Source organism: Pogoniulus pusillus, chromosome 7 (genome assembly GCF_015220805.1).
Source record: "Pogoniulus pusillus isolate bPogPus1 chromosome 7, bPogPus1.pri, whole genome shotgun sequence".
Lineage (NCBI taxonomy): Eukaryota > Metazoa > Chordata > Aves > Piciformes > Lybiidae > Pogoniulus > Pogoniulus pusillus.
This window is the reverse complement of record NC_087270.1, coordinates 19,116,754-19,260,932: the sequence shown is the minus strand read 5'-3', so window position 1 is coordinate 19,260,932 and position 144,179 is coordinate 19,116,754. Positions and strand designations below refer to the sequence as shown.

General features: G+C 39.8%; 1 long non-coding RNA gene across 3 annotated transcripts; it reads right to left on the bottom strand.

Moving 5' to 3' along the window:
- Positions 1-35,133: 35,133 nt before the first annotated feature.
- On the bottom strand, positions 35,134-143,247 carry LOC135177123 (uncharacterized). Of its 3 annotated transcripts, none has more exons than XR_010302925.1 (3): positions 143,157-143,247; positions 37,791-37,924; positions 35,134-36,184 (listed from the first exon to the last, which is right to left on the bottom strand). It is a non-coding gene; the product is annotated as an uncharacterized LOC135177123 (long non-coding RNA). The 3 variants fall into 3 exon arrangements; XR_010302924.1 differs by lacking the exon at positions 35,134-36,184 and adding an exon at positions 36,564-36,926; XR_010302926.1 differs by lacking the exon at positions 35,134-36,184 and adding an exon at positions 36,564-36,871.
- Between the last annotated feature and the right edge of the window lie 932 nt (positions 143,248-144,179).

Genomic DNA, 144,179 nt, shown 5'->3' with positions numbered 1-144,179 from the left:
ACTTCTGGGCTGCCCTGCAGAGTAGCAGGAGCAGAAAATAAGCAAAGGGAAGATTCAGACAGGGCCTGACTCTGCTCACACAAATGGCAACAACAGTCAGACTCAGGACAGAGACTGAGCCAAACTGTTGCTCAACTCCACCTCGCCTCTGGCACCACAGGGCCAGACCTTGCCCATCTGGAGGGTGAGGCCAGCTGAAGTATCACATCAGTAAAGGCATGAAAAAAAGCAGAGCGAGATGCCTGCCAGCAGAAAGCCCAGCCAGATTGGTGGCACCCCACATTTTTGTTATTCCAGCCACCACTCTGCTATCAGCCCTGCTGTCTTCAAGTGCTGAGGGTAGAGACTGAGAAAGGAACCTGCTTTGACAGATGTGTGGCAGATTTCCTCTGTGATTAAGTGGTATAAGGGACAACCCATTGCCACAGCAGCCTTGTTGAAAGCTCTTTCTCCCAGCAAACCTTGAGGACTTGGGACTCAGCCATGCACATTTACAGAAGTAACTTGTATCTCATAAATAAAACTGGAGAGCATTTGTTGCAGGAGCAGTGTCTGACAAATGTAACCTAGTTTACAATTTGAAGGGGATTTATTCCCTCTTTTTTAGTTAATGAATCAAATCCATACATCATGTGTCTGGCATTGTTTGTACTCTGTGGGCAGCTTATAAGAAGCCAGCAAGAATGGCTGTTTTTCCATATACAGCTGCCCTGCTGTGATCCACAGAAAGCCCCCTGCCCTCCTTCAGAAGGCATCCCTCCCCTTTGAAAATGTGGTGCAGAAGGTCCTCGCACGTAACACAATCGAGCAGGCCCTCATCACACTCGGTTCCAGCAGGTTATATTCAGAACATGTGCAAAGATGCTGGAAACTGGTTTGGAGGGGTCAAAACCAAAGCAGCAGGGTATCTGCCTATGAGTATTTTGGGCAGACTTAAGCCTGTAGAGCAAATGTTTGTGTGGCATACAGCAGTGCTTGCAGAGAAACTGAAAAAAAACCCAACCAAACATACAAACAAAAAAAACCCCAACAACAACAAAGCAGCAATATTTGGAAAAATCTTCTGAAGAAGAGAGGGAATTTCTATATTTGCCCCAGGTAGTTTGTGTCAGTTTTCCCACTTGTGAACATGTGAGTTTTCCACCTGAAGACAGAGAAGAATACAGGGTGAAAGCCTTTTCCTTATCCAAATCTCATGTCTCACAAGTCCAAGAAACAGACTACAAGAAATAAAGTTTTAAAGTGAAAATAGTTCTCTTCGACTTCACAGCAACAAAAAATACTGCTCTAAGTGCTCAGAGACTGCATGAAACTGTCCTTCTGAAGAATAATGGAAAGAGATAAAATAAGAAAACTTCTGAGATGCATTTTCTCCAGCGAACCAGCACTTCACATGTATGCTGGAGTTTTTCACACATCTGATTTTGAAGAGTATTTTCATATTTCCCTTTGAAATATTATGTATTTCTTGGTTCTCATTACAGCAGCGAGTACTCCCAACGCCCCTCATAATGAAAGGCAGAGCAAGGATGAACAATAAGAGTTGCAACTTCCCACCAAAGTCTGAGAAAAAACAATTATGCTTCTATCTGAGAAATGGGAGTGCGGCACAGGGGAGGCCAGCAGCCACACCAGTTGACAGAGTTTGTGCCCACCCCACGTGCTGATTCCCAGCACTGAACTCAGCCCACAGCCTCTTGGCTGTGGCAAGCCAGCAGTTTGTGGGGCCACACTGTAAACAGCAGCAGTAAGCAGATCCAGGTTTAAAAATAAACCTGGAAAATAACAAAGCCAAATCAATTCATAGAAGCAATCAGGTTGGAAGAGACCTCCAAGATCATCCAGTCCAACCCATCCCCCAGCCTTATCCAATCAACTAGACCATGGCACTAAGTGCCTCATCCAGGCTTTGCTTGAACACCTCCAGGGATGGTGACTCCACCACCTCCCTGGGCAGCCCATTCCAAAGGCAAATCACTCTCTCTGTCAAGAGCTTCCTCCTAGCATCTAGCCTATACCTCCCCCAGCACAACTTGAGACTGTGTTCTCTTATTCTGTTGCTGGTTGTCTGGGAGAAGAGATCGATCCCCCCCTGGCTACAACCTCCTTCATGTAGTTGTAGACAGCAATGAGGTCACCCCTGAGCCTCCTCTTCTCCAGCCTAAACAACCCCAACTCCCTTAGCCTCTCCTCATAGGGCTTGTGTTCCAGGCCCCTCACCAGCTGATTTGATTTAAATGGGCCATGTGAACAGTTGTCAGGACAACACTGAGGGACTCAGCAGGGTGAGAATGAGAAGCCCACTAAACCAGTAACGCTGTCACTGCTACAGCCTCAAGGGCTGGCTTTGATGGTGACATTTGGTGTAAGGAGTGAAGGATCTGCAATGTGAAAACTCCAGTGTGAACAGTAAGAGTATGGCCAAGCTTTGCCCAGCTCTAACTGTTCGCTTTACCTCCCCAGGCATAGACACTTGATTGAAGCACTCTGTACATAGACTCTCCACTACTCCCTTTGCCCTGGGCTGAGGCTCTGCTTCCCTACTTGCATCAATTACCCTCCAGATTCCCTCCTTGTCACCCCCTGGACTCCTCTGTATTTCAGCATTTTCTCTCTTAATTTTTCTTTGGAGTTAAAATAAACCTTTTGAAGAGATATTTCCTTTCCAGTGTCATACTACAATACAGACCAGGTCTGTATATGATTAGCAAATTCTTCCCATGCTGGTGTTTTTGTATTCTCAGTGTCAAGAACGTTTAATAAAATGGAATTCCCTTTTCTGCCCTTGCATTTTTGAAAAAGAGAAGAAGCATGTTAAAGAGATAGGAAAGGAAAAGAAATTTCTAAGTGGTTAATGCTAACAACCAGAAATTCACCAAAAAGCTAGAACAAACGGTAGGCAACAAACACACAGGTCACTGAGCACATGTGCATCTTCTGGAATACTTGAAGGTAACAAGCACCTTCAAAAACAGCCTTTAAAAACTGAGAGGAGGTGCACTACTGGTGCATCCACTCCAGAAGCCTTTTTTAGGGCCCAAAGCCAATAGTAACCCAGACGCTGCAGGTTAAGAGCAGGAAGGGAGCCAGGAGCTAACACCAGTAATGGAGAAGAGCCAGGATAAAAGCAGTGTTTCTGCAGAGAAAGAAAATGGATAGCAAAGTGGCATATCCAGAGGTGCAAGAGGTAGTAAGGACCATGCATCTAGATAACTTGTGGTGAAGACAGTAAAAAGAAGTAAAGAAAGCACAGAAATGCCTACAAGTAAGGCTAGATTCTAGGTACATGTTGGGGTGTGTCGGTATGAGAGGCAGTGAGAAAAGATGTGGGAATGAGAAGATAAGAAAGTGGAAATGGGACAAGTAGACAGAAGTGTTGGCAAGCTGTGGCTTAGGTGTTTCTAAGCTGAAGCTAGGAAACATGCCTGTAAAAGCTGTGGAGGGAGGGGAGCAGATGGAGAGCCACCTCTGGCAGAGTAAACTCATTTTTTGACTGCTCTTGGGATATGCTCAGAATAAAAGTGCCACTGCAAAAAAGGGGAGAAGTGTTTTTGCTGTTGCCTTGTATCCTCAAAAACAGCAGTGAAAAGCCCAGGACAGCACAGAGCACTAAGACATTTTACACCTAGTGTGAAATGAAGCTCAGTTGTCCACTCAGTCTAGATTGTGTTCATTCCCCTGTACTGCTGTCCTTTTGGCATAGGTGAAGCTTAAAGAAAAATCTTTATGAGACTGCAAGTATCACCACCACAAATCCAGAAATATTTGGACCCTATTTAGAGGTAAAATACTTCACAGTTCTGTTGGCAGATGAGGTACACTGGGGCAGAGAGAAACAGGAGCTGCGTGACCCAAAGGATGAAGACCCTGCGGAGGTCCCTAGTTCAGTTGAATTAGAAGGTCTATCAGGATCTGTCAGCATCCTTTCCTCACATTTTCCTCAGCTTCCAGAATCAGCCCAGAGCTCAGATGTGAACAATGAAATGTTAATCTGATCCATTGCAGCCAGCAATTTAGAATAAAACATCCCAGAAATCACCTCTTCTACAAACACAACCATCTAAAAAGGATATTAGTTGATGCCTTTGCAAAGAAATGCTAAGACAAGGCTGCTTTTGTTGTAAGAAAAAGCACCCGGTGACAGGCAGCTGTTATGCCATGCCATGCTGTGCCATGCCATGCTGTGCCATGCCACGTGCGAGACCACGGACAGAAATTACCTTGCAGCCAAATATCTCAGGCACCAGTATTTTGAATGTTTATCATCAGCTGGTGAAATTAAAAGGCTCTCCAGCATTTCGAGAGTATAGCCAGGGATAACTGCTGACACAACATCTTAGTTGGCACTTTCTGGGAGACAGCCTTGGTAAAAGTAAAAGTAAGAAGAGCCAAGCTTACTAGAGCACTTGCAGAGATGGCTTATGTGAAGGAACTGAAAATGAGCAGGAGGGTTGATAAAAGGCACAAGGTTTAACACAATAGCATATTCTCCTATAAACCACCTCGTTCTTCTACTTGGTATTCATCACTGTCAGAAGCCTTTATAGCAGTGAATGAAGGCTTTATGCTTAGCCTCATTATCAGCTCAATGATAGAGGGCAAGGCATGCACATGAAGTTCAGTACCAGAGATATGTTGTTAAAATGCTGCAATTTGTCAGCATTTAGATAAACAAATGAGGGGCAGAGCGACTGTGTGAAGTGACCTCTGTGGCATTCATGGGATATTTTGCTACTTGTTCTGAAAAACGTATTCAAGTCACTCGAGATTTGCTTGGGTGGAATGAGAAAACATTGATTTAGAAAAAAAATCTCTTTGAGCAAGACGGAGGTTTACTCTCATTCTCTTTTAAGTTGCTTCTCTCTCTGTAACCCCATTCTTTGTTTACTATTGTGCTTCCCATAGACCCCAACATTCCATTAAGGCTTCTTGGGCATGATCCTGAGCAACTGGACTTGCCGGCACATTCCTGGCGGCTTATTTGCCAGGAGCCTGTCACTCTACAGTGTGAAGAGTTCAAAACCAACTAATAATCCATGTGAAATGATAACATGGCACGTATCACAGTGATGCTACTGAAGGAATGTGCTCTTTCCTGTATCAGTTAATAAAGAGAAAACCAAAGCATAGGATTAAAAGGGAAAAAATCTCTCTTTAAAGATTTGATACACTCACTCCTTCGCATTGGGAAAGTCGATCTTTTAGTTTGTATTTTCAGTAATATTTACTGCAGGGCTTACGTTTGCCTGTTTTCTGCCAGTTCTCTCTCAGGGCCAGAGTGAAGCCTGCTTGAAGAGCAGACAATGCTTCTTTGCAGAAGCCTGCGTTTCTCGGAGCCTTACAGAGTTTTTTAATGATGCTGTGAAAGCCAGGCACCCGAGCAATCAAATCAAATGAATTGTAACACTTTCTGAAAAGCGAGATTATGCTACAATGGGGTTTCAATCACCTCCGGGAGAATGTTTGTCTGAAATCAGGCCTTCCTCAGATTATGCACAGCTGTTGAGCTGTCTAATGCTTTCACAGTTTTCCTGTGTTGAAGGAAAACCTTGGTGGCATGGGATCACCATCAATCTCAATACCTCATACAAAGTGGAGTCACTAAAGTCTCATTTGCAGCCCCTTTTCTTTTAGGCCTATACACAAACTTTTCTGCTCATTTGAAGAGAATTATGTGGGCTTAATTAAGTGTAGTAACTTATTGGTAGCACAGTGCCCAGTCAATGAAATGTGCAGATGTGATGTGAAATGATGGGGCGATGCTGTTGTGAAGAATACAAATCAGGGTGACGGCTATTATTTGTACCCAAAAGAAGTTATTTGGGACTCAATTATCCCATTCATAGTAATTGTGATGCACCAGATGGTTACAATGCATAAGAGTCTTCCATGACCATAACATTTCTTCTGAGCATCTTTTCTTCTTCTCTAATTCACCATACAACGATTAGTTTCTTATTGGGTGTTTATTGAAATGAGGGGGGCTAAGGAACAGATTTAGTGCATCAAGGAACAAAAGGGAGGGGAGATCCATGAATCAAAATAAGAGACTGCAGCTTGCTCTGTTGTTTTTCGGAGGCCTTGAAATAGTCGCCTCACAGCTTATCTGCAATGACCTTCCCTCCCCTCCTTTCTCTTGCCTCCTTCTCTCCCCAAGCCCAGGAGATGTAAAGTTTTTCAAACCTGACCGGCTGCTGTGCCGTCTGTCAAAGTCTTTCCAGCCAAGTGAGCAGTTTTTCATTTAATTCACTGAGTTGTCCTCAATAAAATTAATTCCTTCTCATCGGCACTATTGAAGCAGTGAATAGGAACAAAACCAAACGAGGTTGTGAATATAGTGCTGGTCATTAACTAGGGGCACTGACTCTATCATCTGTTCATCCCTTCGTCTCATTGAGGTGTTTGCAGTATAAAAGGAAAAGCAAAGTGAGTGGGGATAAAGTGAGAACAGAAAAGCCTAAGGAACCACACTGTCGGCCAGGCAAAATCAGCTTATTTCTATCACAACCAATAAAGCAATGAAGCAATTCACACCAGAAGGATTTGGCACTTGCGTTGGCACTGTCCTATAGCTCTCGCCCATCATCTATGTGAATCAGTTGGTAAGAGGCTAGGCAAAGGTATCTGGATATGCATTGTTTTCAAGTGCAGAAAAATGGGAGTTACTAGGCAGATTACAGCCACATGCCACCTGTTTTTATGTTCCAGCTTCTGGAAAAAGAAATTGCCTCTCTGGGCTCAGGTGACAGTCCATCAGACAGCTGCTGTCTTGCGCAGAATGAGAAGTATGTTCAAAATGAGTTAGCCTTCTCCCTTGGCTATCATCACGTTCTAATGGTTTTTATCTCCTAAGACCAGCAGTGTTGTGCCTCAGTGCAGGACAAGGAGCTTGTAGGTGTTTTAGCATACCTGTTGTTATGGTTACATTTGTTTGTTAAACATGCTGATGGTGTTGGGAGTAAAGCATTCATGACTTTCCTGATTAAGACAATGGTGGCGTCTACTTGAAACTCGATCATGTGGCTTCAGAGGCTGGTAACCACATCCTACTTTGGGGTTAGCCAAACAAAACTATATTTTGGTTTAGTGCTGCTAGCTTTGAGGAAATGATGGTTATGAAATTTGGGGCAGAGTTTATGTTTACTTAAACTACAGCTGCCACAAGACAGAGCCCATCCTTCCTAACAAAAGAAGGCAGAATGAGACATTTTTCAAAGGTGCTTTCCAATTTAAAGACACAGATACTACAGCACCACTTGGGTTCTGAAGCCTGTGTTAAAATGACACTAAGCAGCAGCCCACAAGCTGAAGTCAGGCTTTGCAAACTGTTAATTATTTGCAAATACATGAAGCTTGGTGACATATATCCTCTAGATCTAATTTCAACCATGTCTTTTCTTCAATAAACAAAACATGCTGTACCAGCAGAGCTATAACCAAGTGATGATAACATCTGGTTTTCAGACCATGTATGCATCAGAAAGGTAACTTTTTTTCCTCCTGGAGCAACAACAACAACAACAAAAAAAAAAAAAAAAAAAAAAAAAAAGGGAAAAAAAAAAAAAAAGAACAATCCCAAACCCAGCTTTTTGACCACTACTGAATAAGCAAGGGTAGATTTTCAAAGACAACAAAGAGTTTCACAATTTCTGTCTCCTATTGTTTCAAGCAGCACACTTCACACTGCTCTATGAACTGCAAGCTTCTCTGGAATGTCTGGATTCAAACAGATCATACATGTGCTAGGATGCTTCACATCAATTTTGCAAGAAAGATGAGCAAATAGAAGGCTTAGAGGAATAGTTTCAGATTCTGGGTTTTTTCCTTTTCTTGGTACAAGCCTGCTGTGGTTGCTCTGGATCCCTGTAGTCCTATTTTCCATCTCAGTCACATTGTTTACAGATTGAGACAGAACTCTGCATGAGAATCAAAGCTTTTATTTTTTTTTCCTAGTTCAGGAAGAATACTTTGCACTGTCAGACCACATCTCAGTAGTCTGCTGGGGAAAGACCAGAGACAGAGACCTTCTCCAGTACCTCCCTGATCTAGACAGGCAGAGGCCCACAGTTTTGGGAGATCCACTCTACAACTTAGATGTGGAGCTGTTTTGCCACCAGTAGAAGTGAGAATAACATCTGGAAGCCCTGATTCAAGTAATCTTCTCAGCATTTCTGTCCTCTCACTAACTAGATCAAATAGTCACATAGTCTACGTTGTGCTTTTTAAGTAGACCCCTTCAAGTCAGGAAGAAAGGCAGCTAGAGAGTAAACAATATTAGTGATCTCAGTAAGTGGAATGGAACTGTTAGGTAGAGAATAAAACTCAGGCCTCAGTTGAATGCAAGTCCTCCAATGGCCTTGGTGGGTACAGAATTTCACTTAGTGCTTTCAATATCATGATAACTAAGAATTCAGATTCTTCTTCGAACTGCACTGTAACTACCTGAATTTTGGCACAGCTTTCCTGATTATCATGCAGATTTTAAATGGGCACCATGTTACTCAAAGTGAATTACAGTCTGCATCCTCTTCAGTAAACTCTAGGATAATTCCACATTTTGATTTGCAAACTTGCAAAACCCCACCAGATCTCATCTCTCAGCATCTAGGAGACAGCATATTCATCCAATGTGGCTAAACTCATAAACCTTTGCTCCCACAGCATTTTCACATCAAGATTTAACCAGGATACAGACCTTGATTTGCAAAATTGAGAAACGAAGCTAAGGTCTGTTCCTGTTTCCTGTTTAACTACTCTAATTCTAATTTATCTAAGCAAATGTAAACCCAACTGCCAGCAGGTATGCTGGAAGCTTTAAGGCTATGGGGAAGTCAAATAGCAGAGGGACAGCTCCTACTCATGCCATGTGTCAAATCCTCCAAGACTTGCCTTCCCCTAGAGTTATTTTTATTGACACTCAGTAATCTTCCCGTAGCAGAGAGCTCAGGCAAGGCAGGGCACTTTCCGAGCACACTATAAAAGATTATTCTCTGTCATGAAGACTTCAGGAAGATGTAGACTGATTTTTATTAGAGGTACCTAAATATCTGAAAAGCTCAATCTTACAGCCTAAGAGGAAAGACAAGGCAATTAGAGGATGCTAGAGAGACAAAAGGCCAGGAGTATAGAACCAGGAAGACTGTCAAATCTTGAAGCATGGGGGTCACAGTGGGTGTATACCCCCATTACCTTTGTTTTTTCCAGCTGTGATGCTGGTGAGACACCTGGGCTCAGGCACACACAAAGTCAGTATCAGACATTACCACAGGATCACAACTGCTCATTTTTCGTTTCGGTTCTTTTGATGTTTTAACTTTTCTATTTTTCAGAAGTTGTTCCAGTGACACTGTAGTTTCAGAATTCCACTCATGCTGGTCTTACTACAACAACATGCAAATTCCCAATATTGATGATGTTATTTTGTCTCCCAAGAAAGTAGAGAAGTTTTTTTTTCTCATTGATTTCTTTTTGGACATATCTAGTGAGGGCTATAGCCCCTTCATTTTCTGCATGTCTCAATATAATCATGTAGGAATATAATCATGCAAAAAATGTGTGATGAAACCTTAAACCTCCTGACATCTATTCAATGTGGAACTTAGCTATGAACTTGAATATACAGCAGAATGCCCCTCATTAATGGACATTTATATATCATCTACATAATGACACTCTTTCTGCTCCCTCTCCCCTTTTTATGCCCTTTATCACTTGACATTGGCCATATATTGTCTGTGAGAGGACAGCCTCAGACTAAGATTTGGATGAGAATATTGTAGCACACTCTATGAAGAATAGCTGCCATTGACTTTGGCATTTTTCCATACTTCAGGGAAGAATTAAAATGAGGATTAGGTTTGATGTTGATTAGTGCTGAGGTCAAAATCAGTTATACTTTTTAATATCTATAGAGTTAATTATAAATCCTCTCTGGTTTGGTGGACTCATTTCAGTTATAGTAGGTTCTATGGCTTTGAATATCTATTTTCAAAGTAACTGGAAATTATTTTATTCATCGTCTGTATCTTTCTGTGGTTCAGGGATTTTTTCAGGCAAAAAAATTAAAGAGCATAACTACTCTGATATTTGATTTTTAAGAAGAAAAATATAGTTTTGTTCAAAATCACACAGGTTTTTACCTAACGAATAAGCAGATACTCTTTTCACAGTATCACTTCTCCTCAAACAAATATTTCATCTGAAGCCAAGAGAAGTGTGGCATCGTAAACATCTAAGCTTGCATGTTTGCATACTTTCACCAAAGTCATACAAATATTTGTGGTGTCTGATATTTATTTAAGAGAATATGTTTTTTAATTGCAAGACATGAAACTGCTTTGCACTTACTGGTGGTAAACATAAAGCCCAGATTGCTATAACCATCATTTCAACACATAGGAGAAAAAAGATCTCCAAGGAGACTTGAGCAGAGGTTTCCACAACAGAGTAAGGAGAACTGCAGCAGAACTAGCTAGGAAAACATCACTAAAACAGTTCCAATTGCCTCCCTCAGAAAGCAGAAAATGTGATATTTCCTTTTAAAAATTAATTTTCAGAATATACCTAAGACTACACACATTAAAGATAAGTCAACAAATACAGCCACAGCCTGCCTCAAGATACGCAGACTTGCAGTGCTCACATCCTTTGGGTCAAGCCCTGTCTGTCACTGTCTGCAGCTGGAGTCACGATTCGGTATGGTAGGACATCTCAGTAATACACATGCCACGTGTATCTCCCAGCGTTGTAACTGCTCTATATGGGGAAGAGTGATGCAGGAATGTGATGGTTGGCAGGGACGGTCCTCCTGAGCTCAGTCCCACCACACGATGTTTGCAAAGGAACTTCATACATCATCTTCCTCTCTTCCAGGAATGGAAAAGGAAGGCTACAGACTGAATTAATGTTCCTCTTTTTAATTAAATACACTTGCTTAGCCACAATTTGGGCTCTTGGAATTAGGCAGCATTTCCTTGAAGACTGCTTGGAGTCTCAAAATTTCCCAAAGTTGCAAAAGTTCATATGGTGTGAAAAACTTCAGTGGCTAACAAAGTTGTTTGTTGGGACTGGAAGCGCCTAGTTGGAAGAGCTGCTCTGAGCTTCCCTTTTTTCCCCTTTTTCCTCTCCGTTCTCCACATCTCAACTCTCTTTGACTTTCTCAGCATCCTCTGCTCCCAGACCCTGGCTACTGCCTCCAGTGTTTTTCAACATAGCTGAGAGGGGGGACACTTCTTGATGCACTGCAGATGTGGGCTGTTAGTGGTGCTTTCACATGGAACTCAAATTGCTTGAAAAGGTTTAACCCTGTGACTAAATTCTCAAACCTGCAAACTGTAGAGCAAAGCCCATGCTCCCATCTAGGCTGAAAAGGGCAAGTTAATGAAAGAAACCCCCACCCTAGCAATTCACAGGATGCATGAAAAGAAACCTAAACCCCCCACATTCTCAATGCTAATTAAGCAATAATGATCAAGGCACAGAGTATTTCCTGGGGATTAATAACTAACTGGGAGGAGATGATGACCCCAGACAGTCATTAATCCTCAGGAAATGCCCTGCATCGAAGCTGTTATTGCTAGTTCAGGCTAAATATGTGAGAAAAGGGATTTTTAAGAGTCCATCTTGCTGGAGGTTTTTTCAGTATGTTTTCTCTTTGGTTGTGATTATGAGCCCCCTGGAGCAGGACCTCTCAGGTCCATCAGCCAGACTGCACAAAATATTCCTCCAGACCCCACTCTGGTCAGAATTAAAAATTAAATCAGAGTTACTTAAATAGATTCTCCTGCAGATGTATCTTGCTGTTCTGTAGACATTCACAGCCTGATCCTGAACAATGTAAAGCTGAATTCAATAAGAAGCTCAACCTTTGGACCCTAAATTTATGTAACTTCTGAGACTCTCCTCATCTGACCAGCTTGGATCCCATGGAGATTATTGCTTCTGAGCACAGGCCCTGATTCTAAGATGTGCTTGATTTCAAACGCATGCTTAACTTTAGGCAAACAAACACTCAATTGACTTGAGCAGTTTAATACACAACATACAGCAACCAGGAACCCTTTGCATGCACCTGAGATCTCCTCCTTTAGCCTTGAATTCCCAACAACTCCTAGTAAATAACAGGACATTTAAATGTCCTGTGCTGAGATTTAAGTATGTGTAATGTTTTCAGGGACTGAAATAACATTTAATGTCACAGCCACAACTAAACTGGAATCTTCACGTTGTAGAGGCCACAGAGATGTAGTGTAAGACCCAGGCCTGGCCATCACACTGAGGCATTCACACTTTAAATCTCTCTCATCTTAGGTGCATGTGGCTGCAGGGAACACAGGCTGGGATCTTCAAAACAAACAACTATTTCTATCATGCTTTTCTGAAAGGCAAAGGACCAGATCATCCTAACACAGAATGGCAGAACCTTAGAGATTGGAAGGGAGACCTCCACAGATCACTGAGTCCAACCCCCCAGCCAAGGCAGTATCACCGAGGGTAGTTCACACAGGAACGCACCCAGGCAGATTCTGAAAGTCACCAGAAAAGTAGACTTCTCAACCTCTCTAGGCAGCCTGTTCCAGTGCTCCATCACCTTAACAGTACACCTATTTATTACAAACCATTACTTGTAATGAAGAACCAATGATACATTTATATATGTATGCATTAATACATACCCAGAAGAAAAACTCCTATCACCTCAAGTTGCCACACACATTTTTTGGTCTAAGTAAGAACTTAGATTCTACAAGCAAAACATAGAAATCAAACAAAAACTTCTTTATAATAATAGCTGCCATTAAATACTTCCTTCAGCTTAAAAAGAGAAATGAAGGAGAGAAGAATGTTTCATTTGTATTAATCTTTCCCAATACATTTAAAAAAGCATGAAGGTATAGTATAAGTAATTAAAGGCAAACTATCTTTTCTAACATCTTTGCTGTTTAAATATTATAAAAGCCAGTAATGGTATAGGGAAATAAATGTATGGTGCATATTTACATATGTATATACATTATATGCTCTTAAGAATGGGTTTAGTTCTAAGCATCATTCTCTCAGCTCTTGTATGTCACTCTGTCAAAAAAAACTCCTAAAAAATGAAAAAGTCTGATAACAATAAGGCCTGCCTAAGTTCAGCTCCTGTGATAGTCTGAAATCATGGAAAGCATTCAGCTGCTAACAGGATTATGCTAAAGGGAAATACTTTAAAGAATCATAGAATGTCAGGGGCTGGAAGGGACCCTGAAAGATCACCTGGTCCAGCTCCCCTGCCAGAGCAGGATCAAGAAGATAGTTAAAATTCAGCTCAAACTACTGGGAAAATTTAAAAGTTATATTTTCCCCTCCTAACTATAGCATGTCTAATCAGAAGAAATAAAAGTCAATACAATACACAAGCTACAGAAAGCTCTTAAACTAACAAACAGCTAGATAAATTAGCAAACTCCACTTTCACAGGATCCCCTCTTTACCCTCCACGTAAATCTCCCCACATTGCAGCCATTCTAGCCCCTAGTGCTATTAAGAACACAATGTCCATGATTTTGGTAAGATTCATACAGAAAGTTTACACTGAAAATTGCCTGGTCATGATACATTTATTTGAAATGTATGAAATACTATAAACCTTTACACACATTTGTGCTCCTATGATCCACCAATACTCTAAACCTACCCTGACTATCACTAGAGGATGCTTAAGCATGGTCTTGCAGAGAAGAAAAAATAATAAACAAAGCCTGTGTATTTTAATTTTTTTTTTAATGGAAGGTGCACAGAGAATATTGCGAGAGCAGCATTGGGAGATCTGTTTGCCAGATGAAAATGAACAACTATTCTAAACCAGAACCAACCCTACCGCTCCTCTATACCATGAGAGCAGTGCCTCACTCTAAAGTTTCACGTTGGCCTATTTCTTATTAGCTGGGTTAAGCTGGCATCGAGGGGCTATCATCTGTCAAAATATCAGCAGGAGAAACAATTGACAAAGCCACCACTTGAGAATGTTGAGTAAACTGGGTAAAGAGCAGTGAAAGAAGTTAATGTGCAACCTGGCACACAGTACCAGCCCAAGCCGTGAGAACCACTTATGTGATAATTGGTCCCTCACAATATCTTCTGCTCTGTAAAACATTGTCTTGGGCTTGTCTTTCAGCACAGGAACGGATCTCTTCGAGACACAATGAAACAAACACCCACCTGAAAGCCCCCTCCAGCTGACAGGGGAGGAATTCAGGTGGGAAAGCTTGCAAATTCTGAACAGCTACAAACAGTTTCAGGTAACTCCAGACTCACCCAGGGTCAGCAGAAAAAAAGCAAAGTGTTTTTTGAAAGAAGAAGAAACACATTTATATGCAGCCATTTATTCACTTCAGACAGAAATTGCTAACCTCTGGGATTCAAAGTATCTCTCTCCATTTTTATCCTCCTTGTTGTCCAGTCTTAAATGAATCCTTTTTGTACCGACTGAGCATTACCAGGGGTAGAAACGTAAAACCAGGAATCAGAATAGGAAAGGAAAAAAATTAACAAAGCTGGTCTGTCTATAAAGTGGGAACCCATGCAGCGGAAATATTAGAACATATGAATAGATTACAAACCCTCTTGAAACACAGGGCTTTCAGAGGCTGTCCAGCCTTCTCTTAGCCTTTATGTACATCTCTATGCATATCTATACACGCATGTATACACAAGTTTTTCACAGCTGGGAAAGTGGAGAACACAATGACTAAAACCAAAGCCATCAAAATATCACCACATTAACCCTCATACATGCTCCTATACACGTGCAGTTGGAAGGAGAGCACTGCTGCATGGAGGCAAGAGTTGCAAGCCATCATCTAAAACGTGTTCTTACAGAATAGCTGATGCAAAAGCTGTAAGTGGAACGGAGTTCACCCTATAAGGCAAATTATTTTACTTTCTAAAGTTGGTTCACTTTGAGCTTGTAAGATGACCTAGAAGACTGTTCTAAAATGGGATCTTCTTGAGAGAAAGGCTCTGATTTGTAGCTACTGGAAAATATGAAATCTCTGTGTGTTTTGGCATATCTTTAGGTTCTCAAGAGTCAAGAAACTGCCCTTGTTGTTTTTTAATGATTCAGAGAGTGGCACAGAGTCCTTAAAAAGTGGGAGAATGCAATGTTTGTAGAGCAAATATAATTTCCTTTATGACAGAAAAGTTCCCATACCAGAATTGGTTATTTCTTGTGCTCATTTATAAAAATGGTGATCCATGTTCAGGCTTGTTGCTAGAGCAACAAACATGGGCAAGTGCTGTTCTCAAGAGATAGGCTCAGTAGCAGGCCAGATGTTCTTTTGTATGGATCTGGGCCTTGTCACATTAACAACTGTGGATAAAACATGACTGATTTCCTTCAGATTTCACCAAAGCTTATGACAGCCATAGTTTCCTACTCCTCTACTTGTACTAAATCAATCTCTGTTCCATCAAAAGCTCCGTCCTTTTTTGTAAGTAGTTACATACTAACTGGTCTCTCAGTATGCCAAGGGAAAAATAGAAGGACAAAGTGAGTACTTAGTGTCCAAGATTAATAATAACCATTATGGGATTTCCTTTGATGAGATCACCCAGCATCTCACAAAACCAGCAACAGCATATCCAGAACAACTAAGTGGAAATAAAAGATAAAAAGAAAGCAGAGAGGTGAGACTAAACTAGCTCCCATGTGAATAAGGCCTCTATATCCTGCTTAATAACTAAGCCAGAGTTTTGCAAAGAGCATTACATATTCTACACCTGGATTCCATTCAGGTACTGGGAGGGAACTAGAAGACTCTCATCTGAAGTCCCAATGCCCCCTGCAGATGAAAAAGGCTCACTGGGGAGATCATGCTGCAGTGCTGCACAAATGCCAAGTCAGGGATGCAGCTCTGTTGCAAGCATGTATTTACTCAATTGAATAAATGAAGTCCTAGAAGGGAGCTCAAACACTGGAACCATGAGCAACCATAACACATAATTGTCAATCTATCCCTTGATCACCTCCAGATTCCTGCCACCAACTCTCTGGTACCATGTCCAGACACAGGCTAGCAATACTGCTCTTTGGGGATTATTTCCAGAGCAACAGATGTAAGACATGGTTTGACCACCTCAACAATTGCACAATGCTGTCCCTGCAGGTTTTACACCCTCAGGCACTCACATGTGCCCTTCTGCCATGCTCCTGTGCATGTATCACCAGTTTCATGTTATAAAAGCAACACACTTAAGAGTTGGAACAGAGCATCACTATGTTTCAGGCATTGGATACTTGGGAAAAACTCACTCAAATGCTAATTCTGTAGGACCTTTCAAGCAACCCACAGGAGTCACATGAAACACAGTTCAAAATGCCATGAAGCAGGGACACAGTCCTGCCCTAATAAGGGGCTAGCAGGAATCAGCCTGTACCACTTTGCTCTGGGCACAAGGACTGTTCTTTATAGCTTTCCTATTTAGGGATGCAGACACAGCAAAGGAGACCTGAGGCCTCTGAACTTAAAAAAAATGTGGGTTTAGTCTCCATAATCAGCTTTCTGTTTGTTCAGAGCTGCCATATTGGGCATTCCTCTTGTTCTGCCTTTCACCTGCCCTCCCTTTGTCTAAAATAGGAAAGGCTTACAGGAAAACCAGTAATCTTTCTATTTAAAGGACCTCGGCTCTTTTGAGCAGAATGGTTGCTACAGCAGAATTATGGCGATCCTCACTCAAGGACTGATCTTACCCCACTGTTTCCTGGACAATGTGTCTCCATTAACTTATTCCTGATCTACCATGGCCTAAGAAAAAACTTGATCCTCCTTTCACTGCCAGAGGAATATTGTTAGTAAACTGAATGCAAGGCTGTTTCAGACTCTGCCTGTAGATAAAAAAGGCTGAGATGGTCTCATGTTATAACCATCAGCAAACCATAACTTTCTGCACCCTTTTCCTAAATCAGTATTTGCATATGGAATGCTCAGCAGATGGAGTGATACAGAGATAAACATCTGGAATGCAGGTGCTCCACCAGATACTTGATGGCATTCCAGCAGCCAAATGTCTCTGCAGGCACTCTCAACTTTTTATTGCCAAGAAAGAGGCTTGTCTTAATTGCCATTAACAATAACAACAATATCTCCTCCTCCCTAACAAGCTAAATGCTGGAGTCAGTCATACATATCACTCTGCTTCCCTCTAACTCTCTTATGATTAGACCACCCTTCTCTTCATCTGCTTGGCAGACTGCTTCACTGAGATGGTTATCAGGGCCACCACTAGCTGCATCTCTTTCGTTGTTTGTCAGTTCTACAGATGAGTTAGGGGTTTTGGGATTGTTTTTATTTGTTTGTTTTTCATTCCTCAGCAACTTGGGAAAAAAGTGGTGACGTTTGAAACTTGAATTTGTTCAGTTTTACTGGTAGCTTTCAAAGCCTGATTATTGTCTGCTGTACTAATGAAGGGTCATGTTTCTGTAGCAGAGTGGAGGGAAATTTCCTAGAAGCCTTTCTAGACAGGATAGCTCTAAATACAGCCATACTAAAAGAGCACATCTCTTAGGAGACATTGTCCATTAATTTATATAGCCACAGACTCTGTTTGAACTGTGGTAAGCAGCTCTGGTACTCTACAAGTGAGGACCTATATGTATCATTTACTTAAGGCAGAAGTTAATGTAGATGCTTTGTAGGTCAGAGCTCCAGCCAGACCTTGAACACATGACTCCTTGAAAGTATGCCACATTACTGCAAAGAAATGTGGAACAAGGAAAAAGGGAACTGAGTTGTTTAATTGTTAATCTGTATTTCGGAATATCTTCTTTTTCTCACCCTAGTTAAATTTTCATTCTCGAAGCTATTACAAACCAACTATAGGTATTTAAATCTGAGTTTCTTATTTGAAAACTTTAAACAATCTACATAAAAGTTACCATGAATATCTGGAATGTTGCATCTGAAGATCTTTCTCTAAAGAACAGAGATTTGCCTCAAGCAGAGTGGTGTATTTGATTTAAAAAGATTTGTGGCATACTGCTACTGCTTAACTTCTGTAACACCTTTTACAGTCTATCTAGACACAAAGGAAAACTTATTACAAAATCAGTAAAATTTTAATATTAAGATTTTGATTAATCTTCTCAATTTGTTGTGCTATTACAAAGCATATGCTAAGTAAAAAGAGTTTTGATAAGAGGCCTATAGAAAGCAAAGTATTGAAAAGGCTGTGGTTGTTCAACAGTAGTGATTAGAAGTAATCATTTTGCACTTAATCAGTACAGCAAAGTTCCACTCTCAAGCAAATTCTGAAGCTTTCTTGTTGGTTGAATTTATGGCCACTTGTGATGGAGACGACCACATCAACAGCCATTTCTGAACATACCCTTTTGTCTGAAGTGCTATACTGCCCATTACCATTATCATCTACATTCTTTAATCCACTGCATCTTCACTGATAGGTGGACTGTGATCTTTCCATGCATGAAGGAGCTGACCTTGATTCCTGTGCATGTTACAGTAGCAGTGTATGGAAGCATTAATGAAAAGGTGTGTTTTTTTCTCCATATGAAGTTTTAGTTCCTTCTTACATGCCTTACTCAAGCTGCTCAACTCTTGGATAGGATTGGGGCATGGGGGAAGTCATAGGTAGTGTTTCTCACTGATTTGTTCTTTCCAGCTGCAATGCTTTGTATAGGAAAAGATTGCTTTCTTCTCCACTACCAAATTTCTCATCATCGTGATCTGGGAGTAGTTAGTAGCATACAATATGCACCAGAGGCAATCATTTACTAACCCACCACTGTTAAAAGGAAACCTATAATTCATTGGTGAGGCTCAGACACACAGCAGTTTTGGACACAATCACTGTGTTGGTGACATGCACACACTTTGTGCTGTGACAAAGCTCCCAGCTTGGCCTAATAGGAAAAATGATGCAGCTTTTAAGGCAGGCACTCAAGCATTAGAAAACTACATTGAGGAGATCCTGCATTACACTATTTTAAAACATCAGCTATGGGTGCCTAAGCTACTTGTCACAGTTACTTTGGTCAGAAAACTCAAAAGACCATTAGATGATTTCAGTCATCAAGGAAAGGTAGTTAGTGTCCAGTTGACTGCCATGACAGAGAGATTCATTTTTCCAAAAGTCATTGTTGCCATAGTGGCAAATAGTTCAAATGAAAAAGGGTTTTATCCTCATAAAAATGTGAAAGCACCACGTATCAGTGGTCCCAAGCCATCCCATAGGGCAAAAGGAGGATTTTAAAATCAAGACAAATTGTTTAGAAGAGATTAAAACACAGAGGACAATCCCACTGGAAGACTGCTAAAAACAGAAAGCAGAGCCCACACTGCTGTGCTTTTATTAAAAAAGACAGACACCTAAATTTAAGTCTCCATGTCAAGATTTAGTCTCTCAAATGCCCAAGCAAGGCCAGTTTTTACCACACTGCTTATGCTACTGCAGGTATCCATGAGAGGTCTGCAACTTCATGACTCCCTTACCAGAATGGAGGTTGCAATGAGAAGGAAAGATGCTGTTTCAATTTTTGCATTTAGAAATGATCCTTTGAGGAAATTCAGATTAGCATTGCTAGAATATAGCTGATTACTTCTGTCAGTCCCAGGTGACCTAAGTAACTACACCATTCTGGTATCCAACTGGAAAAAAATATAATAAAATTAAAAGAGGAACAAAATATAAAAGGAAAGATGATCAAGCACTTTTCTCAGGGAACTAAACAAATGGAGTGTCTGTCTTCTATGACTTATAGTTGGAACATTGGGAGTCCAAAGCAGTTTGTCACCACATAGCACTGAGGATGGGAAGCTTTGACTGTGCTATCCCTCTAGAATAGGTCATATACTTATGACCCATTCTACTAATGGAAAGGTGCTTAAAACTTCTGCATTGTCCAAGGCCTCCCTGTTTCTCGACCTGGACTGAGACCACAAAGCATACCACAAACGTATGCTATTTCAGGCACCTCAAGATTTACGGTTTCAGACTGTGATCAATTACTGACTATGTGAGATTGATAACAACTGTTTCTTCCACAGACCTGAAATCTGATGGTGACTTCAACTAGGAACTACACTAAAGTGAAGAACTGATCTTTGAAGAGGCCCCAAATGGATTCATATTTCATCATTTAGTAAACCCAGAACTGTCAAATTTTGTGCTGGAATCAATCAAAGACTGTTAAAGACTGGATAAATTATAATGGGACCTGCTTAAGTAAAACATTACATGATTAGAAAGGTAGGATGTGAAACTGGTTACCCTGCAGAGAGACTGATACAACTGCACATCTGTAAACATTTACTCTACCCTCTTTTTCAGATTATTTTTTGCTATTGGGTAAATAGCTTAAATTAAGACAAACATATTCTAAAAGACGGGACCTGGATCAGTCACTAAGTAGCACATTTGAATTAGAAGGATGGGTTGTCTCTACAGTCAAAAGAATGCAACAGTTCCACAGCATACATTTACTCATGTAAGACTACACATGAAATCAGATTCTTTACTTTGGCACAACTGTTAGGTGCCTGAAGCTGGATGAGATGAACACAGATCTAGAATATCCATTACAGTAATGCAGGACTACAGTCCTACAACCTCTTTACACACTACTGAAAGGGACTGATATAGAGATAAAATCTAATTTATTTCAGAGTCTCACAAAGGATCAAGTATCTAAGCTTGCACTGCACACCACCACAACACATGGAAATGTTCAGCTTAGGTTGAAATTATGTCTGCAGAGCCATCTTTAGCTCAGTGTAATACTTCTAATGCAGTCAACAGCCACAATAAGATACAGACCCAAAGCCCCATAGTAATGTGAATTTTCTTCTAAATGCCCTATGCAGAGTATTCTTACTGAACTGTGCAGGTAACACCAACTTAATGAGACCTTCCTGCTCTAAGAGCACAAAGATGCGGTCATGCCCTTTGTGCGTGCTTTCATTACTCAACCATACCATATTGCTCTCTTCGCTTCTCTCAGGCGGTCAGCACCGGAACAAGAGGACACAGCCTCAAGCTATGCTTGAGATGAGGTGAAAGTTCTCCACTGGCTCAAATTTAGGCTCGAGGTGAGGAGAAAGTTCTTCACTGAGAGAGTCATTGGACACTGGAATGGGCTGCCCGGGGAGGTGGTGGAGTCGCCGTCCCTGGAGCTGTTCAAGGCAGGATTGGACGTGGCACTTGGTGCCATGGTCTAGCCTTGAGCTCTGTGGTAAAGGGTTGGACTTGATCTGTGAGGTCTCTTCCAACCCTGGTGATACTGTGATATTTTGATATAGCATACAAGAAGTCCTGCATGACTAGACTATACTAAGCCAGACACAAAATTTGGGACTGCAACCCACCTAGAAAAACTGTAGGAATGGAGAGGAGATGTTATTTCTATTTTAGGAGTGTGTGTTAATCCTTCCACAAAAATAAGCAAAATGCCTGTAGCTTTTCCAGTGAAAAGAGATAGCCTGGCATTCAAGAGTGGGGTCAGCACCATCTTTCCTTCAGAATTATGTATTACAGAAATACAAGAGCCCAGTCAAAGATTCCTCTAATCAATTAGTCCTGGTAATCATAGTTTGGTACTTTGAAAGCTCTTGTTTTGTGTAGTTCAATAAAATTGAGTAGAGAGCTATACCTCACAGGACCACAGTGAAGGATCCTTTCTTCCCAGTCAAGAAAAGACACAAAGACCTGACACAGAGATGCAGCCCAGGGTGTGGGTGAAACATGCTTGCATTTCCACCGTGTAGGTAAGCTTGGGTCCAAATGCGAGGCCCATGGTCACATGGGATGCCTGTTCCAAAGCTGAACTTAAACTCCCATATCTCTCCCCTTCCTGCCCTGTATTCTTCCTTCCCATCTTAAGTTCTCATTGGCTCTAAGGTACCTTAATGATTAAATCTACTCCAAACGAACAGCCTACTCACATGGCCCTGAGGATTGCAATGATTCTTATCGTATATATTTCCTTCTTGCCACTTTCCCCACTATTTTTAAAGCATTGTAAAGAATTTTAAGGAGAATGCAAAAGACCAAATGAATTGCCTTGTTTTTCTGAAATACATCTGTAATCCATTTTGCTAATTTTGGCCACAATTTTGTGCAGTCAAAGATAGTGAAATTTCCTTTTTTCCATGACTGCACCAGTTTTATATGCCTCTGCTCTTACATCTCACTAGCTGTAGGACCAAATCTGCCCCACTGCAAGTACAGCACAACTTGATAGACCATACAGATGTATTCCAAGTGTTCAGGAGAGTAGGTCATACACAGCTGGCTTTCTTGGCTACCTCTCACCCTCTTGCAATTTTATTTTCTAGGTGTGCAATGCTCTTCAGCACATGTAGGTAACGGAACATGTAAATACAAAGCATTTCTGTGAGAACTGATCTGGATGTCCTCAATTACAATGCTTTCATCCCTGCATTCCTAGTCATTCCTCTGAAACAAAATATATTGTTTTTCACAGGTATTTTCAAATCTGGTCCATAATAGGGAATGAAGAGTAGAGCCAGTAAAATTTCAGCTGGAAAAATTCCCCATAAAAAGTCAAGGCTTCCTTGAAAATGAAATTTTTCATAGCACTCAAGAGCTACATTTATCAGAGTTGAAGGCCCAGAATTTTTCTATTAACTTCACAAACACTCACTTCAGTGCAGTTCTATCCAGGCTTTTATAAATATTGCAGACACAGTGTGGACATTCATAGTAAGAATTAGATCTGAAAGGAAAGACTATATTTTCTATCACATTAAAAATGTAAGATTTTTCTTTTTCTTGCCTTATTACTTTCAATTTAGAATTCAGAATGTTTAAAGCATTTTAGTTGTTGTCAAAGCCTTTCCAGTAAGGAAGCATATAGGGATTCCAAACAGGTTTGGGATCTTTGTATCCAAACAGTTAACTTCCTGAAAAGCATAGGGTGGGCTATGAAGGGTCTCTGTTTCATCAATCTGACCCACAGAGATTCTCTGACAACTAAGAGCTGGAGTGCTGGCGGTAACTCTTACTGAGCTTTTCTGTTAAGTGCAGATGTTATTCTGTAATTATGCAGCTTTCTCTTTGCCTAAAGATAGTAGATTTTAAATTTTCTTCTCCCACAGCAGTGGTGATCAAGGATATTTAGGTATTTCAACACAGGTCTCAAAGCCATCTTCAGTTCTTCCTTCCCAATTAACCCAACATTCAGCTGTTGTCAACCTGCAGGTGGACAGGTTGCCCAGTTGTTGTTCTGCACAGTTGTTTTGTACAATGACCAGAATCGGGTCCCCCTTGTCTTTTTTGCCTCCCTTAATTCTCATGGGTGGCATTTGCCAAGGTTTGAGACACCATGATCTATTGAAAAAAGTCCTACTGTGTGCAGAGCCTTCTCTAGGTGCATTCCTGTACTTCATCAGGCGAGAGACAAATGTGCACCGTTTTACCTCTTGGCTTATTAGTTCTAAAATCTCCAGATCCTTTACCTCATTCTGGCAGCAGAAACCTGGGAGGAGAGCTTTTAAATGAACATGCATTACCAAAACACTACATTTAAGCCTCCTTTATATTGGATTGGAGAACCGACTCCACATTCTTCCAAGCTGTAATGAATGAAAGGTTTGCTAGGTGCCCCAGTGTGCACACACTGTTTTGGTTAGGTGCTTCACCTTTGTTACGTAGAATCAATCATAGTTTGGAAGAGACCTCCAAGATCAGCCAGTCCAACCTATCACCCAGCCCTATCCAGTCAACTAGACCATGGCACTAAGTGCCTCATCCAGGCTTTTCTTGAAGACCTCAAGGGACGGTGCCTCCACCACCTCCCTGGGCAGCCTATTCCAATGGCAAATCACTCTCTCTGTCAAGAACTTCCTCCTAACATCCAGCCTATACCTACCCCGGCACAACTTGGGATTGTGTCCCCTTGTTCTATCGCTGGTTGCCTGGGAGAAGAGACCAACCCCCTCCTGGCTACAATGTCCCTTCAGGTAGTTGTAGACAGCAATGAGGTCAACCCTGAGCCTCCTCTTCTCCAGGCTAAACAACCCCAGCTCCCTCAGCCTCTCCTCAGAGGGTTTGTGTTCCAGGCCCCTCACCAGCTTTGTCACTCTTCTCTGGACACGTTCCAGCACCTCAACATCTCTCTTGATTTGAGGAGCCCAGAACTGGACACAGCACTCAAGGTGTGGCCTCACCAGTGCTGAGTACAGGGGAAGAATAACCTCTCTTGTCCTACTGGCCACACTGTTCCTGATACAGGCCAGGATGCCATTGGCTCTCTTGGCCACCTGGGCACACTGCTGGCTTATCTTCAGCCTACTATCTACCAGTACCCCCAGGTCCCTTTCCTCTTGGCTGCTCTCCAGCCACTCTGTCCCCAGCCTGTAGCGCTGCTTGGGGTTGTTGTGGCCAAAGGGCAGAACCCTGCACTTGGCCTTGTTAAATCTCATCCCATTGGCCTCTGCCCACCCATCCAGCCTGTCCAGGTCCCTCTGCAGGGCTCTCCTACCTTCCAACAGATCAACACCTGATCCTAGCTTGGTGTCATCTGCAAACTTATAATCTTTTTAAACAGATAGCATACACTCTGCACCAGGACCTAATCTATGTTGCTCTTCCTATACACACTTATTTAATACTAAGATAAATGCTAGACACAAACCTCTTTTTTTTTAATTAACATTTTCCTTGCTAGTGGAACAGCTGGGGAATCTGATCATTCACATTTCTCCAAAAATTATTATTTCAGTAATATTTATTTTTAATAGTATGGTCTCGGGCTGGAGTTTATTGCTGCTCCTTTTTTACAAGATTTCTTGTAAACCTCTTATTTTCAGTATATGTAAATAGCTGTTCTCCATTTCAATTTGCTATTCGCTAATCCTGGGCAAGTAAGAACCATATACTTCATTCATATTTGTCAGTACATGTAAGTTTTAATATACACATATTTTCACATTCGCCATCATATGCTGGTTTCCAGTGTAACACCAGGTAATTCAAAGCTTCTAAGGCCAAAAAAGGGCAGTCATAATTATTAACAGGTACTCAGGAGACTACTAGGAATTAATGAGCTAATGCCTTTCATGTGTCTTGAATTCTGGAGAGGATTCCTCACTTTAAGGTGAAGCTGGGCACTTATTAAAGAAGTCTCAGAAACTAATGAGGTGCCTTAAGATTCACAATTGCACTCAAACCACATGCTCCCCAAACTTCATAGTTTGTCTCTTTTGCCCTATCTGCCATCCTTCAATTTGCCAGCGGGTTCCCACACAGCATGTAATATCTGTTCTTCTGTCACAGGCTTGGATGGAATTCATGTAGGATCCAGGCTATAGTTAATTTTTAGATAGAAGTTCTTAAAGACATAACTCCCAGGTAACTGGGGATTAGCAAATATTACACCCATCCACAAAAAGGGATGGAAGGAGGACTCAGGCAAGACCTGTCAGTCTGACCTCACTGATAGGGAAGATCATGAAGCAGATCATCTGGAGTACCATTACGCAGCATGTGCAGGGCAACCAGGTGATCAGGCCCAGTGAGCATGGGTTCATGAAGGGCAGGTCCTACTTGACAAACCTGATCTCCTTCTATGAGAGGGTGACCTGCCAAGTAGATGAGGGAAAGACTGTTGATGTTGGTTATTTGGACCTCAATAAAGTATTAGGCACTGTTCCACACAGCATCCTCCTGGGGAAACTGGATGCATATGGCTTGGATGGGTGGACACTTCACTGCTTTAAATATGTCTGGGCCCAAAGAGTGGTAGTGAAAGGCAGTTCAATCCTGTTAGTGGCCAGCCACTAGCAGTGATCCACAGGACTCAGGTTTAGAGCCAGTTCTCTTCAATATATTTATCAATCTGGATGAGGCTGTCAAGTGCATCCTCAATAAGTTTGCAGATGACACTACCTTGGGTGGAAAGGTTGATCTGTTTGAGGGCAGGATAGCACTTCAGTGAGATCTGCATAGATGGGCTGAGGTCAGCTCTATGAGATCTAACAAGGTTAAATGGAAGCTCCTGCTCTCCAGGCTTCTGAGTGAGTGACTGGAAAGCTGCCCCACAGAAAAAGACCTGAGGGTGCTGGTTCACAGCCACCTGAATATGAGCCAGCAGTGTGTTCAGGTGGCCAAAAAGGCCAACAGCATCCTAGCCTAGATGAAGTACAGTGTGTCCAGCAGGAGCAGGGAAGTGATCATTCCCCTGTGCTCAGCACTGGTGAGGCTGTAGCTCAAATACTGTGTTGAGTTCTGGGTCTTGCACTAGAAGAAAGGCATTGAGGTGCTGGGGCACACCCAGAGAAGGGCACTGAAGGGCCCTTGAAGAACAAGCTTTGTGAACAGTAGCTAACTGAGACTGTTTAGTCTGCAGCAGGCTGAGAGAAGAACTCATTGCTACACTATCTGAAAGGAGGTTGTAGTGAGGTAGTTCTGGTGTCCCTTCTCCCTAGTACCAAGTCACAGAACAAGAGGAAATGGCCACAAATTGTGACAGAAGTTTTGATTGGATGTTAGGAAAATTTTCTTTACTGAAAGAGTGGTCAGGCACTGGAGTAGGTTACCCAGGGAGGAGATGGAGTCACTGTCCCTGGATGTGTTCAAGAAATGTGTAGACACAGCACTTTGAGATATGTGATCTTATGTGGACAGTTGGACTCAAAGATTTTAGAGGCCTTTTCCAAGCAAAACAATCCTGTGACTCTATGAACAACATCAAAGTCTTGATGCCATACCTGTTCTGAACATGCCATATCATTCTGATCAGATCCCCTGCACAGACTCTACAGATTATACTTCTGACACATCTCTCTATAGATCTTGATGGAGCAAGTTGCTGTATCTGTTCTTCACAGGAAGAACATAGTAGCAAACAGTTCCACAACTCCCAATGGCTGATGTAAGTTTCTTTTAAAAACCTACACACCAGTCCCTTTATAAGACTGGAAACTGGGAAGTGGCTATTGTTGCTGTGCCAGAGGCCCTCGTCAGATTGAAGATTTCATTGTACAAGGTGCCATACGGAACCATATGAAAATCTGGTCCTTATTTGGTCTCAACTCCTCTTAGAGGTGAGGGTGGCACTGAGAAATAAAATCACACAAAATATCTGGAAGCATGCTCATGGATCTGGGTTTGTTTTTGGCAAAATTGAGTTTGGAAGTGGAATTCAGCTGATTAATGCTGAGTAAACTGCCATCCTTCCTAGTCAACAGGAAAAGTTATGCAGCTGTTTCAAAGGCAGCTGTGTACATTCAACTAAGTCACAGAAAAAGGTTTTCTATTCATTATAATATGGCCTGGGGCAAAATAAAGCTGAATTTATTAAACTGTAACTAAAAGCTAGCCACAGTAAAACATATTGAAGTTAAGATTAAAAGCACATACATAGCATGAACTCCAAGGGTGGAGGTTAAGGGAGGAAAAACCTAATTCCTCAGTGAAAGAAACTGAACTTCCTGAAATCTCTGTTCCTCTAGTCAGAGAGGATTCTGGTATTTGGAAACTGATATTGAACATCTGCATCACTCAATAGAAGAGAGAATCAGTTCAGTAATTTTCATTTGTAAAAACAATAATAATAGCATGTTCTTTCAACCATGCCCTTGATAACATTTTTAAGAGTTTCAGACAGCATCCTCTGTCAAACTGTACTTTTGTCATGGCAGGGTTGAACTGTTTTGAAAATGCGAGGCTTGGCCAGGATAAAACATTATCTTCATTTACCCATTGTTGCTTGTATTTTTGTAGCCTTCTGGTAGCAAGAGGTCACATTTCAATGAAGATAAATTCTTTATTAGACCTAACTGTGGTTTGAGGTCATTGTATATCTGTGCCAGGGCAGATTTAGAAGTGGTGGTGAATAGGAAGTTTTTGTGGTGTATTGTCCTGGCTTACCGCAGCTGGAGCCAGACAGTGTTAGGACCAATATCAGCATGGGCTAAAGCAGGCATATCTTTCTAGTTGCTCATCACACAACAATGAGTAAATAAACACAGTCAGACATCCAGACTGAGCTGTCAGCCCAATTAGGCATGAGAATGTCCTAATGCACCCTGTTTCCTATATCTTCACCTACGTTTTTCTGCTGCTCATACGCCTGGGGTGATTTCAGATAGACATGGCTGTATTTAAACACTGCTACACTTCTGGCAGGGGTCAGGTCTGCTGTGTCAACACTAATCCTTCCTGTCTACTATCAGCTAGTTTGACATTTGATTTGTGTCAAGTTTCTGTGTCCACTGGAAGCCAAATATCACAGCTCTGAGATAACTCTTTGCCCTACTTTCCTCCAATCACTGAATAACTTTATATTTTCTCTCATCAAACTCTGAACTGAGGGTATCACAAGTCACTAAGGCAAAGTTGCTTCACATCACTCACTTCATAAAATTCAGTTGCAGCTACAAAAAAAAAAAATAGAATGTTCTTGAATAGAAGGACTTTATGCTTGACATTTTGAAGATCCTATTGAAATGTGGGGGTTTGTTTTATCCAGGGCAATGGAGCAGGTCTAACATAACACTGATTTTTATATACATCTTGAATTTTGACATAAAGAAAGGCCAGCCACTCAAAGTACAGAATATCTCAACATTCACATCAGGGTTATTCTATAGGAAGCCAAAGGTTTCTCTCACCCCCTCCAACTCCATCAAACAGTTTGTTATGACTCTGTGATAAAGATCAGTATCTACTGAAAGATAAGCCAGGACCACCACCAATTTGGGCCTTCAAAGCATGCTGAACTGCATTATACCACAGTGTGAAAGGATATGCCTGTCATGAAGGTGCCAGCTCTTGTCAGAAGGCTGTTCCTCCTATTTTTGCACCAGACAGGACTTTCCCATGAGCCCCAGTGGCGGTAGGCTGAGCCTTTAACTGTATGTTGTACAATACAGGGTCCACACTTCTGACACACATGAAGCTGCATCATGTACATGGGATTAAACATGGAACAACACACACAGATAACTCTCAACTGCGAAGTCTCTGCATATCAGAATTTTCAAACCAAGACCATTTTTCATGTGCAAGAACATTTCTTCAGGTGCACACAGACAGTTAAATATGGGTAAAACCTGCCTAATACACAGCATCTGCATAAGTTACTCAACTTGGTGGGATATTTACTACAAAGATATAAGTCTATGTGAAAAGAAAGAGCATAACATCTGTGAAAATTAAGCCATTTCTTTGTTGAAGCAAAAAAAAAAAAACAAACCAGACTATATATACATCCATACACCTACTTGTACCAGCCTAACCAGTCACCTAAGCCAAGAGAAGTGCACACAGTATGACATCCCTCTCCTGTTTTGGCACTGGTACTGATGCTTCCAAAACCAAACCAGAAATTTTCCCTCAAGGAGATGACTAAATAAAATTGAATATTTTTTGTTAAGAAAACACAAATTCTCTCATCTGTGTTATCAAAGCCATCCAATTTGGCAGTTTTAGACTTAGTTCCAGAGTGTGAGCACAAATAACACTACAAAATATACCTGCACATGTATGTGAAATAGTCACTATGTATACAGTTATATACTACATGCAATTGGAAGCTTAAATATACTTCAGCAGAGATTCAGTGTTTTCTTTGGTAAACAGTAGATCAGTGCCAACAGCACACAGTAAGGCTCTTTGTTGAATGGGTCTGTCTTCACAACACATGTTAATTATCCCTCACTCTACATGTTTTAGCTCTCATAAATGTAAGGGATAGACTGTAAAACAAGAATTCCTCCCTTATACCAATGTTACTAAATCACTCCAGCCTTTCACACCCATCAAACCACATGAGAGTTGTGTGGCTGAGGCATGCTAGAGAGAAATGTGCCTTCTTCATCTTTGATGACAAAATCTGACCTTGTTCTCATTTGAGTCTCTGGGACGGATTAAGCTTGAGATGGAGAAATCCAAAAGGCAAATATTTCTTTTAAATTCTCAACTGGTAACAATATAAATATATATATATATGCACTCAGAATAAAATAGACTTAACTTGTAAAAACAAAACAACAATAATTAACAAAACAAAACATAACCAAATGCAGAATTTGCAGATAAACACTTAGAGTAAAAAGATATTTTCAAGCTACAGCAGAAGTTTAAAACCATGAAACAACAACCCTTATCAATCCTATCAGCAAGACATAAATACATTGCTATCTCACCACTAGCAGCAGGTAAGATTACATTAATTCCTAGATGGGTTTCCATTTACTTGACTGTGTTTTGCACATACCATGCTCAATCCTTCTGAGTGCTTAGCTTTCTAAAGTCACAAGTAGAGTGATCAGCCCACTTTGTTTCTCCAACAAAATTTACCTTGATGTTCATGGAGAACTACCAAAAATTAAAGTAATTGAATAAATGTTGGAAGAATCCAGTGGTTAAAATCCATGGATCAGAAAAATAATCACATTATTTTTCCTTTAAATAAAACTGGAGACTATTTTAGAACATGTGTGTCATACAGTAGCCTTTTTAAGTTCTGTCAGCTAAACAGTCTTCAGGTGAAGACATTAGTTGCATAGCCTGCCTCCAAAAGGAAGCTGGTCTAAGTGACCTCCAAGGCCTTCCCAATCTGAACCATTTTACAATACTATATGAAAGAAGACCCAGACTAATCCTAAATGAAGGAAGACATAGAAGGCATATGACTGAGACCTGTGAAAATGTAATTTGAACTTTGGTTTTGTTTGTGTTTTGTTAGCAATAGTTTTGAGTGCTTCATCTACTGGCTTGATGTAGCACCTGAGTGTTTCTCTTAATTCTGGTCACAGGTTACTTCCATTTTACCCACTAAATCTTCACAACAACTCTTGTCAGTAGTTTCTAGCTTAGCATAGCTTAATTCCTCTCACAAATGGGTTATTTCTAAGGAAAGCTCAAATACTGTTATCTTATTGTAGTCTAGTCCTGTTTGAGAAGATCTCCTCTTTCTCTCTGGTTTGAAGAGCACTTTTTCAAGGTCTCTGATATTTTGTTTGGTCCAGGACAATTACAATGACAGAAAGTAGGTGCAGGAATCAATTTGGACCGTGGCATAAAAGGGCAAGAAACTGGAATTGTTCGGAAGGCACATAGGGAACTGAGGGACTAAAAGAACAAGAAGGAAACATCCGACAGGAAATTCTATATGCACTGGCCTGTGCTGTGTCTGAGCTATACATACTACACCAAACACAAATAGGATGAAACTCTAGTACATACACAGTACAATGCCGGTGCTCAGATAACTTAGTTTACTGTTCACGTCCTAATCACAGATGAGCCATGTAAAACTCAATTTACTTGATTTAGGCCTTTGAAACTCATAACTCATATTGCTCCTTTTTGGTCACTTCTCTTTTATTAACCATTAAGATTTGTATAAACAAAACTGCTCTGTTATAAAGCAGTGCAGGAAAGCAGATGAAATCCACAGCAAAACTTACACCAAAGCAAAAGAAAATATACATGATCTTCCACTCCATCTACTGCAGCTCAGCTACTCCCTTTTCAAAATATACACCTAAAACTAGAAACTTCCCTTGAATAATTAAGAATATTAACTCTTCTCTTTCTAAATTTCCATTTCCTCCTTCTCCTCCCTGTGTGGGAAATTGCCTGCATCTTTAACTAGAATACTGCACCAAAGGTCTTAGCTGAATGCAGCCAATAGAGTAGGCATAGAAGAGGAAGGGCCAGAGGGAGGTTTGTGCTTATCACACATCCTTAATGTAGAAGAGGAAATCATCTGTATCACATAAGGGATATAGATAAGCTTATCTTCACTCCCCTTGAAAACAAAGAAGGAAAGGAGGAGTTGAAGCAGGAGTTCATCTGCTTTCTGGATTGATCCTGTGGCAGGGTGGTTGTGTTACCTACTGCTTTGCAGCCTGGGCATAAGATAGTTGCAAGCAATGTCTTCATAAGTATTTCCCCTGCTTACTGCAAAGGACTAGATCTTTGGCGGTCCCTTCCAGCCTAGACCATTCAATGATTCTAGGATATGTAACACCCACTCAGATGGGTACCTGTGACAACAGCCATTCCAAAAGAATTGTACTGTTTCTAGACAAGGGAACATATAAGACAGTTACCAAACACCATCAGTATAAATGCTGTGCAAACTGACTTAACAAGGCCACGGCTGCCCTGATAGAAAATGCAAGCTTCACCATCATCTGTATGAAGCACACCTATGCACTTTCTCAAGAGAGATTGATGGGGTATTTCAGACAAGTCAATTCAGTGCTAACACTGAACACAGCATTTTTGGAGGAAACTGAATCAGTCCACTGCCGGTGTTCTTCATTACAGCTGTTAATGCACAACAGGGAGCATGACAACTTGACCAGAACGGAGCAGTCCCTGCGCCGAGCAAGTGGTTTACAAACAGTGTTCCTTGGCTCTTTTATGAACAGTTCCTAATTTCTTGGGATTTCCCAGCTGCTTTTAGATGACTGGTTCGAAGTCACAACATGGCCTAGCCAGCCTCTTTTCCCTGACAGGAACTGGAACACATAACTTGTGGTTTCTGTAAACTAATAAAGAGGTGGAGTGGGGGAAAAAAAAAAGGCAAAGAGAAGGGACTTTTCCCTTGTGTTTTACAACACTGCAAATCTGACCACCACCCAGTTCATCTGTGGTGTACCATTCTCTTGCCAGTCATTCCTGTGCCCACTTGCTATAATACAGTGCTACTCACACCCCCACTACAAATTCTATTTTCAATGAGTTCTCCTCATTTCAAAAGGCCAGACACTGATGATGTAAGCTGGTGTCACTCCACTGTAGATTGTTAAATAAGATCCAGACTTGCTTCTAAAATATGTATTCAAATGCATGAGGAATTCCCTACTTGTAATATATATAGCCCTCAGCCATTATTATTGCCTCTACTTGCATAAGAATATTTACATAATTATGTAATAAAAATGCTCAGGCAAGACGTATCTTTGCACACTGAACTTTGTTTTACATAGATCACAAATTAGGCCCCTAATTCATACCTTGGGAAAAGATAATACAGCATTCTTAAAGTGCAGCACTTTTCAAAAGTGAAAGATTCCCACTGAAATGTAGGATTTCCTGAAACAAGTTTTACCACAAAGTCTGTGTTATATTTTCAGACTACATCCTCACCACTACCATTCACTTGTCAGCATAAGTACCATTAGAAGGTTTGCTGGGTTTTTTTTTGTGGCATGGCTGTGAGCTGCTTCATCATAATCAGTGGAATATCCCTGGAAACCACTTTCCATTCATTTCCCCAGGCCTGAGGTGTGTAAACAGAACGGACAAATCTCAGAGACATGCTGTGAGCAGCACAGTGACTCTTCATTCTTTGACAAAGCTTGGGTCAGTCTGTGGTTCACATAGTCCGAGAAACCATTTGAGCATCATTCAAAATTACAGTGATTAAGAGTCACATTTCAGCAGAGGAAACCTAAAAGGCTGTAACACTAGGTTTCCCACAGTTCATGAATCCAAAACTTAAATCATAGTGTAGTCTCACCATCTGCTTTTATACAGCTGATCAACATTTGGAAAAAGCTGATCTGTTGTTTATCAATGGATGTGGTCCTACCTCTCCTTTGATGTGATTTTAAGTAGGTAAAACAAGACTAAAGCTCACCAGACAGCTAGGTAAGTTATGTAACTTGTAAATAAAGGGCCTTGCAGTGGCTCTTTGCAATCTCTCCAGCATTGCTAGCCCCTTGCATGCCTGGGCCTGAATGTTCTCAGAAATATCCTCTAAGTGAAGTATGAGATCAGGCTCTGGGATTCAATCCAAAAGTCCACTGAAACCCACGGAAATAATTCCACTAATCCACTGCACTTAGCATAGGAAACCAAATCTCTCTGAATGCACCTGAAGTATCTCTACAGTCAAGAAATTAATTTCCATTAATATAGTTTAAAACCATAGGTGTCCACTTAGATTCTGTCCACTTACTACAACATCACGAGATTCACTCTTCATCCAAGATGTGACTTAAGTAGATGATAATTGTTGGCAGTAGAGTCACATATTATGGTCATGCCCAAAATTCATGTCTGTGGTGCCAAGCAATACATATCATTAATTTGTCTGTGCTGTGTAATTTATTCCACACACATTATCATGTCTCTCTCTCAACTGTTCTTTAGTGCTGGCCACTATGCCGCAACTCAAAATATCATTTTTGGAAAGGTTATGATGCACAAAGGCTGCCCGAAATCTTGAGCAGCCATTGACTGCAGACATTGTACCTAGAATTCACTGATTATGAGGAAAAATATACTTTATATACCAAAGAAAAATATAATTTGAAAAGAAACTAACAAAAGAGCTTGCTACTGATAAGCTGTAACTTACACAATTGCTGCATGCCTTCAAATGTGCCACATCAGCTTCTCATATACAAACTCTTCCTTCTGTTTTACCAACATTCTATGCAGCCATTTAGCACTCATTTCTGAGACAAAAGGCAATCTGTGCACAGTAATGTACATTTTAAAAACATAGGATAAAAAGGAAAGCATATAAAAAGGAGGTACAACAAAGGCCAAGAATAATGAAGACAAACATCTAATGATATAAATATGGAGGCTTCCAAAAATTAAGCAGTGGCATTTCATTTATTCCTGGGACTCAAAGATGGGAAAGCTGCCTGCATAGGTAGGTGACCATCTTAGCAAGGCTCCAGTCACAGATCTCTCTTAATGTTGGGAGCATCTGAGTTTGTCATAATCTGGAATGCTTATATGAGTTTTGGAATGTTTATTAAACCTCATGTCCTGAAGCTGAAGCTTGACAGCAACTGCAGTGGATGTCTGAGGTGATCTAACAGTGATGAACAGATTATCTCACATTATGTTGTTATGAAACTTTGAACCTCCCACTGCAACATTTGCTTATTAACAGAGACAGGTTACAGAACTAAGCTAACCTTCAGGATGACGTAGTTCTTATATCCATAGGGCATTGGTGAAATAAAAGGAGGTCCAAGGACATCTGAAGCCTAGGTTGTGTGTATAGTAGAGCAAATGGTCAGGTGGATTAGCCTTCTGTGCCTGTAAATATATTGCTTGACCTTCATGAAGAATAGTTTGCACAGCTAGATGTGTAATAAAAAAATGGATTAAAATGAGTAAAAATTGAGAAAGTGTCCTTTAAGAAAAGATAATGTCTGTTGCCTCTCTTGGCACTGGATTTTATTCTGCAATTCACATATGCACTTTTAATGCTTTTAACAGTTTTTACTTTTCACTGTAGGAAATAAAAGGCTGTTTCAGAAGATACCCAAGGAAGTGAGTTAAAAAGTGATTCAACAAAGTTATTCTCAATTTCAAATTGAGATTTTTTTACATTTATTAAGCTCTTCCTTCTTTTGCCTTCCCTTATTTTAACTAAGGGCTGCAAGAAAAAAAAATGTGCTGAGTAATTATAAGATGCAAATCTTCCACAAGGGCACAAAATAAGGTACTTATACATACATGGATACTTTCAGTTGCCTCATGAAGGAGGTGGTTAAGATGTTAAAGGTTCCAAATTCAGTGATTTGTGGTAACAGGAAACTATACAATATGCTCTTGAAATCAGTTTGTCGTGATTGATAAAGCTTTAGTCTGACTGAACACATACAGTAGATAGATTAAATGCCTGGCTTATCTGTCTGGTGCTGAGTGTTCATCAGTCAACCTAACATACAAGTTAAAACTCAGGATTGCAGTCAGCAAGTTCATATCCATTTAAAAATACAGGGTCTGCAGTGAGCTCTCTCACACAGAGAGAGCACAATGAATCAGTTTAATTCTTCCTTACCCTTGCTAATGCTCTCCAGCAAGGAAAGGAAAGAACTGCGGTCTTGAGAAGCAAGCTCACCCTTTGCATTCAGTTCCTTCTTCATTATTTTTTAACATTGCTTTAAGTAACAACTGCTGAAAGCCATTAACAAAATCAGTTTATGGTGCCAGAAAACTCAATAGCTCATAAAACTCCATTATGAACCACATTAAATTTTGGACAAGTCAAATGTGGTTTAATAGCTTTTAATCAAAACACTAGTGTTCTCTGTGTGGCTAGTTGCCTTCCAGCTTGGTACACAGAACAGATTCAAGGTAAAGGCCCAGCTTGTAAAGGTGAAGTGAGGTAAGATGTGTGTGGTGTAGAAGATCTAGGGGCACCACCGCAGCTCTCAAGAAATCCCAGCTGCTGCAGCTAAGAAGGTGAAGGGAATAAGTCCAGAATCAGTGGCTTCACAATAACTCCAATTTCACTAAAGTCTGACCTATGAAACTGTAGCTTATTGCAAACAAGGCATTTAAGCTGATTCCAAGCTAAAGAAAATTCAAAGAGTGTACCTTGGACCATATGAAGAATTCAGCACAAGATGAGCCTATTCTGAAAGATCAGTTTTCTTCTTCCCCCCCCTCCCCCCCCCCACCCATTCACCTCTTTGAGAGAGGGATAAATAAAAGGATCAATGAACTCCAAACCCTTTTGCTGTTAATCCCTGCTGAGTTTCAAACAAGCCTGTGGAAGGACAAGACCTGAAAAGGTATTCGCAGTAAAAGGAGGCAACAGACACAAAAGTATATACTGCTAATTAAAAACTTTAAATTATATCACAATGACTTTAAATGAGAATGATCTCAGTCTAATCACATAATACTTTCTTTTGTGCTCTAGGTCACGCCGTCACTCAGATGCAGCATTCAGGAAGCACATTTCATTAGACTAAATAAAGCTTCAATCATGTGTAAAATTTCCAACTTGAATAGGCAGCTATCATATCATTCATCAGTCTAGATGTATTTAATGGGTGCAATTTCTTCCTCATATTTCTGTGTTGATTGTTTCACTTCCATTACAGAAATCTTTCAAGATTACTCTTTTTTTGCTGTTCTTTTAGGGCAAGATAAATAATGCTTTAAAAGGTATATCCCAAACACATTCCTTTCTGCTTGTCAAAAAAAAAAAGTGATTGAGGTGAATTTAAACCAAGATGCAGAGAAATACAATAGAACCAAACCAAAACACACTCCATCCTCCCAGGAATCAGATGATAATACCAGTACTCACATGTCTTGCAACAAATAATTATGCTTAATGAAAAAAAAAAAAAACAAATTGAGCCATCTTTTTCAAACACAACAGCCCTCTGTGGACCCTGACACCATTTCTGCCCCTGAATGTGAAGTGACTATTTTTAACATATGACTTTAAAGCAAAACACAAGACAAGAGCCCATTTCCATTCCTTGCTTCCCTCTTCTCACTTTTCTACTTGCTACTCCATGTATGGGTAAGCAGTACAATAAAAACATGTACCTTTCGATTCTCAAATGAATAGGCTGAAGTAATAATTTGAGGAAGATTTGCAAACTCATTAGGAAGGAACCACAGCACAGAGGGTAGCTTTCCTGTAGCAGATTTTAGTCTTCCAACTTCAGAAATAAAGTAGTTTTCTATATAGAATACTTTCTACCACACTTCTTACTACTTCTTATTTCTTCCTGTTCAGTCTTTTATCTGTCTCCATGGAGGACATAAATGCAAACCATCACATTAGGACTGGACCTCCTTCCTCTGACCAGCCTCAACCCTTTCCAGTTTCCTCTTTTTATCTTCCCTCTTTTTTACATGTGTTTCATCTCTCTGTTTTTCCCTCTTATTCCATGTGCCCTAAACATAGAATAAGATCTGTTCTGCTGTATCAGGCTCAGCAGAGGCATACAACCCATGAGAATAACTAATCACAGACACATTCTTATGAGCAAAACAGCCAAACTGGTGGATGAAAATCCAAAGAACTTTACATTTACCTTTTCTGATAAGTGAACGCGTTTCAGAATCCCAAATTAAGTAAATAGGGAGTTCATCCATCTGAGTATTGCAACTGCAGTCACAGTGATTTAGGAAGATAGTGCCAGCAATTTGAGGTCCACAAAGCCAAGTCCTGAAAAACATCAAACAGTGGGGAAAAAAACATAATTAGTAATATTTCTTTTTGGTGACAACTCCCAAGTGCGACTAGTTATTTTGCATATCATGATAATTTTGAAAGGTTGGAAACACCATGGGAAGAGAATAACTTGCTGAGGCATAGAAGAAAACATCCTGAAGAGGTCTTGATTCTCCTCATGGTGGAGATAGCTGACAAAATGAGTTGCAAAAACTAACAAACAGGCATGCAACTAAAGCAGTTAGTCACAACAGAAACCATAAGTATTCCACTAAGAACACTTACAACCTGAATGAGAATAAGAAGTCATAGGTATAACTCTAAGGACCATCTTACTGGCCAGGATAAGTAGGTACTGTTCAAATAACTTCAGTGATAATACAACTAATCATCCTGATAGGTGACCTAATTTTTGTTCAAGACAGTAGTAAGGTTCTCGTGCCCTCACTGGGCACTAAATTGGAGACTTTTATTCAACACCCAAAAGAGAAGTGAAAAGCAGGGACCACAGGGAGGCTGGAATCACTTTCCAGCTCAGTCAAAAGGTTCCTGTGTGACCTCCTACCAACTGTGACCTTTGTCTGGCTAAAAAGCTCAAATCTATTTTAAACACCTAATGAACTTTATAGGCCAGCACCTCTGTGACACAATCCCTATTTAAAATGAACAAACCAAAAAACCCTGAAACCAAAACATAACAGTACCTGAGGATCTTAGTGCAAATATTTTTAAATGATCATAGCGCAAACATTTTTAAATGATCATAGCAACCACTTTTTTCCCCCTCCTCTATTGTGCCAAAGTGAGAGCAAGTATAAAACTTTTCTAATATATGTGGCATCAATGTGAATAAGACTGATTTTAAATGAACCCATTTCATAATGTATTTCTCTGGTCAGAGTTCTTAAGTAATGTGAAAATAAATTTCCAAATTTCATAGAAGAGATGCTTATGTTGATGTGTATTAAAAAGAAAAAAAAAATCAACCAAACCAACCAACAGATAGAAACTTGTCCCATAATGGAAGTCTGCATTTGCCATCTCCATTACAGGATCACTCTTCAGATTCCTATGCATGAGCAGAGCATTTGAAACGCAGCTCTGATAAGATGCAGCCCAAAAGGTACACAGGATTTCATGCATTGGGTATATAAGAATCTTTAGATTCCAAATTACCACACACTGAAGAATGTGGTTCTCCCTTATGCTTCCATTGTCTTTACTGTCCATAAAAGCATCTGAAAATTCTCACACAGAGTCCAACTCTGTAATTAAGCCATGACAGAAGATTTAGTTATCAGGACAAGAACACGATGTCAGCATTCATTTCAAAAGGGAAATCATGAGGCTATAGAATTTCTCTCTCAAGAATAGCTCAAAAAAAGCTGCTTTCATCCTTAACATTTTTATTCCTATTAGCACTTTTTGTTAGATAGTGTCTACATGCCCCAGTCATACCTGAGGTCTTGCTGTCTTTAGACAGCCAGAGAAATTTAGGTACTGAATTTAGATTTGCAGTTTGGCCCTATCAGATATCACAGTATCACAGTATCACCAAGGTTGGAAGAGACCTCACAGATCATCAAGTCCAACCCTTTACCACAGTGCCCAAGGTTAGACCATGGCACCAAGTGCCACATCCAACCCTGCCTTGAACTGTCCCAGGGACGTCGACTCCACCACCTCCCCAGGCAGCCCATTCCAGTGCCCAATGACTCTCTCAGTGAAGAACTTTCTCCTCACCTCATACTACTGTCTTTTCAGGACAATCTATGCAGAGCATGGCCATTTCCCAAACACTAACAAGAATGTTGCCATTTACTTCAGCAGGCACAAGATCAAATCCAGCATTACTATGGATGAATTTCCCAAAATGTTCTAGCTGATAAAAATATTTCTGCTCTCTAAGGGGAGTCAGGAATGAGAATGTTAGGAGAAGAGTTCATAAACAGAGTTCCAACACACAAGAGCTCTGCTTCAGACCCAGCCTCACATTCTCAGCTCATCTGTTTCTCTCATTATGCTCAGTAGATTAAAAAAAAAAATTGGTTGTCATGAGCAAAAAGGGTTAACAGCAAGCTGGAACCTATTTACAGTTAATAGCAGTGGAAAAACTGCAAAGCAGCTCGATCCAGTATCTAATAATAATAAAAAAAGTTTTCTTGTAAAAAGACTTGAGGGCAGAGACTCTGAAAGTTCTTCACGTTTTTTACATATTTTCTTCAAGAAACAGCACAGAAAGGCAGTAATCTCAGCATTTTGGGAGCAAGTTTTCCACAGCTTGCTGGTGACCCTGACAGTAAGGAAATCAATGACTAGCAATTATGAGAGGCCCAACCTGTCACCAGCTCATAAGCTGTGATATTTCCAGGTTTTTGACCAGCATGTTTAGTAAGAAATAATTTCAGTCTATTTTAAGTCTGTGTCTTGCTACTCTTGGAGACAGCAGTGACATATGGTTAGATTAACTTTATTGCTTTTAAATCCTGATGGCGATGTCCAAAAATAAAGGTCAAGGTACCCAAAAGGTAAGTTTCTCAACTGATACAGAAGAGAGTCACTCAAAGCTCAAGTCAGCCAACAGTTACAAGAAAAGTTTTGTTGAGCCCATGGATGCTACACTTAATCATTTGAGAAACTCTCACAGTCAAAACAAGACAGCAGCTTCACCTTCATTGAATTCAAGAGCACAAAAATAACACTGAAAACCAGATGACCTTGTTTAAGACCCTGGTTTGGAACCAAGATTCTTCTATACCTAAAGCTTTAGCTGCAACTTCAATGCATAATAAATCTTCAAAGGTACTTATTTATTTATTTTCCAATGAAATCAAGAGTTTGAGCCCTCGTCTTTTACAGTAATGATGATTTAGATTGCTGCACGATACAAGAGGGGGAAAAGTCTAACCCAGAAGGCCTATTTCTAGAACTATTATTATCTAACAGCCAATTCTACTGTTTGAGATCCCTGATTTTTATTTCAGTCAGTTTACAGTACTCAGAGAGCAGCAAAGTCAGCTAAGCACAGTTATCCCTCCCCTGCCTAGCTGCTGTGTTTCTGGATAGTAAGAGAAAAGACTACTTAGCTTGAGAGCAGCAGCTACAGCAGTACCACTGAGAGCATCGCACGCAATAAATAACTCAATTTCTCCAGTGGAATTCTCTTTCAATGGACATTTGCATGGTCTCTTTGCTTTGTCTGACACTTTTAAACGCAGTAATTATGATGAAGAGGTGGCAAGACACTGGCAAAATACAGCTCAGGTCCAAAGAGCAGTGTCATCTTCGTGTGCCTACAAACGTCACCCTGCTCTTAAAGTTTCCTGACATAGAGACATGTCTGCAATCACTTACATTCACTACTTGGCAGAAACAGTATGGAGCTGCCACTTTGACAATTCCAAAACACCTGACTCTGTAATTAACAAGTGGTAAGTTTTTCATTCCCTCCATCTCCTTTTGATTGTTTTTATTTCTCTTGTTATCAAATAGCTTGGAGGAAGAGAGCTTATGAAAAAGGTCTAGGGTAGGCCCTTCTCTAAACAATTCCCACTGGTCTGACTTCAAGGCTAATAAAAATGCTTTATTGTTTCTTCTGTTGATCCTCCTAACTGGTCAGCAAACCCCTGGAGCACAGTTAGTGCAACAAATTCAACTTGTCTCATACGCAGCTCTAGTTAGGAGTAAGTTTCCTGTTACAGAAGAACAGTTCTGCCAAGTAGCTGTGCAATTTTTTGTATTCCTCACCTGTTCTTGTTCGCATTAATAAAGAGAGCCCACAACAACTATGTGTATTTTTCCACAACACATTTTTTTCCAAGTGTCCAGAAGAAGTATTCTTTTGTACACCAGAAAACATAAAGAGCTGGTTACAACTGCTGTTACCTACTTCTGTCAGCAGTCAGAGCATTACCTGTTAAATTTCATCTGCACTGCTTTGATGGAGATTTAAACTGGACTAAAACCTACGCATTCTGCCTGGAAGCATTAGATAAATAAATGTGAAAAATGCAGATTGATGTCTCATGTAGATATTGAAGCACAAGCAGGCAGTGCACTGTTACATCCTTACAAAGTAGGCATTCCCTCCCATGTGACAGCAGATAGCACAAAAATAAAGAAAAGCTTCTCTGTCTCTTGCAAGGAACTCTTTTCTGTACCACAAGTAGCCTTTCTAGTTTCCATTTGGCTTCAGGTGGAGGGGAAAATACTAGCATGTGTTTGATAAAAGTTCACTAAGTTCAGTGGGAGTGTTTCCACTAATTGTAGAGGGGATTGGAACCTACTCAGTGTAAATAAGGATGGCAGAATGGCAGAGAAAACACAAATGTACTATTTAAAGCTAAGGAAAAAACCAACATTGTGGTTCAATACATAAAAAACCAAAAACACAAAAAAACCCCAAGCAAACTCAGCCTTCTGAAATAGGCTAAGAGAAATGTTGCTCTTACCTGTACTCTTATCTAGTGTGTCTTCTTAAAATTCTGCAGTCTACTAAAATTCTAGAGATGTGAGAACAAGAAGTATTAAAAATCTTCCTTCAGGCCCTTGATTAAAATCCTGCCCTGACTAAAGGTAGCAGAAGTTTTTTACTGATTTCTGTGAAGCCAAATCTTGAAAGCCTGAGAAGAGACTGCAAACCCCCATTAAAAAAATCTGTCAAGAAAACTGGCACTAAAAACAAAGTACACAAGGGATTTCAAATGAGATTAGAAGCATTGTTTTGACCTTGTGGCTTTCAGAGGGGTGTGAGAAAAACACAGTAACAGCACAAGAAGCCTTTGCAAATGAGGCAGCCAAGTCAGACAGTTTAAAGGAATTGGAAAAGAAAGTCTAAACGGAAATGCAGTGAAAGGAAAATACATCTCCATCTAGGGGGAAAGGAATGAAGGCCAATAATCATTGGGATTCAGCTTTGTTTCTGTGGTAGGTGCTCTAAAATCTGTTGGAGGAGCAGACAGAAAGGTCATGGAAGTCAGAATTATTATATGAGAAAGGAAGTGAGGAACAATGGGCTCAGAGAAGTCATGACAACTGAAGGATTGGTGGTCTTCACTGGGAAAGAATGGGTGGCCTTTATTGATGGGCTCTTTCTATAGAGATGAATTACTGTGAGCAATATCTGGACAGACCAGAAGTGCACTGGTGACAGACTTGCTGAATTATTTGCTGTGGATAAACTAAGTATTCGTTCCTGATTTTGATTTTGTGAAAGTCTAATTGCTGCTGCAATATGTATTATAAACCCCTGTCCAACACAGGACATACATATGGTTCTTAAGTGTAGCCACATGAGAAGTCTCTTGAGCCCCAGTGGGACCATATATGTATTTCAGCTGAGCAGAAGGTAATGTTTCACAAAGAACAGGATCCACTTGACTAAACACAAGAGCAAGGTCACATGAAAAAGAAGCAGAGGCAGCAGAGTTTCCCAAACAAGACTTGTACATCTACTGTCAATTCCTCTGGAGCTCACTAGTCTGACTTTGTTTCCCTTCCCACACCATCCTTTTTCTACTTCATTCACCAAGAATTCAGTCTTTTCAGAGTAATGCAGTCTTCCTCCTGCATCTGCATTTCACCTACAGTAAAGGAGCCTCGATGAACTATAATCATTAATTGGTGGTTCCCAAATTATATATTATAAATTTTTTCTAGCTTGTGACTGATCAATTAATACATGCCCCTTCTTAATTAAGAAAAAAAAAAAAAAAGTAGTAAAATAGTGAGTAAATAAGAGAGAGTAAGTGATACTTTTTTCCCCTTATACTGAATTTCTCATGTGAAGATACTTCTTCAGCAGCAATGTGAGAACCTGAACTCATTCTTGCAAGATCAACTGAGGCAGGCAGGCAAAAAGGACTGACATTTTTCAGCAATTCAGAGGTACAGTTGTAATAAGTGTTCTGTTGTGACTAAGAGTGAAGGGGCAGCATACAGTAACACTTGTTTACTCTAGGTTCAGCAGCCAAGATCCCCAGTTACAGGTGGGAAAAGCTATGTTCAATCTTCTGTCCAGAACAAATCCGTTCATTGCAGAAGTCTAAACAGAAAGCACAAGGACTGGGAGATTTCTGTTACAGGAGACATTTTGCAGGACAAAAGTGTGGGAATCAGTGGGTGTGTAGTACGCTGAGGTTTGAACTTGGGAACTGTGAATCTAATCTCAACATCCAAGACAAGTAATGTGCAAAAGGAGCCAACACCACAGACCACCTAATCTCTGAAAAGTCCGAGCTGAAGCTGTCGCCCACAGCAATACAAGCTATCCACATGCCATGAGATCTCACAGTTCCCTATCTGGCTTATGTGCAGAGTTGTGATAATCAGTCCCATTTCCCACGTGGACCCATTCTCTGTCTTTCTATACCTTCTGCAAATTTGAATAGATGGTTAGCCACAAGATGTAGACAAGTGCTTTCTTCTCCTTGCAGCATCCCCCCTCCTTTTTTCATCAGGAAATGCCAGCCCTCTCCCACAAAATGAATGGGAAATTTGCAAATTCCTCTAAACACCCACAAACTTTCTCATGATCTCTTGTTACTTTGCAATGGATGGCCCTTTGCAACTCCAAGAAGCCTGGGCTGCTGAAAACAGCAATCCTATTGTGTGAGTTACTGAAATGTGTAGTCATTTCATGAGGCAAGTGCCCACACTACCTGGAGCTGGGCAAGCAGACAACTGTTTTAGCCTACCATGGAAGCTAAAATCACACAAATACAGATTTGTCAAGCATCAGCTTTTATCAGGCATGTTACAGAACAGGTTGATCCAGGCTTGCACTGCCCGTCCTTGAGAGGGTCCTGCTGGAAGTTTTCTGGACTTCTCTGTGTCAAATTTCCAGCATTTCCTAAAAATAACATCACCAAGCCCTCTTACAACTGGCACCAAAGAAACCTTCACTGTGGAAGAGCACTGTATTATGCTTTCATCTGGTGACTCAAACATCAGCCCTGCAGCCAAGCATCTTTTTGAGCAAGGCACCACATCTTGACTGGAATACAAAAGAGTGGATGAAAACACAGTGGAAAAATCTAGCAGTGGATTTCACTTGCAAGTCACCAGAAGTGTCTAAGAGCATCTGACAGATTATCATGCCTGAAACTGTTCAAGGGAACCAGGTAAAAAGCAATCAAATCTGTCCTTTGAGGCTGAAAGAACAGTCTGAGCTCCCACAAATCCTCAGTCAGATGACCCCGAGATGCCCTTACAGACTCATCAGCAATTCAGCAGCAGCTAGAACAAGGAGGAAATTGGGGCCTTATTAGAGACCAGCCAAAGCAAAACAAACCAAAGACTTGGTCGCCACTGCCAAAAAGCTGCTTTCACAAGTCAGGAATCCTGATCATGCAGCTGCCTCACTTGCCCCTCATTTGCCCACATCCGCTGAGTTTACAAATGAACCTATTAGACGCAGGATTTTCTATTTTATTTGCCAAGGGGAAAGAGGGCAACAAAAGGAGGCTGCAATTGAATGACTACACCAATGCTCCTGTTGGTTTAACTGGCATGTCGTTAGACTTCAAAAATAGAACTTGATTTGTAAAATAAACACAGCATAATATGGAGGTTTCTGTGTAAACAAGGGACTGTACATGTAGTGGTATGATACCAAATTTTGCAATCAAGAAATTTCTCATTCAGCTTGTCTAATCAGCCAGAACAAACTTGCAGCCAGTAGACTGTAATTATAATTGCATCTAATTGATTCCCTTTCTAAAAAAAAAAAAAAAAACAAAAAAAAAACCCAAAAAACCCAAAACAAAACAAAAAACCACGACACCCCCACCAAAAAAAAAAACCCCATGGTATTGTGGTGTTACATCAACATTCTTGACACAAGAATGCACATTACAGACTCTCGGGTAGGAAATGGAAAGAATCATATGAGCAACCATCTCGTACCCACTACATCATTTATTTACTCTCTATTTCCATTGAAAATGCTCAGCAACCAGCAACCAAATCTCTGTCAATAACCACCTCATTCCTGCCTTTGAGGGAAGCCCCTGGCTGTGCAGGGAACACACAGGGAAGCTGGGACCCAGCACCTGCAAGAAGAGCTGAGTCATGAGTCCTTATATCAGTGGCAACAGAGTCCAGCAGCGCTGGCTGTGGCCAGATACCTACTTATCATCTTGAGAAAATCACTAGCAGAAGCAGAAACAGCTTCAGGTTTACATGACAAATAAATGGGAATTTTCAAAACTTTAATACTGAAAATGTGGCTGCTCAGTCAGAAGCTGGCATCCTTTTCTCAAGCAATCTCTGCATGACTTGAGGCAATACAGAGTCCCTGTGACAGTTGAAAACTATATCCAGATTGCTTGACTCAATCTTAGAAGTATTATTCCTCCCTTAGCACAGTGACTAGTACATCCAGCATTAGCTAAATTAATTAGGACCCTAAGCCACTTTTTCAAGGGATTTTTTGCATAGTATCACATTAAAACTATGGAAAACTATTCTTAAAACTATTCTTAAAACTATTCTTAAAACTATTCTTAAAACTATTCTTAAAACTATTCTTAAAACTATTCTTAAAACTATTCTTAATTCACTTAGTTGTTTTTGAAAATGAACAGAGGATTAATGAGGATCACACTACAAACACGCTCATGTTCTCAGCATATATTCAAGGGTTGAAATCTACATACACTGTCTCAGTCTTTTGTATGCTGTGTGTATGAAGACAACACTGAAGACTTCACACATCCTTCTGGTGTTTCTGTCCGGCCATGGTAACTGGTCCCTGATCAGTTAACACTGCCTTTTTTAGGAAAGTTTCCTAAAAGCCTGTGAAAAACAATAGACATTGAGAACCAGATTTTGGCTTCATCAAATGGCACTATAAAAAACACCCAGGACACTCAAAGATGTCAGTGACTCAACATCTCTCAGTAACCACTGCAAAATAAACATCAGACAGTAATTGCTGTGTAGGGGATGAGTATCTGGTAAAAGAAACCATATTTCCATTGAACTACAATTCTAACAAAGTCATCACTCCCCAGCAGAAATATGGCTGAAGGGCAATGCTTTAAACATGGAGTGTGTTGATACACAGCAGTCTCCCCTCATCCCTCAAACGAAGCGTGCTCAACTATATAAATAACAGAAGAGTTTTGTTTCAAAAGAGGATGTTTTACAACAGAAGATATGCTTTAAAGACAAAGTTTTTTCTGGTTACTTGTGTGGTATCATATCCCCTGAATCACTGTGCTAGGAAATGGCTCTGAGGGTAAAATATGGGTTCAGCTCACACTGTGAAGTAGAGATACAGGCTAGCACCAAACTGATACTGGAAGTTCACAAACTGCAAACACCTCTCAGTAGATTTATTAACAAGCATGCAGCTGTACACAACCAGACTACTTCCCTGTGCAAGTGAGCTGGTGAGAGGTCTCCATCCCACAAGCTGCACTGTCTCCTGCTCTGGGGTTATTTCAAGCAAAGCCAACTTAATCAGTGCACTGTTAGTGCAGCCTTGCCCATCATCTCTGAAGCAAATGTGCATTCCTGGGAAAATACGCTCTCTTTGGTGACTCAAACTCCTAGAAGAAAGCTTCTTTTGATGGTAAAACTGTGGTAAACTGGAGGAGTGTTTGCTCTCTGCCATAATCTCAGATAATAGAGCCAGGTTTCTAAACAGAGCTGAGCTTTGGGAATCAGCTATTCCTGTCAGACTCAGATTCCTCATAGCAAGAATGCTTGCAATCCATGCGACTCTGTCCCAGGACAGTAAGGCTGTGTAAACAGGAGACTACAGTAGGATTATACTGAAATTTCACATCATACTCTTGCAGCAAGACCAGCCTCCACAGCCTGGTTGTCTGCTTTTACCTGTTGTGGGCTGTAACAGTGTTATATTGGAAACACAACTAGAAAAGAAAGAAGGAAATCATTGTGCTATGACTCTGCACGATGGCAGAAAAAATGCAAGTCTAAACCAGATTATATTAAACAGTCCATTCTCTCATTTTTACAATGTGTTGTGGGAGAGTATATAGCACACTGGATATATCCAGATGCTAAATGATGTCTGGAAACCACCCAGGATTTACATACCTGTGATTACCTAGAGTAGTACAGACTTAAATTTCAGAAATGCTGAGAACTCTCAGCTCTCAGTTTAGCAAAAAGGCAGAGTCACTAATACCCAGGCTGTACAAGCAACTACTGAATCTGGACAATGAGACTTAGAAAAATCTGCTTCATTGTGCCAAAATGTAAGCATTTATTTTTGCAAGCTTAATGGCAGAGTTGTGGCATTAACACAGTTGTATAAACAACAGCAGCACTGAATTTTAAAATCAGTAGCTAACAGTCATCTCTACATTTCTATTATATGTAGAACTTAGAAAATTAAATTGTTTTCTAGCAAAAACATAAATATTACTACATTTTAGTTCTCTTCTGCCAACCTCTGATTAAATAATACTTGTATGCCTCACTTCTAACTAGGAAGAGCAAGTTCTATTCTGCAATTTCAATACAGAACAATATCATTATTTAGTGAAGAAGCATTTTTTTCAGACTGGCTACAAAATATCATTTGAAGATATTATAGATGGAAAAGCAGTTAATGATTTGAGCTGACAGGGGAGATCTGCTGCAATTTCTAATACCACTTTGTCAGTAGTGACACAAGTAGTTTCTGTTGCAGATGATCCTCACAATTCCTCTCAGATGCTGATAAATCCAAGTGGCTGGAGAGCTAAAAGACCTGATCCAAATTACCTTGAAGAAACAGGCTTTAGGAAATGCCTTAATAAAAACTTCCACTGCAAGTTGTCTGGCAGCTGAGAGAATAGAGACTCTGGAGGGCAGTTAAGAAGTCAATTTCAGTGATATGCCAAGGATTTTGATCCTTGCATCCACTTTATAACATTGAAAAACCTCTTTGTACATATTAAAATGTTGTGAAGGAAAAGAAAGCTTTTGGGTGTTATCTGGTTTGCCTGAAATAAGATGCCACATAAACACACAGGAAGGAGGCTGCCCCTTTCCTGCAGAGTTTACAACATAAATGGAAACAGCAGAGCTGGACACAGCACAAGGAAACAGTACAGCAAGACTGGCCATCGTGAAGAGCCAAATCACAGTAAAACTGCTGCCTCTCATCTCTTCTGAAGGCACTCCAGCAAACTGCCCAGCAAATGTGTCAAACACGAAACCTCTACATTTCACCTGAGAGAAGCAAGTCACAGCTCGCTAGAAACACACCAGCCTTTAACCTTCTCAGTCTTTTAACCTTTACATAAACTGTGCCTGTTTTCCCGTATGAACAATAGCCTCATTGTTTAAGTTAAAGTACAGTACATGACCTGCGATGTTAGGAAATGAATGAATTGTTGTGTTGTCAACAGTTACTTTTCTTTCCACGTCTCTCTATATCTAGGAATTTCTTTCCATGTCTTTAGACTTAAGGAAAACGTGACACTTTGGAAAGGGCTGCTGATACCCTAAGTTAACAAGTTATAGCAGTGACAAGGATTTTTAGTAACTCAGAAATGACTGATATAGGCCCACTTCTCAAAAGAATTTCCCTCCAATTCAGACATGTAAGATGAATTTTCAAGAACTTAGATTGCCCAGAACTCTCATTTCATACACACAGAGGGCATTTTACAAAACCTGGCTACTTATTAAAATGCCCAAATGGGAGCAGATCCCTTCCGGACATCTGGCCAGACTGTGGCTACATGAGTCAAGATGACTGCATGAGAAAATATGGGGTAGGTAACAAGTAACAAAAGATTAGGAAAAGGAATTCAGACACTCATTCAACTCTAGACATGAAGTCCATCTTCATATACTCATTGCTTACTACAGGTTCACTTAAAAATGGAAAATGTACAAAGTCATTATGGCAAAGATGAAGCTAAAACATAATTTTTACATGTAGCAGAGAAGGTATCCAAAGATTCTCAAGGAAAAGAAACAACATAACAATTAAAGAAGAAAGACTTTTGACTGAAATGAAAAGAGATGCTTATGGCCCCAAAGAACATTTTAAAAAGAAATTCAGAAACAACATGAAACTTCCCTTGAGTAATTGCACACAGCTTCCTAGGTTAGAAGACTTCCATCAAACCAGGAAAAAGAAAGGTCTTACTTTTGTGAGGCCCACTGCATTTAAAATGGACCTAGGGGTAAATGTTTATGTAAAGGAAATATTCTCCCAAGTCAGACCAGTTCCTAAATGAAAGGACAGGCCTGCAAGGTAAAAGTATAAATGGGCTTGTCTGTGTGACAAAGCCAGTGTCAGACGTCATTACCCATTGTAGCTAACTGTGCCATACTCTGAGGCAGCTTCACAGAATGTCAAGGACTGGAAGTGGCCTCAAAAAAATCATCCAGTCCACCCCTCCTGCCAGAGCACACCAGGAATGCATTCAGGCAGGTTTTGATTATCTCCAGGGAGGGAGACTCCACACACATCCCCTCTCTGCCATCTTTAAATGAAATGTCCTATGCCTCAGCTTCTGCCCATTGCCCCTTGTCCTGTCACTGAGCATCACCAGGAAGAGCCTGGCTTAATCCTCCTGGCACTCACCCTGTACATATTTATAAACGCTGATGAGGTCACCTCTCAGACTCCTCCAAGCTAAAGAGCCCCAGCTTCCTTGGTGTCTCCTCATAACAGAGATGCTCCATTCCCTTAATGACCTTCATGGCTCTGTGCTGGATTCCCCCAAGCAGTTTTATGTCCCTCTTTAACTTGGGGGCCCAGAACTGGACAAAATAGTCCAGATGTGCCCTCACTAAGGCAGAGTAGAGGGGCAGGTGAACCTCTCTCAACCTACTAGCCACATCCCTTCTAATACACCCCAAATGGCATCGCCCCTCCTGTCCATGAGAGCACATTGCAGGCTCATGGTCAACCTCCCATCAACAAGGACCCCCAGATCCTTTCCCCCTTTGCTGCCTTCCAACAGGTCAGTCCCCAACCTATACTGATGCCTGGGGTTGTTCTTTCCCAGGTGTAAGACTCTACACTTGTGCTTGTTGAATTTCATTCAGTTTCTTCCTGCCCAGCCCTTCAGCCTGTCCAAGTCTCACTGAATGGCAGCACAGCCTTCTGGTGTGGCAGCCACTCCACCCACTTTGGTGTCATCAGCACTCTTTCTGACAGTGCACTCTGTGCCCTCATCCAGGTCACTGATGAATACATTGAACAGAACAGGTCCCAGTACTGAACCCTATGAGACCCCATTAGTCACAGGCCTCCAACTAGACTCCATCCTATTGACCAAAATTCTCTGGCTTCTTTCCTTCAACCAATTCCTAATTCACCTCATGAATTGATCACCCAGGCCACACTGCCTCAGTTCAGCCAAAAGGACGCTGTGGGAGACAGTGTCAAATGCTTTACTGAAATCTAGATAAACCACATCCACTGTTCTAACATCATCTATCCACCTGGTTATGTCCTCATAAAAGGCTATCAGGTTGATGAAACATGACTTCTCCTTGGTGAAACCATGTTAACTGCTCCTAATGACCCTGCTGTGCTTGATATGCCCCAAGGACGGCACTGAGGATAAGTCTCTCCATTACCTTTTGGGGATGGAGGTGAGGCTGACCAGTCTATAGTTACCTGGATCCTCCTTCTTACCCTTTTTGAAGATTGGAATGATGTTTTCCCTCCTTCATTTCTCAAGCACCTCCCCTGTCAGCCATGACTTACTGAAGGTGGTGGAGAGTGGTCTGGCAGTGACCTGTGCCAACTCCCTCATGGGTGCACGCCATCAGGACCCATGGACTTATGGATGCCCCAATTTCTCAACTATTCCTTAACCCAGTCCTCATCCATTATATCATTTAAGAAGTCAGTTTCAGATATCGTTACCCATTGTAGATAACTGCATTGTAGTCTGAGGCAGCTTCCATTATATCATTTATAGTCTTGAGAGAATCTAAACATAAAAAAATAATCCTTTTGACAGTTTCCCTTCAGCCACTGCTTCCACAAGCCCCTGGGAAATGATCAAAAATACACATCTGATTGCTTTCTTGTGGGATATACTTTTGTATCACAAAACTGTGAGTGGCATACTTTGTCAATGACATAATGCATGTATTAATCACAGAGTATGGAATTATTACCCCACAGTGCTGAGATTTTTAACTTCCAATATTCTGTACGAGTCTATCAGGGGTAGGTCAAGAAGCACGAGGCACTCCTAACATGCTGCTTTTGGAAAACTAGCATGGATATATCAGAAATTTAATAGAAACAGGAACAATCTAAAGAGAAAAAATAATACTGTTGAAAGAGAAGAGGTAGATCCTCCAAATAAGGAGCCCTCTGAGCTAAGAAGAATGACATTTCCCTGTTTTTCCATTAAAAAAGAAAAAGGAGTAAAAAAGAACTTGTTCCACATAATGCAACAGCTCCTCAGTTAATGTAAGCTGGCGCCAGTTCATTGAAGTCGGAGCTACAGTGATATGTACCAGCTGAGGATGGGGTTCTGAATTTGTAGGCATTTGGCACGATGCCAGCCTCTGTCTGCATACAGACTAGTATTGTGTATGTAAACATTGTCTGACTCACTAAAATCATAAGTTTTAAAAAATGCTTTATAGTTGTGATGAATTTGGCATGTAAAACAAACCGTGGGCTTCCTGTGTTCAGTGCCTCCAGACGAGCAAGAGATACTTAAATCTTGTATGTGCTCTGCTTTTGCTCACCAGATTCCATCAAGCTAAAGGATGGCTCACTCAAAATGCAAATCAGAGCAGAGCCCAAAAGCACAGCTGCTTCCTTTATTCTGAATAAAGAAATTTTTATATTTTGTAAGGACACTGGTGTGACAGTTAGGCTGTGCTGTGAGAGAGCAAAAGGTGGTGCTTAAAATGCACTCCACTAAGAATCAACTGAACTTTCAGATTCACCCTCTCCAATCCAAGTAGGTTTTTTTTTCTTGTCCTTACACTAATATTTTACTGTTGTCCTAAACCAATTCAATGTCTCATCTTCACCTTAGTGAATAAGAAAAAAACTTTCTCCACATCCTGTCAGGTTCCTGCACCTATTTGGGAAAAGAAGAGGCAAGGTCTAAAGCTATTTAATCCTTTTACATCTGCATTGACCACCTGGGTTTCCATGTTTTCCTCTGGTATGTTACATTTTGTATCTTACCTACCAACCTGCAGCTCAGGATAGACTTTTCTTCCTCACCAGTGTAATACTAAGAGGCAAATTTGTTCATTAAATAGAAGTACATCATCTGCTGAGCGGCCTCAATAGGCCGTGCAGGAGCAGGAAAGACACAAGCTTATACCAATATGATACACAGGAGGTCAATCCGTTTATTGACTCTAAGTGTGATGCTTATATCATGGAGTCCGGTACAGGGGCGTGTACTTTTGACAGGCTTACATAGCAGAATATGGGCTGTCCACACGCATAGAGGCAGACCTGGCCAACTACTCCCCTTAACCCCCCTCTGTGTGGCTAGCCACAACATTTGCTTGTTCCCAGGGCTGACCAGCCTGCCCCGCTTCAAGGCTCCCTCGCACAGCTCAGCTACAGATAGCAGTGAAACTTTCTCAGCTTCTACCCAACCCTGCTTCCCTGCATCTGTGCCTCTTATCAGTTCTCAGACTGTTCTTTTCACTTCTCAGACTATTCAGTTCTGCTCAACCCCGGCAATCATCTGACTTTTTAGATAGACCAGAGACATTAGACTTCAGGGCTGATTCCTTCTAGAGTATCCATTTTGCAATTTATGTGGTGGATCACCACAATATATGAATAACAAGCTTTGGAAATCATGCACTTAACCTACCACCACTCTCCACACAAGCCATACTAACCTAAGAGAAAACAGAATAGTTCAGTTGCTGATTATTCATTTGTATGAACACAAACAAAAGGAATTAAAATCATGTGCACTCAAAAACTTGTCTTAGAATCATAGAATCAACCAGGTTGGAAGAGACCTCCAAGATCATCCAGTCCAACCTAGCACCCAGCCCTAGCCAGTCAACTAGACCACTGCACCGAATGCCTCATCCAGTCTTTTCTTGAAGACCTCAAGGGACGGTGCCTCCACCACCTCCCTGGGCAGCCATTCCAATGCCAATCACTCTCTCTGGGAAGAACTTCCTCCTAACATCCAGCCTATACTTTCCCTGGCACAACTTGAGACTGTGTCCCCTTGTCTTGGCTCTAAAGGTAGAGTATTTCTTTCAGTTTTCATCCTGCATGGCTGAAGAGACAAGCTGGTCAATCTGAGGAGGTGCTCTAGGTGAAAACCATGGCACGTTGATCTCTGGAACAAGACTCTTACTGCTGAAGATGTTCATTACAGGTGCTCCTTTGAGACTAGTCACCAGGAACAGGATCAGTCAGGCTTCTGACAGACAGCAACCATTTTCCTATAATACTCTAAGTACACATATGAGCCTTAACAACTAACACAGTTTGTAGAAGTGTCTGAAAACAAAGGTATTTGGAAGCAGCGAAAGCAGACTGTCAGTAGTACTTGGCTTGTTTTGTTAGCTCCTTTCAGTAGCCTAGCCTCATTTGAGGCTCAAAAAGAGAAGAAAAACTTTCAATTTATTTTGTAAGTATACCATAAAAACATCAGAGATTTCCCTAAGGGTATACTATCAAAGGAGAAACAAATCTGAAAATAAAATTGAAAAAAAAAAGTCTAATCCTGTATTAACTGTCAAGTTCTTTCAATCATTAAAATAAAATCATTAGGATTTATGCCCAAATCTGAGCCTTAAGTTGGATACACATTTGTTGTTCCAAGTTACAATACTTGGAGACAAGAATGACTTTTTAATCCTTAGCTGTGTGTCAGATTTAACAAACACATCTTTAACAGTCTGCTAATACAACCACATAAAATATTTGGGTAGAATCTATGCCCATTTAAATATACTCTGCCATTTATCCAATAAAATGTAATTATAAACCCAACAAACACACCTGATTTATGAAATAGTTACATCTCATTTTAGGACCAAAATCAAATATAATTAATAACTATGAAAACAAAGAATAGGAAACCACTACTGTTTTGTGATACTTTCATTTGTTGACAGTGGTTTTGGTTAATAGAAACATATGGCCTATGAAGAGGAAGGGAGATTGTTTTGGAGTTTGATTTTGGGGTTTAGCTGGGAGGTTTTAGTTTGGTTCTGTTTGGGGTTTTGTCTGTGTGTGTGTGGTTTGGTTGGCTGGGTTGGGTTTTTTTTTTTTTTTTTAGTGTTTTTGTTCTCTGTTTTGAGATTGCAGATACAGAAGGGAGGAAAAAAAACTGACAACAGCTAACAAGAGATTTCACCAAGAACACAAACCAACCAAAACTGAAACCTGCTTTGATTTGAATCGGGGAAAAGGAAGTGAGTGTTTAGATCCAGCTCTAAATTAGGTTTAGTTGGTGGTTTGGGGTTTGGTTTCATGACCAAATGAGAGCTAGGGTTCTCATATGGACCCAGTGATGATGAAATGTTCTAAAGTTGAATCATGCAACCCTAAATCTTGACCTGTTGTCTTGAAATTTTGGGTTCCAAGACTGGAAATATTTTTTATACTTAAAGCCGTTTGATGGACACCACTGTTTCTTTTGGGGTAAAGTCTTGAGATGTCTTTTCCTCAGTCACACTTTTCCATGATGCACAGAAAGAACTCCACACTGAAAACCTGACATTTGCAACTTATATTCAAAAAGTTTTAACTGAACTTCAACCATTTGGGGCTATATGCAAAATAAATACTTTTAGCATGTGTTAGTAGTATAGAAGAGAATTCAATATTCCAAAGAATATGAGGAAAGCAAGGATCAGAGTACAGACTCTGAATTTCAGGAAAGCAGATGTCTGATGTAGGGAACTGGTAAGTGGCATCTTGCAGGCAACAACTGTGAAAGATTAAGGCTGTCTTCAAGGACAAGGTCCGCCTCTCAGGAAAGCAAGTAGGCATATCAGTAGACCTGTGTAGCTGAACTAGGAAATCTCAACAGTGTTCCAGTGCAAAAGGTCATACACAGAAGGAAGAGGCAGGGATAGACTACAAAGGATGAATACAGAAACATTGTCAGGCACATAAGGATGGTTTTAGCAAAGCCAAAGCTCAGCCAGAGTCAGAGCTGTCAGGGTATGTTAAGAGCTTCTAAAATCACACCAGTAGCAAAAGGCAAAAAAAAAGCAGGACCACTGCTGAATGGAGCAAATGACTTAGCAAGAGCAGATACAGGTAAGGCTAAGGTGCTCAATGCTTTCTACTATGCCTTCGTGAGCAGAGTTTATCAGTCTTGGCACCCACCAATAGAGTTCAAGAACGACACAAGTTGTAAAGTAACTAAAAAAAGTCAGGAATCTTTTGAGAAACCTCAGCACTTGCAAGTGTCCATGCCACCAGTGAGGATGGAGCCAAGAGTGCAGAGACAGCTGATGGCACAGCTGGGTCCCCCCTGTTTTGATGAACAGTCATGGGGATCAGGAGGGGTCCCCAGGGACTGAAGAAAGGCATATATTTTACCCAGCTTCAGAAAGGATAACTAATGGGAGATTACTTTAAATCCCTGATGTGGTACTGGAACACTTTACAGGACTCCCTGGGGCAACTATGTTTCCCAGTTTAACCCTATCATGTGTACAGCTGAGCTCTATTGACTGCACCAATTCATAGTAATGGCAACATCAGTTGTAAAAGGGAAAGAAATGTACAGTGAAGACCAGAAGTAAGAGTGAAGACAGTCTGTTTGCATCTCAGATGATACAAGTCTGTACTGCTTCCCCAGGCTGTTAATTCATAGACTGTAGTATCAGTACAGTCCCACACTCTGCAGCACTGAGTTATTTCTATAAATGGAAGCAGTTACTCTGGCAATTGTTGTCTTTGGGTTCAAACTGAGATGTGAAAAGATGTTTAAAGCAAAATTTACCCCTTATTAAAAATAAACTCTTGTTTGCAATGGATCCAGTTCTTTTTTTCTCCCCTGTGTATGTATATATACACACATAAAAACATTTATGTATACACATATTTATATATATATACACAGACTCCCTCTCCATATAAGGTCTTGGTAAATACGAACTGCATTTGACTCGAAAGGGAAAGAGACAGTTTAATTTTAATAGGCCAAGCACACACATTATCAGACAAAACGAGAGACAAAAAAATCCCAAACTCAGACCATGTAAGGTATGTATCAACCAGTTCTGAAAAAGGTTCCCACTGGAATTATTCCAGACTAAAACAATGAGTCATCCCCTAAGGAATCCTGTCCTCACATGAAATACATAAATCATTGTCCATTCTGGAAGGATTATGCCAATAGCATGTATCATTAAAATGTTATTCCTTTTAGAAGGAAAATGAAGCATTTTGTTCTGTAGATCCTGATTTGCAATGTGAACAGGAGTCTCATCATAATTCCTCAGTGAAGAGGTGCAAGGACACTTAGTTGCTGTGTAGTCAATGTATGTTCCCATATGCCTCTGCAAATCTGGCCAAATGCAAACAAGATCACAGCTTTCAGAGGTTCGCTCCCTTTTTGACTTTTCCTTTTCCCCCATCCCCCACCCCAAGACAGGAGAACTCTGTGAGTTCAGAGAAGAAGGTAACATCCTAATGAAATATTTTAAAATCACAATGTTTAAAATCTATCCAAGAGTGCCTTGACATGAGCAGTTTCATTACTGCTCAAATTATAACACTGTGCCTGTTTTACAGGCTTGTTACAGGATGACAAGAAGATGTGCCCCTGAAGGGGGGAAAGAAGTACAGAAAAAATAGAAGAATGATCTTATGAAAACTGCTGAAGAGTTCAATACCAAGCTGACAATCACACCCAGCATTCGATCCACATGGACCTACTTTAGTTTCCTGTTGATCAAAAACCAGGAAGAGAACATACAAATCAAACACTACATACCCCTGTGGTGGGGGCTAGGTATGGGAGGAAGACCCATAAGCTACCTCATATCTAATGCAATCATGGCTAAGTTTTTTTACTAATAACTATCAAATAAAAATTTTCAACTATTCAGATGAATCTTTATGAAGTCAGCACCAGTTTACAGAAATGCTCAGCAGCAGGTGTTCCCTCCATCTTGGCACAGGACAACTGAGCTTGCACACTACTCTTAGCAACATCCAAGTACTTCCTACCCCTCTCCTGCTAAGACAGCCTCACTGTATACAGTGGGGCTAGGGGGTGTGTGTGTGAAGAATAAAACAAGTAATTTTTTTCCCAACTTTATTTCACCAGGTCAGCCTCTGCCACAGGCAACTCCAAATTATCACTGTAGAAACCCATTCACAGATAGGCAAGCACTGACTCAGCATATTCAACTATTTAAGAAGCACTACCTGATTGTAAATGTGGTCTCACTTGATCTTCCTTGCACGACAGCCCCCTGTCTCTTGAACCAATAATCTGAGAAAGACATGCTGCCCTGATAGCCTGTGCACCAACAAAAGCTGCCTCAGAACTCCAGCTGGCACAACTGCTGCCTAACTGCCAAAGCAAGAGAAAGCTGAAAAAATGAATACTCTGTCTTTGAAAAGGAAAGTCACTAATCTACATAATTAATGAAGACATCTATAGAATTTCTTTTCTTTGGTGGTGTTTTTTTTCTCTGAAAGTATTTTCTTCATGGCCTTTGCCAAGTGTTCACAATTCAACTTTACAAAAATGGCACCATTTTATTTTGCACCCTGTAGGGAAAGTGACCATTAGTCACAGTCAGGACCACGTTTATATCACTTCTCAAGCATCTTTGACATGAAAGAAGAAAACTGGTGAACACTAATAACACTGCTTAGTCACTATTACTTCATTCTGGCCCACACATAACCAGTTACATCATTGCTTTGAAATGTATGGTTTAGATGCTGAGGTCAGCATTTTGAGGGTGTTCTACCATGTAACCAATGAAGCTGAAGCAATGCAGTCTTTCTCCTTGGTCAAGTCTGAGACATTAAACACACATCTCAGTGCAATAGCAGAACTTATTCTGTTTTATCAATAAACACAAAGGAACAATTAAAACAACCACACAAAGGTTACATAGGATTTTAAGTTATCTAGACAAACATTATAGGCTGGAACAGATAGAGAACTGTTTTGCAAGCTTATCAATGGCTTTTTGACTGTTCCAAACCTATCTTTAATTCTGTTGTACATTCAAGAATATAAAATGAATCATCAGACTCAGAGAAGAAACAAATTTAGTAATGAGCTTAGCAATCAAACGCATCACTCTTCATCACCAGCAAAATTGTTAGCTCCTTATAGTATACCCTCAAGTATTTTCTTCTTATTGAAGTGACTTACACATACTGCTACTACTGCTTCCCTTGGGAGAACATAGCTTTCACCACTAGGAACTTTTTCCTGATGTACAGTCCAAATATGCCTTTTCACTGAGTTTTATCACATTAGTTCTTGTTCAATCTCCTCCTTGTGAGATGAAATACCTTCTCTCAGTCTAGAGAATTTGCATGGTTACTTGTGAGCTGCTCTCCTGTACATCTCTTGGCACTTGCATCATAGCTGACAATGACTTAAGCAAGGTACAGCTCAGTAACACCAGAAAATTACTAGGACTTCTTCAGTCCTTATCAAGGAATTGTGTTTTAGACTTCTGTTTTACACTCGACCATAAGCTGTACTGGCAGCACAATATGTTGTAAAGGAAGAAATTTGAGTTTCCAGTGCTGAACAAACAAATAAAATAGTCTTCTTACATAATATTAACATAAATGTCTTGAGAGCAAGTATGCACTTTTTTAAAACTATCTCTAAAACCATAATATACAGAACAATGAAAAGACTAACTTAAACATGAACTACCTCCAGACAATCTGTGACTTTGAGAACAGTTGTCATAAAATTAAGTCATTTTGGAAAGATTTTAATATTTTTCTTAGGCACTGCAGATAACTAAGTTTGAAAAGCAGTAACCTGGGCTATCATTCTGCTCTTTAAGCCCATTGATATCAAACAAAGTAAGTGTAAAGCTGTGAGTTTAAAACATAGGTTGCTATACACTATAGAAAATAAGTATTGGGATATAGTTTGGTGCTGGGGCAGGGATTAAAAAAAAAAGTAAATAAATAATTTTTAAAAAATTGAAGACCAGATGAACAGTTTGACTGAATCATCATAACAGTTCCCTTGGGCAACTCACTAAGGACATGATCCATGACCACTGAAATCAATGAAGAGATTCCCACTAATGTCTTTGGGTTCTCAATGAAGCCTTTAAAATCCCTATGTGTCTTGGATTTCATCCATAAAGTGGAGATAATTTTATGGATGACATTAATTTGTGCTCAGTTAACAGAGAAATGGGAGCCACGTATGTATCTATGTGTACAAATTACTCCCAACCATGAAATGGAAAGATCTCCATAGCTGAAAGCTATAAGGGAATTATTGTTAGACATTTCCATTAATATGCAAACCAGACACAATTTGTCACAAGGTTAAGAATATATGACTTGCATAGACATCAAGGGCTCATATTTATGTTCCACTTTGCATCAAATCATAGTTTGCAGAAATGAGATTTGACTTTCTTCTTGTTGCTTTTTAAATTATTTTATTTTTACACCCTGCCTTCCTCCCCCCATCCCCTCAGCAAGAAGTTGGCAAGAGATGTGGAGCATCTGGATTAGAAATGACAGCTGGTGGGTGAGACAGCATTGAGCTTTTTACTGGCTTTTACTTTGGTCTTCTGGGAATGAACCAAAATGAGAATTCTTCATAAGAATCACCCCATCTTTTGCCCTTGAATAAACTTCAGAAGCAATCATGAACCAAGCTATCTTTGAAGCAATCAGAAGGGGTTCTTCGTAGCCCATATACCAGCGCTAGTAGGAAAACAGGATCTCTGCCCCGTGGGAAATTCCAGTGTTCCAAAACATGCTTTGTGCTCCAACTTGGAACAAGTAAAACTTCTTTCAGTATGAGTGTTTCCTCAAAAAAATTATCTTGGAAACACTGAATGCTAAGTATAATGTTACTTAGAATTAGAGCATGACATAGACAGAGTATTGAATGAGATAGGAGGATTAAGTTTCATCAATATCATTTTATGTTAAACATTACAATTAAGAAGTCAAACAATTGGAGGAAAAAAAAAAACACAAAGAAAGAAAATTAAATAAAATCCCATGTGAAATAGTAAAAAGAAGTCCCTCAAACCAGGCTAGGCAGAGTATTGCATGACCATAAGTGCTGTTTGCAATGACTTGGTATCTCTCTGTGCCACTACTTTTGCAACTGCAGAAGACACCACGAGCATAATCAAACCATTTTACTCTTCCCTGACATTTAATACATTCCTGGGCAGGTATTTGCCTAGGATTCGTTACTGAAAATCCCTATGGCTGTGAAGACCTTCAGCCTTTAAGGACTGGGTCTCAAGCTTTAAATCACCACCTCCTCTCTAACACCGAAAACTCAATATAGCAGGGTATTTTTTCTTCCTTTCAGTAAAAGCTACTTTATCAGCTTATTGACACTGCAGCTAAAACACACTAAACACATTTTGGTTTATTATTTTTATGAGAAATACACCCCACGCCTATATTTAAGCCCCACACCTTAGTTCTTTGTTAAGGAAAGGACACAGACAATGAGCTCTCTCTGAGAGAGGCCTGTGAAATGTTAACATGGTCAAAGCTTGTGCAACCACAGAAATATCAAAGGCAGGCAAGGAGCAACTGGAACTTTAGAGACAGAATCGTTTTCAGACATTTGACTAAACTGATGATGTATTGGCAGTGCTATGTGCACAAGAGCAGCAAACTTGCCTATACAAGCAGTAACCTTTTGCCTGTCAACAAGGTTTACCTGGAAGGAAGCAGCATCATTATTTCTGTACAGAAGGACTTCCCACCAGCTGCAATTACATTATAAATACTTAGGTTATTAGGCTACAATCTAAAAGACTAACATGTATGCAGCGTAGGAGACCAAGACTGATTTCATCTGCACAAACAGCCTGATTAACTGAAGTGTGATTGCAGGGGGAAAAGAAGGGAGAAATCTAGACCAAGATGCCTTAGATAGATGACAGCACTACTGTTACACTCCTGATACATTGACAGACAAAATAGCCACAGAAAAGGAAATAACAGCTCCAGCAGACCTGTAAGTGGAACATCCATCAAAAGGAATCTCTGTATGAGAAATGGATAGGAGTAAACATGAAAGCGTTAAGTGTTCCTTTGGGCGTGTGGACTCATGCTCATAGGTTGAGATGTAAACAGACAACTTTTGCAGGCCAGATCCAAGTCTCTTTGCAGTCATTGGAAGATTTCCACTGAACTCAAGCAAATTTGGATCAAATTCTAAGTCAATACAAACATGTCTTATTCTGATTGCACAAGACCACTCCAATGATTTTGCCATTGATGCCTGAAAGGAATGACAGGCTGCGTCCATAGGTGCTCTTAGTAATGGATGAGCTACATTTGCATGTTCTTCTCTGGACCCCCTCTTCCTCTCCAACCTGGCTGATCCCTATTGCTGAATGCAGGTTTTTTTTCCCTTTTCTTTCCAAAACCCTGTTTATTATTCACCCTGACACATAAGTGGTTCTGATTTCTCAGGATATTGTCCATCATTCCATTATACAGTTACTTTTTACCTTCTCTATATCTCAAAGTGCTTCTCCAAAACAATTGCTTAGGAGTCAGGTATTATTTACTGGCAACCAAAAATATATCAGATCCTCCAGATGTTTGTTACCACTACTTCTTTCCAGGGGTGTCAGCCAACAGATCTGCTTCAGACTTGCCCTTTACCCAGACATCAGATAACTGTAGCTTACAGTCCTGAATTTAGCATTGGTCACCCTTTGATCCACAATTCATTTTGGTCTCTGATAGATTGTAAAATATTTCAGCATTAGTCTGTGAAACTCATCTTGCCACTTCAGTGGTAAAGGGATGTTACAGACTGCTAAAAAGGGCTGAGGATGAATTTGGCCTTGGAACTGGCTGACATGAGTGTGGCAGTGTGTTTTATTGGCAGATAAGGCAACAAGTATTTTAAGTAGCACAAACCTTATTCATCATTCAATGTCCAGGATTACCTCTGTACTGGAAAGGTGAATTTTTTGAAAGGACAGAGACGTAGACAGTGTTCTTTAACAATTATCACTCTGCTTCTCCTCGCACACATTCTTCCCCTTAGTGAATACTTTCCTGCTTTCATTGGACCTTGACTTTTTAACTGGCAAAAGCTCCAGGAATATACCCTTAAAATAACTAGAGAAGTCAGCTGAGGCCCGCAGGTGTCCAGGTGAAGTTCCATGCACCGAATTCCTATTAAAATCAAACTTGTCCTGAGCTCCAAAGAACAGAATCAAGCCTGTTCCTCCTCTGAGCAACATCCCAAAGCAAGAAAGTGCCTCAGGAGGGAGCATGGAATTGGTAAAATGGATTCCTTCAGCAGGAGCCTGGATATCCTCTGCAGGATATGTGCCAGGTACTGGGTGGAGATAATGCAGGAGATGAATGGACAGTCTCCCGGGGATTTCTACCAGCTGCCTGCGACTCAGAACTGATCTAACCTGTGCCATGGGTGGGGCAGGGCGTCAGGAAACCATAATCGCCTCCCAGCTGTTCCTTCCTTCCTCCACCCATGCTCATTGCTGTGGAAGCCAAGCACGGAGAAGGGTTTTGGCAGGGTAACAGTAATGTGCCAATGGCAGAACATGTGTTTAGCTCATATAATTCTTCAGTAGATGCAAGGATCAACACGTCTGTGCTATTTGCCTAACTCCTCATAAAGGAGAAGTAGAGCACCGGCTTATATAAAACAGGCTTGCAGAGGTAAGGAGCAAACAAGTGGTTCACTTGCAATGTTTTTCTGGATGAAACTCCATTCTGTTTTGGTTTTGCTGTGGGAAAATTCCTGTTGCAATAATAACTTTCATTTTTATGGATCCCTCATGCTTAACAAATTGGCAGACTATTTATTTAAGCACCACTTCACCCACCACGGAAATGGAGCCGTCTCCTGGGTATAAACATGGTGTCTGTCTTGCAGCACTGCCCTGAAAGATGCACAGACTTCTGAGTAGTTTGTAGCAGTGCATGGCTAGATTTCCAGAGGTATCATCTGAAATATCAGCTCAGGTTCTTTTTACTGCCTTTTTATCATTCTTTGTGATGCAGTCCCAAAAGCTATAGAAGATCCTAACTTATTATAAGTTAAATGCTTGTTCTGACATTGTTAAAGTGCAAGGGAAAAAACAAAACAAAACCCTGTTAGTTACAAAGAAACCTGAATAAGGTTTTCCTAACATGCATCTTGTCGGGAAGAAGCATAAAGTGGATAGCAGAGTAGCATAACATTCCAGGCATAAATTCTCTGTGGACTCTCTTACAGGCTGGCTGAAGTGGTTTGTATTGCCAAAGTGATGTCAAGCATGGGTAAGGAACCCAAAAAAGCTCTAATCTATCCAAGTTTGAACACTTACACTGAAAGAGCTCTGAAATATTTACTATAAGATGCATTGACCAATGAAAAGCACAGATGAACACTTCAGTTTCCAAGAAAAAAAAGAGGGAACAAATCACACCCTTGAAGTCTGTAATGGAAAGAGAATTGCAATACATAGCTTTCCTCTCTCCTACACCAGTGAACACAACGACAGACCCGAGATAGCTCTCCCACTGAGATGGGAGTGAGACATCCCAGGACAAGTCTCATGTTCATTAATTGGAGGAGGGAAAGGTTTTTAGCCAAACCAAAATGAAACTAAGTAAAGTTTTCCAACAGCCAAAACCAAGTTTATGAAATCCAGTGCACTGTTATTCTGTGTTCCATTAGTAAAGAAGAAAACTGGTGCTGGAGAATAGCAGACTAGGTTTTCCAAAGCTTTCTCCATGGGGAAGGGACCCAGGTCATAGAGAAGGCTGAAGGCAGCTGGCTTTCTGGAAGAAGAGTAGCTGAGAGGGAGGAAAAAGTACTAAAATCCTGAGATGGACTGGTCTGCTGGGATTTTCAGGCTGTGTTCATGCTAAATTGCACAGTGTACAGCACAGCCCCAATTACCCAGCCTTCACAGGGAAAGGGAGTCCGCTGTAAATGTGATACATGGAGTCCACATTCAGGTGGCTTCATAAGAAAAGTTATTTAAGAGGCTTTTTAAGTACTTAAGATGATGACACACACGAGTCACTCTAAAAATGACATCATGGAGCATAAAAATGTAAAGTTCAGAGATATTTAGCTTTGTAGCTTGAATTCAGCCCCATCTCCAGCAGAAACAATAGAAAAGATGAGAATAGACAGTGCATAAATATCTTTATCAAAGAAACCTCAAAAAGAAATTGAATTTGGGCAGTGCTAATGATACACTTGCCAGTAATAATGTTTCCATAATAAATGGAAAGGAAAAGGAGGAGTTCCTCAGAAAAGGTCCGAATGACAAGGCAATGAGGTACATGCAACGTGTATGACAAGGTATAACTCTTCTACTGCTGGTTGCATGAAAACCTGCTCTACATAAGCAACTCTGCCACTTGGGAATAATATGATCATTTTTACTGAGCAGCAATAAAACCTGATAACATCCCACACCCATTTGTATCCTGTAAGCATCACTCCCTGCTAGTCCTTTAAATTCTCCAATGTAGTGTAAAAAAAAAAAAAGTTTCTTGCATCTCAGAGTTAACAAATACAGATTAACATCAGCATTGCATTTCCTTTTTAATGCTGTGACATTCTTAAATATAATTTATAAAACTCTTAACCTGTACTTTGTCTGGTAACTCAATAGTGAGGTGGCCACATGAAATTGTTTGCAATACGTGGTATTTTGCCAAGCAAAATGAAGACCAGTTGTAGTATTAAGCAGCATGATGTCTATCATCATGGCTAACACCAGGGACTGAGCCAGGAACCTTAAACCATGAATCACTGTAGCCTAAGCTAAATCCAAGTTCTGAAACTTGTGATTTTTATTAGTGAATGCATTGCCTGGTTCACTGGCCTCTATGAAAATTAGAAGTGTCCTCCCCCAAGTGAATTCAGTCCTTAGGTTTTCAGGCTCTCTGTCTCCTAGACAGCATTTCTGTGTGAAAGGCTTGAGCGCATTTTATGGTAAAGGTTCATCAGTCCTATACAAGAAATACAAGTCACCTGAAGTGACTTATCTGAGATCAACCACAGGCCAAAACACTGATGGAACTGAGGTGTTCTGAAAAGGACATGTACACTTCAGAGCTGCATGATATGACAGCCACCTTCTAAAATGCTGAAATTGCTCCAAGTCCTCAGGTTTAAAATTATATATCTCAAAATTCACTCACTATTTTGTCAGTAAATCTATGCTAGCTAGTACCTTCATAAAAGATTTGTTTGTGTCAAATAGGCCAATGGTAGGAAAGTTTTTTCATAAATTTCAAAGAGTTTTGAATCAAATATAAATCATTGGCTATTGACAGATAGAGATTCATGCAAACCTCAACTGATTCACTAAAAACTGACACCATAGAGCAAGTGAAAGATCCAGATACCTGAAGAGCACTGTGCATTGTATTGCTTGGTGTTGTCAGGCAAAAGCCAAAGCACTAAGTACAGAATCCAATGTGACTATCATTATTATTCTCGTCATAATCACTGTTGCTAACGTAATACCGTTGCTCTATATGGGATGTAAAGCACAAGTGTAAGGCAGATGGAGATGCACATTGTACTAAGTGTGTGCTGTAGCCAGTCTTGGATCAATGACAGAGCTTCAACATCATGCATTTGACAACTAATTGCGACCACTACCACATCAATTTTATTGTTTTTTTCACTATGGTATGCACACCCTCCTATGAGTTGCATTTATTCTAGCTACAAATAAATACTGGCTGCAGAAGAACTCTTTCACAAGGATTAAGAGCATAGTTCAGCATGCACAAATTCAACTTGAGCAACTCCAGTGATAACTGCACTTTGTACTTAAGGCCTCTTTTATAAATGTATCAAATAATAATAATAAAAAACTCTCACACACAAAAAAATAACAACAAGAACACAAACTCATCACCAAAACAAAAACAACAATCAAAAGGCAGAGGGAAGACTTCTACAATTATATCCGTATATTTTGACTTCGACTATCATGATACTTCCACTCCATTTCTAGACTACTTCTTATTGCCAGATTGTCCCAGCAAGGACTCCAGCAAACAGTAGATTCAGCACCAATTTCCCATTTCTCCCTATAATGCATCCTGGTTTTCTTTTATGTAAACAGCATTCTTCTCTGAGTGGCACATCTTCATGGGCATGACAAAGTAAAACACCAAGTCTGAATGTGCCCTGGTGACAAGAAGTGACAAGACTGAAAAAACCCTTTTGGGTTACCTCTTTAATACTACTCAGACTCCTTAGTATGGGCATGGTCCATGCTAACAACTATGCAGCTAAGGCAAAAACTCCTCCAAGTCAACAAGTGTGGAAATGCTATGTAAGGATTTCAAGGTTTATTTAGTTACAAGTTTTTCATTTATATCTGTTCTAATGGAATAAGAAAATTTGTTTAAAGAAAAAAGAATTACCTCCTGTTCTGTCAAACATTAGGTGGAAACTTGAATTTTATGTACTAGAAGAGCAGCAGGTAAGTTGATTCAGTTGTGAGGGTCTCCCTCTTTTACTTGCTCATGGTGTACTTAGCAAAAAAAAAGTAAGATTAATGCCCGTTGGAAGACAAAGGATCCACGGATATTACAACATTACAGTCTTGTAACACATCTAAAGGGATGGAGTTGCAGTATAAAAGAGGCACACACGAGCTTCACTGGCAAAGCATGCATTTTAAATAAAGCTTCAGTACTCAAAAACAGACAGTCTCCACTCTCATTCTGAGTAATGTCTGCCCCCTATTCAGTAGAATGGCCTACAATGAAAGTAATAAAGACATGCCAGATGAAAAACATCACGCTGCAAGATCCCTGCACGCTGGAGAAAATCCTGTAATTGCTTACTGAGATATTTCCATGTGAAAATATGTGGGGAATAAAGAAGGGACGATTCATGTTAAAAACAGGGTAGGATGGAAAAAATGAAAACAATTTATGTCCAGATCATTCCCTTTTAATGTTTTAGTCAGCTCAAAATCTGATTTCCGTGGTTTTTGCTACGGAGCTTGTATGGGGCTTCCCCAGCTCAGGTCCTGTAAAGATCACTTCATAGTCAAACCAAAGAAAGTGCTTGGCACTGACTCTGCTAAAGCAGGACTAAGGGCCTTGCTGGCAGTCTCCAGCTAGGAGGAAAGCTTATCCATAGGAAGAATGCCTGAAGTCATGGTGTCACATGAACTTCAGTTGTGTGTTAAAATTGGCCACAGAAAGCAGTTAGTAGATGTGAAACATATTGATAAGGACACTGAATTGACCACATTATTTAATGTCATATTATTCATTGTTATGTGTCTTTATCAGAGAACTGATACAGTTACCTGAAGTCTGTGGAGAGACTCATCTGGATTTCATTCAGGCTTACATTAGCATGTTTTATAGGCATCATTTTATTTGAGCTTATACAAATGACAGATCTTTCTAAACTTTTCACTCAGATCAATACTAACTTTTCTTTTCAGAGTAACTATTATTTGCTTCTTTATTGCATGTTATAGTACTATTATTCAGGTTTCTATTTAGAGTAATAAAGCATTATTTAGTAAGCATTAAAAAATAGGGGTTTAGACTACTGAAATTGTACATTAAACATCAAAATTCAGAGGCTGCACACAGCCCATTCATTAAAATCAAATTCTGGAAACTATTCAGGAAATACTTTATCATGAAATTCACATCCAGATGAATTCTGCTAATGAATTTTCCAAAGTGTAGAAAAATATTAATACTATAGACTAATGTATTGTCCAGGGAAAAAAAGATCTTCAAAACTGGAAGGGAGATAAAACTAACGTACAGCATATTACTAGAGAGCAACAATCTGCCTGGAGATTCTTCAGTCACTGAAAGCCCTTACAGGAACTTTTGATGCATTTCTGAAGCTGATAGTTCAGCTCAAGCTGATTGTACAGCCCCATCTCAAATCATCAAAAATTCTATCTCTGCACTGCACTCAGAATTGAGTCCCAATTATCCCCACTGGCATTAAACCCTGTGAATCTTTGAGCAATGTCACTTTGAACAACAGATCCAGGTTATTGCACTACACTGTTAATTCTGTGTTTTATGTGGATGCACTGCTGCCAAAAAAAAAAAAAAAAAAAAAAAAAAAAAAAAAGCCCTAAAATACACCTGTGATACTCAGCTCTTTCAGGCCTTCAAGTTTGTACCATCACACAGAAGCATCCCTGCCAGCTTTTGGGAAATTCATCAGAGCTTTGCTAGCTGGAGACCACTGGATGAGGAAAAGTCTTGGATAGAGAGAAATGATTTAAAAACTACTTACTGAATGTTATGAAAAGCTTTCCATTCATAAAATTAGCTTGATGCTCTCACTACAGGCTAAGGATCTATTATTACTATTGGTGCAGTATCTAGGTGCTAGGTTATTATTACAAACAGCATCTCTACCAGACACTGCTCTCTAAAAACCTGTCTCAAGAACCTAACATTAAGCCACATGTTTCCATTATAACATGATGATTCACGGCTAATCCCAAATGCCTTCAGAACTAGGCATGAGATTTCATGCATGATCTTCCATCCAGAACAGAAGAACAGGATGAAGCAAGTGTATTTGGAGGAAGGCTTTTATAAAGGCATTTCCAGGCTGGTATCATATGGAAATGAACTTTCTATCTCCCAAATTTTGAACTCATTGCTCAGTTTTAATCTAATACAGGGTCAAGATCTACATTGTTATCATAGTTTGGGTAAAACGTCCAGCTAGGTAGAAGAAAGATGCAAATTAGCGATTCCTATTTAGAGAAAATCTCAGTCCTACCTCAAAGTATGGACAGAGCTTTCAGAAACTGTTAGCAGCCTCAAGGGTAGCAAAATCAATCAAGAATATGTACCTACAGCACAGGTTGACAGAATCTAGAGATTTGTGAAAGAACAAAAGACTGTACTTGACTTTTCTACTATTGAAAACAGTGACAGTAGTCTGTCACAGCAAGTTTTCAGCTGGCGTTACAGAGTAATCTGGGGCACTATTAATTGCTGTTCCAGAGCAATCAGGAAATTTGAAAAGCTATTTGTATAGTCACTCTCATAATAAGTCCTTGTATATTTTCATGTAGAGTAAGACAAGAAGCCATGGCTTCTTCATTTAAAATATAGCAAGTCAACAGTGTTGGAATCTCACCAGAAAATCTGTTTAGCACAGAACTGCTGTGTTATCAACGAGGTGTTCAAGCACATTTGTATAGCCCCCAGGAATAAATGTACCTCACCTAAACTCTGACAGCAACAAGACACCTTTTGACTTCAGGGAGCTTCAGGTTAAGACTCAAATGACTAATGACCTGGGGCAAAAATAGCAAACTATTTAATACCACCTCTTTGGGTACTCAAATTATCATATTAAAATCCATTTTATCATTGGCAAAGTCAATCATGCTGTAAGTGCAAACAGATGTTTTAACGTGTCTCTGGCATTTCGCTTCAGGCAGAGTAAATTGAACATTTTCAATTTCATACAGTTTAGTTTCTGTGAGGTTAAAGTAAACCAAATTATTTCTCCTGCTGCATTTTTACTCACTGTCACCACACTGATGTTTATGCTGTCACATGTGATAAAAGGCTGGCTTGAATGATGACACCCAACCTGAGTACATTGAAAAATTAAAGGGGAGAGAGAAGAGGGAGGAGATTCACTTTTAAGTCAACGTCTTCACAAGCTGAGCTTTTTAAGATTTGCCCACCCATAGAACAAGACACATGACTGTGTTGTACTTGGAGCACAACTGTCAAAACCACAGTCAATATGTTATGTGGTATTGGGCTGCTTCTACTTTGTATGATAACACTGTTATGCTAAGTCATTTTAAAATGCACTTTGATATACTATACACATGAGCTAATGCACATATGTATTTATGCACTGCATGCTTTGGAATGAAAAGGAGAGGAGGCAGTGTGGGAAAAACAGGCTGAAGGGAAAAAGAAAAAAGACCCAAAAAGGAAAATAGAAAAAGGGACTCCACGATTCCCATAATTCAAGAGAGCATATTGTTCAGCGAGCACACAGGCCACTGCCTCTCAGGCCCTATCACTGGGTGACAGAATTAGATTCTGATTCATGCTCTGTAACTCGCTGTAATGCCAGCCAGGGACAAGAGTGTTCCATGGGAATGTTTCAGCAGGTCCCCTCCTTATCAGCTTCAGAACAGCTGCCAGACTTGAAGGTCGCTTGATAGAGAATTTAATTCTCAAGATTGTACATTAATTTTTAAATTCTTTCTTATCCATGTGCTCTGATTTGAGACCGCATTCAATGCAGCCCAGCACGGGGCAAGCCTTTCCCATCCACACCCCTCCTTCCTGTCTGCAAACTTCCTTCCTAGAGATTTACCCAGACATCTTTGAGCTAAATTAGCTCCCTGGACTTCTTGAACCAAGCACTAGCAGATGGGAAATCTGATTTTGAAATAACACTGGCTAGCAGGCAGAGGGACCCTAAAAATTATCCTCCACGTGTAAGAAGTTTATTCATCTGCCTTTACCACAAACCAAAGGGACATTTATTTTCACAGTGCAGCTGACCATTGCAGTAGCTCTTTGGAATAACAGTTTCCCACTCTATCTATTCTTTGTCAGGTAGACCTCACTTACTGCTGTAAAATGGCTTGAAATCCCTGGCCATCCTATGCAGTTTGTGAACAAATATCACCTTAGTTTATAATGCTCTGCTCCTTCATATTCATGTATTTTTAAATTAAACTTTACTGTGGTCAAGAGCAGTGAAGAATAAATACATGAAAACAATCAACCAATGATTGAAACTTCTGGCAAACTGAAGTGGAATTAAGTTACAGTGGAAAAACTCAGTATTAGAGTTTAATATGACCAGATCTGGTTTGCTTAGGACAGTTCCAGGTTCCACAATTGTTTCCTGGATGGATGTAGGCTGTGCTTGTAGTAAAATGAACTCTGTGTGCTAGAGAAAGAACCAGAATCCTCTCCTTCCCTCAACAAATTGCTCTGTCTGGCACAAATGTATTAATCTAAATGAGGCCTCCATCCAGAAGGGCAGGCAACAGCATGGGTATCGCTCTTTCTCTGCTGTTCCTTGTTATGGGCAGTCCAACAGGTTAGGTTAGGCAGACAAAGCAAATTAGTTTGTTCATAATCTTTCATTCTAAACCCAAAATAACAGCTTTGTTCCAATTCATTTAAGCTGAAAACAGACCCTAAATAGTGGTTCACATAAATAGACAGTTGCAGACCAGACCAGTGATCCATCTGGCACGATCACACCATGACCCACACAAACCCTTCAGAAGAAGGTGCAGGATATTCCAGAGGAGACAAATATTGAAAAAGTGGTGAGAGAGAATCACGTTCCTCCTTATGTTGTTCCATAAACCACTTGGCTTGTACTCTGACTTTATAAACATGATTTTTCTTTCATGCCTGCTCTTTTAATTGTGAACAGCCTCATTAGCCTTAGAAATAGAATCCTACCTAATCTTGGGCTTCAGAAACATAAAAGGAACAAGAACCATCAAATGATTATGCACTGTATCAAAGCAATCTCTTTTTTCAGCTTGCTGCTTTTAAACAGTGTTGCCTCCCTTCTGCCTCCTCCACCTTCTGCAACCTGACTCATGCTTTATTTACTCATGTCAATAGCTGTTCCCTTTTCTTTTGTCATTTCAACATGAATAATGGAAAACAACCAATAGGCATTCAAGAGTAACAGACATAAAACAAGATCCAAGTAAATGCAAAAAAATACCAATTGTGAGCAATTTTATCCTCTGCTTCTTGAAATTATGACAAATTCCAGACCAGAAATGTCCTGGAAGTGTAACAGAAGCTTGGAAAAAAAGATCTGTGTGCTCACATTTCAGCTGAAAGAACACAAATAATTACTTGGCCAAAAAAATAACCATTCTGAGGAATGGAAGCAAGTCTGATGTTGATGCATACAGCCCTCCCCCTCCTATATATCATCATACAGTAGGTTAATGTTAAACCCTATACACATATTAGCCCCTAGAGGTTATGTCCATAATTTCTAAGAACAGCAAGTGGTGATACTGTTGTCCAGTCTTCTCACTGGGAGAGGGAAGGCTTCTGATGACTCTAGAATTTGCTGCAAAGACAAACTACCTGTTCATGTCCTGGAAAGTTTTCTGCTATCTAGACTATTCTTGTTACCTCACAGCTCTAAATGGACTTGCTTCTAGTGAAACTTTTTTGCCTGTTTTTTCATTTGGCTTCTATCAGTGAAGTTAGGGAACAGATTAAAACGTCAATATTGAAGCTCACATTCATCTATTAGAAAAGATTGATTAATTTTAAGTGCAAATTCTTTTAGACACAGACTATCGTGCTTAGGAAGAACGGCTCACATCTGTATCTTGTGATGTTTTCCATTCTCCTATGAAAAATGTGCACTTTAATAACTTTTTTTGTTAGTTTGTTATTTGTTTTATTCCACTTGGCTCTTTGGAGTTTAGAAGTGAGTAATTAAACAGAAGTTAACCAGTTCTCAAAGATTTTCTTCCAGTAAGACAGAAAAATATGGCTACAATTTAGTAAAGTTATGACTTTGTTTTGTTTCTAACTTTCAGTTCGTTACTGCAGGCTTCCCTATTCCCATTTTTATTTTATACTGCGGGCAAAACAAAGGGTATGCAAAATAAAGATAAATTAGGGAGCCCCTAGGAGCCAAATTCCACTCTCACATGAACAGACCGAGGCCAGTTCCTCCAGTAAGGACATCGGCATTAGGTCTGCACAAAGATTGGTATAGGTTTGGCACACAAAACTGTGTGCCAGCTACTGCGCTAACATCACAAAGAGTCTGAAAGCATCACAAGCATAGTCACAGGAAAGGCTGTGAGAATAGCTGCTGGCAGAGAAGTAAAATTGAAGACTTGAAGCAGAACTGGGAGAGAATTTATCCCCACACTTACTCTACACACATACACAACTTCCATAAACTTTATCAATTCTTCCAATACTCTACTGGTCTGTGTAACCTCTACAAAGTTGAAGATTATGTTAACACATGGACAGAAACTTCAGGTCAGGATCTGATCTGGGCAGACATCATATGTTCAATCAGTTGCAGAATAACCATCTTCATTTCCCTATTAATCTAGTCTAGATCAAAAACTGAGCCATCAAATCTACCTCATTAGAAAAGTCTGAGTTTTGCTAGACTCATTGCTTTTCTTTTTCCTCAGACTCTGCAGTATCAGCACAACATGCTATTTCTCTCTGCAGCTTAAAAAGAAGGTCTTTTCTTTCCTTCAGATTATCATCTTGATGCCTTCAACCATACAGCTACAGCAGCCTGTACTAGGAGCTTAGTAACAACTGTACACAAGAGCCATAGATTTAATACTTCTGCCTGACACAAACTGCAGGAACATCCTATGTCTGTGATGCACAGGGGCATGCTGGTATAGATCCCTTAAATCTGTACTTGTTCCCAGGATTTGGTGTTGTAAGAATGCAAAGAGTTTTCCTTTCCACAAATAGATGTTGCAGGCATATTTGCTTAAACCCTTGAGGTTGGTAATCAGCTATAGTTCTTCCTGGCCCAGCAACTGCTTGGGAACTGCCAAATACTGAAAACGGAGAGTCCATGAACCATCTTGCAAACATCATATGTGCTGCTACAAAAAGTGGGGATTGAATCTCCCACAGGGAAGTGTCTGCTGCTGATCTTTCCCAATCACCAGTTGTGTAATGTGGGGGGAATTCGGTCCTAAACATCTTGGCATGATGCTATTTGGGAAAAGCCTAGCATTTACTTCAATTCATTTCTAATGGATCTCTAAAAGGCAATTGGATGAAGCGTAGGAATATGTATGGGTTGGGCTTGTATTGAACGTATTTGCAATGAAGGAGATATTGCAGGACAGTCACTTTAATGTCCCAAGAAAAGACAATGAATAAGCTCTATTGAAAAGAGTGATCTCTGAAAGAATTTCTCCATTTCAAATTATTCAGAGGAGTTTCACTCAGAAAGAACTTCTTCCCAGAAGCTGCCTGACAGAAAGGGGATTTCTTTGATCTTCCTAGGTCCTTTAAGCAGCTTTCCAGGCCAATAAACAAATATGGCAACCAGCCATCATGGGTGAAGCCAAGGAACACATGGCTTTTTTATACATATATTTTTTTATGTTGTCAAATGTCATGACACAAAAATTCATGAGAAAATGCCTTGCAGTTCCCAGGAAGCCTAAAACTGGGAAGCCTCTTTATTAACGAGAAGACATCAAAATCTTTACCAGGATACGATGAAGCTCTCTAAGTAAAGAAAGGAAGAAAAAAATGCACCTTCCTAGAAAATCCAAAAAGACATCACAACATTTTAAACAGAGAGGGGAGAAAACAAGACTTATTACTTTCATCTTTCTTAACACAATGTGTAATTACACAACATATATTTAAGCAACTTATACTTAGCTTGTGGAACTTCATCAGAAATTATTACAGTGATGAATAACTTAAAAAGTTCCATAGCTGTCCCCAAGGAAAGGGCCATGTCCTCCATTGTAGTATAGTATTTGCTTACCCAAAGCAAAGATGGAAAACTCCTACTAGAGTTCTACATTCAGTGTTGCCTTGACCAAATTTATGTGGAAGCAGCTAAAAAGAATTTCTCTCAACTATTGCATACTAAGATAATCTTTCAGAAGTCTTGTCACTTAGTGATACATTAGGCAAAGGCCAGGCTCTGCTTTTGCCCAACATGGGTAAGGATAGGAAGAAAGATGACCAGAGTTCAGAGGCAAAATCTGCAATTCAATCAGTTTGCCAGAGAGAAGCAGGCAGCTTCCTCATTCAGGCTCAGAGCCCTTTTCCAGGAGTGCCAAACAATCCTGCCTGTAGTGCAAAGTTGGATGCCTTTGGCTTTAAAACTTCTGTATAAAGTACTCTCAGAGGAATTCTGAAGTCATGGCCATCATAGAAGGCATCGTGGAAAGACTTTAAAAAACAGCACTGTCTACCACAAGGAAACCTGAATAGAAATTAAGCGCTCAATCCAAAATGCAGTAAACATCATTTGCCTTTTGGATTAGAAAATAGTTCTTGTTCTAGGTTTCTGCTAATACATTTACTTCTAATTTTCAAATAAAATTTCATTTAGCTAAAATAAATTGTAAATAGCAGAGTCACATTTCAAGAAGGACTTTCACATGCATTGAACTCAAATTCAGAAATCTGCAACTCAACTTGTGTCTGTCATTGTTCAGTGTAGATTATAAAGCCATGAAATCACAGAAGTCCCTCAAGGCAGTATAAAGTTAAAGACTCAGACCTCTACTAAAGTTAGCTGTTTCTGATAAGAGCCTTAGATCAGGACAAAGCTGCTAATGACTTCTAAAGGACTGGGAATTCATTCACCCATCTACATGTCACAGAATCTGAATGTCTTGAGAAATGCCTGATAATCACCCATAGCACTTGATAATACTGTTACTTGATGGGAGAGAGGATTTGCTGTTGTGTTTCCCAAGCCTAGACATCCAAAATCAAGTGGCATTTTTAAAAGGCAAAGAGAATACTATATGATTCTATAAAACTAGAGTCACAGTGGGTTATGTCTTCTGATGCACATTTTCTCTCCTTCATTTCCTAATCACCCTAAAGGAACCATGAGAGAAACGGTTAAACTGAAGTTAGCCTTCTGCTGGAAGACACTCTTGGGTGGATTATTGCCTGTCAGCTTCTGACTTCCTCCTAATATGCTCTGTTCTGCAGAGAGAAGGAACCGAATGCCTGATCCTGTGCTGGAAATGGCTGAACATTGGACAGTGGCTGATAAAATACAGACAACACTCACAGCCAAACTCTCCGTGGCTTTGGGGATGCAGTTTCTACTTCATTCAATAAAAGCCTGATACACTCATAGGCAAAAGGTGGCTTCTTTGTCTGTGAAGGCAGCATGGTGTTAAACTCGCAGTAGAAAAGGATGGCAAATATGAACATCTGTCTATCCAGAACTAGTCTCTGTACTCATCATTGAAAATGCCACTCTCAAGTTTGATCAGAAGATGGCAAATCTACAGGCCTGGCAGTCCCCAGTAATCAAAAAAACCCTCCTGTTTTTATTTTTTGGCATCATGCCCCCAAAACATGAGCCCACCAAAAATAATCTGACGTAATATTGACAATGTCAATCTCCTGAGGACTTCTGGCAGAAATATACCCACAGCTGGATCGTTGTTGCATAACTTAAGGAAGGATTGAATTTTTAACTGTGTCAACTGCTTTGTGCCCTTCTCTTGGTTCAGAGTAATTTTTGCCTTGACAAAGGGGGTGCCAGTTCCTCCCAGTCACCCTTCATTCTTCCTTTGAACAGTAGTGATGCAGATTAATTATTTTGAAGCTCAAGTTCTCTGTTTTTTTTTTTAAAGTACCTTTATGTCATCACCTTATTACAGAGCACAAATTGCATCCAATTAGTTATTAAAAAATCTATACTATTCAAATTCACATGAAGGGTCCCCAGTTTGTACCTTTTGATAAAGCCTGCTCAAGAGACCTCTTTTAGAGGAACTGTGTTGGAGCATTTCAAAACTAGAGTGTATTTTCCTTTAAATATTTCCTAGTTTTCAGACTCCACATGGAAATCACTATGTGAAATGCAATGGCCTGTAGGTCTGGCACCACGGACATAATGGTCCTCCCTAACCTCATAATGTATCCAAATTCTTTCGACTTACATTCCGCATCAGCATGAAAAGAAGGCAGAGGGTTTTTTCCACATGATTTTAATGGCATTACTCAGGCATTCGTGAGCAGAATGTAAAGCAAGTCCAGCTTGTCAAGGATTTTGAAACCACTGCATTTACATGGAAGGAACAGATGGAGAATTGCAGTGCCAAGACCCTACCCACTTTGTAGGAAGCTAACGGGAACAACATTATAAGAACTCCTTAGTTTCAACTGAAGATCAAAAGAACTGAAGATTTCAATAGAAGATTTTCTAAATAGCAACAGAAAGCTGATTTTGGTGACCACTGATGTAGTAAGGAAGCCTTTACAAACAAGTTATCTTGAAATGGTTTCTGCCCACAAAGAAAAGTGAAAATACATAGAAATGATCATCTGTCAATTACGGGAGATGATATTCTTTCATGCTGTATCAGCCAAACGCTACTGCAGATATTTGGTACTTGTGCAGAACACACTTAAGTTACTACAGAAACATGCTCCGTCTCATTATTTCCCAAGGCTCCTCTGCACATACACTGTTTCTACTGCCTTCATGTGCCTCTCCTTTACTAGACATTATCTTCTCCAGAGAAGGGCAACAAAGCTGGTGAAGGGCCTGGAACACAAAACCTATGAGGAGAGGCTGAGGGAGCTGGGGTTGTTTAGCCTGGAGAAGAGGAGGCTCAGAGGTGACCTCATTGCTGTCTACAACTACCTGAAGGGACATTGTAGCCAGGTGTGGGGTGGCATCTTCTCTCAGGCAACCAGCAATAGAACAAGGGGACACAGTCTCAAGTTGTGCCGGGGTAGGTATAGGCTGGATGTTAGGAGGAAGTTCTTCCCAGAGAGAGTGATTGGCATTGGAATGGGCTGCCCAGGGAGGTGGTGGAGGCACCGTCCCTTGAGGTCTTCAAGAAAAGCCTGGATGAGGCACTTAGTGCCATGGTCTAGTTGACTGGCTAGGGCTGGGTGCTAGGTTGGACTGGATGATCTTGGAGGTCTCTTCCAAACTGGTTGATTCTATGACCATCTCTATTATGTATCATTAAGCAAACCATGTTCCACTTGGCTACGAAGAACAAAATCTTAAAAGTCGACTTTTTTCCCTAACGGTTAATACTGTATCATCATGGCTATGGTTCTTTACCTTAGTTATGACAACACTCTGTTGTCCTAACAGTTACTGAATTTCTTGTACACAGGCCCTGAGCACTAACCAGACAGATGTGGGAGTATTCAACTCTTTCTCATTGTATTTATATTTCTACAAGACAACATGCTGCACTGAGAGTTATCCCACCCATAATCCTCTAAAAGATCCAAAAGAATTCTGTAGTTTGCTGCAGACTCTGAAACAGCTCTTACTTTTCCTTTCATGTTGGAAAGCTCTCACTAGGTATTTCCTTTGAATCTTCCAACTTTTGCTCTGCACAGTCCGTGTCAAGGCTTGTACTCTATCAATGTTGTTTTGTTTCCCCCCTTAAGTTTCCAAAATGGAACACATGCCAAAGATAAGTCTGACAGAACATCACAGTTCAGCTGAATTTTGCAACAGTACTTAAGGGAACTCTACCAAGCAAAGTACCAACAAGATTTTGCAATGAGACCTTTCTTCCACAGCAGCAAAATGTTAAGACCTAAACCTGTACCTATTGAGGGTGCTTTGTTTTCATCACTCAGGGAAATTGGACTGTAATTGAAGGACTGACTCAAGCCTCAGTTAAAACAGAAAAAAAAAAAAAAAAGCTCAGTAGCTTCCAAATTAGCTCTACAATAGTTATTGAGACTTCCCTGCCCTAATATATCTGTACAAACACCAGGCAATCAAATAAGGAAGTTGATGGAAATAAAATTTGAAAGCGGGTTAAATAGCCTACAATAAGGACTGTGCAGCAATAGGGTACAACAAACAGTTACACCAAATAACAGGCAGCAAGATGAAGGCTTAATTTCTTTACATCAGCTATAATCACCACTACTTTCTTCCCAGTAACATGCAAAATGTGCTAATGTTTTGTTTAATATCAAGAGGCAAAATGATCTAGTCTGGATAGAAGGTCAGGTCTATAAAAACAAAAAAGGCATGAAGCAGAGAAGGATGCATCATTTAGAATATTCTAAGAAGAACAATCCACATCATTTCAGTATTAGTGCCAAAAGAATCTGAACCAAAATCACACCCATAGAAGTATTCAAGCTCATGCAATAGATCTTCATCCAAGAAACAGGATCAAATATTCTCTATTATTTTTCTGTCTAGCTTTAAAAAGACTTTCTGGAAATGTCAAACCAATTTATTTTTTGCTTGACATATGAAAAAAAAAGAATCTGAAAATATGCCATGAAAAATGCTTCAGCACCTTATTTAGATTTCATAACTAGAATGGAAATGTTATCTAAAGATTTGACCCAAACTTATGACCACAAGGTAAGATACTGCTGAGGCAGGCAGACAAACAAGTCAGCTATTATATTGTTCTTGCAATGTAAGCAGTTGATGTGGCATACAAATGCCATGTTGGAGAAGTACAACAAGCCAGCTCTTCTAGCACAGAATTGTGTTATATGCACTGTTTCTATACTGCAATCACAATGCGTGAATATCCAATATTTTGAGTGGCCAGTCAAGGCATCCCATTCCTAAAGCTAATGGAGATGCTGATACAAAACTGAGGAGCTGAAGGTCTGCTGATACAAACTGAGGAGCTGAAGGTCTGCTGACAACAGCGCTGCATTTTGTATCACCTACATTTAAAATTATTTCCCTGAGAGATATTAAACCTGAAGGCAGGAGTACTGTGGCTTCAAGAGGAGGAACATGGAGGTGTTTTTGGAGCTTTGAGTTGGAGTACATGTAAAACATGTTCACAGTGCCAAACATCACAAAGTAATGAGGTTGAGACTTCATAGACCAGCCCATTCTCTGTTGCAGGATGGGATTAAAAATGCATAAGGCATACATCTACACTGCTGCTTATTCTTAACCTGAAGCTATAGTTTTCTATTTAGTGAAGGAATTACACTGAGTCATCACAAAGATGACTATGGCCACAGATGGCAAATGAGAACAGTGATAATGAAAATATTTGCCATCAGCATGGAATGTTTTGACACAGAGTCTCAGTATTTAGAAAGCCATGTCCTGCTACATGCACCCATGGACTCTTTGGCTGAGATACAGAATTTGATGCATGGGGCAGGATCAGTCAAATGCATTATTCACTACTATGAGGAATTACACGGTGATGAATAGGAGCCCAGAGCACTTCACAGTACTGGTAGATGGAGACAATAACTTAGTCTGAGAAGAGCACAAAGAAACTCTTAGAAATTACAGAGAGAGAACTCTTTTCCTGCAAGGAAGTTAAGCAGGAAATATGTGGTGAATATGTGTTTTAAGTATTTTGCAGATGCCACTTCCACCTGGTGTTCACCTGTAAAATTGGTTCAGTTAAAGGATGAACCTGGATGAAGATATGCGAAAGTATTTGTAAATATTGAGTTATCCCAAACTATCCCAAAAGCATAAAGTCAGCCTTTGGAGGCGTAATATATCTTTCTTGATAGAAAAGATTAAAAAGTAGCTAAGCATTTCAAATGTATCTTGGATATCAGTTAACTTGCAAAGAAAAAAAAAAGGTTAATTCTCACAGCTTCCTAGTAGGGAACATAATAAAGGAAGCAAGTGGTGAATTCAGCAAGCTGGAGTTTCTGTATCCTTCACTCTAGACATCAAACAACTCTATTACATTGCGTCAGGCAGAAGAAACAGGAAGGGAGAGATCACACAGCTTGAGTTCCTTGGCTCCAGAAAGGCCAAAGCACTGCTGCTGAGGAGGATGGAAATCCTATATTCTTCCTCTGAGGCAGGAAGTACCTGTGAACATCTCAGAAATAGTCTGCTTTAGCATACTGTAAACAAAAATACATCACATCCACTGCTTCAGACCATGTAGGGGAAAGAAATGGACAACCTTGGATTCAACCTAGAGGAGGCGACAGCAGGGGAACTGAGTCATAACTTTTAAAAGGCAAGATTTAAAAGAACTTTTGGGAAGCAACAGGAACTGTTGTTTTAAGTAGGGCAATCCAAAGGAAGGAAGGACACCTACTACCTATTCCAATAATATTTTGCACTGATGTAACTGCAGTGGCTGCCTTCCAGGGGCCTGAAAATGTAGTAAGGCTTCCAGTTAAGCAGATTTCAAATTCCAGTGTGAATATATAGCATTATTCTTGATTTTACAAATGCACCCCTTGAAGCACAGAAAGCCATAAGTTTTGGTCCAGTCAAAATGTCTAGCATAGAGCAAATTGAGGCCTATGATTACTAACTTGAGATCTCCAGACAGTATACAAGGTTATTCTCAATCAAGATGCAGCTGCTGTGCAGCAGAGTATGTGAAGTTGACTTTCCTTGCCATGTTTACCCAGATGGGCATTAGATGTATGGACTTTCTATAACAACGTTTCTCATGCCAAAACACATAAAACATGTATGGCTACCCTGAAGATTGTGTTCAGAAATGTTTATCCAAAACTCTCATTTTTAGATCTACTTCTTGTCTTTTTATGGAAGGAAGATGCTAGGGAGCAGACAGTAACTCCAATAATATCTGTTTCTCAGTCCTGCTACTGTTGTAGGAGCAGATGTAATTTATTGTAAGATGAAATCTTATTTTAAATTGACTACATCTCGAAGTACCTAGGGCCTGAGGTATCTCTGTGCTGGCCACCATTTGTATGAAAGAGACTCAGTGAATCTAAAGCCTGGCACAAGCAGCAGCAACACAGATAACAGAAAAGTGGAATACTTGAGGGCAAACTTCCAAACATCTGGTTCTCTGGCTGAACTCTGTACACTCAGAGTAATACCTGAATTGCTAGAAAATTGCTGTAATCTGTTTTTAATTTGTGAGAAGACTGGAATATAAGATAAGCATATTTCCAACTCTACAGAGCAGTGTGATAAATATAAAGCTCTAAGATCTTGACAACACTGAAGACAACTGAGCTGTAACACTGACTTGTAAGGATTACAGGAAGGCAGAAAGATGAGTTTCATGACAATGATATTTTGGGGATGATCCAGCTAACTGCTGGACAGCATGACTGATGAGCTTCCATGAGGATCTACAGGCAGAGTAATTAAGGTATGAACTACTCATCAAAGACTAAAGCATAAAGATTATGACACCTGCAATACCACACTAAGCCCAAACCAGAACTACCTGCAGGTTTCATTTGAATTAAGATTTTTTTCCCCTCAATCTTTTGTGCATATAATGGAACTGACTACTAACATAAGTTTTCAAATAGTGATATCCATAACTCTAGAAACTCACATAAGCAAACAGATATCATTGGTCAGTAACGTGTTTTAGGTTCAACTTCAGCAGACTACTAGACTTCTGCAAAAAACACTGTTGTTGTTCCAGAGCAAAAGAGAGAGGAAAGAATAAGGGTTGCTGCCAGCAGACTAACAGAGCTGTTTCCGCTATTGCATGGTGTTCTGTGGAAGGAGGAAACACAGTGCTATTATTACTTTAATTAAATACCTTTGCACGTCTGTGGAAAAGGATGAGCCTGTCTAATATATCTCCCCAAACCATTAATGGAAATCCTCAGTAAACCTATCTAAAGCCAGACCACTCGGTGGATAAGGAATTGGATGGATGGCTGAACTCAGTCGTGGTCAATGGTTCAACATTCAAATGGAGACCAGTGACAAGTGACATCCCTCAGAGGTTGGTACTGGGTCCAGTGCTGTTTAACATCTTCATCAGCAATATGGACAGTGGCATTGAGGCACCTTCAGCAAGGCTGCAGGTCACATCAAACTGTGTGGTCTGGTTGACTTGCTGGAGAGAAGGGATGCCATACAGAGGGACTTGGACAGGCTTGAGAGGTGGGTGGGCCCAAGCAAGCCTCATGAAGGTCAACAAGGCCAAGTGCAAGGTCCTACACCTGAGTCAGGGCAATCCCAAGCATAAATATATGCTGGGGGAGGAGTGGCTTGAGAGCAGTCTTGAGGAGAAGGACTTGGGGGTGTCAGTTGACAAAATACTCAGCATGAACGGGCAATGTGCATTTGCAGCCCAGAAGGCCAACTATGTCCTGGGCTGTATCGAAAGAAGTATGACCAGCAGGACAAAAGAGGCGATTCTCCCACTCTACCTTGCTCTTGTGAGACTGCACCCTGAGTACTGCATCCAGTTCTGCTGTGCCCAGCATAAGAGGGGTCAGGAAACTGCTGGAGAAGGTCCAGAAGAAGGCCACGAAGATGATCAGAGGGCTGGAGAACCTCCCTATGGAAACAGGCTGAGAGATTTGGAGCTGTATGGAGTAGAGAAGAAAAAGCACCAGGGAGATCTTAGGATATCTCATCCTGCACCTGAAAGGGGCCTGCAAAAAAGCTGGGAAGAAACTTTTTAGAAGAGCTTGTAGTGCTAGGATGAGAGAGAATGGATTAAAGATTGAGGATACTTAGACTAAATATTAGGAAGAAATTATTTGCAGTGAGGCTGGTGAGGCACTGCAGATGAATCGGAACTATTGCTAACAAGAAAATAGGGACTTAAAAGGTAATATAGAAACCATACAGAACTACTTGTGCTGATTAGACACCAAAGATCTTAGAATATATTGAATCACCTGTCCTTTGGATAAATTGTTTGATAGACACTTCAGAAAATTATCTGAGCCCAGCAGAGAGAAAACTGGAATGGAGACCATGCCAATGTAGATCTGCCACCAAATTACAGAGAAGTAATGTTCTATTTGTAATCTGCTGGACAAGAAGAAACTGAAACATATCACAAAGTAAGAAAACAGTTAAAAGAGATCTTTTTTTTTTTTTCATGCTATATATCCCTGAGATAGAAAATACCATCAAATGGCCTATAAAATTTAGCAGGGGGAGATTCCTTCTGAAAGATTAAGTTTAATATGATGGGGGGGGGGGGGGGGGGGGAACAAACTACAACAAAAACAATCCATCAAAACAAAAAGACCCAAATAACTTGCAAATATGATATACTTAGCTGACTAGATATATAAAAAAAAACACCAAACACATAAGAGTAGTGTGCCCATATAACTTATAACTCAGCTATGTTAGACAAATCACCTACCATATCTGTTATGTCAGAGAAATCTGAACACCTATACCAAACCTGTAGTGAGACACTGAAAGAGCTCTGTCATCACATTACTGAGTGCAGGTCACCAGGTAAACAGTATTTGCTGAACACTTGAGACAAAAGCTACAGTCTCATCCCAAAATACTACAAATCAGACCCACCTACAAATCAATTCCACCAAATTATTGAGAAACAAACCCACCGCAAGAATTCCATTGGAAGTCCATAAATTCCTTTATGCTCTGTAAAGAAAAGGTGAACTTCAAGGAGAGACTAGATTTGCTACCAAAACACCAAGGGGGTTTAAGCTTATAGTTGGATTTGCCATCATTGTTATTCTGTGTGTATTCTAGGCAAAGTTGTCAGAAACAAGGCAGAACCTTCCTGGATATCATTTTGTGGGTTAACCACACTTTGTCTATCATGGCAGGTGTTAATAAAAGCCTAATCTAGTTGAAATTGTCTGAAACAGAGGTGAGTGAGACATTCAAGCCCTACCTCTCTTCATCTCTGAGGAAAAAGGGATGAAAGATCAAAAGGAAGGGAGAAAGATTTGTCTCCCTGCCAATGCATTTTGGCAGCTCTATAAAGCTGGGATGCCCAGACACCATATAACTGTTCTTTAATTACTCCACAAGCTATGCAGTTCAAACTACCTTTGCAACCATCTGGGGATTAGCAGTATTCACATTGTTAACCAGGCTGCTTAGAAACCTTTTCTAAACTTTCTTTCGTCTGAAAACTGATTTCTCAAAGTGAATTTTATTTCTCTTTTTTTTTTTTCCCCCTTATCTTATGCATTGCAGAAAGAGTCTGATTTCCTCCCTAGGGAAATTAATAATCTTTTGTTTGAAAGTGTTTGCTATTGTTAGTGCTCTCTTTTCACTCACAGTGATTTTTATCCAAATTTTCAGGGGCTTTGGCACTTCTCACCTGAAAATGCATTTAGTTGCTGTAAACTGAAGAGGCAACCCTGAGTTTTGGCTTTGCAGTTAAGATTGTCCTTTTAATTTGCTATTTTGCTTGTAATACAGAAATCAAAACATTTTCTGTGTAGCTCAGCTATAATGCAGTGGTCTTTTGAAGCTATCCAGTGCAACTGGAAATCTGCCTGACAAAAAATATTTGCAGTTCAAGGCCAAGCTACATTGAAGAAACTCTTGCTTCAATCTATAAGTAACAGCATATTTATAAGCTAGCTTTATATATGTAACTGCACATTCGTGTACACATACAACTACTACTCATAGAACTCAATGAATGGCTTTTCAAGGACACATGCACACTGGCTTTCTGTCTGCTCAGACACAACTGATGCCTGTACTGACTATGGAATAGTTCAGCTGCATCACTCAAGTAGTGTGTCCTAAAGAGCTGTGACACAAAGAGGTCTTTTAAAGTTAACAGGAAAAACAAAACAAAATACAGTTTTCATCTAAACCTGCAGTAGCAATTTCCAGATCCATATCCATGCAAGCTTTGATTAAGTTTTTTTCTACACTGGTCCCTGGACCTCACAGCATGATTTGGGTGTGGAACAAATCAACCCAGAAACAATTCCAGGCACTCTTTTATAGCAGCAGTGCTGGAGGCTTCGTCTCCAAGTGTGAAATTTGGAAAGAAAAAAAAAACTGTATTAGGACCCAGACACTCACTGCAGCTTCTTCCACCCTTTGTTGCAGTGGATACTGACAGCTACAATAAGTCATGGGACACATCCACATGATGCAGAGTGTTTCTTATATGAGAAACTTCATTGAAACCAGTAGAATTGCTCATGGGAACAACAGCTACAGGCTAAGAATACTGGATTACAATTCACAGCCCTCTGGACTGCCAGCAGGCAAGTACAAAAATTGAATAGAATTAGCAGAGACAGGTTCCAGCCTTCTCTAGCAATAATTGCACCTCCTGACTTGATGATAAATCCTGAAGGCTTAATAAAATGAATGCATCACTACCAAGAAAACATAGCAAGAGGAAAATTAACTGGCTCACCTTAGAATCACATGTTGCAGAAAGGTTATGGGTAGAGTCAGTTTTATACCATTACAAGCAAAGCATGTCTCCTGGATGCTTTTTATTCCAAATCCCTTCACAGTGATCTAAGATATTGGATCTACAGCTCAATTTTTTACCCCAATCTTAAGTCCAAGAAGACACTGATATTCCCATTTATTCATTTGTTCCCATGGGGTAGTGATACTTGATCCCTTTAAATATTCCTCTTTGAAGTCCAAAACCACAAAAAATAGTTTGGCAGCTAAAATTAATGGCTGTTTCTGATTTGGCAAGGTACTTAAACACATGTTCACCTTCAAGTGCATGAGTACCCCATTAATGCAATAGTTACTAATCACCTGAAATTAACCAACTGCTAACCTGGACTTAAACACTTTTGTGTAACATTTTACACATGCTTAGAATTACACATTCAGTAATTATTTAATTAGCCTTTTCTATTTTCAGGAGTTGTGCAAAGCTGGCCTAAAGCTTTGCCCGTTTTCTCTGTAAAAGACTTAAATAGCCATTTCCACTAATTCTTGTCCTACTAGTGTGTAGTGATACACACAACCCTTACATTTCCATGTATGCTGCCCATGGGAAACATAACCTGGAAGAGTCACACTCTGCAGACTGCAGAAAAAGGATCAGGCATACTTAAGGCTTGCATCCAGAGCCTAGTGCTTGATAACCATTCTGGTGAAAAAAGTTTTCTTAATGCCTGTAGAATCATCCAAGTTGGAAAAGACCTTTAAGATCAAGCCTACTGCAGCATCTCCAGTTTTGATAGATACAGAGTAGATACAAAAGCCTAAAGTAAGCTTTCATCTCATCCAACAGGAAAGTGAGGAAGGACTGTACAGATAAGCGCAGTTAAAGTGCCTTGCTGGCCAGTTTTTGGAAAATATTTCCAGCCAACACTACTGAGCAGCTCTCTAATTATTTGGAACAAGATGGCTATAGAGTCATAGAATCAACCAGGTTGGAAGAGACCTCCAAGATCATCCAGTCCAACCTAGCACCCAGCCCTATCCAGTCAACTAGACCATGGCACTAAGTGCCCCATCCAGTCTTTGCTTGAACACCTTCAGGAACACTGACTCCACCACCTTCCTGGGCAGCCCATTCCAATGCCAATCACTCTCTCTGGGAAGAACTTCCTCCTAACATCCAGCCTATACCTCCCCTGGCACAACTTGAGACTGTGTCCCCTTGTTCTGTTGCTGCTTGCCTGGGAGAAGAGACCAACACCCACATGGCCACAGACTCCCTTCAGGTAGTTGTAGATAGCAATGAGGTCATCTCTGAGCCTCCTGTTCTCCAGGCTGCATACCCCCAGCTCCCTCAGCCTCTCCTCACAGGGTTTGTGTTCCAGGCCCCTCACCAGCTTTGTCACCCTTCTCTGGACACATTCCAGTATCTCAACATCTCTCTTGAGTTGAGGGGCCCAGAACTGGACACAGGACTCAAGGTGTGGCCTGACCAGTGCTGAGTACAGGGGAAGAATAACCTCCCTTGTCCTACTGGCCACACTGTTCCTGATTCAAGCCAGAATGCCATTGGCTCTCTTGGCCACCTGGGCACATTGCTGGCTCACGTTCAGTCTCCTATCTACCAGTACCACCAGGTCCCTTTCTTCCTGGCTGCTCTCCAGCCACTCTGTCCACAGTCTTAATACTACCCTGAAGAAGCTACTATGGAGTGAAGGAGATCACACAAACCTTTCTGTAAGGCATCTGGGTAATTCCTTCACTACTTTCATGGAACAGCTGAGAGAGTATCATGCTTTATAGTGGTCTAACCGAAGCTAATAAACACCAATTTCATACTATGGAGGTGAAATGGACTTCCATATAAATGGAAGAGCTCCCCTTCATGCCATTTACTCTTCATATCTGGCATGGGGGGATGGGAAAGACAGTAATGAAGTAATGATTGTGAGAATGTTTACAAAAAAGTAACAACAAACCCTGATAAAGCATGTCTTAAGCTAAAGAAAGGGACTGGCTAAGCTTGGCATATGCACTGTATGCATGGTATTCAAATGATCATAGAATCAGTCAGGGTTGGAAGGGACCACAAGGATCATCTAGTTCCAACCCCCCTGCCATGGGCAAGGACACGCTACCCTAGATCAGGCTGCCCACAGCCTCATCCAGCCTGGTCTTAAACATCTCCAGGGATGGGGCCTCAACTGCCTCCCTGAGCAACCCATTCCAGAGTCTCACCACTCTCATAGTGAAGTACTTCCTCCTCATGTCCAGTCTGAACAGTCTCCAGCTTTGCTTCATTCCCCCTAGTCCTGTCACTCCCTGATAGCCTAAAAAGTCCCTCCCCAGCTTTTCTGTAGGCTCCCTTCAGATTTTGAAAGGCCACAATAAGGTCAGCTGGGAGCCTCCTCTTCTCCAGGCTCCAGCCCCAACTCTTTCAGTCTGTCTTCATAGGAGAGATGCTCCCAGCCCTCTGATCGTCCCAGTGGCCTTTCTATGGATGCACTCCAGCACACCTACATCCTTCTTATAATAGGGGCTGCAGAACAGGTTGGAATACAATGATACAAACCCCCAAGTTTGCAGTGAAGTCTAACATCTCTGAAATCATTCAAGAGGGTGTTCACAGGCATTTCTAGGAAATTCTGTAATCAGTCCAAATTCCAAACATTAAGAAGGAAAAGCTTCTTAGAAGTCAAAGGACCAGGGGGAAATCTCACATTTAATTTACACTCTACACACTGTTTGGTAAATAGCAGCTATGGTTTAGAATAGCATGCAGTCACCATTCATTATGTTTTGACTCTACATTCTTCATTGGGAATTCAGGAAGTGGTTCAGACTAAAATATTCCCTTATGTTATTTGACCTGTAAAAACTTGGAGACAGGCCAAATTCTGCAGTTCTTAGACAACACTCTCATTGACTGTGGGATTGGACCTTAAAGTTGACTGGCCTATACCACTGTGCTATGAAACTCAGTGCAGAGTCAGTCATTTGGTACGTGGGGTGGTGTTTGCTGAAAACAAGACCATTGGCTCTATTGTTCATCTGCCTTGAGAGACAGAGGGCATTTTCTGAACACAGCTCATGCAAAACAACACCTTCAAAACTGAAATAGACATCTTAGAATCTCAAGGAAATATTTCTCTTTTTTAGTTATAGTTCCTTCTTGTAGCTTAATTTGATATAAAGACATTGAGTTTAACTTAACTGGTAGATTTTCAGTGACTCTCTTGACAGGATACATACATAGCATGATTCTCCAAGTTATTGAATATGTTCATTCTTGCTGATCTGAGGTAGAAATAGGTATGCCAAATAACTTGTGGGTCTGAGTTTCAGTGTACTCCATTTTCAGATCCTAAAGCATTTGAAAACCAAGGCAAACTCAGACTTATGGAGACAGTTCTGCTTAAGATTTCATTTCACCCTTAAGGCTTCATTGCAAATTCTGATTAAATTTCAGAGAACTTAGTTTAAAATTTATCATGACACCGAGGGAGTGAGGAATATCAACTTCAGCAATGCTTTGGAGTCATATTCCAGCTGTCATTGCCCTATACCTTATCCTGATCCAAAACCATCATTTAACACAGAGGACTAAAGGTACACATAATAGCACATGGGATTGTGCCATAGCTTGCAAGGGCCCGTTCTTGTTGATGACCTCTTCAGATTTACTTCTATTACACTTTCTTATCTATCTGAAAGTGATGCTAAGCTCAGAAGACTAGAAGACAGAAAAAATAATTATCTTTCATTAGCTATTCTGATCAGGCACACTTTTCCACCTGAACACACTAGTTCACATCAAAATATGGTCCATAGCTGCTATAATCCAAAATAAACCTTTAACATAACATGTACTATGTATCCTATTAATAGAATTAAACATTTCTGTATGTGCAATAGGGAACCCAAGTAACTTACAAATATGGATTTCACTCTAAGTGAAGAGAATGATGTTCCTAATACACTTGTCTATGGAAAGACAATTGTCTTTAAGTAAGAACTAGGTGTTCTAACTTTTGCAGGTAAGAACAAGCAACTGGTGGGTGTTCAGCTCAAATCAATGCCTGGTATTTTTAAACCACTACACTTAAGAAACATTAGAGTTTAGCTTTTATGTCTTAGAACTCAGCCTATCTGATAGGAAGTGCTTGTTTTGGCATAGGCAGGAGGATTACTCAGTGTTTACTCACTGGTTACATTGCCACAGACTTTTCGGACATTCTTCTTTTGTTAGTCCTCCTATTTTTTTAATAGCAAATTAATGCATAAAGGTTTCTTCACCATTATACTACACAATGGAGCCAGGTAAGGGACTTCCAGTCTTTGTGTAGCCTTTTTCCTTGGCAACTGCTCTGACTTGTGTCAGGAATGCTCTTTGTCTCTCTTCCAGGAGGAGGTTTGCCTTAACACCCTGTGACTCAGAGTGCATTCCTGTCTGAAAATGGAAAGGAAAATGGAGTTCTCTTCCTTAGTACCAGCAATAAGTTTGGCGAACGGCAGGTTAGATTTCTCCCCCGCTGCTTTGTTTCTTTTTATATACATTGAGCTTTGAATGATCTTGTGGAATTCTGTAAATATTTTATTACATATTTTTATAGGTGAAGCATTTTATATCTTGCAGTCTTTTTGGAAGTGTAGTCATTTAGTTGGGTTTCTCTTGCCCCATGGCTCAGCCATAACTGCTTCCATCTGTCTAAACCTATGTGCAGTTCACTAATTGTCAACCCCTTAGGTAGGCCTTCCTTTTTATATAGGTTTATTGTTAACCATTAGGTTCAGGGAGAAAAGGTTCTTTGGCATTACCAATAAGGGTTTCCAAGAATGAAGAGAAAAATTCCTTCAACTTTAATTGCCCTTACCATTTTTTAGAAAGATATTACTTCAGCAGTTTACTAGGAAATGCTTAGTGATAGGACTGGTTAAGAGGAATGTTTATCAAAAGAATTCACAAGGAAATTGGCTTAAACTATTGCTACTGCAAACAACTCTAAGAAAGATTAACTTTTCAGCAAAATTATATTGAGAAAAATGTCTGAAAACACTCTCTGCCTGCAAGTTCCAGTCATATTTATCAGACTGAATTTTTCATGGTCATACAGTCAGAGAATAAACCATATTCTTACAGTAACAAGCTTCTTTTTCTGTCACCTTCTGGTAACAGCTCTTCCATATGTTCTTAAAGTTTAACACCTGACAATTCATGCTGAAAGCCTTACAGGCCAAAAGCACAAAGTCAAGTTTAAATGTCTTATAAACTGTGTCAGCAATGATGAAAAACCTTGATTATAAAATTATTATAAAATGAGGGATATTTTCCTAAAAAAAAAAAAAATCATTATATAGTACATGTGACTTGTTTGTCTTCAAGACCATTTTGTCATAATTGCTACACTACTAGATAAGACTTCCCCCCTCCTGATAAACAGCACATTCAACTCTATGGTTCTTCTCATCCATCACATTCTACATCAAAATGTATTTATGTTCCAGAAAGATCTACTGACAGCTGGAGATATTTCCCTTCTAGAAATTAACTTTTGAAAATGTCTGTTTTGATAAATATCACTTTTCATCTCAGTATTAAAACCAAGAGATGACCAAGAAACTAATATTTTTAAGTGGCATAAATTGAAAATACATATCTGCTCATGATTTTTTTAGCCTGTATGATAATTAATGTTATGAAACAATTTTGAAAGTAAATTTGGAAAAGTAAACAGTCCAAGAAAATAAATATTGTCCTACAGTGTTTGGGTTTCTGTGGATGTGTTTGTTTCTCCTTTAAAATTTTAGCTTTTCAAAAGCAGACAATTCATTTTTCAGTAAGTATAAAGAAATCATCACAGTATCACAGTATCACTAAGGTTGGAAGAGACCTCATAGATCATCAAGTCCAACCCTTTACTACAGAGCTCAAGGCTAGACCATGGCACCAAGTGCCACATCCAGTCCTGCCTTGAACAGCTCCAGGAACGGCGACTCCACCACCTCCCCGGGCAGCCCATTCCAGTATCCAGTATCATACTCACGATCAGAACATGCTAGTGTCAAGATATCATTCATAACATCTGAGTGCCTTGCAGGAAAATTCATTCACAACAATCATGAAATATAAGGCATATCAACTTATTTAGTCCTCTTTTCAAGAAGTTGAAATATTCATCACCCCTCAGTTACAGTTTTGCTCTTAACATTAATACAAAGCAATAAAAAGGAAGAGGAGCAAAAATAGCACAGATGAGCATATGACCAGTCAAGAAACAGGGAAAGTCTTCTTAGGAAGAGCTGCCAGTTCTGCATGCAAGATCAAAGCTGGAAAACAAAACCCTCAAACAAACAACGAACCAAACCCCCAAAAAATCAAAACACAAGCAGCAAAGGATGAACTTTAAAAAATTTAAAAATAGAAACAGTGACAAATGTAGATAAATGTCTACATTTTTATCACAGGCTACTAGATCAGCAGTGTTACAACATAAGAGTCATTTAACTCAAATGCAGAACCCAAGTAAAGCCAAAAGCACTTCTCTTTTATCATATGTAACATGGGTTAAACTAACTCAGAGAATGACCTGACCCTAAGATCTTGCATAAAGCAAAAAGAAAACTTCAGTTGTCTTTCTTCTCTCTTTCTCAATCAATTTATAATTTACACAGTTCTGTAGAAACCTAAGCTGTGCAACAGTATATGAATTTTATCCTTACTATGTAACTGTAAGTATTATTCTATACTCACAAAATGAAGTGATTGCAAAATTCAGCCTGTTATAAATTCTCAGTCTCTAACTATTCCTCTACACATGATGAAACAAGAAGTATTCAACTACTAAACATGAGTGTAGGACATGAACAATATGGGTGTCTCATGTAGGCAGAAGAACATACACACACACACAAATGTGCACTCACACACAGAGCTCAGAACAAGGGAGAAAATAACTCCTTGCTCCTCCTAAAAAAGCCTTACCACTCCTTAGTTTTGCAATTTCCCCCAGAATTTTCAATTACAATTGTAAATTGCTCATTTCTAAGACAGCCAGAAGACAGGCCAGTGGAACTAATTGTTTGATTTCCAACTCTGGGAGCTAATCTAACTTTCTTAATCTATGCTGAGAAGGTTTTTTCACATAAAATTTATTTCTAGACTCATTAGAGACCTGAGAATGGAATAAGAGGACTGTGACAGATACAGCTGAGTACGTAACTGTGAATTCACTTATCCATGTGAATGGCAATTGTGGTGTTTGCAAATGTATTCTCATTTTCAATGGAAAAAAAATCCATTCTCAAGAGAGGAAAATTCTGCTTCTGTGAAATAATTACAGTTTTGGCCTTTCTCTTTTATGGAATTCCCTTTAAAAACTGCTGATTTAGCCCATGAACAGCAGCAGCTGCTGAGTATCATATCTGAGCAAAATTCATATAAACTTAGCATACAAGATCACAGTTTCCAGAGGAGGAGGACCCAGTCCCACCTGCTGTGTTTCTCTGCCGTGCAACTGATTTTGTTACAAGTCCTTGCTGTGATATGTTTGTACATTGTGTAGAGCCAAAATTCTCAAACTGATTTAATGGGCATTACTACTAAATTACAACTGTCTGAAAAGCAATTACACATATTAAATACTCTCAATTACCCCAGTGTTTAGTTGTTTGCGTTTTCAAAGTATGTATTTTTAATTGGCATCTTTCTTAAGCTTGTAGCAGAAATTTACCAGTAATGTTTGCAAAAGGATAGGAAAACAAACTACTTAAACAAGATGACAGCAGACACTGGCTTTTAGTATTTCATATGTGGCCTTCCAGCACAAAGCTGACGATTTGTAAATAAGGCTTTTCTGTTTACATTCTTGTTTCATTGCAAGGTGTGTGAAAGGATTTCAGGGTTTTGATTAGAACATCTGAAGCTCTGATTTACATTACAAGGGAGAGACTTTTAAGGCCATCTGTGTACAGATCTAAAGAAATTAAAAAAGAAAAAAAATGATAAAAGCCACAAACTTTAGTTTACACCTCCAAGCAAAGCCAATGATTGCTTTTAGCCTCTAATCTGAGCAAGGCAAAAAACCCACCTTACTTTTGTTTTGTTTTGTTTCCATGATCCTAATGGAAAGCTGTGTGGGGCTGGTTACTCTACAGTAGGGTTTCTACCTGTAGAAAAGCCATAGATGCTGGTTCGGGTGCCCCCACGGTGCAAACCCTGCGTGTTAGCAATAGATTCAGTTCAAATGGATGGAGCCATTAAGATCAGGCCATCGAGCTGCCTCATCGGGGGCAAGATGTGCCCATTCGTAGTTGAATCATCATATTCAAGGCTTTTATGTATGTTTAATAAAATTTACTGCACGTCTTAGGTTTCTATGAAGCTTGCTATGTTCTCTCCTCGGGTTTATTACAGGCCCTGGCAACTTTACCAGCTCTATCTCCCCTCTGTACTTACAATTAGAACTCAATTTGCCAGGGCTTGCTAAACACAAAGAACCCCTTTACAAGTTTTGTGTAAGGGCTGTTGTCATTGAATCACCAGCTATTGGCTGGATTGCAATGACAGCAGGATTGGGTCCCAGATGAGATAGTGTCTCTGACTTGAGTCAGACTATACTGTTAAAATTCCCAGTGCTCAAACGCAGCCTTTCTGTTTCTTTGTACACAAACCTCAGGACTTCTCAATTGCAGCAGGCAAGAAAATTCCAGTGATGCCAGAGGGATCTTTACTTGCCTCAAGTAGAAGACAATCCATGGGAATTCTCAAAAGCTTTTCTTCTCTTGCTCCCTGCAATTATATTCTATGCTAAAAACATAATTGTTGGGGCAAAAAGCAGATGACATCAGCTACCAAAAAGGAAAATACCAAGAAGAAATGACACTCTGTGTAACAGAAAGATACTTCATTGCATCAGGCGCTAGGCTGAGATCGAAGAGCAGCCCTTGCTTCCAAGCTTGGGTACAGATTTCCAATACAACCTTAAGCAAATCCTATCTCCCCTGTAACTTCTAACTGCTGTCACGGTAGTCGGAGGAGGTCTGTGTTGTGGTAGGCCTGAATTGGCTTATACATGTCCTGGCCTGCCCAGACATGTTTGTCTGCTCTCCCTCCTTCTGCTATGGGGAGAAGCAATTGTGGGAAAGAGGAAAAAGAACCTGGAGCCACTAAGGACTCTGGCTTGCCCAGACTTGTTTTGCTCCTGCTTACATCCTGTGGTAAACAAGGTGCACACTCTTAGCTTGCGCCTGCCTCACGCATGGTCTATATTCTGCCCTAAAAAGGTAGGCCTATGGCTTAACTTAATATGGTCAGACTTGGCTATCTGTCATTCTGATTGGCCATTCTGTGTCCAAAGGCCCATTAGTCTAGGGCTGTAGTGATAAAGATCAGCAGGTAAGGCCATTGTGCTCTGCCATTGTTCCTGCTTATTGTGTTCTCTGTTTATGGCAGTGATTCTGTCATTGCCTTCTGCAGCATTATGCTTTGCTAAACTACAAGCTAGCTCTCCTGAACTGCCTGGAAACTGTCTGCCTCGAGTTCACCAGGAACAGGCTCTAAATACCTCCACATGATCAGCCTGCATAGCCAGCATGGCACTGTGCTAAGACTGCAAGTTGCAAGACATCCTGCCTACACCTGAAAGTCTCCTGCCAAGACGGGAAGTCGTGGAGACACAGATCTTCCAGAGAAATCAGGATCAGATCAGAAATCATCTGTCTCCTTTCCCCAGAACCCTGTGAAGCCTGGGAAGAATCAGAAGTCTCAGGAGCTGACAAGACAGCAACAGACTTCCCTGAAAGTGTTTGGGTACTGTCTGAAGCTGTAGCTAGCCCTGTGAGGTGGGAGACTAATATTTTGTGAGTAAATACTTCAAGCCTCTAGTAATTCATCATTGCCTTCTGCCATAAGCAGAAAGGAGCTCCTTGAGTCCATCTAGTGGACAAGCACTATAATTAACTGCAAGTGGTGTGTTGACTGCAGGAACCTCCTCTTCCAGTTCAATTAATGTTTACATATTTATGCTAGTTATTTCTAGATATAGTTATTCCTTTGTTTCCATGCACCCCGGGGGGGGAAGACTCCTGTATACCAAAATTAATAAACTATTTTTAAAATATATAGCATCTTGCATCGATTAATACCCCTCCATAACAGCTACTTCATATGAAGTCTCTGAAACAAAGCTGAAAGCGATCCCATAGGTGTTCACAGAGGATTGCAATGAAGGTCATATACATATCCAGACAGTTACAAAGCAAAAACAGTGTGAGAAAAAGATGTGTGAAAACAAATGAGTAGTCAGGAGTAATTACACTTTCAGAGAAAGAAGAAAGTACAGGCTGCTTAGCCTGGAGATGTAAGGTGCACCTGCACTCTACTTGAAAAGCCACTGCTGTAGAAGAGTACACTTAAATTATTGAGCTGTCACAAGAAAAGTCAGTTTTCCTCTACTCTGGTGGGATGCATTAAAAAAACACAGCCTCATTTTAAGTACATTAGGAAAAATGGGTCAAGTGGGACCACGTGCACCTACACTGGAGATTTCCTTAACTCAGAGTTAAAGCCACCTGACTCCCTTAATTTAAAAAGAAAAGCAAAAAGCAGATTATTTTTTCTTCTTTTCTTTCCACATACCCTTCTCTCCACCTCCCACCTCTCCTCCCTGCCCCTGCCCCCCAAGAAAAAGCCTGATAAAACAAGATGTATCCCAATACAAACAGCCAAGGTGGTTTAGCTGCCAAGACCCTCTCAGCATGGTACAATTACACACCAGACCACCTCCTAGGCCCTTCTCCATGTGCTCTAAGAATTCACCACCACCAATCTATAGTTCTGTGTCTCCAAGGAACCTTTTGTTGCCCTCTGGCTGGGTAGACCTTCAGATTTGATAATGCAATTCATTAAGATGCTATGCACCACATCAAGATCATCTGCTGCACCTCACCACTGTTCTTAAAGTAAGTGTCGAAAAATCAGTAGTTCTAGTACACAAGCAACACTAAAGACAAAGGAGAAATCCTGGCCTGTGGCTTGAAATTTTCTGCCCTTCATTTATAGATGTTCTTGTTTTGTTTCTGAAGTGCAACTACAGTAAATTCAGGCCCCCAAAGGTGAATTTTACACAACCTCCTTCATCTCAAAGCAACATAACATGAAATATTTTTGAATGAATAAGCCACCTTACATCTATATATTAAAATTCCTTTGTGTAAGGTAAATGAGGGTGTGACAATTAAAAAAGGCCACAGAGACCCTAAAAAACATTATGGAAAGAATGTATAATTTCTTATTTAGACAATTTAGAAAATGCACCATTTTTTTTCCTAGCAGGCAAGCTAAGAGAAACTTTAAGAAAGTCACAAAATGTAATTCATGAGATATTAAATTTGATTATACAAAAATTTCCAGTGTTGAAAGGAAAGGAACATGCACATAAACTCCACAAACAAGGAAATGCCAACACAACAGAATTTCTCGGTCTAGATGCAAACAGATCTCAATAGAGTTAGCACCAAGGTACACTGAGATGGGGAAAGCAGAATCTGGCATTACATAAAATTCAACTATTCCCCATGTTTTTTGTGATCTAATGCTTTTGTGCTGGCAAAGATTGCACCCAGCATTACAATGGTCAATTTTATTACGTAACGCACACAGGATCACACTCATGGCAGCGCAGGCCAGGAGGAGCTGGAGGGCATTGTATTACAGGGTAACCGTGATATAGCAGCCATCACAGCAACCTGGTGGGATGACTCCCACAACTGGAGTGCTGCAATTGTAGCAGAAGAAATAGGCAAGGTACAAGAGGTGGTGGAGTGGCCCTCTAGATTAGGGATGCATATGAAACTACACAAATTAATGAAAGCAATGATAGGATTGAGTCATTATGGGTGAGAATTGGGAGTAAAGACAGCAAGGCATTATTGTGCTATAGACCACACAATCAGAATCATAGAATCAACCAGGTTGGAAGAGACTTCCAAGATCATCCAGTCCAACCTATCACCCAGCCCTATCCAATCAACTAGACCATGGCACTAAGTGCCTCATCCAGTCTTTTCTTGAAGACCTCCAGGGATGGTGCCTCCACCACCTCCCTGGGCAGCCCATTCCAATGGGAAATCACACTCTCTGTGAAGAACTTCCTCCTAACAGCCAGCCTATACCTACCCTGGCACAACTTGAGACTGAATGAGGAGATAGATACATTCTTTTATAAGCAGTTGACAGAGGTCTCACGATTGATACCACTTGTTCTTGTGGGAGACTTCAACTCCCCAAATGTCTGCTGAAATTACAATACAGCAGTGAAAGAACAGTTCTGGAGATTCCTGTACTGTGTGGAGGACAACTTCCTGACACAATTGGTGAGAGAGTCAACCAGGGAAGGTACCCTCCTGGACCTGCTTCTAGTGAACAGAATAAAACTAGTGGGGTAAGTTAAGGTTGGAGAACGTCTGGGGCTCAGTGATCATGAGATGATTGAGTTCTCTATCCCTGGGGAAGCAAGGAGAGTGATTAGTAAAACAGCCACCTTGGACTTCCAGAGGGAAAATGTTGGCCTGTTTAGGAGGCTGATGGACAAAGTCCCTTGAGAAGCTATCCTGAAAAATTTAGGAGTTCACAAGGGTTGGACTCACTTCAAGAGAGAAGTCTTAAAGGCACAGGACAAGGCTGTGCCTGTGTGCCGAAAGGCATATCGGCAGGGAAGGCATCCAGCTCGGCTAAATAGGGATCTTCGGCTGGACCTTAAGAGCAAAAGGAAAGTCTACAGCATTTGGAAGAGAGAGCATGTCTCTTGTGAGGACTATAAAGAAGTACTGAAACTATGTAGGGTGAAAATTAGGAGAGCCAAAGCACAGCTAGAGCTTAACCTAGCTACAGCTGTTAAGGAAGATAAAAACATGTTTCTGTAATTCATCAACAGCAAAAGGAGGTCTAGAGAAAATCTCCATCCCCTATTGAATGCAGAGGGGAACCTAATGATGAGGAGATATTAGGGAAAAGTTTTTCATGGAGAGAGTGGTCAAACACTGAAATGAACTGCCCAGGGAGGAAGAGCCACTGACCCTGGATGTGTTTAAGGGTTGTTTGGCTGTGGTGCTTAGAGATATGATTTAAGGTGAATCTTGTTGAGTAGCATTAGAGGTTGGACTTGGTGATCCTGAGGGTCTTTTCCAACCTGGATGTTTCTGTGATTACCAAACCTCTCCACAAATAGAGCCACAAAAGAGACAACTAGAAAGACTGACTCCCTTTTCCATCCCTTCCCCTCCCAGCAGTCATTCTGGGTGGCCATTCTCTGCTCCCCACGTTTCCTTTGGGAATCATCTGGCACCCGTGGGGCAGTCATCCCCCAGTCCCACACATATAGAACTGTATCATGGACCTCTCTGTGAGTCTAGGGAAGAAAGAAGAGTATCAAACAGGCAGACAGAGCACTTCCTGAAAAAACAAAACAAAACACAATGATTCGTGCACATGAGGAACTGCCAGTAGTGCATGGAGATGTTAATACGGTCAAACCTTGTAACTAGAGTGAGAAGAGGATGGCTGTATCTCAAAATCCAAACCAAGGGCCAACCTAAGAGCATGGCCCTCAGTAGCTCTGATGGAACCTTGTCAGATTAACAAAATTTTTCATATCTAGTTCATAGAAAAATCTGGGCAATTACTGTGCCCAGACACAAGCGTCTTGGACGCTGAGCTTGTAGCCCACAGAGATGCAGATTGCTGGTTGTCCCAGGCACAAGGTGAAAGAGAAGACTTTCAATAATGTAAGGCACTAATAAAATTAACTTATGGCTCAGCATCTGTAGATTATTTAGTTAAGATTATCTTTATATTTATTTTCTAGACAGTGGCTCTGCAAGGTCAAGATTTTATTTGTATCCTATGCACTATTAAGAAGTCATAATTTTGAAATTCCAAAGATAAAATATAGGATTATGCTGAAGGGGAGGGGAAGAAATACCACAGCTCCAAAATTCCCAGGCACAAATCATGTAATTTAAATCTAAATCTGTGAGTGAAGCCACACTTTGTTTACAGCTGTTGTTCAGAGAAGAGAAATCTTGTGATCTTGCTTCAAATTTATTATTCATGGTCCATAGTTCTTTCCCTTCAGAGCTCTTGGCTAGAAAGCTTTGAATTTCATGCACCAAACTCACTCAGATTAGCAAAGAAAACACTTTGCATTAAAACAATGTCGATCTATTTTCATACAGAATGATAAAAACCAAACTCTCCAAATGAATATGTTAGTTAAGCTGCTTGGGCTAACGTGATATTGCTTCATTCTTCTTCTTTGCTTAACAAATTAGAAGAAAATTGCATGATTCATGAAGAAAACCTGGAGGGGAACTGCAACATATTCTATGACTTGGTGTTTTCTTCTCCACCTTTTTTTGGTCTGGAATGAACAGCTGTTTGTTGTCTTTTTTCAAGTTCTTTTCACGTCAAAAGGACACCATCTTATCTGTCCAGTTTTCTAACCCTACAGAGGCATAAACACTCATTTCCTAGTGTCAGCCTTCACACATTGCAGCTCTGTGGACCCTGGCATCCAAAGGCCAGAGAAACTTTCTCACACAACTTACTTTCACACCTTTTCTATCAAATATCATAGTTGCCTGTAACTCACCTTTCCCTTTAAGATCACTTGATCAACCTTCTTGCTACATTCTCTCAAGCCTCACTAAGTCTGAATTGCTGATGTAAAAGGGTGGAGATGGTAGTTATTTTGTGATACCTTATCAGTGGGCTGATACCAATGTCTTTAAAAAAAAGCTTCTTAATGGCCAGCAAACATTGCAGCTTTCTCATATTACCAGTATTTCACATTTCTTAGTCTAGTGTGGCACAAATGCCTTCCAATTCTGTTTTAATGCCATATTATAACTCTTAAGTATGTTTTATAATTTCTGTCCCTGAAGTTGCATAATCTACACATCACAGAGCACCTCTCCTGTATCTGTATCTCAGCTAGAGGAAAACTGTTGTTCTAAATACAATGTAATCTTTTATTTATGGGTTTATGTATTTTTAACTGAGATTCTGAAACCTGTCAAATTTTAAATCCAAATGGCTCTCTTGGTTTTAAGCCAAGACCTTTTTCTGATAAAGCAGAGCAAGGAAACTCCTGTAAAAGTGGAAGTGTCTAAAAAGAATTTAGCAGCAGTCCATGGTTGATAACAGGGGCTTGACGGGCAGTAATTGAAGCTACAGAAACAACACCCCCAGCAACCCACCCCCACAAAAAAATACTTAGACTGCATTTTTACCAGCAGAAAGCCTTTTTTTAGAGGGACTTCTTTTTTTTCTTTTCACACTAACAGAATAAAAGGTCTGATCCTTTGTTCAGTTTTAATTTCATCCAAAATTAATGCTGTTGAACAGACATTCTGTATTTATACCACTGCTACTCAGAGGAGAAACAAATATTCAACTATCCTTGGAATTTCATTATACATACAGGCATGTGCTTAATGCTCTTCTGCAAAGCACATACTAAAATGATCATTAATCTAAATATGGGCCAAATCTTGAAGAAAGCTTTACTTCCCACATAAACTCCCTCACTGTGCGGATATCATCCACAGTAGCACTAGTTATTACAAGCCAGATTCCAGCTCTCTTTTCCCACACTGATCACACTAACACATGGGTAATCTGTTGATTTAAACAGAAATCCTTGGGGAGTCTGGTGCTACTTGAGCTACACAGACCTGCCAGTGCAATGGTTCATTTGGAAAGGTAAGAGTCCTGAATTCCCCTCCTGTGCATGCTGGGCTGGACTCAGCCATTCTCACACCAGCACAGAGAAAGGTCATGAGCTGATTATAATGCCAACATATCTTCATTTACATTAAGAAGTGAGGTGGGAGGTTCAAACAAATGCAAAAATACAGCCTCCTGTCACCACAGACTGCAGTGATGCCATAGATAGAGAAAGCCATACAAGCGCTGACAAACATCCAACTTGAAGGCTGACACCCTACACTTCAACTCAGGCAGTGACAGCATCTTATCTCTTGACATTATCTGTTCCACTACAGACTAAATAAACCCAAATGATTACATTTTTGGGCTTACACTGAATTATAGACAGCTAAAAAAAATAATTTAATTGAAGCAGATTCAAACAGTAAGGCTTTAATGATCCTTCCTTGTGGCAACTTTCACAACAGATAATAGCACACTTTTCACACACACTTTCAGTGAAATCCTGACCTCTTCAGATGCTAAGTTCTTTTTACTTGATGTTTCTCTTTAGATTTGGAGTCTTTACTTTCACCATGGAATTCCATGTAGTCAGAATTTCCTCCGTGTGAGAGATAAGTCCAGAAGCTGTCAAGCTGCCTCATTTCCTTCTCTAACATTCTCGGGGATCTGAACTGGCTGCAAGTCACATCAATGAGCCACAAGAAAATTTGCACTAACTCAGAGAGAAAAAAGTCAAAACACCTTACAGACCATCCTTCACTACACAAGAGCAGATAGTACAAGCTTCATTATTTTTCCTATTCAGTTTCATCCTTTATATCACATACAAAAACCCTTTAATGTAACTTATGTAATCATGCAACCAGCTTCCCATCATGTTTTTCTATTGAAAAAAAAAAACACATTCATTTTATGAAAGAATAAATATTTGCCTTTTGTTGCCTGAAAAGATTCCATGACTCATCCTAATTATAGAATTTGGTTCAGCCAAATTTCTTCTAAGCAAATTTGTAACTGTTTTAAGCTAATTTCATCTTAATTTAAATGACAGCAGAGGTGTTTTGCTCCAACATTACTTTTATTCAGTGGGTAAATAACAATAATTTCTGCTTTTCTAATGGATTTTTTGTGTGTCTTTAGATATCAGTAGGGTTGTGCGAGATGGAACAAAGGGGAAAGCTATCAATTAAATTCTTTTGCTCCTATTTTTTAATTCCAAAATCATAAATAAAGAGAGTCTCAGGAAAGTATCCCACCACAGGCATCTTTCATTTGCCCAGTGAACCCCTTACTCAGCACATCACCATGGGTTTCACTGACCTCGGTAATATTATAAGGGTCATATTTTCCCATGGATGAATTGCTCTGGAACAATTTCTCCAGTGTGTTAGGCACACTGGCTGTTCTTTGGCACCAGGCATGCATATCCCCTTGGTTCCTTTTTTTTCCCTCTTCAACAAACGTATTTATTCTGTCTACTACTAGGGAAATCTCTCTCCTCTGAAACTTCATCAAGTTAACATTTCTCCCCTTGTTCTTTTCTTTGTTCTATCTAATAAGGTATTAATGAACTCTCACTATGTGCCCTTGCAGAAATTCTCTTCAGACTTCTAGGTGCGACTGCAAGAGAACAACTAGTAGAACCTATTCCACTTCTCAAGCATGAACACACCAGTATGATGATGGGCACAGAAGCAAGTTGTTAATAATCTCAGTACTAATACTCTATCTAGAATGGAACAGTTAAGCTCGAAATAGAGGGGCTTGTTAATTTTCTCACCTCAAAATCACATTGACAGTTTTTTTAAGAGTGAATCCAGAAGGCACCTCAATTCAGAACAAAAGTTCAAGACAAAGATAAAATTATCTACCTATATAGATTATCTAGATACACAGAGAAACTCAAGAGGTTTCAAACAGGATAGCATTTCTCAAAGAATTAGGCTTTGTGTAGCTGCCTGTGAACTAATTGTAAATTTGCACATTGGGATAGATCCAAGTTGCCGGAGGAAAAAAAATAGAGGCAGTTTACTAAGAAAAACATCAATTAGCATCAAAAGAAAAATAATTATGACTACCCTTTATTAAAATAGGTACAAAGGGGTAAACAACAGTTCACAGAAAGCTGTTACATGGCTTAATGAAGCTGCCAGTCACATAAATAACCTCTCTTATCAAATGTGTATTCAAATATCTGCTTGAGTAAAATAAGAATTTACATTCCCACACTGAAAACAAATATAAAAATAGAGCAAATTTCTACCTCATTTTGCCATTTTGGTTAAGTCAGTGCACTTAACAGGAAACAAAGCGAATCAATCTATGTTTACAAAGGAATTCCAGTGAGCATATCCTCTGTCTACAGTTCTCTGCAAACTTATTGTGAAAACAAGAAATACTTTAATTTCTCACTTTATATGATATGCCAGTAGTCATTTAGCAATGTCCCAAAACTGCATGTGTGAAGGTAACTGCAGTTACCTCCATATTTTACACAGCCAGCAATTTTTAGAGCATATGGTATCACAGAACGAGCCTTCACCTAGAGTACTGTATCCAGCTCTTGAGTTCCCATCAGAGGAGAGACATGGAAGTGTTGGAGCAGGTCCAAAGGAGGTTACAAAAAAGATCGCAGGGCTGCAACCACTCATGCTATGAGAACAGACACGGTTTGGCCTGATCAGTCTGGAGAAAAGAAGGCTACTAAGGGGCCTGACTGTGGCCTTTCAGAACTTAAGAGGGGAGAACACTTCAGCAGGGTGATGAAACACTGGCCCAGGTTGCCCAGAGAGGTGCGTTTCTTGCTATGTGGCAAGACAGTCAACAGCTTTCTGGCCTGCATCAGGACCAAGGAAGTGATTTTACCTGTGTAGTTTGTACTGGTGGGGCTGCATCCCAAATACTGCACTCAGTTTCAGACTGTCACTACCAGAAGGACATTAGCTGCTGGTACAAGTCCAGGGAAGGGCCACAAAGCTAGTGAAGGGTCTAAAGAATAACTCTAGTGGAGAGAAGCTGAGGGACCTGGAGTTGTTCAGCCCAGAATAAAGGAAGCTGAGGGGAGACCTTCTGGCTCTCTACAACTCCCACAAAGGTTGGAGGCAGGTGAGGGTTGGTCTCTTCTTCCTAGTAACAAGTGATAGGAAAAGAAGAAATGGCCTCCAGTTGCTCAGATTGGAAGTTAGGTGGAGTCCCCATCCCTGGAGGTATTTAAGAGTCCAGCAGACATACTGCTTAAGGATGTGTTTAGTCAAGGATTTGTTAGTGCTATATAAGTGACTGCACTTAATAATCTTAAAGGTATTTTCCAATCTAGGCAGTTCTGTGACTCTGTGAAACACTTAAATATACATAAACCTCTCTACCAACTGGGACTGATCATTTGTCTGGGTTACAAACAGTTAGGATTTCAATTTGAGTGATAAAGTAAAAGAAATATAGTCTCACTCTGGCAGGGGAGCTGGACCCAAAGATCTTCAAAGGTCTCTTCCAGCCCCTAACATCCTGTGATCCTGTGAATAGAACTATTAACTCCCAATATCTAAGACTATTTTTTGATTTAGTACATGTTCTGATATTCCTTAGGATTATGCAATTCAACTAGGAAAACATGACTTATAAGGAGTTTTTAGGACTGGTCAAGCAATTTATAGAATCCTGCCCAACTGTAGAGTTTTGCACCAGGTGTGAGAAGGCAGAAAAGAGGAAATTCCCATTAGCTAAAAAAAAGCAAGCACGTATGGAAACCAAATGAGTAAGAAACTTGCTGACTCACTACTGAAGGACCAAGTGGAATTAATCATCCCTACTCTTTCCCCAGAGGTCAGAAAGAATTAGTTTGCTATAATAATTTTTAAGTATTTGAAATACCTAGAAAATAGAAGATAAATTAGATGAAAAACACAGAACTTGACTGGGAAAGCTGTGAAATGGTTTCTACTAAGGATCAAAATAGGTTTATTATAAACAGATCTGCATTTTCTTGATTGTTTGAGTGTTCTGGGGAGTTTGGTTTGGTTTTCTGTTGTTTGGGAAGTTTTTTGCTTGGTAGGGTTTTTGTGTGTGTGTGGTTTGGAGTGTTTTGTTTGGTTGTTTTTTTTTGGGAGTGGGTTCTTTTGGTTTGGTTGTTTTGGGTTTTTTTTTAACCTACATAAACAGCTGTTTTTTGACACCCTCTGCACCTCTGAGGAAGCATGGGGTTTGCACAACATTAGCAAGAAGTCTGCATCAGAGGCACTGTCACCACTGGCTTGGCTTCTGATTTCATCTATTGAGTGCTACAAAGCAGAAATCCCTCCATTTTGTCCAGGAGTTTGCTGAAGCCAAAACTAATTCCAGTAGCATGGTAAGTGCAAGAGCATTTCAAGCAAGAGGGGGAAAAATAACGGATGTTTTGCAACACTAGTCAGAGAAAAGTTGCTTCAAACTCAAAATCTGCCTACTTGTCTCAAATCCACCCAAACATGTTTGCTCTCAAATGGAAGTACATGTGCAGCTTCATTGATTTCACATACTTAAAGCACAGTTCAGATATTTTGTTATAATAATTCAGATAATAAAAACTGTAGAACTATTGCCATATGTTATTTAATGTCTATGAAAATATGGATGTGTATTTAAATAGATGCCATAACCCTGCACCATTACTCAAACAAAGGTCACTAAGGAGGACTGTAAGTTTGCAACATGTTTAAAGAAGAAAAGCCTTATTTCTCTTCCTACTATTAGCTGGCATTGATCAGCATAGTTTACTCACATATATCACCACTGGAAATAAGAACTGTCCCCATTCAATAGACTGTATTAAAAGGGCCACTTGACTTAGCATCAAGTGCTAAACTCTCTTCTGTCACAAAGCAGAAAATTATTCTGCTTTGTGAATTTTTATTTTTCACACACATAAAAAAAAATCACATATATGTTAAAAATTATTCTTGATGTAAAATTATTTATAACAAGGGATTTGAAACCTATTTTCCTCATCATTAAATTTTAAAATAAAAGTGTGATAATAATAAAATCCACTATACTGGGGTTGTGAATGGATTCCAGTATTTGTTTATCAAATAATGTTAAATTGCATTTATTACATTTGCTTTCATATCTTTACAGTGTTTTTATTTAATGAGGGAAACGTTTATGGAGCCAAGTTAATAGAAGTTGTGGTCTTCCGATGGGATTCAGTTCCTAAAAGTCATACGATTTACTGATGATGCTTCATCCACACAAATGGTCCCCGAAGTATAAACAACACCCATAGAAACAAAGGAAAACAGAGATAGAACAATAGATATTCGAGAGTTCATTGCACATTATGGTTCCTGTAACACATGAATGTGAAATGATTTGTGTTTACATCATACATTATCCCTTTGAAATAACTTTTATATATGACTCAGAGGTCTGGTTCTACTCCCAGAGGACTCCATGGGAAGATTCTCACTACCTCATTGCACTTTGAAGCAGGCACTGAAGTTCATCTGCATTGTTTTACACACACACAATTTGCTGAAGTTAAGAAGTCTAACCACAAAACCTGTAGAGGTCTGGTTGCATTCTTTAAACCTCTGCCTTCAATCCCTGATTTAAAAACCACGGAGCTTGAGAGGATGAAATGAAGTTCATCTAAAAAAGAACTAAGAGTCCAAAGGAAAACAAAGGGAAAACATCTTCTAATTTCAGATGAGCCCTGCACAGGTCTTTATCTTCCTGTCCGTTCATTTCCCTATTTGAAAAATAACATCATTAAAAGTAAAACCTGCATCTGACCAAGAGTTCTCAAAGACAGTGCCAAACAAACATCCCAACACAACAACAAAACATCCTATCATAAAAAATCCCCAAGTAACAGGAAGCTACTCTTTCTACTTCTTGGCCTTCCAATTCCTTTTACTTCTGCATATGTACATGTATAGATATCCACAAAAAAAATAATCAGAGAAAATCATATCTGCTTTTTCCCAGAGATTTAGAAAATTATGCTCTTGCCATATTTTCTGCATCTGCACCATCAAACACAATGCTTTACTGAAACAAACCTAGTCATGTTTCAGATCCTTTTCCCAGGCTTGCCTAAAGCAGCTAGCAGAGACACATAACCAGAGTAAATGTGGAGAACTTCAAAATAAAGCAAAGTATCTTCTGAGTAAATGCAAAATGATTTAGTAACAGTTCATAGTATTTCCTTCAGGCTAAAGCTTCCTTTTCACTTCACAAAAGCTTTGAGTAACCTCGAGTCTTACAAAAACAAATAAAACCAAACAATATATAAAATGCCTCTTTGCACCTCTCAGATTAAGTGACCTAAGCCTCCCTTTAGGCCAATTGCACATTACTACTGGGGAACTGATTTATAAGGGACCCTCCGCAGGTATCTGACAGCTGTACAAACTATGGAGATAAAGTAACAAAGCACCAACACAGGCTGAAAATCATTTAGGAAGCAAAAGCTTTTTAAATAAATAAATACCTGCAAGCTGAATTCAAGATAGAATCATTTATCTAGCTGTAAAGCAGAAGTGCCCTCACTTGCTTTGGAATCACTTTTTTTTAAAGAAACTAAACCTTTTAATTCCTGATTCCATTTTTTTTTAAACAGAATTCCAGGTCCAAAGCCATAGCTGTTATCGGGCAGTCTGGTATTTCGCAGAAGTCACTCGCTGCATGACATAGAATCCAATGACTGAATGCTAGATGGGAGCACAGTTTTACTTTTTAAAACAAGTCTTGCTTGCACTGGTTAAGGTTGTGTTAAAGTTGCACTCATCCAAAGGTCAGTGAAGTCAGTAGAGTCAGAGTTCCACCAAATCTCGGTCTACTGTGCTAAGGTATGCCTGACTCATATTTCTGCTTTCACACACAGGGATCTTTTAAACACAGATATTTGCTTTTGAGCCAAGTCACAGAATCGCAGGAACATTCCAGTTGGAAAAGGCCCTCAGGATCACCATGTCCAACCAGTAACTCTACTGTACAAGGTTCACCCTAAACCCTATCCCCATGCACCACATCCAGTTTTTTGTCATGTGCTTCTTCCCATCATAGGGCCAAGGGCCACAGTCCAGCTCAGCAGCAATAACCATGCTTTGCTTATGTTTCACATGCCATTATATGCACACAGACAGCTCTATATCCACAGGAGTATGACATATTTGGAATAGACTGAATATCAATATACAGTCACTGAGAACGTTCCCCAAGCTTGAGCAGGCAAATCTCAATTGTCCATGCTCTTTACTACCTTAAGCATCAAAACCCTTATCAGTGATGCATGGGGAAGCCAATGATTCTTTTCTGTTGTGCTACTTAAGGAGAGGTAATATTTTCCAGTTGCCCTGTTGGCAAGCCTCTGCTATTTGGCTGTGAGCAAATAACATTTTGACTATATAAAAAGAGTTTGATGAGGTAATATAAAACATTACAGTGGCGCCCAATAGAGTCTCCCAGGTCAGTAATATGCAATTTAAAGTGTTCAAAAATAACAAAAAGGCTCTATATACAACAGATTCTAGTGGCTCTTTAAAAATGCCCTCACCATGGAGTTGGTTTTAAAGAATCTAGTACTAATAGTAACTTTTTAGACTCCTATAAGTATTATTCTTAAATTAGCATATTCACAGTCAAATACAATAGGCAATGCACTTGCTTCTTAAGATTACTTTTTTTTTTCTAATACTATTATTGCAGAGAACAGGTCCAACAATTCCTCCGCAGTAGCAAAAGTGGAGGATACAGGTCCTGCTGGAACACAAGCCATTGCTCCAAGAGCATCCACCTACAGGTACAGCAGCTGCAGCAGTTTCACTCAACGCCGTTCAGGCTTGTTGGGACAGAGAGCCCAAGAGCAAGGAACTCCATATCTGCATGCAAGGCCATCCCTGCATGTCTGCAGGCCACCTCCTGCACAGGTATAAGCATTGTGCCAGATTACAAAACAATTTGGTGATGTCTCAGCATTTCAATCCATTTGCTAAAATACTCTGTTCTGCTTCCCACACTCAAAAATTAGCTGTCTAGTCTAAGACAGATAGTGAGGCTTCTCTAGATTCAGAATAGAAAACTAGAGATACCCAAAAGGCTACAAATCCTTCTCCAGTGACCATAAATCTGAGACAAATAACTTAGACTAGATGCTTAATTCTTCAGTTCAGAGTGTGGTATTGCAGATCTTTGTTGCTAGGACTCTATTTACATTTTCTAACAAAAGACAGTCTGACCTGAATCATTGAAGTGAAGCACTTCAAGAATATTAATCAAGACTACACTTCCTACAACTGAAGAAATAAAGAACCACAGATTCTTCTTGTCCTCTCAGGTTTTGATTCTTTTCAATCCACTTACATTATATTTTGTCATTTTCTCTGAAAAATGGCATTTTAAAGTCAGAAACAGAAATTGAGATATGCAAAATCCTAGGATCAGTAGTTTTAAATACATCCAAGTCTCAAAGTATTAATAACCAAAGCTAGAGACATTTTCTAAGAGTTGGAGTGCACAAGTCTGGCCTATCACACTGACACAACTGCTGCTTCATTTGAGAAAAAAATGTAGGTAGCACACTATATAATTTAGTATCCAGGGCAACATTTCTATTCCTTATCCTCTGATTGAAAAGAGTACACTGGATAGAGCTTACTTTTTTTGCTTACTGTGTCAAAAATGCCTCTGGAAATTAGGCCATTGCATTTAATCCATTTTCCTAGCAGCAGAAAAAAATGAAATATTAATAACAGCAGCTATTTTCTATGTATTTTACCCTTAAATGGTTATAACAGCCACATCACTGAGTGCTTTTTCTTATAGTAATAGAAGTGTGCTCTAAAATATGCAAGCCATAGTACTCAAAATTTCCTGCTACTCCACATCACAGAATGCTGACGTAGCTGCACTCCAATAGAGCCTCACAGCACTGCACCAATACCCCTTTGCTTTCTTTGCAAAGTATACTGAGCATTAGTTACAAGTTTCTTAAACCTTGATTATCTGAACATGTTTAGTTTAATCCATGCTATTTATGCATTAAAAGTGAACTATACATCCTGTACTTCTAATTTCATTATGTCCCATATGCTTCATCATGCTCTGGTTATTGTTAAATACATCTATACATGCATATACATTCTCCGCATTTCTCCAGTCAAGTATTCTCCAAGGCACTCTTGGAGTGTAAAACAAAGCTGTGATTTTAAACAAGTGGAATATCCTGATTTAGTAAGGGAAGAATAGGGTGTTAGTCCTCAAATTGCTCTTGCCTTTTAATCACAAAGCACACACCACAAAACGTTACTTGCAGTGGACTGAGAAAGAAGAATTCCTTTCTTAAAATTTAATGAGTGTAATGTTTCTGTGTTTTATAGGGCACAGGGTGTGAAAAACAGCTCCATTTTAGCCCTGATGACATTTTCATATAGGTGAAAGTAAAAATAGAGAGAGATTTGACATCTTGACATAAAAGGGGCACGGTATTATGTTGCAAGGGTACTATGTGCAAGTTTGGAGTGAAAGCATAACATCTGATTCTAGTTCTAGACACATATGGCTACACAAAGAGAAATTTGTGCATGTTTTCTCTTCACAGCTAATAGAAAATACAATGAAATGAGCATGATGAGGATATAAGAGCTTGAGTTGGAAAAGATGGACGCTATCCCAAAAATATTAAGATCAAAACATCCTTCTACATTGTTCTAGAAACTATCATCCTGGAGTCAATGGCCCCTATGTCTTCTATATACTTCTTTCACAAAGAATATTTCAATTAAAACCCCTGTTATTTAATCTGTGAAACAAGAGCATAGAAGTGACAAGAGTATAGAAGAGAAAGGACAGGATAAGGCATGAATGCTATTGTAGAATCTAAAACTCTACAGAAAACCAGAAACAAATTAAACAAAGAAGGAAATACTTTATTTTCAACAATACAAAATGTAAAGATATGTCACAGCTATTTCCTTATATTCTTTAGAATTGACAATGTTACAAAATGAAACAAGAACGTCAAAACTATTTCTCTTGATAGTCTCTTGTCCAAGCATCTCTTAGAACCACTGTACTCCTACTAAAAATATTATTTCAGTAAAGTTTTGCTTCTTTCCTGCACTAATTTCATTCTTTATTTGTGCTTCCCTGTACCAGTAGCAATCATGATCTGGGAAGCACTTCCACACGTGCTTATGTTCAGCTACACGAATAACCTCATCCCTCCCTGGCAAGCCCTTCAGCAAAAGCTTTAAGGCAAACATGGTTCTGTTCTATATGAAGGAATGGATTTGCACTTAATGTTTTACAGGATACAAACGCACCGAGATTTTGCAAAAATACAACAAGCAGCCCAAAGAGACAAAGAAACCACAAACAAAACCCTGTGGAGGTCAAAAAGGCTTCAAAGACAAGAGCCTCTAAATATTAGCTGAGGATTGAAGAGAGATGATCTTGACCATAGTGCAACAGAAAACTTGCATGAATGGGAGACCTTATTGCTGTCTACAACTACCTGAGGGGAGGCTGTAGCCAGGAGGAGGTTGCTCTCTTCTCTCAGCTTGCCAGCACCAGAATGAGAGGACACAGCGTCAGGCTGCGCCGGGGGAAATTTAGGCTCAAGGTGAGGAGAAAGTTCTTCACTGAGAGAGTCATTGGACACTGGAATGGGCTGCCCAGGGAGGTGGTGGAGTCACCATCCCTGGAGCTGTTCAAGGCAGGATTGGACGTGGCACTTGGTGCCATGGTCTAGCCTTGAGCTCTGTGGTAAAGGGTTGGACTTGATGATCTATGAGGTCTCTTCCAACCTTGGTGATACTGTGAATTTTACTACAGGCCAGCTCAAGCAATGTTTCATCCATTGTATTCTCTCCCAGCTTTATGGTCCATTCATTATACCAGGAGAATGCATCATGGCAGTTCACTCCTATTCCCTAGAAAAATGACTTATTTTCATTTACTTCCTTGATCCCAAGGAATGGTTTTAACATAGAGAATCACTGTATTTTCATAGCTATGGCATGACAGGTTAGTATGAATCTATTACCTGGCTTTCAGGTGATATAAAACCATCATAGCATCTAATCTCCCAGCTAGGAAGGTGGTTTGATTAGTGTTTTGTTCATTGATATTGGGGAATTTTTTAACTACTTTTTGTTTGGTTGGGGATCTTTTGTTGTTGTTAGTTGGGAGTGGTGGTGTTTATTTGTTTGGTTTTATAATAGTATTTTCATTTTTTCAATTCTTTCTCATTGCCTTCTATAGACAAATTAATGAACAAAATCAAGTGCTCTCATCACAAAATGAGTTTCTAATACTGTCCAAAACATGACATCAAGCCTACTTTCTGGCATATTTAGAAAATGCACTATTACACTTGCCTGACTTCAAGGACTGACCTGTTACCAGCAAAAGAGCTCCTGTCTACATCATGGACCACATCACTCTCAACAGAAAGATTCTTTCCATATTTTTGGAGATTACTTGATTGCTTCATTTGAGCATCTAGCTACAGCCCCTAGACAGGGATAACAAAATCAGTCACGTAGTAGAAGATAGCCCAGAAGGCCTGGGCCTCATCTGAGACTCATGGTAGCAGGCAGGAATGTTTCCATAGATTCCCAAATGTTTCAGATCTGCCCTGGGAAGTGTTGCTCCAGCAGATACTTATGACAGATATATTAGGTCTGTTTATACAGAATCACAGAGGACAGCATGTAAACAGTATGAGATGTGGCGCATTTTGCAATCATGCAACATTGGCTGTCATGTCTTTGACCTGACTCAAAGTTTTATTACCCTTGCATTTTCTTCACCAGATCGAAAGAATGTGGTATATGAGATAATAACCTTCCCTGGATTTTGCAAAGTCTGCATTTTCTCAATCATTTTAAGTAATTGCAAAAGAATCTCGTGATATCACATGGGCTCTTCTGATAAAGATGTGGTATGTAGTTGCAGAAGACTATCATGAGATACCATAGAAGCACAGATATTGTTGTAAACCTTACCACCATTTAGTGGTATCCTTTCTTTCAAAACAAACCTCAAGCCTACAAGAAAAAACACATCTGTGTATGTTTCGCTCCAGAACTAGTAGAATATAGTTCAGTGGGGGCTTTAAACAAACAAAAGTTGTGATGGAAGAGGGAAAATGGAACAACTTCTCAAGAGGAAAAAAAAGAAAATCCATTCCAGTCTAGTTACAACACAGTGCTGGGGCCGGTGCTGTTCAACATCTTCATCAATTACATGGATGAGGGCACAGAGTGTCTGCTCAGCAAGTTTGCTGATGACACCAAGCTGAGAGGCTTGGCTGATACAGCTGAAGGCTGTGTAGCCATCCAGAGAGACCTGAGCAGACTGGAGAGCTGGGCACAGAGGAACCAGATGAAGTTCAACAAGGACAAGCGCAGAGTCCTGCATCTGGAGAGGAATAACAAACTCCACCAGTATAAGCTGGGAGGTGATCTGCTGGAGAGCAGCCCTGTGGAGAGGGACCTGGGGGTCCTGGTGGATAACAAGTTAACTGTGGGACAGCAATGTGCCCTTGTGGCCAAGAAGGCCAATGGGATCCTGGGGTGTATTAGGAGGAGTGTGCCCAGCAGATCAAGGGAGGTTCTCCTCCCCCTCTACTCTGCCCTGGTGAGACCTCATCTTGAATACTGTGTTCAGTTTTGGGCTCCCCAGTTTAAGAGGGACAGGGATCTGTTGGAGAGTGTCCAGCTGAGGGCTACAAGGATGATTATGGGATTGGAGGGCACGGCCTATGAGGAGAGGCTGAGGGACCTGGGGATTTTTAGTCTGGAGAAGAGAAGACTTAGAGGGAATTCAAGAAATGTTTACATCTGAGGGCTGGCCAGAAGAGGGGGACAGGCTCTGCTCACTTGCTCCCTGTGATAGGACAAGGAGCAATGGGTGTAAGTTGCAGCAAAAGAGGTTCCTCCTCAACACAAGGGGGAACTTCTTTACTGTAAGGGTCACAGAGCACTGGAACAGGCTCTCCAGAGAGGCTGTGTGGTCTCCTTCTCTGGAGAGTTTCAAGGCCTGTCTGGATGTGTTCCTCTGTGATCTATGTTAGATAGTACTGTCCTGCTGTGGCAGGGAGGTTGGACTCAATGATGTCCTTGGGTCCCTTCCAACCCCTAATATCCTGTGATCCTGTGAACACAAAATAGACATAAGAAAGAAAAGGTAGATGCAGTGTTTAGAAAACTGACTTCTGCCTATCTACTAAGAAGCTTCAAACCTACAGAAATCCTAAACTGCACACTAATCTCAAGGTATAGACACAGCTTATGTGACTGAGCAGTAGAAATAAATTACCTAATTTCAAGGAAAGTGTTGTTGAAAACTGTTTCCAACTGTAAAATGTGAAAATGAACAGGCAGGAATTTGAGAAGGTTTCCGACTTGACCCTTTTTTATGACTCCAACTTCATGTCAGCGATACTCAAAGGCTATGATACTGTTAGACACTGTTGGAAATAGAGAAGATAGCTGCAGTAATTAAGAAGGAGCAAATTCAGCTCCTACTGATTCTTCACTGATGGAATGCAGTTCCTTAAGCTACAGCTATTTGCCATGTGACTATTCCAGCAACTTTTGGATTCATTATTTGTTCTAATTATATTTTATTATGCCTTTGTGGTTTTGTGTCATTTTTATGACTGTATTTTAAACCACCTTGAGACATGTGCAAGGTAATCTATAAATCAATTAACAGTAGCAGTTCTGGTAATAACAACATCATTATTCTGATGGGGCCAGCGATTAATCTTTAAATGCTTGATGTTTGTCTCCAACTACTGCATATTTTCATACTGATTTCTGCTTAATGATAAATTCTTTTAGAGGAGTGGTTAACATTTTCTATCTGAATATTTAAGAGTGCTTTCATGAGTCAGAGTTTCCTGGAGCCACGACACATTGAGTTCTTCTGAAAAATGTGTAACATGAGCACTAGAGGAAAAAGTCATTCAAATGAAAGGGAGACCCTTGAAGGTGTTGTCAAAGAAGCAGAAAGTAGTTATCCAAAATACTGTTCCCCATTCTGTTTCACTGTCATCATTTTCCCTGTGTTTTGAACACATTTCAGGTTCCCCAAGTGCTAAAATATTTATCTTCTGTGAAACTCCTGCTGTTCTCTGAATGCTGGGCACTTTACAGGATGAGTGATGATGAGCAGAAGATGTTTTGTTTCTCTTCAAGGATTTTTTTTTAAATAATTAGCATTTTCTCATCAAGTATTGGACATAATTATAGAAAATTAACTATTAGAAGGCAGTAAGTAGCTCAGTACTTCCACGCAACACTGTATTTTTATTATGGTACTGATGAGAAGCATGTCTGAGCCACAGACCTTTGCTATACAGCCCTGTAAGACCCCTCAATAGTACAACTGAACTTAAAATGCTACCTGTGGTTTGATGCCTTTCATAGACTTAGTGAAAAATAGTAACTACAGCTAAGTGATAATTGACTGAGCCCAAATTAAATTCTCATTCTCCACTTCGAGCTATCAGCAAAGATTTCTCTCATACAAAGCACTATATTGCTCAATGCCTACTCTTGCAATGTAGACAAAGACAGTAATTCACTCTCAAAGATTTGTTGATGTCACAAGGGTATGATGCCACTGAGACCTTTTTTGTGAGTGTGGCTTTGTATTCTATCTACTATCAAGCTTATAATCAATGTATAAAGTGCATCTGAGACTGCAATTAACTCTTATTTCTCTCAAACCTAGTTATCAAAAAATATCCAGAAGAGGAAGTTCACATAACATTTGTTCAACCTCATTTACAACATTCCAGTTACTAAAAATGCAGATATTATAAAACAGTCATTCCAAAGATTTTGTGCATATACATCTTTGATCACCATATAACAATCCATGGGAAGACATCAGCCTTAATGACAATAGAATAAGCTTTCACTAGTTCTACATAAGAAAAGGAAATGGGATTTTGAAAGGAAATGTAATCATCAGGTGCATGACAATTGCTGAGAGACTTGGTTAGGTAAGCAGATGGTGAAGGGAAGAAAGCAGTTAAGTCTGTAAAAGCAAGTTGCTGATCCAGCAGGTCTTTCTTACAGATCATGTCCTGGGCTACATGAACTACTAAAAACATCTAAAAAGTCAAAATTTAAAAGCAACATCCCAGAGGTAAACCAAACAGGAGAGGCTTTATAGTCAAAACAAGCTACTTCTTTCATTTATACGCTGAAGAACTATGAGGAAAGTTAACAGAAAAAATACCCACAAAACTCTAAAAAGAAATTCAGACAAAAATCAAGTCAGATAAAAAAATTGCACAAATTTCACCTTTTTTTTTTTTTTTCTTCCTGTGACACATGATGGTGTGGTTTAAAACAAGCTTTGCTAGAAAGAGCTTTAAAAGATAGCTTCCTTTACTTTCTGGTAGAAATACATAGGAAATAGAGTGGGGAAAACAGACCACCTTCAGTGCACGTACTAAAAAACCTCAAAGAAAAATGTAAAAGAAAATACTGTTCATAAACTCAATACAGTTTTCACTTCATTTTTTCATCCATCAAAAACATTTTCCTTGAAAAAAAAAAAAAAGAGGCAAAAAACCTCCACAATATTGCTCTGTTACTCAGTGCTCAAGTAGAGTGATTGCACTGCAGTAAATCTACTGAAGTCAGAACGAAGTCAAACTGAAGTTTTGTATCCACCTCTCTTCACCTTGGTAACTACTGTAACTCTATTAACATGACTTAGCATAGCAAGAACGAAGAGGCCTGGCTGTACTTAGGGATTGAAGTGGTCTGTTTATTCATCAAACAGCCACACTAAGGAAGCCAACTTGGGCTTTTCACAAGCACTTGAACATTAGTCTCAAATTTGAAAATTTAGATAAGATTCAGCTCTACTTGCTTGGCTTTTCTCAAACTCTTTTTTTTCCCCTCAGTAATCTAAATTTGATTCACTGGGGGCTACAGAAACCTGGAAACCTCATGCATTCACATAGCTTGTTAAATCATTTTTAGCATGGGTGAATACTTTCTACCATTATCTATGTTGTTTGTCTTAGTTTTCCTGACAGTATTTTAATTTTCCAAACTGCTGCCTGGATAGTGTACACAAATACATCATTTGAAAATTGTACAGAAAGAGATTTTTGACAGTTCTCTGTGCTTCAGTATTTTCAGGCAGTGGTTGCCTCTGCAGGTGTGGAACAGATACAAAAGACCCTGGAATCAGGGGATGCATTGAACTAGAGAAGCAACTTTCCTTCCACCACATTGCCTGTCATTCATAGTAAAGAGCTGTAAACACGTCAAGATCATTGCTGCTCAAAATCAAAACTAGCATTTAACATGAAGTTGTTGTGCTTTTGCTTATATTCCTTAATGCCAACTCCAGCCAGCCACAAAAAGCTCTCCAGGCCACACAGGACCTGGCTGAACCTCTGGGCATGTAGGGGGAAAGCAACATTGAGATATTTTGGTTTGGCTGTTTAGGGCTTTATAGCATGTCATACTAATACTGCTTTTCTTTGTAAATGTTTTTCAGTGATACTGGCTGCTTCCCAGACTCCAGTGAGGATGTCTCTGAAGTCAGCTACAGTCTCTGAAGTGTGCTACAAGTATCCTATTGCAGAATGGTAAATGCCTACTAACTGAATGCAGTTGCCTTATTTGTGAAAGGTGGTGCCAGAAGTATTATTACATTTCGGATTCTTTTCCCTGGATAATGGTGGAAAATTCTGTTTTAAATCCATCCAACACAGCAGTTAGACGAAGGAATGTCCGGGTTTCTGTTTTGTGCTGATTTTTAATTCTGACAATTACATTCCTTTGCTTTCACCATCATCTTTTAAACCATGTATCAAAATAAATGACCAAACAAAGCACGTGATAATTAGCCATGTAACTAAAACCCCAGAATTTGTATACATACTGATAATACTGCCTTTCAGAATAACTATATACATACAAACCAGCATGTATGTTATGAATGATGAAAACAAAACCAGACAGTCTATTACTACTGTCTCTGACAAGAGGCACCAATAAAAGCGATACAAGTAGCTTCCTGGTGACAAAGTTTGTGTTGTGTCATTTCCAAATCATGCAAATATGGAAGTGCAATGGTTAGAAACAGGAAAAAAAGATTATCTTAGGGAAGCAGGGGGCAAGCAAAAAAAAAGAAAAAAAAAGAAAAAAAAAGTAGAGCACTGACTCTCTTAACACAGTTGAGGAATTTGCTCTTTATTCCTCACAGAAATGTCTTGTTCTTTTAAATATTCTCCTGTTTTGTTTCCTCCACACAAGGTTAACCAAGTCATGTTTTCTCCAATATTGTTTCTTTGCTAAGTGATTGCTATATAGAAGACAAGAGGCAATCAGAGCATTTCACATCGTAAGCTCACTCAGTATGCTATTAATAATACAGAGAACTCTTAGTGCAGGTTCAAAATAATTTAGACTTTCTTCCAACTGTAGCCACAAGATAATAAGAGGAGGCTCCAAGAGAGGTGTGGATCACCCACAAGAGGTCTGAAGAGCAACATGTATTTTTACTGGAAGTCTGCTTGCTAGCCAAAACTTTTGGATCGTCATGACACCAATCTGGCAAAGTGATATCTCTTTCTGCTTTATTGAAAACATCTTAGACAGCATAATGGAAAAATGAACTTCATTGTCATGGTTTTAAGCTTGTCTTTCTACTGGCCTGCGGCCTGTCAGAAGAGTGAAGATTAGCAAACGCAGCTGAGTTATACAGATTTTATTTGACAAAAACAACAGGAAAGAAAAGAAAATGTGAAGAAAAAAGTATCAAGAAGTCTGGGATGGGATTTTTCATCTCCACTGATGTATTTATAGCCCCCAAACAAGGATCTAATCCAAAGTCAACCGAAATCTATGGGGAGACTTACTGACTTCAGCAACTATTGGATCAGACTCTAAAAGCACAGCTTCCAAAAGTAGGGAAAGTATCTGGGGACATGCTGTACTAGAAATTATCACCGAGAATGTGAAAGAATAACCCAGTCATATTTAGGGTGGCTTATTGGTGACCAGAGCAGATAAAAGAGCTGTTCTAGCAGATACAGGTCACAGATGGCAGGACAAAGCTTGGCATGACAGACACCAGAAATGTCTCCATGCCACTAAAAGATTACGTTCATCAGATCTGCAAATATTCACACAGTAGAGAAGCTAACTGGTCAGCTTGACAGTATCTTACCTAAATACCTCCTGCAGACTTCTGTGCTACGGTAGTAAAGAACAAAATGTCTTTATGTATACCAAAATCTATTCCTATAACACATTACTGTTCCCTTCTGCAATGTGACAACTAAGTAGAAATGGGAAAGATGTGGACGACAGCAACGCACTTTATCAAACTAAAACAGAATTACAGTAAGTGAAGTAGAGAACTTCTCCAGAGCTCCCATAATTAAGAGCACCAGGTAGAGATTCCTTTTGCCCAGGTTTCATAATATGGAGTATGTGTAGGTAGTAGGAAACATAAATTACCAAAAGTTCCCAAGTCTGCAAATTAGCTGAAAACACCACGTTTTAATACAGATATTTAGGAACCAGGTTCAGAAGTTGGATTGCGTTTTTCAGGAATGATGGTTCTTCAGAGATTGTTACAACAAACACACCTAAATATCTGTAAGTTTCAGGAGTTTAATTTTGTATGAAGTTACAAGCATCTCAAGGGCAGTGTCCATACTAAGCATGGGTGTTCCTTTCCTGTTAATCACAATCTAACATTCAACTCAGCTGCAAGAGCTAACAATACCTTTAGAAAACTCGCCAGAAACCTGTTAACCTGGCAAGCATTCAGTTTTGAAATGTGTTATCTATTTGGCAGTTGAAGTATCCTCTACACAAAAGTTCAAGACACTTTAAAAGAACATTGTACTCAAAAAAGTGAAGAACTCTAATAAGAGAAAGTGAGCTGGGGATTAGCTCCTCCGTATTAGCTGAGGATTTGGTCTGCTATATCCAACCAGCTGGAAGCTGACTAGGACCAATGAGCCCATAACAAAGCTGAAACAAACACTGCCCAAGTGCATTTCTCCTCAAGGAGCTCTCTCACTAAGAAAGATGACTGTTGGCTGGTGTGAAGAGATACATAGCTAAAGCTTCTCTCACTTTGAGTGATGAGGGTATGGGCAGACAAATGGCGAAGGGGTAGAGAGAAAAACAAATGGGCTTGCTATGCTGATAGACTTGCAAACCAATTTGAGGTTATCTCACACACTAAGAATCTATGGTTTATTTAAGCAATAGTTTTAACTAAGGGTACTATCAGCTAGATGACTAGCCGAGGTGAGAGGCTATGCCTCTGCTGCCTATGACAGACCAAACCATCATAGAATCACTGCAGAAACAGGAAAACAATAGGCCTTCTAAAATGTTTTCAGACTTGTCTAACACTTCCTAAACACAGAATGCAGCTGTCAAAATACCTGCTTCTGGTATTCCTAGTTAGAGTATGCTTATCTTCACAAGTAACCTTCAAAGGAGTGCAACACCTTTCCAATGAGGACAAATCAACAGATCTGGGATTGCTCAGCCTGGAGAAAAGAAAGCTCCACAGAAGTCTTACTGCAGCCTCCCAATGCCTATAGAGGCCTATGAGAAAGACAGGGTCAGTCTTTTTAGCCTGGCCTCTTGCAACAGAACAAGTTTTAAACTGAAAGAGGAAAGATTTAGACTAGATAGAAGGAGAAAAAATAGTATTTATGTAACACTACTCTCATATATGACATTCCTATGTATAAATCTCAAATATTCCAAGAAAAAATACCATGAGTAAATACCCTGCCATGGTCTCAACTGCAAATGTTGAACTGGGCACCTGGCAGTTGAGTTCCTGTTTTCTACACTGGAGAGCATACATGTTCCCTTGCCCTCCTTCCAGACATCCTCCAGCCACTGCTATGAAGGACAGGCTGAAAAAACAAACCAAATCTGGTTGGCTGATAAAGAACACAAATGCATTGAGGTCTAAATAGAAAATGGCAGTCATGCCTGAAAAGTTTAAGTAGCATGCAACGCAAATATTGCTGTGTTCATGGGAAAGGAGAAACACAAAAGGTAGCCAGATGCTCCTTCAAAGAACTTGAGGAACAACTATCCCAAGACACCAAGACAGATGGCACAACAATCTTAAAGCAATAAGGAGGAAAGACATCATACTTCTAGCTTTCCAGGTAAGTAGTCTGAAACATCCTCTGGTCCTTCTGAAATTCTGAATTAATAGTATCAGAAGTTAACTAAGAGGTATACCAGGTACAACCTTTGTATTTACAGAATATTTTAGGAAAAAAATCTGTTCTACTGATAATTTATCTATAGAAGAATTGTAAAATAAAGTAAAAATAAAATCACTCAGAAAAATGAAATGGCTTTCAAGAAATCACAGACAATATTAGAATAGTAAGCAGATCAGACTCGGTCCTTTAAGGACTGGCAAACCATCTAATAACACACAAAATGAACTACAAAGAGAAGATTCTGCTGAAGAATGAAGAGTTCCCCTAAGAAAGGCACTTCAGGGGAAAATAAAGAAGCTTCTTGTAAATATTCAGGTCTTAGGAACCTTCCTTATTGCTAGAGCTAGCCAGACTAATTCCTAGCAATGAACTAATCAGCTGGTACAGTTCTGCAAAGCTTTGCTTTCTATTGTATTAAAGTTCTCTTGAAAAGTTAAGGTAAAGCATAGATGAGCTTTGAATAATTTATTGAAATTGTCCAAGGCAGTTTCTCATTCTGAATTAAATAACCAACCATGGAGATTATCACTCTTTTCACACACACAGACACTCAAGCACTTGCACAATAAAGCCAAAAGAACCCAAAGAGGAGAACTATTACAATAGAGCTGCTTCTCAGAATGGGAAAAAAAAACAAAACCAACCACCCAAACACACACACTACCAAACCCAAAACACCAAAACAAACCACCAAACAACTTAAAAATCAAATTCAATGCAGGGCAACTGAAGATCATTTAAAAATATTGAGGGGAAATTCTCTTTATCCCACTGATTTTGTACTACAGCTTATGGTTCAAAAGTTGGATTCTCATTCTAAGTCTAAGGTAGAGATGAATTGATTAAAAGTAGAATTGACTGAGAATAGACTCAAGAAAGATTGAGTATAAAGGATGGGAACATCATAATGGACAGATTAAGCCAAAAAAACAAGATTGTGGGTGGGTAGGTGGATGTTTATGGACACATTTTCAGCCTACCTTTTGTGCATACCTTTCTAACCCTAACTCAGCACAGTCTCATGAAAACTATACTTTGGTTTTGAAGGTGAATCACTTCTAGGGGCACGAAAAAGAAAATTAAACCAACTGTGGGTTTGAATCATAGGGGAAAAAAAGCCTTTGAGCTCAGACTGGGACTGCCATTCTGATAAACATTTTAAGTAATGCTACAGAAAATCTCAAGATCCACAGGGTTTGCTCATCCCTTGCCTGGGACTAGTGTCCCAGGATATACTTAGTAGCAGGCTGTACTGAGCTGCCACATCATGTCTGTCAAGCAAGATGGTCTCACAATCTTTGCATCCTAAGATCTCCTGCCTGAAATACTTCTGAACCAGATCACAGACCAGCTGTATCCCAGGTATGTATATATTGTTTCTTCACAATAACCTTGTATGAATGGGAAGAGACACTGCAAGTGCTCAGACTTTCAAGTGGATGGATGTATATCAGTCAGTCATCTTGCTGCTCAGATCACAACTTTTACAACCTCTGTCACTAATCTTTATCTCTATTAACTACCTTAAGAGTACCAAAAGCTACTGGATGCAACAACCAGTGAAATAATGAAAACAGAATTTTTTAAAAGCCAAAAAGAGGACTTAACTGATGGAGCAAATGTGACAGAAATTCTTACAGCATCTGGACCCCTTTATCAAAGTCCTATCATAAAGAAAGTCTACATGCTAACCCTAGCCACATAGAAAACCCCTCAGAAGGGGTAGTTACCTGCCACTACCCAGAAGCCAAACCAGGCATGGAATTCCACCATCAAGGGCTGCTACCTATTGCAGCCTGATACTCAAATATTTTTCCACATGTCAACAAATACTTGACCTGGTAGGCACTGTTAAAATGACAGACAGAAACTGAGGTGCTGTTATCTCTCACACATCTAGTGATATGTGTGATATCTAGTGATCATAGCTTTAGTGATATGGTAGGGATCAAATTAATACATAAATGCTCATAACAGCATGTTACACTTGCACAATTAAAAAGTCAGATGCTTGGATGTAGCAACCAACAACCTATTGAAGACATATTGTACTAAAATGAATGCCTTCACTTGGCACTACAGGATTTTCATGTTTCTCTCCACAGGTTTAAAAATGGAACTCATGCCAATTCAACAAAACTTCTTCAAATTCTTCTTCCCTCAAAATTCATCTATTTGATTGCTCTCCTTGTCAGGAGAAACAGACATTTGTTCCATTTGATGCTGAAAATTAGATGATATCTGCTTCATATAGGTTCAGAGAATGCTTTTTGGTTTGAAAAGGGTAGAAGAGAAGAATTTAGTCGAAGAGTTTCTATTCACATAAAAACCTTTGTCCACTGTTGAGGCAGATTCCTAGTGCCCAGCTCCTTCTCCTTATGAATATTTGGCTTTACCTGGATTATTTACTAGGTTTTCAGTTTCTTCAAATCTGAGTAAGCAAAGTCTCTAAATCTGTAATTATTTGTGCATTCCTCCCAGGGACAAAAGGGTGTGCTTGTAACGCACTTCAATTGAGGACAATTTCATGCAATTACTTTGCACATATGGTAAGAAAGATTTTTCACTGTTGCAAAGAAGACAGATTTGAATGGTTAAGTTCCAACACTTTGCTCAAAACAGAACATAGAAATATCAAGGGGGGGATTTTGTAATGTAAGTGAGAAGTTTGCCTTATACAGAATTTGCTAGAAGATCACTGTCACCAAAAAAAAAAAAAAAAAAAAAAAAAAAAAAAAAAAAAGGTCACTGTTGTGCAACTTCAGCAATTTAAGACTGCCCAAGGAGAAGCTGCCTGAGATAATATTGGAAAATAGGGCTAAACTGGTGTTAGTTAGTGATCTTTGCCACCTGGACTGGACTTCCTATAGCCTTAGTCCTGCAATGTTTCTTGCAGCTCACAGGAAACAAGACAGTCTGGAGCAATATCTGCTGATGGGTAGCATTGCAGGGTCATGGCTCAATCCAGCACAGATATAGTGCCTGACCTAGTTTTAACTGGTATCCCTATGCTACTAACACAGTGATCTTCAGTTAACCGAAGGTGGGCACATTAGGCACGAGAAGGGTAGATTTCACACACATCGCTTTAGATATCTTAAACACCATGCATAAATAGGTAGAGATGCCTTTAAATACATGGACAACCATACTGTGATCAGAAGTCTCCAGACACCCTTTATCCCAAAAGCCAGTACATTAGCATCAACACTTTGCCCTAGACTAACTTTTATACATTGTATCTTTCTACATAAACATATGAAGCCTGGGATGAATAATGATATGGAAGCACTAAAAATTAACTATTTTCTTAATAGTCTACTTTGTTTATGTAGCAAGCAGAGAGAAACTGAGTCCACAAAACTTTTGATTAGCCAAAATTGCATTTCTAAGTGAAGGAAAAAAAAAAGAAAGTGGTGGAAAATTGTAAACAACTCTAGCCAGGATACTTTTCCTCCCTCCAGTACTTTTGCCTGGTGCACAACTGTCATGTAACTTGAAGAACAAGAGGATGGATTTCTTAATTTGCAGCCCCTGAGAGCAGTCAGAAGGATTTCATGTATTCCCTCGGGATATTTGGGTTATTTATGCAAATTACAGAAACACAATAATTTGGGATACAACAGCCTACTGAAGTCACCTAACCCCCATGTCAGGGCAGAAATATTCCCAATAGTGTACTTTCCAGTACTCATCAGAGAACATTTTAGTTATCCCAGCTCAAAGAGTACAGTGTAGGAACACCATGTGTGAAAACCACTCACAGGAAGTTTTGCAGCCCCTCAGCAGTTAGGCAGGTCCATGAACTAGAAGATACGAAACCTAAACAGTAAGGCAAAGCGAGTCAGTGGTATGTCTCAGATGCATGGCAGTATCAGCTACTGACAGCTGCACTTGATGGACTGAGCCCATGGTAGTGAAGTACATGAACTATGCCGGTTGCTCTACTGTGGTTTCTGAAAAACAAAGCTGTATCAGAGATGTCAGCTCTGGAAAGAAAGGTGACCTTCATTCTTACATACAGTGGTTTGTAGAGTTGTGAGAGTCTCAACAACAGATGCTGAGCAAGATGTTTCAGACAGAAATTTAAGTTCCACCATATTAAACTCTGCACTGAAGTATACATAAACAGCTCTTCAAAAGTGCAGGGACTGCTGATCTCTGTTAGATCACCCACTGCTATGTTCTGTAGTAGCATAAGATCTCCAATCCAACAAGATTTTACTAAGCTTTGTGAAGGTGGAAAGGAAAACTCCTGCTTCTTCATGGTGAGATACACTGGCAGGTTAAACTGTAGAAGAAAAATATGCAATAAAAGAAAGATGGAGTTTGTGAGGTATTTCTTACTCTACAAATTTTCCTTATAAAGCAATGAAAGACAAAACAGGAAACGTGTTATATCTTCTACTCTGTCCCCACTCACATATAACCAGGCCAGTGGCACAGAACCTCAATCCTTCCTACCACTGGGCTACAACTCTAGACAAAGCTTCTCCAAAGCTGCTCAGCATCTTGAGTGGTGGAAAGGGGAGAGACTATTTCCTCAGACTGTAATATTTACTCAATTTTTATTGCTTCTACTATATAAATTGATATGCTGAAGAGCCATAGAGAGGAGGAAAAATTTAATAAGCAGTCCTCCTTGATTGTATCATTAATGAAGAGGTATAATTCTCAGAAGCTGCTCATCCTAGAGAAAATCAGTCCCCAGAGGAAGCTACACCTCATTGCAAAAGAAGTTGATGACTGTTCTGGAAATGTGGTAACCTTGAACATATGAAAAGGCTTACAGCACAGCTTGTAAGGCAGAGCTAAGAGTTCATCTCTGATTTTGACACCCTCTCTTCTCTGAAGTGAATATAGGGAGAGCATTGATTTTGCAGTTAGCAAGTGGGGAAAAGAAAAGAGTCAAATGAGAAAGCTTTTCCTTAGGGAAAGAAAGCCGTCACATCAAGCCACTTGTAGGCAAAAATAAGAATAACACTAGATTTTAGCTTTGGGTAGAAACAACATTATTACAAAAGCTCTATAAAAATCATCTTGCAAAACATGATGACTAAGAATCACATTGCTGAGGCACTGTTTCCTCCAGTTCACAGTGGAAGAAATAATTGCTGTTTCCCTGTAAAAACCTTTTTTTGCCAGCTTTTGAGTCCATTCAGCTCAGTCAGTCACTGCTTTCAGAAAGGAATCTCCAAATACTTTCTCCTCTTCCCTACCCTTAGATAGAAATCTGGAGCAGTTTTGCAGCAACATATATTCAAATACTACCTAAGCAAAACAAAAGTAGTAATGATGGCTTCAGTTCCAGCATCTTATTTAACATAAGGACACATTTAACATCACTCTTTGCTGCAAAGTTTTCCTGGTAACACAGGGTCCTAAACAGATTTTCCATAAATACTGGGAAATAGCTTTTAGAAAGGATGTTAGAGTAAAGCTTTGATCACGTCTGCACTCATTATGGCTTTTCTTTTTACTTCAAATCCTCATCATCATGCTGACCACATACTCTGGTTTGTTTGTTCATTGTAAACACAAAGCAAACTCTAGCAAGAGATCTTTCTATATGAATGTTCTATAGTTAGAGCAGAAAAATCCTCAAATGACTCAGTTTATTACAAAGTCTGGAATATCCAAGGCATTCCCAGAATACTATGATTTGATATGAAAAGAAAACCAACAGGACATGTTTGCTAAACTCTGGTTTGCTATGTAAGCAGACATGACACACTGCTAACTCCTCCCATCTGGGACCTGCACCTTGAAAACCAAGTTCAGAAGAGTAAAATGTACTTTTTTTTTGTGCAAACATATTACAAAGCAATATTTAAAATGCAAATAAGCAAAGAAAGAAGGCTATTTCCCAGAAAAGTGAATCACTTCTGCTTGTCTTTGGCGGGGGGTTTTAAAGACTATCTAGAGGATAGAGCAGCTTACACAGCTTTGCCTTGGTCATGTGAAGAGCATAATGAAGCAGAATCTAAGTTCAGGAAAGGGAGTTATGAAGGTTTACTAATTTTGAGGAGGGAGCTGCATGGTGGGTGGGGGATGGAGGGGGCAGGCATGCATATCTTTTTTGCATGTACAAGGAGTCCCTCAAGAGCATCTACAGCCAAGGGACAGCAAAATCCTTTTCTTCCTGGAAGAGTTTTCCTTAAATCCCATTGCAATTAAAAGTTCATTTGTAAGCAAAGACTAGAGGCCTAGGTTATGGAAGGAAGTACTGTAGAAGAGCAGCCTGTTCCTCACCTCAGAAATGCTTCTACACACCTCAGCTTTCCATTACTGCTGTTTGCCGCCACTTGGATGCCTGTAGCTCTAGGGTCACATGGCATACACATTTAGTGCATGTCCATAGAAAAACTGAGAAACTCTCCACGTTGCAGGATCACACACAATAGCAAGATGCTTGTGAATTGGTGAGGGAGGATGAAAGTGAATGCTTGCACTTAATGAACAACCTCTGCTGTGTTGGCTTGTTGCCAGAAAAAATAACCCATTACAATCAAATCCCAGTTAAGTCAAACAGTCCATGCTTAATTAAGCCTACTCTAAGAGTTTCCTGTTCAAAGCAGCTGATATTTTCAGCAGGTGAGACTGAAGCTTGCCAGCTCTTAGTGTCTAATCTAAACCCTTAAACGTGGGTGTCCACACTGTGTGCGTTGCTAGCATGGAAAGGGGGATGCAGAGCCCAGAACCAGAACATTCAGAAGACAAAGCTTCAATTGAAAACATCAACAGCTATTCCTGCACTACCAAATGAAGTGGACTGGGCCCATCCTATGGCCCTGAATCCAAATGATTGCACAGCACAGTTCATATCTACATAAGCTGAATGTTTTTGCCCTCACTCACAACACATACTGAGACTAGGCCCTGACTGCACCCAATTTCCAAAACATAAGAAGTCACTCAGGTGACTGCACTTGCTGCCTGGCAAAACTGTGCCAGGAGTCCAGTTCAGCTGGGTAACAATTAAACAAGATGAGTTACCAAGAGTCAGGCTGAGACACGGGTCTGAGCACATTTTCAGTCTATTATGATGGTATGTAGCCCATGCATCCTGATATTATTAACCAAAGCAAGTTTATTTTGAGCTTAAATGAAGTGCCTTGTCTTAGAGATACTTACAGCAAGCCCTAAATCAGCAAGATTCCTTCCAGTAACTCAAGCTTCACACCCTACTCACAACATCAGTTCCTGCATACTAGATGATACATTAACTCATAACAGACTCGGCACCCTAAATATAATCATAGATCACTAATAGATTCTGATGTCCCTGGTGTAGAAGCAAGCTCAGAAAGTCTAATTCCAAACCTTGTTTGAAACATGTGGAGGATGGAGAAGGAGTGAACACAATGAATATCACATCATTCTAGCCATCAAAACCACAAAAATGTCTACAGTGTAAATCAGTCATAAAAAACAGACAGGGAAGATAATGAAGACAGGAAACCATACACCTAAACACACACAGAAGCATGCATACACACACACACACACACACTTATCAGTGCTGCTTGTCGGTAAATGGAAGACTTGGACAGGCATATATACAGCAATGCTATACAAAAGCTTTCTCCTCTTTTTCAGACAGAGGTGTGCAAGCCAAGCCTTGACTCGTTTGGGGATAGGGTGTTTCGCTGTGGTTTAGAGATGCATCCAACATTTTTTATTACTCAGAAACTTTGGTTCTGCCTGTATTTTTATAAGGAGTCTGAGAATGAAATATGATTCATATTTACATCTGTTAACATGTTGGGAAACAAAAAAAAAAAAAAAAAGAGAGATGATGATGAGCAAGTTCCTGCTGAAACAAATAAAGTAAGTTGGTTCAATTTCCCACAAGACTTTCTAGGTTTGGGCTGCAAATGTTTATGTTACCAGAAACACACTAAAAGATGTAGAGGCACAAGACAATGGCCAAGTCAGCAATAATTTGGGCTGTGCATCTGGTTGTCTAGTAATGTCGACTTAGAAGGCATAGAAGAAGTGTTGGAAATTAGTTTTGTCAACTCAGAACTTTTTAAAAGCTATTTAGATCCGTGATATAATTTTCTCTGGCTAGCCAGAGTTCTTCTTCTGTAGAAAGAATACATTGTAATATTTTTTCTGTGTGCATGGTGAGTGTACATATTCTTCTAAATAAGATGTTCTGTGTAATCTTTCCACATAAATCTGGGACTGCTCAAGTATAATGGAAGGAAAATGTCATGCATTGCAAAGATTTTTTTCCCCAAATTAACCTCCATAGATGTCTTAAGAACAGAGGGAGCATCTAATGAAAGGATCTCTATGAAAATGCAGATCACAACATTCCATTCATAAAACCAGAGAGAGGCAGCACAATGTAGCTGTAAGACAAGGGGAGAAGAAAAAAAAAAGTAAAGTTCAGAGCACAATAAAAGCTCAGAGACATCTTGGCTAACACCACAGCAAACTGTATCATCCAGACAACACACCAAGGTTCCCTGAAGTCCAATTCTGAAAGCTTAAACTGCTTACAGGGATGTGATTTCTCATATCAGGAATCATTGTCCATAAAAGTATTATTTATATCAGAATAATTAGACTGCAAACAATGATGGACAGGTAGTGATAGGCACTACACATGTAAACAAGCACTGGGCCAAGGCAAACATGAACAACCACAAATGGGAGAGAAGAAAAATTATTAATCATGTCTTACTGATGAGTAATGAGAGTAGAGAGAATCACCTACAAGACCAGGCAGACTACGGCAGAAGCAAGAACTGAAATCAGAAGACCTGCAGACTACTGTGTCCTCCTTCTAGCCTGCCACTTTCAGATATGAGTGTCACCTCCAGAACTAAACTCTAAGAGACATTTCTCAGACATCTTATCACATAATAAGAGAATGAGAAGAGATCTCCTAATGAATATTTATTCTGTGAATATTTTGTGTTAGGCATAGTTTTATTCTATCCACAGTTTCTTTTCATCTCTACCATCTTCTAAGTGATTTTTCTCAGGTTATCATAAAGGGCAAAACCTTTCCCAGTGAACCACACCTCCTCAAAGGAGGAAAGAGGGGGAAAAAAAAAGAAAAGAGAGGACCAGCAGATATAGAAATTAAGAGAATGTCTAAACAGTCCCCACTACAGATCTAAGCATGTGAGTGAGCTCAGGAGACTGCAGACCAGATGCTACAAAGAAAAGCTGCCAGCCAGTCACAACTAAGAAAGATGCATTCAAAAGGAGAATCAAAATGTCTTATGCTCCTTTTGCAAACATTTATTTTTGTGGGGTGTAGCGAAGCAAATGGAGAGCTACCAAAGCCAAAGTACCTGAAAGAAGCTGCACTCTTCCCAAGCTGTTAAAGCATGCTCATGTGGCACTTTGAGAAGGCTTTGAGATCTCCCGAGATGGAAACCACATGCTAGCTTACCCCCCTGGAAAGAGCCCAATGTGCAAGCCAGCGGGCAGACCACCAACTAACTACATGTGTACAAGTGCTCACTGGGTGTCTTTGACTTTTTTGAGAAGCTAAAAGGAGGGGGGCAAAGAGGTTCCCACCCTCTGGAAAAAGCCTGACACACGACATGTGTATGTTTACTGCAGGGAAAGAATCCCACTCCAGTGAACGTGCTGGAGAAGCTGCCTGACAAGACAAAGTGGCTTGCTCCTTGCTTTCTCTCCAGCAGTTTATCTTGTCTGATAATGAGGTAAACCTGGCATGGGCTGGTGTGAATTGGAAAACTGCTAAATTGTGCAGACTTCCTTGCTTAAACTGATCACTGTGATTATTGCTAAGGTAAAGAAATACCACACTAAGACTTCTGTATCTCCTGTATCAGCCACCAATAATTGCAATGTGAAGTATGTAGGAAGCGCGTTGCCACTGCCAGATCCACCCATTGTATTAACAGAGTGAGATTTGAGGTCCTCTCTATTGCCCTTGTTCTCATTTTCCTGGGTGTGCTAGTTTGAGCCTAGCTGGGATATTTCGGTGAGAAGAATTAGATTATAGGCTGTGAAAAGAAAACAATGGTGATGTCTACTTCACTCATAGGCTTGCTGAGATGTATGAAAACAAGAACATAAATATAGATAACGCAGAGCAGTTGCTCTCTCTGGCTGCATGCACTTCTCTCTCTAACCTGCTAATCCATCTGCTTCCTAATCCACCCTGGCCAATCCTCCAAACTCAACTTGAACATAAGGCAAGGTCTGGAGTAAGGCAGTGGGAAGAAGGCAGAAGGGAGGTTGGGAGCCCCTCCTGGGGACTCTAGTTTCTGGGAGGGGTGTTGTGTTTTTGTATCACTTTTTAACTTGTATATGGCTATATACAGCTGTATATATTGTAAATATCTACTTCTATATTGTGTTAAGCTGTAAATATAGCTTCATTCTTTAATTTCCAGATCAACTGAGTCTAGTCTAGGTGATTTTCTTAAGTATGGAGGGTCAGGTAACACCAAAACCATCACACTTGGATGCTCCCAAACTGAAATACAATAAAACTCTCTTTTGCTGATACCTCCCCTCCATTCAATTACTTTCTCCCTTTTACAATCACCCTCTCACATCAAGAAGTGTCCTTATGTGTCACAATCCCTTGAAACATGGCATCGTCCTCAGTCTATTATCTCCAGGAGAAGTGACAGGTATCACTAGGATTGCCTACGTTTTCCCATCTTAAGACACTCCTGCTATGATTGCTTATAAGCTTGTCAAGCTTTATAAAACAACTGCTCAAGGAAGACAGGGCCCACTCTTATTGAAGTTCTCATTATGATGCTCTTAAATTGGCCTCGGGTTGTGGTTTCAAAACTTGGTTTCTGGTTATTGCTACAGACTTTCACGAAACTTAGGCATACCCTTAGATCTCACACACTGAATTGCTTTTGAAGGCCTGGCCTCTAATCTCTGCTGTACCTCCCTGGATGCATGGAAAAAATACTTCTCTACTGTACAAAACTTTGCACAGATAAATTCCCAAACACTAGAGAGAAATTCAGAAAGCAGGGAGTCTAATGCAAGTTTTGGTTATGCAGACATTTTTTCCCTTTTATTGCTGTCCCACTTATAATCCTGCAGCCACATCTCAGAAGAATACTGTGGCAGAATTGTTACCTGCTGTGTTTTCAAATTATTACTCTGTGGAGAATTCAACAATGACAAGAAAATACTGCTTTTGCTTGTTTTCAGTCCATCAAAGGAACAGAGAACAAATACTTCTTTGGTTGTTTCAAAAAAAGCTGCATCTAACTGTCAAATTCTGTCACCATTTACATTATGACACCAAGTTGCAAAATATTATAAGCAATAAGAAAGTGTAGAGATCTAAATTTTGACTTCTGCAGAGTAAAGGTAAGCCTGAATATTCTAATAAATACAGCCTATCCTCCTGTGTAAGTTTGCCTAGCTCTTTTTTGTTAACTTTTTGTATTGAAGAGTTGTTTCTGCAGTGCAATGAGGCTGCAACATTATTAAATACTTGTTTAGACTATGTTCTATCCAATCTCTAAATGTAATTGTGCTTTCATAACATAATTTGATCGTTTTTGAAGAGGGTCATTCACTTACTAAAATTTAAATCCCTGTGAAAATATTGCTGGACTAAAAACCCTTCTGTATTTTCAGTATTTTAAAAAAATATGTCAAACTACATTCACTTTAGAAAGAGTATCTTGAAACATTACATTGCCCGGGGGGGAAAAGTGAATAGAAGTAAATAAATAAAAAATATTAATACCCCAAGAGCTAGAGAAGTAGGAAGATTAGACTGGACAAGCATCCCTAATTATAAAACAAAATTAGCTCTGCCTTTATAGAATGATTGAAGCAATCTCTTTTTCTAAATCCTGCCCAGTACGCTTAATTGTTTAAAATGTTTTATTATAGTCAAATAAGTTAGTGTTAGGTTTTTTAAACAATCTCTTCACTTTCACAGTTAGCCAGACATTCAACATCTAAACCTGAAGCAGAATAATTTTAATCCTGCCTGCTAACCCCAGATTTCAAGCAGATGTAAGATTAGTGTTTCATCCAATGCAACAGCATTACATCAGCTGTCACATCACTGGTGACCACCTCACTTTCAAGACAACCACTTGGAATATTCAAGTTGCACATGCGCTTTAGTGCTTTGTTACATCAGGACCTCAAATTATTGGGCAAGTAATCAAGAACAAGGCAAGCAGGTGTAGGGCAGATGATAAATGGCCCTGCCAAAGAACTTACCTACAACTTCCAGTCTTCTCCTGATGAAATTCATTAATTGGATGAAGCATAGGCAGGGAATGAGATTTGGGATACAGATTCATGGCTACTAAAGATTAGAATGAGATAGATTCATTTTGATGTATGACTTAAATCAGTATCAGGTCTCCAAGATGAAAAGCAATTGAACAAAACCACTGTACAGTAGTAGAGCTTTGTGGCTTTCTTTCTACCATAGAGAAATACAACTTAAAGAACATGAAAAATGCACTCTGCTGTTCTGCTCAGCGCTGAAGTTCAAGTAAGCCTATTAACTATGCATTTCTAAAACAAGATCATCTACTTCTCAAAAATGTTGATTAAACATTTGAAACAAAAAAAGGGCAATTCTGACATATTAATTGTCCCACAACTAGAAATCATTTACGTTGTTGTAACTCACAGCAACATAAATCTGCAGAGCTATTTAATAGCCACGAATTACAGAAACAGTGCAATTCTTAGAAATGATACAAACCTAAAATCTCCCCTGAGAAAGGCAGCAAGCAGCAGGGTTGTGTGGATGACTGGATAACGTATCGGTACTTAAGTTTTGTTATTACGGATCAGCTCAAACCTGAGGTTAACTATCAGGTCTCATAGATCTTGTGGTCTTGCTTCAGAGAACAGAGGTATCTCAAAGCAGTAACGGATGTGAGGCAGTATCAAGGCTGCTGATTGAACAGCAGGCATTAAGGACAAATAGCAGTTCCTTTGTTTGCAGCAGATAAAGAGAGACCTAAGTCCTTTGCTAAGAACTGCATTAGCTCCCGGTTTTGTTGGTCTGTTTGTAGAATTAAATATTTCTAGTTTGCAAGTGCTTCTTCCCCTTTCCTCCCTATTCACTTTAAAAAACTTGTAAATATTGAAATTATGTTTGGGTGAGCTTGCTTGTTTCATTTGTTGTTTATTTTTGGGGCTGGTTTGTTGTTGTTGTTATAAACAAATAAATGTATCTAACTGAATCTTAAAGTCATTTATATTCTATTGGTGAGTGACAAAGGACAGGTGAGGGAAAAGAAGCACAGGCTTCACTTTGCTTATTGTGAAAAAAGTTTGTTCCTTTTCACTTATCTCACAGCTAGAAGAATGCCATGAGCTTGAGAAGCTCCAAAGTCTCATAGATTCCATTCTCTATTTCCTCTCATCCACCAAATAGTAATTTGCTTACACCTCGAAAAACAACTCTTGATTCCCACAGTTAAGAGTGACATACCATTAATCTCCAAGCTATCCTACAGAGTTTAACAGAAATTGGCAAATGAGTTTAAAGAAAATTTCCCAGAAACATTAAGGGAATGTGACCTCTCAAAAAATTATTATTTCACTTTTCAAACAGCAGATTTTGCTTTAGTTTCTTGTCTTATGCTACTACAATGAAGTTTCCAGAATGTATTTACAACTAGGAAGGAAAAGTAGTGGAAAGAAAAGGACTGTATGAAGTCTCCTATGGCTTAGCTTAGTATAAAAGCACTAACACCTTTCCCATTCTGCCACTGTATGCTGAAGATCTAGTCTTAAAAACTAACATACAAAGTGTGTTTTTCTCCAAACTGTTAAATCTATGTTTTCCTCTTACAGGTCACCTGAGCTTTATTAAGAGCAAAGTAATGGAGAATCATTGACTTTCATTCCAAACCTCCTTGGTAGCCTTTGTCTGTCTATGGAAGATCCATCAATGCTGTGCACATCTATCCTTTCAGCAAGCAAAAGAATAGCATTTGCTGTTTGAGTCTTGGCTGTACAGCAGAGCAAGGAATTTCTCAGCAAAAGAGGAGTATTAGAAACATCTCATATTTTAGAAAGAGATTAGATATAAAAACCTTAATTTATTAATCTATTCATTTTTACAAAAGTCCATGAGAAGAAGTCTGAGTCCAGCCATCATCTGATTCACTCTGATAACACAAACAAAGACTATAAATCTTAACTAACAGCTTAACATGTGAGGCATTTGATGTGTCTGGGAACCTGCTATATGAAAGAAATTAGCTGTAAAAAAAGAAGCAAAATGCCTATTCCCATGGGAAGAGTCTGCAAGACCAGTAATAGATCATTTGTTCATTTGGAAGACACTTGTTCCTCTAGTAAAACAGCAACTAATATTTTCACTTTCCACTGCTCAGACAGGAAATATGGTGATAAGGGCCAATAGACAGAGCAAATCATCATGCTAATTACACGGTCAGTAAACATTTGCTCTCCCATGTTTCCGAAAGGTCTGAATAATTCCTGATGTAAATGCTGAGGAGATGCATCACATTTTAGAGGATATCCAGGTTAAAGACCCCTGCTTTAACAGGATGATCATGTCACCTGGAGAAGGTTGAGCGCTACCACATTTAGAAGGGAAATGAGGAAAGTTTTGAAGTACCAGAGCAGCAAGGCTCTGAAATGGTCTCTCAAGAGACAACAAAAATCCAAATTTAGATGGCCCAATACATTTACAGATGGGATTGTAGAACAGGTTGCTTGCCAGGAAGCTTTTTTCTTTAGTAGATAGCAAATGTCTTTTACTCCTGCATGCAACTTTCATATATAAAACAACGCAGAACCATCCAAAGCCTTTACTTTCCCACAAAATCAAACAAACAGGGGAAAAAAAGGAAGCATATTTTCTTTTAAGGCACAAAGATCTACTTGCTTGCTGCAAGTCTTTGACATTGACTACACTTGGTCAGACTTGGATTCTGACTACTTGGATATTCTGTTGGGCCACATCTTCATCTCTACTGTGTTTCCACCACGCAAAGATCTATTCCAGGAGATGGCTACAAACTCAACAACATCCTAAGTATCTGACCTCCTCTCAAAATGGGCTTGTATGTTAAACAGGGAGATGCATCTACAGATTCCTAGTAAACTGACTTCACATCCACTCCATGAAAGCAAGCTACCTCCCAGACACACAGTACTCAAATTCCTGACTGGTACTTGCTGGATTAGGATGGGCAAGTCATGCGATGCAGTTGTGTCAGCATCAAAGGAAAAACAAACATTCAAGTGTTCTGAAAATGCTTCAGAGTGAAAAGCTGTTTCTCATGTGCCTTCAAAAATTTTAAAACAGCTCCCTAACAATATTCTGAGCAGTGCAGTTGCAAACAAAATGCTTGTCTTCCACTCACTGCTTCTCCACCAATCATCTCCATATTGATATATAGTTGTTTTTAATTCTAATTTATTGTTGTTTAATTGAAGGAAAAAATATCTGAAGACTCACAAAGTGAAGAGGAGGTGGGTTAGATCTTGCACTGGTAACAACTGTCAAACTCCTCCTAGAATCAGTAGAGCTGATGAGGTCAATAACAGGAATCACACAGCTCTACACAAATTCTTTCTTCACATCTCTACTCAGCTATATCTCAGAACCCATCTTTCTAAAGAGGACACTGCTTTGACAGTGCTTTAAGTGTTGGATTTTTCAAGACTTAAAGATGTAGTTAAGAGTAGAATCATTGGATTCTCAAATGCAAGAGTAGACCTTAGGACTGAAAACATCTGCCCAGATCCAGGCATAAATTGGTGGGCCTCAAAGATTGGCAGCACCCCACTGAACCAGGTGCAGCTTCTGCAACTAGCCCTAAACAAGTCCAAGGCTCTGAATTCAATGACCTTATCCATGCCAGCAGTGCTATGTCCACCACACTGTTTGACAATTGCAGTCTCTAGTTATTTCAAAGAGTTTATTCAAGGTAAAGTTTGAATGTAATGAGAGAGAATAGATCATACTTTTCCTGGACTTTTCCTTGGTAAAAGTTCAGCTGGAGATAACTGTGACTGTTTAAGTGGTGTTTTCAGCCACATTTGTGACCCTTGGGATTTGACAGACCTTTCCCATTGCAGCAGGTTGTTTTACTGGTCTTTCATCAAACAGACTTTGATGATTTTATTTTCATGAAACTCTATTAACATTTCAGTGCCTATGTGAGGCATTATAGTCACACTGTGCAGAAAGTGAAGAAGAACACAGATGATTGTGCATTTATAAACACACAGAAAGTACCAGAGTTTTCTCCATTACTCTGTCATCAGAGATATCTGCTCTAGGTTGTGCTCGGAGCATTAGCCCATGTAGCCTGATATGAGTTCATGAGGCTGGAATTCAAAACACTAACCAGCTGTGGGAACCCGGCAAGAAGGCTGTCACACTAAATGGTATCCAGATTAGAGCTGTGAGAATTTGGGAAAGCCCGTCTAGCAAGCATGAGCTCTTAGGGGGAAGGGAGGGGGAGAGAAACGGTTCCCAAGTTGTTAGACTCATAAGCCTAAGGTCTCTCTGGTAGATACTGAAACTGCAAGGCTTGACTGGAATTAAATCAGAGATAATTTTTCCAAGGGAAGAAATCCAGCAAGCTGTTTTCTTGAATTAAAATATTGATAACTACCCTCTAGGATGGTTTTCTCTCTGCAGGGCAGTCTGCGGCTGGATGCACAAAAGTCTTTAAAGAATTTGACTGTGGTGGAAACTGGTGGGAATCATTGTCCAAGAGACCCTCAGTACTACCTTGCATACAAAGCAGTACCTGTCTGACATGCAGGTGCCTCATTTAAAACCAACTGGGCAGCCAAATATGAGTGAAAACGATTAATACATAGTTAGATACACAAGGAAGAGAGAGGATGCAAATAATTACTTATCTACCCTGCCACTGTTATGCCACATGGGAGAAAAAGGTAGAGGAGGACAGGAAATCTTTTCATCTGTCCCCAGCCCCGATACCATAGGTAAAGTAACATGGAGAAGTACCTCTACAACCAAGAACTGCTATATCTTTAAGGAGTTTATTCTCCAAGTCTAAAGCATGGCACACTTGAGGACTAAGCCTCAAACTTTAATTTCCTACCAATTTATAGTGGTCTTCAAAAATTCTCTAAGAAAGCAGGAAAGACAAGAACTTCCTAGATATGCTCATTCACTCACATCCCACTTGGTTTCCTTGGATGTAGCAACAGTACCTCACCACTCCGAACAGAGTGCCTGTACACAAACGAGCCAGCCAGAATTTCAGGCAAAGAGGAAGTGCTCTTTTAGCTTTGAGCACATCCATCACTGTCAGTACTGGGAAAGTGATGCCCTTCATGTGTTGGCTATTTGAGGTATCCATCACAGTGTGGAAGGGGCTTGCTCAAAGGCAGAGATACCTCAGGAAGTGATCTTTTTCTGCATACTCAGTTAGTGACCCCGAACACAAGAGCCACGCAGATGGTGTCAGATCCCTCTGAGACTCCAAGAACATGGCTCACAACCTGATTAATGTCACACCTGTAAGAGTTGTGGGAGTAACTAATGACATGTGTCTGGTGAAATTCTTATTTGCAATTTCCCCCCTGTCATTAGAGGCAAGTCTATTTATCTGCTAAATTTTGCTCCAGACTAAGAAGAGAACCACTTGTGGATTTTTCCCTTCCCTCTGTCAACAGGCTAATTGGTCTGATTATGAAAGAAAACAATCACAGGGACAACAAAAGACAACCAGAAGGACCCTTAAAGACTCTCTAATATGTACAGCACTGAGACATCAGACTAAGGAAAGACAAAAGGGCACAATTTCCTCCCTCTGTTAACTTGAGTGATTGACAGTAGTCAGTTTATGTTCTTTTGTCTTCCAACATATTTCATTTCTTCAGCAGCAGCAAGAATGAAAGTAGACATTATATGATGACTTGTGACTGTAAAGTTTGGGTTGTAGTGAAAATTGCTGCTACAGATACACTTTGCTTTTTAAACTGAAAATTCTCAATACTAGATTCTCTTTTCCCTGGTTTTCCATCCTTCTCCATAACAAAATGCTAGACAAAAAGAAATCAGGAAACAAAATGCTTATTAGGTCTTTTGAGAACTAGATTTTGAGTCTAACTTTCACAGCTCAGGAAAGATTCTTCACAGTAGTGACAAATCAAAAATAGTTTAACCCACACATTCCAACCTACCTAGGGAAATCCGCATTCACTTGCGGCGATCGGCAAGGCTGTCATGCCTGGTTTTAACTTGAGCCCTGCTGAAATCTCTGCCCAGAGCCCTGCTGAAATCCCTGCCTGGGATACCAGCCTAAAATTTGCTTTTGGCTGTTTTCCCAAGTGTTACACTACCAGATGCTGAAAGCTTCCATACAACAGAATCCCTCACTCCTTGGGAACACCTGAATCAGCCCAGGGCACCACTCCAGTCATGCAACAGGCATAGACTACAGATGCTGATTTTTCCTGAAGCTTCAAGCCTCTTCTAGGTAAAAACACCACAAGTTCCTACAGAAACCCATCTGGCAGTCTTTACTCATGCAAAACCTCCACCAGTCCCAGCACAGACAATGGCTACGGAAGGACGTACAGGATTAGACTGTAAGAGATTTAACCTGAGGCTAGTTAAATATGACTCATGAAACTAGACATCAATTACTGAGCATGGGAGACAGATTAAGGAAGAAGTGGAAACTGTTTCTTTTCAGTAATTCATTTAAGCTGTGTTTGATTTAAGAGGTCTCTGACAAGAAATGCACTTAAGGGTTTTAATACTTCAGCCATTTCAAACTGCAAGTGAATAAATCCAGAGGCCAAAGCGCCTTGACCCCTAAACACTGATCAGCCAAAAAGCAGACAAGATATAAAATGTCTGGCCCAATATCCTTTCCCAGGTTTCAGCTGTAGTACTACAAAGATTCAGACTGTCATGATAAAAGATGTTAAAGCAGTTTTCTGGCTCACTGTGTATCAGCTGTACTGATTAGCAGCAAGATGGGTTTTCTAGTGATATAGTCAAGACAAGTTCACATTTCCATTTGAAATCCTGGTTGTAGACAGTTTTTAACTGCCCAGTATTTATTACAGCAACCAGCAGAAGAACCAGACATGTGTGAGGATCCATTAAGGTCAATATTGAACAGAAACAGTTTGTGTGTCTGTACAGAATAAACACAATTTCTGCCACATTTGCCAGTCAGGAACATTATCCTGAATTAAACAGACAATTGGATGAGAATTATCAACAGTTTAAAGGCTCCATCCTGCCTCTGTCTCTCAGTTCCAACACACCTAGGAAGATTCACTGATTGTACACTTCCTCAGAAGGTTTCAAGGGAGGTTTAAAAGAAAACGAAAATGGCAGTTACAATCTGACAACAACAAGGATGCTTCTCTCTGAAAACATTTACACACAAAGAAAAGCCTGCCCAGCACTTCAACAGTAAGTCACTTTAATTTTTAGCAACTACTACACAAGAGTTTTTATTTGTACTTCTGCTTTTGATACTTATTAGCAAATAATTTTCATCTGTTAAATATTTGCATCTTCTATTAGAAACATCAAAAGCCTCAGACCTTTGCTGACATTCGTTCTCATCAATGCATAGCAAATTACAGCAAAGAGAAAGAAAAATCTAAACAGAAGGCATTCAAAGAAAACCAGCATGGATGGCAGAAACGCATCTCATTCCAAGCAATTACAGCTGAATGAATAAACATTGTTCTCCACTGCTACCTCATGCTAAGAGATAGCCACAATGCAGTCAACACAGTCCTAATTCTTTCCATTCCTCTTCCTCCCATACAGCAGCTTTGTCACTTTTGTTACAGCCTGAGGTCTGCAACTGTAATACCAGCTGGGTGTACCCAACACTGCTGAAGAGACTAAGAAAGTTTCACCCCTAGACGCAAAATTCTGTATGGGGAAGGGGACTACATTTCATATACAAGATGTGTATGAGACACTTCACTCCCCAGATTGTGACATCCATCATTCCACATACTTCTGTGTGGTTCCATCTATAGGGACACTTATTCCAACTAGTAGAATGTCATAAAAGGATAGGGGGTGGGGGAAACGGAGGAAAATTTTCTAACTTATAAATCCTTCACTGCCTTTTTATAATCAAAGTTCTCATTCATTTAAAAAGTAGGGTTTTTTTAACTAGCTCTAAAATTTGTTGAGAATATCTAAACATTGCTAGCATCTACTTCAAATGTGATGTCAGAAAATTGAAAACTATGAGGACAGTTTCTTTTTTCTTGAAAGAGCTGCCCTAAAGATTAGGGCGGATAAAAACCAAATCAATAACTTGGTCTTGCACATACCTTTGCAGTTTATCAATTCAATAGGTGCATTACTAGGAAGTCTTCTAGGTGCAGCTTTAAGCTTGTGTCTGGAGTTCCCCTTGTGACTCTCACAGGTGGAATGCATTAGCTAAGTCTTCACCTATGCTAGGCAAGTTAAATAGCTACATCTGTTTACTCAAACTAATTCCTTTCTCCAGTAAAAGAATCCCAATGCAAGCACAGCTTTTTACTGAGCTAAACTAAGTCAATATTTTATCAGTTACACATTGTGAGCTACTCAATAAGATGAGTAGGAAACATTATCATTTTTACCAATTTAGGATTGGCAACCATCGTTCAGGACAATCCCTTCCTGATGTAAGGCAGGCAGATGTAATTGGAGATAAAAGCAGCATTCAATCTGACAGGTGTCTTATTTCCAGACTTTGCAATGCACATTGATCTCTCAGATCAATCACTTATGCCCATTTGGCAAGCTATGAGAAATTCTGACTGTAAACCATTGAAATTTCAGGGAGAAAATATGTAACAGGTTGCTTTCAAGGAGCTGGGTCACAGGTGCCTCCTTCCTCCTCTTTAGCACCTGATATTGGGCTACTTGTGTTAATCAGCAATAAAAAAGACTTTCACTGGGTGAGGGTTCCTACTCCAACAGCAAGCCAGCAGGTCTCTACCAACCCACTGTCATGCTAGCACAGAAAGGAAAATAGTCTGCTGTTTACAGGACCAGGTAACAGAAAAAAACAAACACTTTATTCAGAAGCAAACAGACCACAGTAAAAAAAAATGTGATTCTCTGCAACTGGATTTCCTTCATGGTCTGTTTAAGCAGAAACAGCACTGGTCTTCAGTGAGGTCAAGCACAATGCTGCAAGGTTCTCCTCCAGTAAAATAAGTATAACAGTAGTTTGAAAGTCTTCTAATTCTTTAAAATCCTTTATGCAGCTAAGCACAGCAACATACCCAAGACTTTCCTCTGGTATGAACATGAGTTCCATGCCTAGACAAATGCCAGGATTGAGAACGTTCTCCAAACTATCT